Source organism: Capra hircus, chromosome 3 (genome assembly GCF_001704415.2).
Source record: "Capra hircus breed San Clemente chromosome 3, ASM170441v1, whole genome shotgun sequence".
NCBI lineage: Eukaryota > Metazoa > Chordata > Mammalia > Artiodactyla > Bovidae > Capra > Capra hircus.
The window spans coordinates 52,089,409-52,233,587 of record NC_030810.1 but is presented as its reverse complement, the minus strand read 5'-3'; the positions used below and the strand labels follow the sequence as shown (position 1 = coordinate 52,233,587).

The 144,179-nt window shown below is 37.2% G+C and overlaps 3 protein-coding genes across 5 annotated transcripts in view; 1 reads left to right on the top strand and 2 right to left on the bottom strand.

Annotated features, from left to right (window-relative positions):
- Positions 1–20,409, top strand: part of ASB17 (ankyrin repeat and SOCS box containing 17) — a 21,233-nt gene extending 824 nt beyond the window's left edge. The window contains exons 2-3 of one of the 2 annotated variants that reach the window (XM_005678234.1): positions 17,440–17,719; positions 20,124–20,409. In XM_005678234.1, coding sequence (XP_005678291.1) covers positions 17,440–17,719; positions 20,124–20,330 — 487 coding nt within the window. In that variant the 3' untranslated portion in view covers positions 20,331–20,409. The remainder of the gene's footprint in view (positions 1–17,439; positions 17,720–20,123) is intronic. The other variant, XM_013962661.1, reaches the window with a different exon arrangement.
- On the bottom strand, positions 27,100–112,842 carry MSH4 (mutS homolog 4). The gene is made up of 20 exons (XM_018045570.1): positions 112,193–112,842; positions 100,930–101,112; positions 92,605–92,765; positions 91,201–91,311; positions 88,257–88,372; positions 87,170–87,343; positions 81,845–82,017; positions 77,437–77,504; positions 67,778–67,852; positions 65,075–65,139; positions 63,839–64,008; positions 55,847–55,983; positions 54,753–54,856; positions 53,407–53,531; positions 50,754–50,954; positions 46,016–46,134; positions 44,366–44,494; positions 40,719–40,893; positions 32,764–32,852; positions 27,100–29,760 (listed from the first exon to the last, which is right to left on the bottom strand). The coding sequence occupies exons 1-20, from the start codon at positions 112,428–112,430 to the stop codon at positions 29,581–29,583; spliced, it is 2,793 nt and encodes a 930-aa protein (XP_017901059.1). The 5' UTR covers positions 112,431–112,842; the 3' UTR covers positions 27,100–29,580.
- Positions 114,456–122,561, bottom strand: RABGGTB (Rab geranylgeranyltransferase beta subunit). 2 transcript variants are annotated; one of them, XM_013962716.2, is made up of 9 exons: positions 122,512–122,561; positions 121,384–121,491; positions 120,554–120,751; positions 119,311–119,416; positions 118,444–118,463; positions 118,252–118,362; positions 117,531–117,656; positions 115,596–115,745; positions 114,456–115,039 (listed from the first exon to the last, which is right to left on the bottom strand). In XM_013962716.2, exons 1-9 carry the CDS (start codon positions 122,512–122,514, stop codon positions 114,899–114,901), a joined length of 963 nt encoding a protein of 320 aa, XP_013818170.2. In that variant the 5' UTR covers positions 122,515–122,561; the 3' UTR covers positions 114,456–114,898. The 2 variants fall into 2 exon arrangements, with proteins under 2 accessions (XP_013818170.2, XP_005678294.3); XM_005678237.3 differs by having other exon boundaries at positions 118,444–118,496; positions 122,512–122,559.

Sequence of the window (144,179 nt, the reverse complement as noted above, 5' to 3'; positions counted from 1 at the left end):
TTGTAATGCTGTGATCTCTTCTTTTTGAGAATACTGAAAATGTTTACCTATAATATCATGTATATAAACTGACTTCCAAAGTATAATTCAGAGTATAAACACATATTCACTTAGTAATACTTATTAAACATTATAATTCTCTTTTTATGTTAATATTATTGGCAAATTTGACATCAAATTCCCCGGAGTTGACTACAATGAACGTCAAATACCTGATTCAATCTGCTATGGAATCACATTTACGTATAATGCAAACATGGCAATCTAGCTAATGAATATTACTGAGGATCTTATCAGAATAAAATATCTAACATGACCTCATTGTAGTCTGTAATACAGATTTTAAAGTTACTTAGTTTGCACTAACTCCAATTTACTTTTTGGTTTGAATGTCTAATGAACAGAATAGATGTGCATATGTTCACTCATTCAACAAAATATTTATCACCTTACTATATATGAGGCACTGTACTTACCACAAGGATAGAACTATGTATGTAATGAAAAATAAGACAGATAAGATCAGTTTAAGACTAAACCAGTTTCAATTCTTCCTGAAGCAGTGTTGTTTTCTTGATGGTGTATTATGTGATCCTATGTGATGTTAGAGAACCACTAGATTACTTTCCTTAATAATAACCAATAATAACCTAAGTACAAAAACTGAGAGCTGAATTCTGCAATATCAATAAATAAAACTCCCAAATAGCACTTTTTCGTTGTTTTAAGGGCCATTATATATGTAACTATAGCAGAGATCAGCAACTTCTAACAATGAGTATCACTAACTGGACTAAGTAATGCCTTTGTGTATCCCTGACAGGCCCATAGGAAAGAAAAGTGAAATGAAACAGAGGAAGAGAGGATTAAGTTTTTACAAAGGTTAATGGGGGAGTGGAGGGGCAAGGGAAAACTGAAAAGAAAGAACAGAAAATGAAAAAGAAACACACAGTGGGACATAAGAGTGTGCCATTAACAACCGTTTTGATAAACTGTTTTAAGATTCATATATTTTGACTTAGATGCATCCTCAAGGTAAAACACCTTACAGACCAATTCTGTGTACCACAGCTTTTTGGATCTTTCAGAGTCACAGAACTTTAAATTCAAATGGAACCTAAGAATTCATTAACAAACCTCCCCCAGCCCCTCTTCCTGGACAACAACTCCCATAATGTATCCCTGGTTGCTGCTCATCTGGTCTCTGCTTGAACAACACTAGTAGTAGTGAGTTAACTATTTCCTGAGATAAACCGTTCTTTTACCAGGGGCCATTCTCTGTCCTAGCCATCCACTTCCCTCTCAAAGATTTTACCCAGTCCCACGACTTTAAATATCATCATATGTCAATGACTCCTAAATCTTTATCTCCAGCCCTGACCTCTCCTCTGAGCCCCAGACTCCTCTTATAATAGGCTGTTGGCTCAACATCTAAAATTTAACAGAAACAAAACAGAGTGTTGATCTAAGTTACCCTCTGCCTGCTAACTTGCTCCTTCTCTTGAATTCTCCACTAGATTAACAGCCTCTGTTGCTCAGGTCAGAAATCTAGGACTTATTCTTGTTTCTTCTCTTTCTTTCACATCACATCAGCAAATCTTTTTGACTTTATCTCTAAAACATATCCCAATTAGTTATACTTTTCATCTCCTCCATTCCTAACCTAGGTGAAGCCACCATTACTTCTTACCTAGATAACTCCAAAAGACTCCTACTAGAAATCTTCCAGCTTCCATTCTTCCCTCTTACAATCCATTCTTGACGCAGCAGCCTGAGTGACCTTTTAAAAATGTAAAATAGGCCATACTTCTCATGTTTAAAATCATCCAAAGTTTTCCCAGTACCAGTAGAAAAAAATTCAAAATCAATATCCATTTTTTAAAATTCCCATACAATCTATTGCCAAATCCAACCTCCCAAATCTATTCTTATGTCACTCTTCCTTGAACACTATATTCCAACCATGTATTGGTTGTCCACTATATACTCTTGCTAAAAGTAAGCTCCAGGAGGAACTTCCCAGGTGGTCCAGTGATTAAGACTCTGTGCTTCAAATGCAGGGGGTGCAAGTGTGATCCCTGGTTGAGGGACTAAGATTCCACATGTCATGTGGTGTGGCAAAAAAAAAAAAAAAAGCTCCATGAAAGGAGGAAGTTTGACTACTTCCTTAACAGTGAATCCTCAGTGCCTAGAACTATCCGGATACATAGCAAGTGGTTAATGAAGATTGTATTCAATGAAAAATGAATTTTTATACTGTGTTTAGATTCTTCTTTCTCATAATGCACTGAATTCTGTCTCCATTTCTCCAATTCTGCCCCCAGAAATATAAAGGACAAAGTCTACTCATTCTGTCTTCTATATGAAAACCTCTCAAATATTTGAACATAGTTATTATGACCCCATAAAGAATATCTTAAGTTTCCTACTATCTGTTGTTTATTTCCATAACAGCATCACTCTTTGGTCACCTCCCCTTGTATACACTCCAGTTTGATAATTTCCCTAATATAATTATAAAGTGTATAAATAGGACCCTGGGGGGGAAAAAAAAGACAGAATTAGTGAGGGAAAGGAAATTAAAGTTTGTTCATTTTTGCTTATTTATTATAGCAAAAATAAATGCTACTGTATGACAGACTGTAAGTGGTTAAAGAGAAAAAATATCATTCAGTTAAAATAACAGCAAGTATTTAGCATTTTCTAAGTACTAGGCATTGTGTTATTTGTTGGGGACACAAAAACAAAGTAGATATATTTCCTAATTTTGGAGAGCTCACAGACTAGTAAGCAGGCCAAGAAAAGAATAATTACACCATAAATTCAGAAACAGAAGTATGTACAGGTAGAAAGAATATAGGACATTGTTAACACTATTGGGGAGGAGCAGATATCTAGAAGCCTCTTTGGAAGTGATGTCTTAAACTGATTTTTCAAAGATAGAAAGGAGTCTTCCCTGTCTTTCCATTGAAGAAACATAATCTAGGCAGAGAGAGGCTGACCAAAGCCAAGAGAGACACAAACACATTTTATCCATTGACTATAGGCAACTCAGCAACTGCTAGAGAATGAGATGGAAATCAAATAATAGTGAGCAATAAGGCCTAAAAGTGAAACTATGAAAGATTTTGTAGGCCATACTAAGAAATCTAAAATTTACACCATGGGTGATGCCCAGTCAGTGAAGATCAGACTTGTAGTATGAAAAGATTAACCAGCTCTCATCTGAAGACTGGACTGTGGGAAGAAAGGCTGCAGCTGGAGCTGACAGACCAGTTAGTAGTAGACTGCTCATCTGCATATTCAGAATTTCTATGTAGAAAAGGTTGAGGGACACATCTGAAATAAAAGAGGCAGGCGGTTAGAGGAGTTGCTTGAAACTGAATTTGCATAGCATGCTCAGTATGCTAACTAAGATTATTTGGGTATTTATAATAATTTGGGAGGAAGAACTAATTCTGCTCTACTACCACCACCCCCCACACACAGCCCCTAGCCACCTTTTGTTATCATAACTGTCCAGGTAAATTATAATAAGGACTTAAAACAATAGCAATGGGAAAAGAAGAGATATTACTAAACAGAATAACCAGAATTACAGTAGGTGACCAGAAGTAGAGAATGAAAGAGGAAGAAGAGTTAGACTTCAGATTTATAAATTTTGAGACTGGTTGATGATTATATTAGTTTCCTTTTGCTGCTATAACAAACTGCTACAAACTCAGTGGCTTAAAACAAGATAAGTTTATTATTTTATATTTCTGATGATCAAAAGTCCAAAATGAGGCTACAATGGCTCATATCAAGATGTCACAGGACAGATTCCTTCTGGAGGCTCTAGCTAGAGGCATTAGCTGCTTTTGCCAGCTTCTAAAGCCTGCTTACATTCCTTGATTCATTTGTATGGAACAATGAAAGACTATCAACAGCCAAAGCAACCTTGATAAAAAAGAAAAAAGCTAGAGGTATCATACACCCTGATTTCAAACTATACTACAAAGCTATAGTAATCAAAACTGTATAGCAATGGCATTAAAAAAAAAACAGATAACATACATCAATGGAACAGATTTGAATGTCTAAAAATAAACCCATGCTTTTACGGTCAATCAATCCTGTGGTCATGTATGGATGTGAGAGTTGGACCGTGAAGAAGGCTGAGTGCTGAAGAATTGATGCTTTTGAACTGTGGTGTTGGAGAAGACTCTTGAGAGTCCCTTGGACTGCCAGGAGATCCAACCATCCATTCTGAAGGAGATCAGCCCTGGGATTTCTTGGAATGATGCTAAAGCTGAAACTCGAGTACTTTGGCCACCTCATGTGAAGAGCTGACTCACTGGAAAAGACTCTGATGCTGGGAGGGATTGGGGCCAGGAGGAGAAGGGGACGACAGAGGATGAGATGGCTGGATGGCATCACTGACTCGATGGACGTGAGTCTGCGTGAACTCTGAGAGTTTGTGATGGACAGGGAGGCCTGGCATGCTTCAATTCATGGGGTCGCAAAGAGTCGGACATGACTGTGGGACTGAACTGAACTGAACTGAACTGAATCTACAACAACGGAAGCAGGAATATACAATGGGGAAAAGACAGTCTCTTCAGTAAATGGTATTGGGAAAATAAGATAGCTACACACAAACTGACCAGATTGTTACACTATATACAAAAATAACCTCAAATTTTATTTAAAACTGAAATATGAGACCAGAAATCATAAAAATTCTAGAAGAAAACATCAGTTCAGTTTAGTTCAGTCACTCAGTTGTGTCCAACTCTTTGCGACCCCGTGAATCGCAGCACACCAGGCCTCCCTGTCCATCACCAACTCCCAGAGTTCACTCAGACCCATGTCCGTCGACTCAGTGATGCCATCCAGTCATCTCATCCTCTGTCGTCCCCTTCTCTTCCTGCCCCCAATCCCTCCCAGCATTAGAGTCTTTTCCAATGAGTCAACTCTTCACGTGAGGTGGCCAAAGTACTGGAGTTTCAGCTTTAGCATCATTCCTTCCAAAGAAATCCCAGGGCTGATCTCCTTCAGAATGGACTGGTTGGATCTCCTTGCAGTCCAAGGGACTCTCGAGTCTTCTCCAACACCACGGTTCAAAAGCATCAATTCTTCAGTGCTCAGCCTTCTTCACAGTCCAACTCTCACATCCATACATGACCACAGGAAAAACCATAGCCTTGACTAAATGGACCTTAGTTGGCAAAGTAATGTTTCTGTTTTTGAATATGCTATCTAGGTTGGTCATAACTTTTCTTCCAAGGAGTAAGCATCTTTTAATTTCATGGCCGCAGTCACCATATGCAGTGATTTTGGAGCCCCCCAAAATACAGTCTGACATTGTTTCCACTGTTTCCTCATCTATTTCCCGTGAAGTGATGGGACCAGATGCCATGATCTTCGTTTTCTGAATGTTGAGTTTTGAGCCAACTTTTTCCCTTTCCACCTTCACTTTCATCAAGAGGCTCTTTATTTCCTCTTCACTTTCTGCCATAAGGCTGGTGTCATCTGCATATCTGAGGTGATTGATAATTTCTCCTGGCAATTTTGATTCCAGCTTGTGTTTCTTCCAGTCCAGCGTTTCTCATGATATACTCTGCATAAAAGTTAAATAAGCAGGGTGACAGTATACAGCCTTGACGTACTCCTTTTCCCATTTGGAACCAGTCTGTTGTTCCATGTCCAGTTCTAACTGTTGCTTCCTGACCTGCATATAGATTTCTCAAGAGGCAGGTCAGGTGGTCTGGGATTCCCATCTCTTTCAGAATTTTCCAGTTTATTGTGATCCACACAGTCAAAGGCTTTGGCATAATCAATAAAGCAGAAATAGATGTTTTTCTGGAACTCTCTTGCTTTTTCCATGATCCAGTGGATGTTGGCAATTTGATCTCTGGTTCCTCTGCCTTTTCTAAAACCACCTTGAACATCTGGAAGTTCACAGTTCACGTATTGCTGAAGCCTGGCTTGGAGAATTTTGAGCATTACTTTACTAGCATGTGAGATGAGTGCAATTGTGCAGTAGTTTGAGCATTCTTTGGCATTGCCTTTCTTTGGGATTGGAATGAAAACTGACCTTTTCCAGTCCTGTGGCCACTGCTGAGTTTTCCAAATTTGCTGGCATATTGAGTGCAGCACTTTCACAGCATCATCTTTCAGGATTTGAAATAGTTCCACTGGAATTCCATCACCTCCACTAGCTTTGTTCATAATGATGCTTTCTAAGGCCCACTTGACTTCATATTTCAGGATGGCTGGCTCTAGATGAGTGATCACACCATCGTGATTATCTGGGTCGTGAAGATCTTTTTTGTAAGGTTCTTCTGTGTACTGTTGCCACATCTTCTTAATATCTTCTGCTTCTGTTAGGTCCATACCATTTCTGACCTTTATCGAGCCCATCTTTGCATGAAATATTCCCTTGGTGTCTCTAATTTTCTTGAAGAGATTTCTAGTCTTTCCCATTCTGTTCTTTCCCTCTATTTCTTTGCACTGATTGCTGAAGAAGGCTTTCTTATCTCTTCTTGCTATTCTTTGGAGCTCTGCATTCAGATGCTTATATCTTTCCTTTTCTCCTTTGCTTTTTGCCTCTCTTCTTTTCACAGCTATTTGTAAGGCTTCCCCAGACAGCCATTTTGCTTTTTTGCATTTCTTTTCCATGGGGATGGTCTTGATCCCTATCTCCTGTACAATGTCACGAACCTCAGTCCATAGTTCATCAGGCACTCTATCTATCAGATCTAGACCCTTAAATCTATTTCTCACTTCCACTGTATAATCATAAGGGATTTGACTTAGGTCATACCTGAATGGTCTAGTGATTTTCCCTACTTTCTTCAATTTAAGTCTGAATTTGGTAATAAGGAGTTCATGATCTGAGCCACAGTCAGCTCCTGGTCTTGTTTTTGTTGACTGTATAGAGCTTCTCCATCCTTGGCTGCAAAGAATATAATCAATCTGATTTTGGTGTTGACCATCTGGTGATGTCCATGTGTATAAGAGTCTTCTCTTGTGTTGTTGGAAGAGGGTGTTTGCTATGACCAGTGCATTTTCTTGGCAAAACTCTATTAGTTTTTTCCCTGCTTCATTCTGCATTCCAGGGTCAAATTTGCCTGTTACTCCAGGTGTTTCTTGACTTCCTACTTTTGCATTCCAGTCCCCTATAATGAAAAGGACATCTTTTGGGGTGTTAGTTTTAAAAGGTCTTGTAGGTCCTCATAGAACCGTTCAATTTCAGCTTCTTCAGCATTACTAGTTGGGGCACAGACTTGAATTACTGTGATATTGAATGGTTTGCCTTGGAAATGAACAGAGAGACATCAGTCTTAGCAATATTTTCTTAAATACATATCCTCAGGGAAAGGCAACAAAAGCAAAAATAAACAGATGGAACTACATCATAATAAAAAAGCTTGTCAATAGCAAAGGAAAGCATCAACAAAATGAAAAGGCTACCTATTGAGTAAGGGGAGATATGTACAATATATCCAATCAAAGGTTAATATCTAAAACACGTGAAGAACTCAATATTATAAGAATAAAATGTTTTAAAAAGGCTGGAGACCCAATAGGTGTTTTTCCAAGGAAGACATACACATGGCTTTAGACATGAAAAGAGGCTCAGCATCACTAGCATCAGTGTGTGTGCATGTGTGCACACATATTCAGTCAGTTCACGTCAGTCACTGAGTCATATCTGGCTCTTTGTGACCTGATGAACCGCAGTACGCCAGGCCTCCCTATCCATCATCAACTCCCGGAGTCCACCCAGACCCAAGTCCATTGAGTCAGTGATGCCATCCAACCATCTCATCCTCTGTGCTCCCCTTTTCCTCCCACCCCCAATCTTTCCCAGCATCAGGGTCTTTTCAAATGAGTCAGCTCTTCGCATCAGGTGGCCAAGGTATTGGAGTTTCAGGTTCAACATCAGTCCTTCCAATTCCACTCAGGACAGATCAGCTTTAGGATGGACTGGTTAGATCTCCTTGCAATCCAAGGGACTCTCAAAAGTCTTCTCCAACACCGCAGTTCAAGCATCAATTCTTCAGTGCTCAGCTTTCTTCACAGTCCAACTCTCACATCCATACATGACTACTGGAAAAACCATAACGTTGACTAGACGGACCTTTGTTGGCAAAGTAATGTCTCTGCTTTTCAATATGCTATCTAGGTTTGTCATAGCTTTCCTTCCATGGAGTATGTGTCTTTTAATTTCATGGCTGCAGTCACCATCTGCACTGATTTTGTAGCCCCCCAAAATAAAGTCAGCTGCTGTTTCCACTGTTTCCCCATGTATTTGCCATGAAGTGATGGAACCGGATGCCATGATCTTAATTTTCTGAATGTTGAATTTTAAGTCAACTTTTTCACTCTCCTCTTTCACTTTCATCAACAGGCTCTTTAGTTCTTCTTCACTTTCTGCCATAAGAGTGGGTCATCTGCATATCTGAGGTTATTGATATTTCTCTTGGCAATCTTGATTCCAGCTTGTGCTTGATCCAGCCCAGCATGTTTCATGATGTACTCTGCATAAAAGTTAAATAAGCAGGGTGACAATATACAGCCTTGACACACTCCTTTTCCTATTTGGAACCAGTCTGTTGTTCCATGTCCAGTTCTAACTGTTGCTTCCTGACCTGCATACAGATTTCTCAAGAGGCAGGTCAGGTGGTCTGGGATTCCCATCTCTTTCAGAATTTTCCAGTTTATTGTGATCCACACAGTCAAAGGCTTTGGCATAGTCAATAAAGCAGAAATAGATGTTTTTCTGGAACTCTGTTACTTTTTTCATGATCCAGCAGATGTTGGCAATTTGATCTCTGGTTCCTCTGCCTTTTCTAAAACCACCTTGAACATCTGGAAGTTCATGGTTCACGTATTGCTGAAGCCTGGCTTGGAGAAATTTGAGCATTACTTTACTAGCATGTGATATGAGTGCAATTGTGTGGTAGTTTGAGCATTCTTTGGCATTTCCAATGAAAAGGCAAGAAGATAGGACGCTGAAGCATAAACTCCCCAGGTCGGTAAGTTCCCAATATGCTACTGGAAATCAGTGGAGAAATAACTCCAGAAAGAATGAAGGGATAGAGCCAAAGCGAAAATAACACCCAGCTGTGGATGTGACTGGTGATAGAAGCAAGGTCCGATGCTGTAAATAGCAATATTGCATAGGAACCTGGAATCTTAGGTCTATGAAACAAGGCAAATTGGAAGTGGTCAAACAGGAGATGGCAAGAGTGAACGTCCACATTCTAGGAATCAGAGAACTAAGATGGATTGAAATGGGTGAGTTTAACTCAGATGACCATTATATCTACTACTGTGGGGAGGAATCCCTTACAAGAAATGGAGTACAGTTTCCCACAGGTTTTGGGTTGTTGTGTTTTCATTTTCATTCGTTTCTATGCATATTTTGATTTCTTTTTTTTATTTCTTCCGTGATTTGTTTGTTATTCAGCAGCGTGTTGTTCAGCCTCCATATGTTGGAGTTTTTAATAGTTTTTCTCCTGTAATTGAGATCTAATCTTACTGCATTGTGGTCAGAAAACATGCTTGGAATGATTTTAGTTTTTTTGAATATTTCAAGGCTATATTTATGGCCTAGGATGTGATCTATCCTGGAGAAGGTTCCGTGTGCACTTGAGAAAAAGGTGAAATTCATTGTTTTGGGGTGAAATGTTCTATAGATATCAATTAGGTCTAACTGGTCCATTGTATCATTTAAAGTTTGTGTTTCCTTGTTAATTTTCTGTTTAGTTGATCTATCCATAGGTTTGAGTGAGGTATTAAAGTCTCCCACTATTATTGTGTTATTGTTAATTTCCCCTTTCATATTTGTTAGCATTAGCCTACATATTGTGGTGCTCCTATGTTGGGTAATTGTTATACCTTCTTCTTGGGTTGATCCTTTGATCATTATGTAGTGGCCTTCTTTGTCTCTTTTCACAACCTTTGTTTTAAAGTCTATTTTATCTGATATGAGTATTGCTACTCCTGCTTTCTTTTGGTCTCTATTTGCATGGAATCTTTTTCCAGCCCTTCACTTTCAGTCTGTATGTGTCCCCTGTTTTGAGGTGGGTCTCTTGTAGACAACATATATAGGGGTCTTATTTTTGTATCCATTCAGCCAGTCTTTGTTTTTGGTTGGGGCATTCAACCCATTGTCATTTACTTTATTGTTTTGGGTTCAAGTTTATACATCCTTTTGTGTTTCCTGTCTAGAGAAGATCCTTTAGCATCTGTTGGAGAGCTGGTTTGGTGGTGCTGAATTCTCTCAGCTTTTGCTTGTCTGTAAAGTTTTTGATTTCTCCTTCATATTTGAATGAGATCCTTGCTGGGTACAGTAATCTGGGCTGTAATTTTCTTTCATCACTTTAAGTATGTCCTGCCATTCCCTCCTGGCCTGAAGAGTTTCTATTGAAAGATCAGCTGTTATCCTTATGGGAATCCCCTTGTTGTGTAATTTGTTGTTTTTCCCTTGCTGCTTTTAATATTTGTTCTTTGTGTTTGATCTTTGTTAATTTGATTAATATGTGTCTTGGGGTGTTTCACCTTGGGTTTATCCTGTTTGGGACTCTCTGGGTTTCTTGGACTTGGGTGATTATTTCCTTTCCCATTTTAGGGAAGTTTTCAACTATTATCTCCTTGAGTATTTTCTCATGGTCTTTATTTTTGTCTTCTTCTTCTCGGACTCCTATGATTCGAATGTTGGGGTGTTTAACATTGTCCTGGAGGTTTCTGAGTTTGTCCTCATTCTTGTAATTCATTTTCCTTTTTTCCTGTCTCATTCATTTATTTCTACCATTCTATCTTCTACTTCACTGATCCTATCTTCTGCCTCCATTATTGTACTATTTGTTCCCTCCAGAGTGTTTTTTATCTCATTTATTGAAAAAGGAACCCTCTTACACTGTTGGTCGGAATGCAAACTAGTACAGACACTATGGAGAACAGTGTGGAGATTCCTTAAAAAAATGGAAATAGAACTGCCTTATGACCTAGTAATCCCACTACTGGGCATACACACCAAGAAAACCAGAATTGAAAGAGACACATGTACCTCAATGTTCATCACAGCACTGTTTAATAGCCAGGACATGGAATCAACCTAGATGTCCGTCAGCAGATGAATGGATAAGAAAGCTGTGATACATATACACAATGGATTATTACTCAGCCATTAAAAAGAATACATTTGAATCAGTTCTAATGAGGTGGATGAAACTGGAGCCTACTATACAGAGTGAAGTAAGCCAGAAAGAAAAACACCAATACAGTATACTAATGCATATATATATGGAATTTAGAGAGATGGTAACAATAACCCTGTATGTGAGAAAGCAAAAGAGACACAGATGTATAGAACAGTCTTTTGGACTCTGTGGGAGAGGGAGAGGGTGGGATGATTTAGGAGAATGGCATTGAAACATGTATAATTTCAAATATGAAACGAATCACCAGTCCAGGTTCAGTGCATGATACAGGATGCTTCGGCTGGTGCACTGGAATGACCCAGAGGGATGGTACGGGGGAGGGAGGTGGGGGGAGGGGTTCAGGATGGGGAACACGTGTATACCCGTGGCGGATTCATGTTGATGTATGGCAAAACCAAAACAATAATGTAAGGCAATTAGCCTCCAATTAAAATAAATAAATTTATTTTAAAAAAAGAAATGGAGTAACCATCATGGTCAACAAAAGAGTCCAAAATGCAGTTCTTGGGTGCAATTCAAAAATGACAGAATGATTTCTGTTCATTTCCAAGGCAAACCATTCAACATCACGGTAATCCAAGTCTATGCCCCGACCAGTAACACTGAAGAGGCTGAAGTTGAATGGCTTTATAAAGACCTACAAGACCTTTTAGAATTAACACCCAAAAAAGATATCCTTTTCATTATAGGGGACTGGAATGCAAAAGTAGGAAGTCAAGAAACACCTGGATTAACAGGTAAATTTGGCCTTGGAATGCGGAATGCAGCAGGGCAAATAATAGAGTTTTGCCAAGAGAACGCACTGATCATAGCACACATATTAGAGAAATGCCAATTAAAACCGTAATGAGATCACTTCCCACTTGTCAGAATGTTTGTTATCAAAAAGACAACAAATAAGTGTTAATGAAAAGAAAAGGGAAACTTTGTGCACTGTGGCTGAAAATGTAGACTGTGCAGTCACTGTGGAAAACAGTATGTAGGTTCCTCAAAAAATTAAAAATAGTTACCATAGGACTCAGTAAGTTCACTTCTGGGTATTTATGTGAAGAAAATGAAAACACGAATTCAAAAAGATATATGCATGTCTATGTTCATTGCAGCATTATTTACAGGACCCAAGATATAGAAGTAATCTAAGTAACCATAGCAGATAAAGAAGTCATGTCTGTGTATATACACATAAATACAATGGATTATTACTCATCCATAAAAAAAGAATAAGATCTTCCTATTTGTGATAACATCAACAGATTTAGAAGACATTCAGTTCAGTTCAGTTCAGTTCAGTCACTCTGTCGTGTCCAACTCTTTGCAACCCCATGGATCGCAGCACGCCAGGCCTCCCTGTCCATCACCAAATCCCAGAGTTCACTCAGACTCACGTCCATCGAGTCAGTGATGCCATCCAGCCATCTCATCCTCTGTCGTCCCCTTCTCCTCCTGCCCCCAATCCCTCCCAGCATCAAAGTCTTTTCCAATGAGTTAACTCTTCGCGTGAGGTGGCCAAAGTATTGGAGTTTCAGCTTCAGCATCATTCCTTGCAAAGAATACCCAGGGCTGATCTCCTTCAGAATGGATGGTTGGATCTCCTTGCAGTCCAAGGGACTCTCAGGAGTCTTCTCCAACACCACAGTTCAAAAGCATCAATTCTTCAGCACTCAGCTTTCTTCACAGTCCAACTCTCACATCCATACATGACCACTGGAAAAGTCATAGCCTTGACTAGACAGACATTACACTAAGTGAAATAATTTAAATAGAGAAAAACAAATACTATATTATTTCACTTACATGTAGAATCTAAAAAACAAAACAAATGAACAACAACAAAAAAAGGAAACAGACTCATGGATACAAACTATTGGTTTTAGGGCAGCAGGGTTAGGAGCTGGAAGAAATAGGTAAAGGAGATTAAGAGGTACAAACTTCAAGTTATAAAATAAGTAATGGGGATGTAATTTGCAGCATGGGGGATATAGTCAATAATATCATAATAACTTTGCACAGTAACAGATGATGAATTGTAGTGGTCAGTTCATAATGTATTTAATATTTGATATTAAATATCAAACTATTATGTTGTATACCTGAAAACATATTAACCACACTTCAATTAAAAATAAAATAAAATTGACAAATGACCTCACTGTACCTTCTCAGCATTTCCATACTTATCCTGCCTTACTTTTTCTTTTTCCCCACAATATTTATCAGAACCTCTACATACTATAAAATTATCTTGTCTGCTATGATCATTCTGTATTGTTTGTTTCCCCTCACTGCTGTATTAGCAAGAAAGGAGGTATCTTTGTTTTGTTCACTCATATATCCCAAGTACCCAAAAGAGTGCCTGGCATACAGTATGCAATCAATAAGTATTTGTTGAATAAATGAATAGCAGAGACATTACTTTGCCGACTAAGGTCCGTCTAGTCAAGGCTATGGTTTTTCCAGTAGTCATGTATGGATATGAGAGTTGGACTGTGAAGAAGGCTGAGCTCTGAAGAATTGATGCTTTTGAACTGTGGTGTTGGAGAAGACTCTTGAGAGTCCCTTAGACTGCAAGGAGATCCAACCAGTCCATTCTGAAGGAGATCAACCCTGGGATTTCTTTGGAAGGAATGATGCTGAAGCTGAAACTCCAGTACTTTGGCCACCTCACGCGAAGAGTTGACTCATTGGAAAAGACTTTGATGCTGGGAGGGACTGGAGGCAGGAGGAGAAGGGGACGACAGAGAATGAGGTGGCTGGATGGCATCACTGACTCGATGGATGTGAGTCTGAGTGAACTCTGGGAGTTGGTGATGGACAGGGGGGCCTGGCGTGCTGCGATTCATGGGGTCGCAAAGAGTCAGACACGACTGAGTGACTGAACTGAACTGAACTGAATTCATGTTACTATCATAGATGAAATTGCCTGAGAATAGTTAGTCAGATGAAAATAGTCAAAAGCCCACATTTACTTTACTCAGATGTTAAGGGCAGAAAAAGAGGGATCAGTGAAAGAGGGTTGAGAATGAATAGTCAAAGAGGTAGCTGCATCTTAAAGAGAATGGTCCCACTGAGCCATGGGAAAATATCTCAAGAAAGTCAACTGTGTCAAATATCAGAGATAAAATTATTGTGAAGAAACATATATTGAATTGGCAGACCAAAAGAGAAATACTAGGAAACATTTTAGAAATAACTATTATAGCTGCAAAACAGAATCATTCTCTGTATATCTCTATGGAAATATTATATCCCATTTCGTAACTGTGTAAATGACAGGTTTTCAGATACAGAGGGTTCAGTTCATTAAGCTCACATTTAAAAACTGATTCTTGACTTGCTTGCCTCCCTCCATCCATATAAGCACTGTTATAATTAACTGTCAGTACAGATTAAGCAAATTTTGGTTTACAATAACATGGTCTTTAAACGTGAGGATTAATCATATGCCATTTGGGTACAGACTAGACATTCAAATCTCATTTTAAACCTATTTGAGTTTTAGTTATGTTTCAACATTTTTGGTCCAAAGTATCTTCTACAGGTAATCTTAATCTTAATATCTTAAAATCAGCTAATATCTCTAAATCTTAAAAAGGTCCACTTATGGTATTTTTTGCTCCCTAAGTCCCCTAAATCCCAATACTTATAAGACTTTTAAATCAAATATATTAAGAGTTAGCAAGATGAATAAATGAGATTGTTCTTGAAAATTCTAAGTGATTACACTTCACCAAAAATCTTATTAGGTCCAAAGCTATAGAAGAAATTAATATTTTAATAATATTAAAATTAAATATTTTAACTTTAATTAATTAAAAAATAATAATATTTCTCAGGATAATAGTAAAAAAAAATCACAACATATACTTGAGTATCTACTATGGGCCAATCATTGTTCTAGGCATTTAGGGATATAATAGCATACTAAACAGACAAAAAGCATTGCCCCATAGAACTTAAAATTTTATAGTTTATCTTGCCCACCCATTTATTTTGAAGATAAGAAAATGAAAGATTAGAGACATTAAGCAAGTTGTCTAAAATGATAAGGGCTAAATGGAGCTATGTACAAAGAGCCATAAGGAGTAAGACAAAATCAGGCAATCAAAGAACACTTTGCAAAAGTTTATTTGATAGAGTCTTATACAATCAGCAAGACTTGCCCCAGAATTGAAAGTGGAAGGGAAGAACACACACAAATCCAAGAAACATAGAAAAGTCAAAGGCAGTTATGATTTGGGAAAGTGAATACCAATAATCAGGAGAAAGAATACAGAGGTAGTTTAGAAATTCAATTTTGCATATGTGTTAGAAGTATTTGTGAAAAAGAGGAAATATTCAGGACAATATTGATCTGGAGATGACTCTAGGAGAGAGTTGATATATAGTTTATATTGAATTAAATGGATATATATAGTATCACTGGCAGAGTGTTAACAAAATCTTACTTCTTAATTTCTAAAATGCTATTCTGCACTGCACATTTTTTTTTAAAATCATAAAACTTGGCATTTCAGAGTTCAGTGAAGCTTTGAAGATAGACTTTTGGTCTAGTAATTTTCATGCTGTACTTTTTGGAGTTCCTGACAAGAACCACAGGGGAGGTCTCTAGGACCCCAAATACACATCAACAAGCGAATTTATCTAATATAGAACATACATTTTAGATAGCAAATTCTTGCATAACAACACTCCAATGTTGGTTTATATCTGTAAATGAAACATTCTTTCCAATCTTTATTGCCAAACATCCACTAATCATTCAAGTCTTAGCTCCAGGATAACCTACAGGCAATGAGTATTCTAGGTAGAGTTGAGTGCCTCTCCTCGATGCTTTTACAGTATCTTAAGCATATTTCTATCATAGCAATTATCATCTGGCATTGAAGTTTTTAAAATTAGTTGCTATTTCCCTTACTAGACCATAATAAGCATCTTTCATCTCTGCAAATCTAGTACTTAGTACACTCTGGACAAGCGTTAAATAAATTAGCTAATGAATGCCTGAGCAAATGAACACATAAATAAATGCATGAGGAAAGGGAGACTCAAAGAGGCTGACGTACCCAATATCACACATCTTATTAGCAGAACCGAAACCTAGAAACTAGAACTTTTAAATCTCTACTGTTTCGGGCATTATATCATGTCACCTCTCATTTTAATTACTTGAAATCCTAAATTTCTTTTTGAATAATGCTCTCCTTGATAGGCATAACTGTCTAAAATTAATATTTATAGTTTGTATGTGGTTTTGGACTATATCAATATTTTATTAGACCAATCAAGAGAATTCCAGAGACAGGACTATGAGTAAAATTTCCCTTTCTTTGGTCCTAAAATCCATGGCTAAATCAAGGCTTCATAATTAATTAAAACAATCCCCTATGGTTGATTCTACCATGTACTATTTACATATCTTGACCAATTTAATAACAAACATAAATGTCCATGAACTGAAACAACTGTAAGAACTGCATACAATTAAAAAAAATAAAATTTTCATTTCTGTCATAATAGAGCATAAATTTTCAAGTCCAGCCACCATATAGTACTCCAGGAAAAGCAAGATTTCAGAGAACTCTCAAAACTCTACTGAAGAAGGAAAATTAAATTCTGTCCTTGAGAGACCTGATATGGTCCTCATCATAATTTACATTTCTTCAACCTGAAAATACCAATTCTAATTTTATTACAGTGAAAAAATAGAATTAAGGTAGTTACACTGTTTCTTTTTTCAGTCTAATTTTCAAACTCAATTCAGTCCCAAGCCTGATATATGATTAAGAACAACAAAAACAAAAAGATATCAAAAAGGTCACATAATTCTGTTCTATTAAAAAGTGAAATACAAAAGTCTGTCCTTCTATTCCATTTTAGATTTTCTAGAGCTATATCAATTTCATAATGCAACTTCTAATCACTATGGATTTCTCAAATGAGAAACAGAATTGCTATCATTAAAGTTAAATATTTTCCATACAATATAAATCTTTTTTTTTAACACATGTAAAAGGGGTTTAAGTATGTAGTACAAGCTTTCTTATTTTTTAATCTTCAAGTTGGCCTAGATTCAGAGTGGAAAACTCTTTTTAAGACATATTATATATAAAGGTAAAGTTATATTAAAGTTATTTAAGATAATACTATGATTTTAAGACAAACAGTTTACCACATTTCTTAATTCTACGTTCAATGAGGTCTTGTTTGTTTGTCTGGTTCACAGAACTTTCACTCCAGTATACTGTCCAAGCCCATTAAGTGGCATCACACCTCTACTTTACGTAGCTCAGACGAGACAATCCAATATCTTAAAAATACTCCTGCAATATGGAATCTTAGAAAGAGAGAATAACCCTGTCAACATTGTGTTAACAATATTGCTCTACCCTTCAAGAGTGAGAATAATGGTTGATCATGAATTGGTAGACATCGAGGAAGATGCCAAAACATGTTTAGTGCTCTGTTCCAGAGTGCTTTCCACCATTTCAATCAGGGAAATAGAGGTAAGCAAACATTGTACTTTGTACTTTGACTCAATTATTGATCAAGTTTAAGACAGAACTGTGAGGCAAGAATAAAGTCAATTTTAAACCTATGGATCCAGTGAAAATTAATCACTGAGTATATGCTTATAAATTAAAAACAAGTAGAATTCCAATTTTCTTGAACATTAACTCTTTTAGTTCATAATTTTATATCTTCTAAATATGAAATAATTTTTAAAAGTTAAATCTATAGTTTATTTTAGCATTTATTAAGTTGATGTATGTTATTATTATACCCTAATTACATGATAACCTGTTTATTAGGATTTCTATATCTATTAAAATCACAACAAATTATATTTTTAACAGACTTCTTTTCCTATAGAATATTTTAAAATAAAAGTTGCATTTCTCCCCACATAAAATCACAAAACCTAAAATCATAAAACATATTTTGCTTTTCAAAATTCCTGAACGATTTTAAGCATGAAAATATAAAGGCTTTAAATATTTGTTCAGTTGAAAATATCTATCCCTCAGAAATAAGAAGAGTTTCTCCTTGATAAGGTTTAGGGAAAAAAACAGCAAACAAACCATGCAGCAGGCATGTTCACCCTGCCAAAATGAACTGCAAGCTTCAGCATCCAACTGTATCAAGTTTATTAGTGTCAAAAAATAAGTCTGCTGAAGATAAAGAAGGTAGCCCTATAAATTTAAACCAGTCACATTACTAAAGAATTTAGCAATTCCCCTTGTCTTTAAAGGTGTAAGTTTAGAAATAAACTCCTAAGAAATATAATTCTGTTACATCTTTAATTTTCTTAAGCCTCAACTATGTCTATCAATCACACACCCCTGGGCCAATTGGAAGGAGGGCAAATTGGTCAAATTGTAGCTCAGTTGGTAAAGAATCTGCCTGCAATGCAGGAGATGGGGTTAGATCACTGGGTTGGGAAGATCCCCTGGAGAAGGAGATTCTTCTTCTCCAGTATTCTTGCCTGGGGAATCCCATGGACAAAGGAGCCTAGAAGGCTACAGTCCATGGGGTCACAAGAGTCAGACACCACTTAGTGACTAAACCACCACCACCATTTCGGCAACCGGTTTTAGGAATTTGCTTGTCCTTTTCCAGTGTTAGTTTTGTACCATTATTATAGGACATATTGATTCTCAGGCATCTCTGTGAATGCTATTCCTGAAGTACACTCAAAATAGAACAGTATCAGTAGTAGGATAGAGTGAGTTGATCAAAATCTTTGCCTGAATGGCATAGTTAAAGCTGGATTCCAGTCAACTGCAGTTTAATAAGTGAAGTAGCATTGAGCAAGGAGGTGAAAGATGGCATAAAAACCAGTTTAAAGAACACTTCAAATAACCTGCTTTGCATTACCACATTTCCCAGTTTTATTGTAAATATACATATACATATCTTTACTTCTAGACCACAGTTCTGTGAGCCCAGAGACTATGTCTGTTTTGTGTAACCTAGCAATTATCCTAAGCACCAAGCTCACTGCTAAATATACACAAAATATTCTTTAAAAATTATTTATTAATGAAAAATTATATATCATTTAAGTATCATACAATCTGTAAAGAAGTAATACAGTAGATGTCTTTTACTTCTGAATTAGGCTAATAACATTTGTCTTCTAGAACTAAATATTTAAAAGGTTACCTTAACTAAACCTTAAAAAGTCATCTTCATGGGGATGGACCTCTTGTCAGATCATCTCGTGATTCAGCAATATGAAATTTTACACAATGATTGGCATTACCTGGCAGATTTTTGTTGTCTGTATGTATGTGCTTAGTTGCTTCAGTCCTGTCTAACTCTTTGTGACTCTACGGACCATAGCCTCTAAAGGTTCCTCTGTCCATGGGGATTCTCCAGACAAGAATACTGGAGTCCCCTCCCCCAGGGGATCTTCCCAACCCAGGGACCGAACCTGCATCTTCTTATATCTACTGCATTGGCGAGAGCCTCCTGGGACCCCAAATCAACTAAATCAGAAATTCAGGAATAGAACCTCAGCACTGATAGTTTCTAAAGTCTCCTAGATAATTTCAGTTTATGGTCAAATTGACAACACCCTAAAGGAGAAGCTAATAAACCATAAGTATATGATCTGTCTAAAATTAAAAACACAGAGTCACTGTTGTAAGAAATAATGTTTTGTGTCCTTAGACATAAAAGACATTAAATTTTATATGTGATTTTGTGAATAAAATGGGTATAAAAATTCTTGACTCAGGAAAAAATGTTTTGGGGGAAAAAAAGCATTATAGTGGTTAATAAACTTAAGATACAAGTTTATCTTAAGTGAATACAAGTGAATTTAAATAAAAAATTAAAATGTTTATAATTTGGACAAATCCAGTGATTAATATTACAAATTTAAAATATTTCTCTTTTCTTTAGATGCAGCTAAGTTTAGGAAGACGTCCAATTATTTCAAATTGGCTGGACTACATTCCTTCAACAAGATACAAAGATCCATGTGAACTATTACATCTTTGCAGAATAACCATCAGGGCTCAACTACTAACCAACAATATGCTCCCAAATGGAATATTTTCACTTCTAATTCCTGTTCGTCTACAGAACTATCTGAATTTAGAAAGCTAATGAACATCTTTTTGGCATTCTTTAAGGATGCTCACTGTTGTATGGTTTAGAAGTTAATAAACTATTAACTTCACACAAATTTTTACTGCACTGAACATTTCATTAGAAAATATATTTTTCACGTCACATACTAAATGAATCACTTTTAAATCAGTATATGGCTGTACCCACTACTTATCTACATAGTGGAACAAATTATATGCATTTTTATAACATTTTAGTTTTACCCTTTTATTCCATTTTTAAAAGTTATTTTGGCCTTGGAGCATTCTTATTACTTGTGGAAAATCTGGTTGTATTACTATCTAAGCTCTGAAGCTTTTACTATCAGTTTGTCCTAGGTTACTGTTGTTAAGTCACTTCAGTTGTGTCCAACTCTATGTGACCCCATAGACTGCAGCCCACTAGGCTCCCCTGTCCCTGGGATTCTCCAGGCAAGAACACTGGAGTGGGGTGCCATTTCCTTCTCCAGTGCATGAAAGTGAAAAGTGAAAGTGAAGTCGCTCAGTCGTGTCTGATTCTTAGCGACTCCATGAACTGCAGCCCATCGGGCTCCTCCGTCCATGGGATTTTCCAGGCAAGAGTACTAGGTTAGGTAAATATTATTCTATATTTTGCATTCATAATAACAAACGTTTATTGAGTTACTTTGCAAATAAAACACAGTGCCTGGTAGTAGAGAACAATTAATTAAATTAATAGGTGATCCCTTCCTTGAAAGAATTTATAAATCTGTAGCAGCCATGGTCACAAAAAATACAAGGCAAAGAATTAGTCAACTAAAGTGCTGGGAGTAGGATGATAGAAATGTATTATGTCTGGAAATAATTAGCTTTAAATTACAGCAGGGAGCTTGAGTATTTTGGTATATGATACCTCTGAATACTAGACTAACAGTTTTTTAGTGAGATATAGTTGCATATAACATTAAATAGTTTCAGGTATAAACATAATGATCCAATAAATTTATATACTGTGAAATAATCACCATAATAAGTCCAGTTAACGTCCATCATCACACATTACAATTTTTCTTGTGATGAGAACTCAAAACCTACTCTCTTAGCATCTTTGAAATATACAATACTATATTAACTATAGACACCAAGCTGCACATTACATCCTCAGGACATATTTATAACTCAAAGTTTGCACTTTTTGACCACATTCACCCATTTTGTCCACCCCCAAGTTATATGTATTTTAATACAAATAAAGAAACCATTTTGACCCAATATCACATTAGGTAAATCTTCATACTCTTTGGTAAGAAAGGAACTTGTTATCTTAAAAAAACAACAGTGTATTCTACAACAGTTTTTTAGTTCTGTGCTTCTTTAATATCTAGAGTATTAGACCCCTCTTTATATAACTAGAGAGAAGTCAACTGTTGGAAGATGAGAACTGGGAGAAAATTCTCCATGGGTCTCTCATGTTATGAGTGGAGGAACGGATTGCCTTACTCTTGACTATCTTTTTAAGGATGCTTGTATAGTGAGCAGCCTTAGAAAATAGAGATAGTGACTCCCTCTGAGCAGAGGGCAGGTTTGCGCAGTGTCTAATGTAATAAAGGCAATGTTTTCCTCTGGGGAAATAAATGGTCAAGCAGGTGTGCTTACAACTCATTTTAAAGGACTGGAGTTTTGAAAGCTTGGGGTTCTTCAGCTATAACACCAATCTACTGTGCGCATATCTACCCGGACAATTACACATCTGATGATGGGAGTATGTGGAACCAAAACAAACAAGAAGCTCATGCTTCATGCTTCACCACTAGTAACAAAGTCCTTTGACCCAGTCTTTTGTCTTCTGACAGCAAACATGATACTATGGGAAACTAAACTGCTAGTTTGCATGTAAGTTGAAAATCTTAGGTGCTTCACAGTCCTTGGCAATGAGAATTTGTTCCTCACCTAATCACTGCATTTAGATCATTTCAGTAGATACTGGCAGACAGTATCCATTCTCACTGTCTATCTGCAATCTGGGAACTATCAAAATTTTGACAGTTCATAAGAAAAGGGTATTATTTCAGTTTTGTAGTAAGATAAAACAATTGTTTAAATTTCTTAAGAACAGAATAGAAATAGCAAAGTAACAATACAATGAGATCAGTCGCTTTTCCTCTCCTTTTACTTTTATTCCTTTAAGTGCATCACAGGGTTGAATTATAGAAATGCTTATTTATTATACATAAACACATGGACTACCAGATGTTCAAGCTGGTTTTAGAAAAGGCAGAGGAACCAGAGATCAAATTGCCAACATTGGCTGGATCATCGAAAAAGCAAGAGGGTTCCAGAAAAACATCTATTTCTGCTTTATTGACTATGCCAAAGCCTTTGACTGCATGGATCACAATAAACTATGGAAAATTCTTCAAGAGATGAGAATACCGGACCCCCTGACCTGCCTCTTGAGAAACCTGTATGCAGGTCAGGAAGCAATAGAACTGGAAATGAAACAACAGACTGGTTCCAAATAGGAAAACTCTATTAGCCTTTGCCCTGCTTCATTCCATACTTCAAGGCCAAATTTGCCTGCTACCCGAGGTGTTCCTTGATTTCCTACTTTTGCATTCCAGTCCCATATAATGAAAAGGACATCTTTTTTGGATGCTAGTTCTAAAAGGTCTTGTAGGTCTTCACAAAACAGTTCAACTTCAGCTTCTTCAGTGTTACTGGTTGGGGCACAGGCTTGGATTACTGTGATATTGAATGGTTTCCCTTGGAAATGAACAGAGATCATTCTATTGTGTTTGAGATTGCATCCAAGTACTGCATTTCGGACTCTTGTTGACCATGATGGCTACTCCATTTCTTCTAAGAGATTCTTGCCCACAGTAGTAGCTATAACGGTCATCTGAATTAAATTCACCCACCCATTCCAGTCCATTTTAGTTCGCTGATTCCTAGAATGTTGACGTTCACTCTTGCCACCTCCTGTTTGACCACTTCCAATTTGCCTTGATTCATGGACCTAACATTTCAGGTTCCTATGCAATATTGCTCTTTGTAGCATTGGACCTTGCTTCTATCACCAGTCACATCCACAACTGGGTATTGTTTTTGCTCTGGCTCCATCCCTTCATTCTTTCTGGAGTTATTTCTCCAGTGATCTCCAGTAGAATATTGGGCACCTACCGACCTGGGGAGTTCCTCTTTCAGTATCCTATCATTTTGCCTTTTCATACTGTTCATGAGGTTCTTAAGACAAGAATACTGAAGTGGTTTGCCATTCCCTTCCTCCAGTGGACCACATTCTGTGAGACCTCTCTACCATGACCTGCCCGTCTTGGATGGCCCCACAGGGCATGGCTTAGTTTCATTGAGTTAGACAAGGCTGTGGTCCATGTGATCAGATTGGCTAGTTTTCTGTGATTATGGTTTCAGTGTGTCTGCCCTCTGATGCTCTCTCGCAACACCTACTACTGTCTTACTTGGGTTTCTCTTACCTTGGACGTGGGGTATCTCTTTACGGCTGGTGATGGATAGGGAGGCCTGGCGTGCTGTGATTCATGGGGTCACAAAGAGTTGGACACGACTAGGCAACTGAACTGAACTGAAATAGGAAAAGGAGTACGTCAAGGTTGTATATTGTCACCCTGCTTATTTAACTTATATGCAGAGTACATTATGAGAAATGCTGGGCTGGATGAAGCACAAGCTGGAATCAAGATTGCCAGGAGAAATATCAGTCACCTCAGATATGCAGATGACACCACCCTTACGGCAGAAAGTGAAGAACTAAAGAGCATCTTGATAAAAGTGAAAGAGGAGAGTGAAAAAAGTTGGTTTAAAGCTCAACATTCAGAAAACGAAGATCATGGCAACCGGTCTCATCACTTCATGGCAAATACATGGGGAAACAGTGGAAACAGTGGCTGACTTTATTTTTTTGGGCTCCAAAATCACTGCAGATGGTGATTGCAGCCATGAAATTAAAAGACACTTACTCCTTGCAAGGAAAGTGTTAAAAAGCAGAGACATTATTTTGTCAACAAGTCTGTCTAGTCAAGGCTATGGTTTTTCCAGTAGTCATGTATGGATGTGAGAGTTGGACTGTGAAGAAAGCTGAGCGCTAAAGAATTATTTTGAACTGTGGTGTTGGAGAAGACTCTTGAGAGAGTCCCTTGGACTGCAAGCAGATCCAACCAGTCCATTCTAAAGGAGATCGGTCCTGGTTGTTCATTGGAAGCACTGATGTTGAAGCTGAAACCCCAATACTTTGGCCACCTGATGCGAAGAGTGACTCATTTGAAAAGACCCTGATGCTGGGAAAGACTGAGGGCAGGTGGAGAAGGGGATGACAGAGGATGAGATAGTTGGATAGCATCACCAACTCAATGGACATGAGTTTGGGTAAACTCCAGGAGTTGGTGACAGACAGGGAGGCCTGTTGTGCTGCAGTTCATGGGGTCGCAGAGTAAGACATGACTGAGTGACTGAACTGAACTGAAACTACATTTAATTATGATTGTACATATTTTAAGCTCATAAATAAATATAAAGGAAGTTCAACACACAATATATTCACATTTGAAAATTTTACCAGTAGCATATAAGACAGTTAATTTTTTTGGTTGAAAATACATATTAATATGAAGTAAAAAAATAATCACATTTTTTTTTTTTCTTTTTTGGCCAGGTCATGCAGCTTGCAGAATTTTAGTTCCTTAACCAGGAATCTAATCTGAGAGCCTGGCATTCAGAGGGTTGAGCACCAACCATTGGACCACAAGAGAATTCCCTGAAATGTCTTTCTACTGGAATTATTATTTCTATATTTCTCAACATGGGTGATAGAATCACCACCTAGAGTCATATTTGACTCTTGCTTTCTGTATTAATTTGCTAGGGCTGCCATAACAAAGTACACGAACTAGATAGCTTAAAACAACAGCAATTTATTATCTCCTAGTTCTGGAGCCAGAAGTCCATACTGAGGTGTTAGTAGAACCACACTCCCTCTGAGTCCTGAGGGGAATCCTTCCTTGTCGATTCCTAATTGCTGTTGGCTTCCCCGCAATCTTCGGGATTCCTTGGCTTGTAGATGTATCACTGCAATCCCCTATCTTCACATGGTGTGCTCCGCGTCTCCGTCTTCACATAGTAATCTTATAAGGACCAGTCATATAGGGGCCCACCCTTCTCCAGTATGATCTCATCTTAACAAACTACATTTGAGATGATCCTATTTCCAAATAAAGTCATATTCTGAGTTGCAGGGGTTAGGATTTAATGCTTCTTTTTCAAACAGACACTTCACCCAATAACACCTTTCCCTCACTAAAAAATCAGATAAGTCATGAATCATTAATCTGGTTAATCAGCACAAAATCTCCTTAATATCTTTCAAATCAACGTTTTCTCTACTCCACCATCTCCATTCTCCTCCTTTACACACACACACACACACACGCACACCTGTTCTCACTCCATTCTCACTGTTCTGTCTCCTTTACACACACACCCCCCCCATTCTCACTCCATTCTGTCACACACACCTGTTCTCACTCCATTCTGTCACACACACAACACACCTGTTCTCACTCCATTCTGTTTCTACTCTCAATCATCAATTCTCTTCTGCACTATTTAAAAGTTTCTTAAACTATCTCATCTGTTTGGTTTCAACCACACATCTCCAAACCATTTATGCTATCACCCAGACGATCTTTCAAAAGAAAAATCTAATCATGTTATTCCTCTACTACCAGCATCCTCTTCTACTCTCCAGCAAACTCTTTTGTCATCTAAAGGAGAAACTATATAAAGCTCCTTCTTCAACCTTTTGCCACTCTCATATACACTCTATCCCCCAGATAAACCAAACTGCTTCTGGTGTCACATCTTTTTGCTTTTACACATGGTGATCCTTAACTAAAGTGCTCTCTGTTCCTGAGCACTTGACATATTTTACTACCCTTAAACTCCCTGGAGCCACAAATTGCAAACATTTTTTGGTGCTATTAACCTTCTTATTTTCCTCTACTATTGTACTTATCACATGGTATTCCAACCCTTCTATGTGTGCTTTTTTTCTCTTAACTACACCTGAAGTCTACCTCAAGGTTAGACATCTTTTGTGCACCTAGCACACAGCATGTTGTCTGTTCCATAGTAAATATTATTGAACTAGATTTTTCAGTAGTTTTTTTCTTTTTACAGTAAGACTTACTCTGAAACTTTCGCTTGAAGGGAAACATTTACTGTATTACCAAGAGAGGTTAAACTAAAAAGCAGGTAAAAAATAATTTTGGAAAAAAGAGTTTTAAAAATCACTGCTTGTGAAAGAATGATCAGAATAACTTTAAAATATCTTAAATGCATTACTCATTACACATCTATTAGAATGGCTAATATTTTTTTTAAAACTGACAAGTGCTAAAGAACATGTAGGACAACTGAACCTCTCACACATGGCTGACAAGAACGCAAAATGGTATAAACCCTCTCGGAAAGAGTTTAGCAGCTTCTCTTGAAGTTTAATATATACTTACAATATGACAGAGCCAGTCCACTAAATTAGTGATAGTGAAGTCACTCAGTCGTGTCCAACTCTTTGTGACTCCATGGACTGTAGCCTATCAGGCTTCTCTGTCCATGGGATTCTCCAGGCAAGAATACTGGAGTGGGTTACCATTTCCTTCTCCAGGGGATCTTCAGTAAATTTTAATAAGTGAACCTGTTTCTGTTTTGTAAACAAGTGATTTACAATAAAAATAAATATTTGATTTTCAAAAAACACACACACACACATACACAAATCTCTATCCAAATGTTCATAACAGCTTTATTTGTAATCGTCAAAAACAAAATGCCTAAATGTCCTTCAGTGAGTGAGTGAATAAACCATGGTACATATTCAATACAAACAATGGAATACCAGCTAGCAATGGATAAATTCTAAAGTACATGATGCTCAGTAAAAGAAGCCAGTCTCCAAAGGTCACATGCTACCTGACTGATAAAAACAAAATTATAGGGAGGAAATCCTTAACCATTCCCAGTGAAGACAGTGGTCAGGGAAGAATTTGGCCACAAAGGGCTAGTACTGAGGGAATCATCTGGTAGTGACTGAACTGTTCTGCATCTTGATTGTGGCAGTGGTAGTGGTTCCACAAATCCATAAATGTGCCAAAATTCATTAAATTATAGACTTAAAAATTTAGTTTTATTGGATGTAAATTTTAAAATAAACAAATATATATATTACTTCCCAGGCATGAAGGTTAGCTGCCTTTTTCCTCTACTCTCATGTACCTTAGCCCTCGACTTGAGATAGATTAATTCATGTGAGGAGAAAGGTGGAGCAGACAAAAAGAATGGCTTTGAGGTAGATTATCAAGGAGTTTGTTACAACATTTTGAATATTTATCTTAAAAGACTGGATTATGAGACAATGATCTATAATTCTAGAGACAGACAAAGGCGAAGAGGTACTAAAGAGGAGAGCAAATAGACCTGAAAATTACAGAATGGATCGTCTCCCTACCTTTCACCTCTGTCCTATAGCACCATGACTTAATAATTCTATCTTCATCTGACTTGCTTTTTCATGCGCTTCTGCTACACACAAAATGATTGAAGAAAAAGCAATTTAATTTTAAGAAGATATAAATCCATTTTTATTTCAGTACTTCAAATCTAAAATAAAAGGGATTAATCAGTTGGCTACAGTTTTCGCATCAAAAGCTCTAAATGATGAACAATTTCTTAAAAGTCTGGTGGAATTTAATTTGGCATTAAATGTAAAGGGAAGCTAATAACATCTGAGGAAATGATATCTAGCATATTTAGTAGTTTGCACTTGTCTCTGCTGCCTTTTCTTCCACAGCCCTGCTCCCCTTCTGACTTTTTTATTGCTTCCTCCTTTTCTTCCCTGCCCTCCTACACAGTGTATGATGCCCTTTAGCTCCTCAATGCCTCCTAGAAACTTGCCACAAGTCTAAATTATCTACCTGCTTTTACGAATGACCACACAAAATAGAATTCATCTCAAAGGCTGTGAATCAAAATGTGGCTAATAGTCAAGTTCAAATACTGCGGAGCTCTATTTATAAAACATGATTATAGGAAATATAAGTAGTCTAATAGGACATTTAACATATATCTAATGTAACTAGTAACACTAATTTACAGTAATTTTTTTAAAAAAAAGAATGTGTGTCATTCAGATTATAACTTTACAGTATACCTGGCTACTAATATGTACTTAGAATACTAAGAGTTTAATAAAGTCAAAATTATTACATTTTGTAAAATAAAATATGCATATATTAACAAAAATACTTTAAAATTATTTAATAATTTCCCCATGTTAGGCCTTTGGGTTGAGATTATGTGACTAAGTCTTTTACTGAGATGGAACTGCAGAAATAAGGTGTTTGAGAAGCTCTTTGCAGTTATTGAACAACTGACAGTCTTCCATTTTCTTTTGTCCATTTATAGAATAAACTTTGGGTAAACTCTAAAAGGTGGTGTGAGCCACACGCCTGTGCAAAAACAATTCTACATAATGTTTCCTTGTGAATCAACAATTAAGGCAAACATATCAATATTATCTTTCTGCTGCCTTGGTTACTCACCTAAAAAAGATGGTCAAAAATGAAAATTTGGAAAAGAAAAGGGGTTGGCAAGTAGAAAACGGAACACCTGGCTATTAGGTAATTACTCCTTCCAGAAACACTCTCTGTACTACGAAATAGCTATTTGATGAATTTCAACCTTTAGAACTATACTGAATGCCAAAATGAATACTTTAAAACTCTCAATTGTATTCTAACAAACTTCAGATGTATCCACTGTTGGAATTTGATGGCACTAATTAAGAAATTATTGACTCATAATAAGAATGTAAAAGAAATATTGGTTCCAAATAAGAGTGTGAAAGAAAACCTCACCTAAGTTTCCAGGCCCACAAAGAAAGATTGCTTTTAGCTAAACTATATACGATAACATGTGAAACCATAACTTGTAACATGAAGTTTCATAAATGAGAAAAGTGTCATGTTAGATTTTTTCTTACATAAAAATCAGTTCTTTAAATAGTTCTCATTTCTTTCTTAAGTTATATAACAAACATTTTCTTATACAGAATATATAGATGATAATGCTGATGTTAATACAATGTAATTTTCAATTAAAATATAAAATTTAGCAAATATTTTATTTTGCTCACAGGAAAAATGAATTCTAGGTTCCTCATATTAATATATTATTTCATTAGTATAAGATGTGAATTGTTACTATTCTTCAGTCTTTCCTGAATCTTGAAAATCTGCTTCATACTTCTTTTTGAGATTACTTAAATATGTTCGTAAACTGTCTGGATCCAATTGAGAGTTTCGAGCAGTTTGAACAAGTCTAGTAGCTAGATGGTACACAGCTCTCTGTCTTTCCATCTCAGGTGTACTCCTTTGGTTTTGCTGTTATTGAAAAATATATAGATAAAAATTAAAATATGATTCTTATTTTGGCAATATTCTATCTCCTTTCATAGAAATAAGAATTCAATGGTTAACCAATTTTTTTGGATAAGTCAGTCCCATCCAACTAGAGAATAATATACCAGAAAAAAATAAATATTATTTTGGAGAATAAAATTTCTCATGAGTACTTACTACTTTATGACAGATCCTAATCCTTGAAAACCACTTTTCAATGAAAAAAATCTGCGAAATGTTTCAAGTTTCTCAATACAACACCAAAACGTAATAGAAAATCCACCAGAATTATGTCCTACAAACACTTTATCATTGAAAAGTTATGGGAAAATAACATTCTGCTCATTACTATGCAGTGTTCATAATTTTAAATGTCACTCAGAGTACTGCTCTGCTATGTCCTACTTTAATTTCCCAGCAGATAAACTGGTTGGACAGAATGGGTCATCAGTAAAATGTCCCTCAAGAGAGTTCAAAAATAGAAATTGCTAGAGTCTAAAAGAAAATACTACTTCAGGGATAAATTACATTTTTAAAATAAGCAACACAAATAGCTAGTTAAAATTATGCCTTAATTCTTAACAAATTATACTTAAGGATACCCAAGAAATAATGCTTAAAATAGGACTCTTCTAATACTTTGGAGGACCTTTGGATATTCAGTTCTTGAATACCTCCCTTCAGGGTTGGGAGTACGACTAGAAAATTCTTCATTCACTTTTTTGCCTGAGCTAGATCAACAAATCAGTATTTTTTCAATCTTAACTTTTTATGTAAAGACTTAGTTTCCATTCTCTAAGGGAATGGAATACAATCCTTTCAACTCCTTCTCAATAGCCAGGAATTCTCTCTCTTACTGTCACTATAGAAAAACTGCATACAACTCCATGAGATAGAACATTGATTCATCCATCTATTTGATATACTGATTGATCAACTATCCATTTATCATTTAAACAACAATTATAGCTATTATTATCTATTTTCAAGACCCCATAAATTGTATTTATGACTACAGGGGATACAAAAATGTCATCCTGACATGACAATGGAACTCAAAAAGCTCAGTCTTATAGTGAAACATACACATTTACAAGCAATTGATTAATCATGAAAAGTTCCATAAGGGAGATACAAAAATGTTCATAGGAAAGAAAGTTCACTTCCATCTTGGGTCAAGAAAGGCTTCAATAGGATGGAGTATGGGTAGCCATTCCTTTCTCTAGGGGATCTTTCCAACCCAGAGATCGAATCCAGGTCTCCTACATTGCAGGCAGCTTTTTACTGTCTGGGCCACCAGGGAAGCCCCATTTAAAATGAATCTTGATGGATAGAAGAGCCTAGAAGGAAAGATATTCCAGATGGAGAAAACAGAGAGAGCAAACACGTTAGAAAATGTGGTACACAATCAGGTCAAAATTATGAAATGACAAGTAACTCAATGTGGCAGAAATGTAGAAAAGGGAGGGAACCTACTGCATAGTCTTAATGACATGTACTTAAGAAGAAAAATTCATAGACTCTTAAGCATCCATGAGAGATACGGAAAATGAAGAGAAGAAAAGGTTTTTCAAAAGATGAGAAATTTAATTTTGGACCTACTGAAGAGAAAATATAAGTTAAGGTTTTAAGAAATATGGAGAAAAATATACAGTTTGACTCAAAAAGAAATGAAAATGGAGGCTGAGGAAAGGATGAGAATCACCAAGAGTATAGAATTCTAAACAAAGAAATGGTAAAATCTTAGGAATTCTTAGAAAGCACCAGTGAGGAAGGGAAAGAAGCAATCACCAAAGAGGTAGAAGAATGGGAATTACTCAGTAAAATATTCAGCTAAAGAGAAGTTATATTAATTTGCAGTGGATAAAATTAGCCTGTCTTGAATATATTTTGAGCAGCATCAGGAAATCTACAAACTGGAAGACTACTGGAGATGTTGCCCATAATTGGAATTTGGCAAGAGGGATTCTGAAGAACTAGGTAATAAGAGGCTCTTCAGAACTGGACCACTGCCAAAATCACTGGTGAAAAACTGCAATGGAATAACTAAATAGGCAAGTAAAGTCATAAAAGCAGTTAAGGTCAAAAGACTGATGGATGTAAAAAAAAGGAAAACAAAACAAAAACTGAAGGCAGGTTAAGAAAGAGTAAAAGATAAAAGAAAGGTTAATACTGAAGAGAATTTATACTGCACCTAGTTTAGTTTACTGAACAGGATGGATTCTTAAAACAATATAAAACAACCCAATGCAAAAAGAAAGATTTCAAATTTTCAGTTACCAGATGTAAATTCAGTGTTGGGTCTACTGCTTCCTAGCAAATCACTTAATCTCTGTGAACCTCAGCTATAAAAACGTAAGTAAAAATGAAAACTTTATTATTTATCTTTAATTAAACCTAACTACTTCATGAAGAGTTAGGCTTATATATGATAATGGATACAAGAGCTTTGAAAACTATTTTAAAAGATGTGAAATGTTGTGCATAGTGTTTCTTTCTTTCTTTCTTTCTTTTTTTTTTTTTTTTGGCTGTTCCAAATCTTAATTGCAGCATATGGAATCTTTACTGTGGCCTGTTGGGATCTAGTTCCCTGACTAGGGATCGAGCCCAGGCTCCTACATCGGGAGTGTGGAGCCTTAACCATTGGACCACCAGAGGAGTACCATGATTTTTATTTTTAATGCTTATTTAAGGAGATTTCTTTTCTTATCATAAAGTCAGTGTAGCAGTAAGTACCAGATGAACTGAACTGTTTAACTTTTGTCTCCTATTTTATTAGTAGATTTTCTAGGGACAGTTATAATACATCAAACCAAAAAAGTTTTGAGAAGTAAAAAGGATTTTGTTTATTTAGGAAATAGGTTTTTGTTTTAAATGTTTTAATTATTACTTATTATATATTTAGATCAAAGACCATAATAAACATGTACACTAAAAGCATTTTCTTAATTTGGAAAATAATTCTTATTGCTAAACTTTCCTTACCAAAATCTGTCTGGTAATTCGAGTTGTGATGTCTTTGGCATCCAAGACAATTGACGGTGGGAGTGATGATACCTCTGCAGCTTTTAATCCTAAAATTATAAACAATGGGACTTCAATATTATTACTTGTAGTATTGCTATGTTTGTGTTAATCAGTATTAATCTTTTCTTCACAGATTTAAACTTCCTTTCTTAGGCATTTATGAACTACTTCTTAAAATTATGTTCTTCCAAGTTCTGGATGACAACTTGCCAACTATTGGATTTAATTACTTGCTAAGACATGTAAGACAAATTAGAATATCAATTACTTCTCAAGATACCTCTGAGACAGAAAATATGAAAGGGAAAGGAAAAAGGTAATTAGAAAATCAGATAATAGTAATAACACTGAAATTCCAGCTACAAATTCAGTTGGTTTATAAGTCGAAGGACATAATGGGTTTTGCAGGATAGAAGAAAGTGTAGTCACAGATAAGCTTACAGCTAAGTATTCATATATTTAGTAGATTAATGAGAGAGGGATTTCTCAGAAGTCATAACGATAGGTGACTACTCCATGGAAATTCAAATACCAGTAATATTCTCATGCTCTTAGATTTGTATTGTATCAGTGTCTCATAGATTTTCTATTTTATGCTAATAGTTTATTGCTTTAGAGGCAATAGAAGCAACATCAACACTTATTTAGAAGTTACTAACTGCTAGGCACTGTGCTAGACAGTTCATATTTGATCATTCATTGAATCCTCACAAATCCACACATATCACCATTTAATAGATGAGGCTGAGGCTTATAAAGATTAAACATCTGATACAAATTAAGTTATACATTCGATTTTCCCATTTCAAATAGCAAAACAAAGATGATTTTTTTACTCTCACAAAGAACAGTCATAGCTAAAATAATTTTGGGAAAATTATTTGTGAAAGTCCAGTTTGTAAGTCATCTGCATGGCGGCTCTATAGTGGGGTTAATGGCAACTTTCTCCAAGAGGACTTATGCCGTATGCCATGCCTCCCAGGTCTGCTGTAGCCACAGCCCTTGTCCCTGTGGCAGATCACTTCTGTCCTATTCTTCCGCAGGAGACACTCAAACACTCAAAAAGCAGGTCTGGCACAGTTTCTTGTGGAGGTTGCTGCTCCTTTCCCTGGGTTCTGGTGCATACAAGGTTTGTTCACTCCCTCCGAGTCTCTCTGGTGAGTCTGAGATTTGATTTTAAAACATGATTGTGTCCCTCCTATTATCTTGTTGGAGCTTCTACTTTGCCCTTGGACACAGGACATGTTTTTTTGGTAGGATCCAACATTCTCCTACAGATGGTTGTTCAGCAACTAGTTGCAATTTTGGTGTTCTCACAGGAAAAGATGAGTGCACTTTCCACGACACTGTCTTCAGTTCAGCTCAGTTCAGTCGCTCAGTCATGTCCAACTCTTTGTGACCCCATGAACTGCAGCACACCAGGCCTCCCTGTCCATCACAAACTCCCGGAGCCTACCCAAATGCATGTCCACTGAGCCGGTGATGCCATCCAACCATCTCATCCTCTGTTGTCCCCTTCTCCTCCTGCCCTCAATCTTTCCCAGCATAAGGGTCTTTTCAAATAAGTCAGCTCTTCACATCAGGTGGCCAAAGTACTGGAGTTTCAGCTTCAACATCAGTCCTTCCAATGAACAACCAGACTGATCTCCTTTAGGATGGACTGGTTGGATCTCCTTGCAGTCCAAGGGACTCTCAAGAGTCTTCTTCAATGCCACAGTTCAAAAGCACCAGTTTTTCGGTGCTCAGCTTTCTTTATAGTCCAACTCTCACATCCTTATATGACTACTGGAAAAACTATATCCTTGCCTAGATGGACCTTTGTTGACAAAGTAATGTCTCTGCTTTTTAATATGCTGTCTAGGTTGGCCATAACTTTCCTTCCATGGAGTAAGTGTCTTCCAATTTCATGGCTCCAATCACCATCTGCAGTCATTTGGAGCCCCAAAAAATTAAGTGAGCCACTATTTCTACTGTTTCCTCATCTATTTGCCATGAAGTGATGGGACCGATGCCATGATCTTCATTTTCTGAACTTTTTCCCTCTCCTCTTTCACTTTCATCAACAGGCTCTTTGGTTCTAGACTTTCTGCCATAAAGGTGGTGTCATCTGCATATCTGAGGTTCTTGCTATTTCTCCTGGCAATCTTGATTCCAGCTTGTGCTTCATCCAGCCCAGCATTTCTCATGATGTGTTCTGTCACTATCTTAGATTTAGACTATTCCAAAGAAGTTCTTGTACTGTTGCAGTTCTAGGGCCCACAACAGATTTCCCAACCTGGGAACCTGGCAAAGGGCCTGAGAACCCCGAGGGGATTTGACTTTGAAGGGATTTGATAACAAAACTTTCAAAGGACTGGGGAAAGAGATTCTTCGAGGGCACAACAAAACCTTGTGTGCACCAGTACCTAGAAGACAGGAGCAGTGACCCTGCAAGGGGCTGAACCAGACTTGCCTGTGAGTGTCCAGAAGTCTCCAATGGAGGCATGGGTCGACAGTGGCCTGCCAAGGGTCAGGGGCACTGACCACAACAGTCCTGGGAGCTGCACTGTAGTGGGGTAAGTCCTTTGAGTTATTGATTCAGTTGAGCTATTTCAAATCCTGAAAGATGATGCTGTGAAAGTGCTGCACTCAATATGCCAGCAAATTTGGAAAACTCAGCAGTGGCCACAGGACTGGAAAACGTCAGTTTTCATTCCAATCCCAAAGAAAGGCAATGCCAAAGAATGCTACAACTACCGCACAATTGCACTCATCTCACATGCTAGTAAAGTAATGCTCAAAATTCTCCAAGCCAGGATTCAGCAATACATGAAACACAAACTTCCAGATGTTTAAGCTGGTTTTAGAAAAGGCAGAGGAACCAGAGATCAAATTGCCAACATCCGCTGGATCATGGAAAAAGCAAGAGAGTTCCAGAAAAACATCTATTTCTGCTTTACTGACTATGCCAAAGCCTTTGACTGTGTGGATCACAATAAACTGTGGAAAATTTTTCAAGAGATGGGAATCCCAGACCACCTGACCTGTCTCTTGAGAAATCTGTATGCAGGTCAGGAAGCAACAGTTAGAACTGGACATGGAACAAAAGACTGGTTCCTAATAGGAAAAGGAGTACATCACGGCTGTATACTGTCACCCTGCTTATTTAACTTTTATGCAGAGTACATCATGAGAAACACTGGACTGGAAGAAGCACAAGGTGGAATCAAGATTGCCAGGAGAAATACCAATAACCTCAGATATGCAGATGACACCACCCTTACGGCAGAAAGTGAAGAGGAACTAAAAAGCCTCTTGATGAAAGTGAAAGAGGAGAGGGAAAAAGTTGGCTTAAAGCTCAACATTCAGAAAACGAAGATCATGGCATCCGGTCCCATCACTTCATGGCAAAGAGATGGGGAAACAGTGGAAACAGTGTCAGACTTTATTTTTTTGGGCTCCAAAATCATTGCAGATGGTGACTGCAGCCATGAAATTAAAAGATGCTTACTCCTTGGAAGAAAAGTTATGACCAACCTAGATAGCATATTCAAAAGCAGGGACATTACTTTGCCGACTAAGTTCCGTCTAGTCAAGGCTATGGTTTTTCCAGTGGTCATGTATGGATGTGAGAGTTGGACTGTGAAGAAGGCTGAGCGCCGAAGAATTGATGCTTTTGAACTGTGGTGTTGGAGAAGACTCTTGAGAGTCCCTTGGACTGCAAGGAGATCCAACCAGTCCATTCTGAAGGAGATCAGCCCTGGGATTTCCTTGGAAGGAATGATGCTAAAACTGAAGCTCCAGTACTTTGGCCACCTCATGTGAAGACTTGACTCATTGGAAAAGACTCTGATGCCCGGAGGGATTGCAGGCCGGAGGAGAAGGGGACGACAGAGGATGAGATGGCTGGATGGCATCACTGACTTGATGAACGTAAATCTGAGTGAACTCCGGGAGTTGGTGATGGACAGGGAGGACTGGCGTGCTGTGATTCATGGGGTCGCAAAGAGTCGGACACGACTGAGCGACTGAACTGAACTGAAATCCTTTGAAGGAGGTCACCATTACTCCTGCAATAGTTTGGCCTGAGGCCAAACTACAGGGAGGGACCACAACCACACATCAGCAGAAAATTGGATTAAAGATGTACTGAGGATGATCCCACCCATCAAAGCAAGACCTAGTTTTCCACACAGGGAGTCCCTCCCATCAGAAGTTTCCACAAACCTCTTATCCTCATCCATAAGAGAGCAGACAGAATGAAAACCACAGTCACAGGAAACTAACCAAACTGGTCACATGGATCACAGACTTGTCTTACTCAATGAAACTATGAGCCATGCCATGTAGAACCACTCAAGACAGACAGGTCATGCTGGGGAGTTCTGATAAAATGTGGTCCACTGGAGAAGGGAACGGCAAACCATTTAAGCATTCTTGCCTTGAAACCTCATAAACAGTATGAAAAGGCAAATATATGACACTGAAAGATGAACTCTCCAGGTTAGTAGGGCCCAATATGGTACTGGAGAAGAGTGAAAAATAGCTCCAGAAGGAATAAAGAGGCTGAGTCAAAACAGAAACAACACCCAGTTGTGGGTGTGTCTAGTGATGAAAGTAAGTCTAATGCCATGAAGAACAATATTGCTTAGGAATCTGGAATGTTAGGAATGTGTTTCCAGGTAAATTGGAAGTGGTCAAACAGGAGCTGGCAAGAGTGAACATTGACATTTTAGGAATCAGTGAACTAAAATGAACTGGAATGAGTGAATTTAATTCAGATGACCATTACATCTACTACCGTAGTGAAGAATCCCTTAGAAGAAATAGAGTAGCCCTCATAGTCAACAAGAGTCCAAAACACAGTACTAGGGTGCAATCTTAAAAATGACAGAATGATCTCTTCATTTCCAAGGCAAACCATTCAATATCACAGTAATCCAAGTCTTTTCCCCAACCACTAATGCCAAAGAAGCTGAAGTTGAGTAGTTCTATGAAGCCCTACAAGACCTTCTAGAACTAACACCCAAAAAAGATGTCCTTTTCATTACAGGGGACTAGAATGCAAAAGTATGAAGTCAAGAGATACCTGGGTAACAGGCAAGTTTGGCTTTGGAGTACATAATGAAGCAGGGCAAAGGCTAACAGAGTTTTGCTGAGACAAAGCACTGGTTATAGCAAACACCCTCTTCCAACAAAACAAGAGATGACTCTACACATGAAAATCAGATGGTCAATACCAAAATCAGACTGATTATATTCTTTGTTGCTGAAGATGGAGAAGCTCCATACAGTTAGCAAAAACAAGACCGGGAGCTGACTGTGGCTCAGATCATGAATTCTTTATTGCAAAATTACTAGGCCATTTGAATATGACCTAAATCAAATCCCTTAAAATCATACAGTGGAAGTGACAAACAGATTCAAGGGATTAGATCTGATAGACAGAGTGCCTGAAGAACATTATACTGGAGGTGGTGATCAAAACCATTCCTAAGAAAAAGAAATGCTAAAAGGCAAAATGGTTGTCTGAGGATGTCTTATAAATAGCTGAGAAAAAAAGAATTGAAACACAAAGGAGGAAAGGAAAGATATACCCATCTGAATGCAGAGTTCCAAAGAATAGCAAGGAGAGATAAGAAAGCCTTCCTCAGTGATCAAGGCAAAGAAATAGAGGAAAACAACAGAATGGCAAAGACTAGAGATCTCTTTAAGAAAATGAGAGATACCAAGGGTGCATTTTGTGCAAAGATAGGCGCAATAAAGGACAGAAATGGTATGGACCTAACAGAAGCAGAAGATATTAAGAAGAGGTGGCAAAAATACATAAAAATTACCCAAAAAAGAACTTAATGACCCAGATAACCACAATGGTGTGATCACTCACCTAGAGGAAGCATGTTGGGGTGCGAAGCCAAGTGGGCCTTAGGAAGCATCACTATGAACAAAGCCAGTGGAGGTGATGGAATTCCAGCTGAGCTATTCAAATCCTAAAAGATGACGATTTGAAAGTGCTGCACTCAATATGCCAGCAAATTTGGAAAACTCAGCAGTGGCCGCAGGACTGGAAAAGGTCAGTTTTCCTTCCAATTCCAAAGAAGGGCAGTGCCAAAGAATGTTCAAACTACAACACAATTGCATTCATCTCACATGCTAGCAAAGTAATGCTCAAAATTCTCCAAGGTTTCAACAGTACATAAACCAAGAACTTCCAGATGTTCAAGTTGGATTTAGAAAAGGCAGAGGAACCAAAGATCAAATTGCCAACATCCACTGGATCATAGAAAAAGCAAGCGAATTCCACAAAACATCCACTTCTGCTTCACTGACCCAGCTAAAGTCTTTGTGTGGATCACAACAAACGGTGGAAAATTCTGAAAGATATGGGAATACCAGACCACCTTACATGCCTCCTGAGAAATGTGCATGCAGATCAAGAAGCAACAGCTAGAACCAGACATGGAACAATGGACTGGTTCCAAATTGGGAAAGGAGTACATCAAGGCTGTATATTGTCTCCCTGCTTATTTAACTTACATGCAGAGTAAATCATGTGAAATGCTGGGCTGGATGAAGCACAAGCTGGAATCAAGATTGCCAGAAGAAATAGCAATAACCTCAGATATGCAGATGACACACCCTAGTGGAATAATACTAAGAGGAACTAAAGAGCCTCGTGACGAAGGAGAAAGAGGAGAGTGAAAAGCTGGCTTAAAACTCAACATTCAGGAAACGAAGATCATGGCATCTGGTCCCATCACTTCTTGGCAAATAGATGGGGAAATAATGGGAACAGTCTTTTCTTGGGCTCCAAAATCACTGCAGATGGGGACAGAAACCATGAAATTAAAATACACTTGCTCCTTGGAAGAAAAGCTATGACAAACCTAGACAGCATGTTAAAAAGCAGAAACATTATTTTGCCAACAAAGGTCTGTATAGTCAAAGCTATGGTTTTTCAGTAGTCATGTATGGATGTGAGACTTGGACCATAACGAAGGCTGAGCACCGAAGAATTAATATTTTTGAACTGTGGTATTGGAAGACTCCTGATAGTCCCCTGGACTGCAAGGATATCAAACCGGTCAATCCTAAATAAAATCCATCTTGAATATTCATTGGAAGGACTAATGCTGAAGCTGAAGCTCCAATACTTTGGCCATCTGATGAGAAGAGCCAGCTCACTAGAAAAGACCCTGATGCTGGGAAAGACTGAAGGCAGGAGGAGAAGGGGATGATAGTGGACGAGATGGTTGGATGGCATCACCAACTCAGTGGACATGAGTTTGAGCAAGCTCCAGGAGATGGTGAAGGACAGGGAAGCCAGGTGTGCTGCAGTCCATAGGTCATGAAGATTCAGACATGACTGAGCGACTGAACAACAAGGTAAAAGTCAATTGAAAATTCCCTGAATCTGTCAACTTTACATGTATCATAATGATTTAGATAGAAAATATCTAACCAATTTTATAAACACACATAACTTGGTAACACATTCCATTTTAAGACTTAAGATTTAATTACCAAGTTCTCCAAATTTGAAGAAAACAGAGGAAGGACCTTGTTACTAAAAGAGTGTCTAAGAAATATATAATTTCCAATTCAGTATATAACTTTCAAGTATAACTAAATTACATTTTCCTAAGTGTAGAAACATACTTCTGGGGCTCCCATGTATTATAATTCTACATAGTTACCGTTAATATGTTTTTGAAACAAGCTTAATACATAAAAATGTGAATTTGACATAAAAAATACAGTCTTAGAGCAGAGACACATTCAAAAGAATGAAAGATAAAATTGCTTAGACTGATAGTCAAATAAACAGGAAAGAAAGTTTATCTTTTAAGAATATATGGTATTTCAGCATAAACACACATTTATATATACACACATATATATAGTATATATATATAAAATTTCTATATGCATACCATAATTTTTTTCTTCTGTAAGTCCCTTAGAAAGTTTGTAGGTATACAAGATTGCTTCTTTATTTCTTGAAGTGTTCTTTACATGTTGAACTTCAAAATGCATGTTTTCTACGTTAGGATATAGACCGTCTATTTGGCACAGTTCCAGGAAATGTGTAGCAAACAGTGTAAATGCCTAGAACATATAATAAATATCAATATTTTTAAATGCACTAGAAATTTTTAACTATTTAAACATAAAATTTATTTTAACTTATTAAGTAGCTTCACAGAAATGTAATGAAACTGGTAAACTTTGAGGCTAACATGGTCAACTCATCTTAAAATGTTTTGAAATTTTATATTCAATGAGGGAAACATTTATTATGTTTACACAAACACATGTATGTTACATTATGGAAAAGAGAACAAATGCAAAAATCCTAAAAGAAAGAATCTGAAGATACTGAAAGGATGAAGTTTACCAGAAATATAACTATTAACTGAGGTAATCATTTATTAGAGAAGTTACCCACAAAGAAAATCATAACATTTCCCTCACTTTAAAAAATTTTTACTTTAAAAGTAGATTCCTCCCATATAAGTAGTTTAGGGAAAGTGAAATCAGTGGATTATCTTAGGTATTTGAAACTGCATAGGTTTTTACTTTTATATTTGCGTTAAGTTAGGGTTAGGTACTTATACGGGGGAAAAAAAGGTTGAGAACACTGCTTAGTACAATGATTCTTCAAGTTTAGTAATAATCCTGGGGAGCTTGTTAAAGATGCAAATTATTGATGCTTATCCTCCTCACATTCCCAATCAGTAACTGTAATTTAGAGCCCCAGGAAATTGCAGTTTCCCTAAGCACTTTAGGTGATTTTGATGGAGATGGTTCAAGTGACTTAAGACCAGCACAGTGGCTTCCTGTCCTGTGTTCAGAGTTACTGAAGCAGATATGACTAATTATGTCAGTGAGAAATGAAATAAATGATTAGTGGAAAAATTAAATAGTAAAACATTAAAAAGAAAATATTTCACTGGCAAATGACTATCAGTTATGGAAAGAGTTAGCAAGGGGACGAATGATTTTGTATATGACAGAAAAATATGTTATAAATCTCAACTATTAAACAAATCAAAGGGGGTATAAAACAAGCAAAATTTGTAAAGCAACAAGAAAATTTTTTCTTAGAAATTTATTTTTGGCTGTGCTGGGTCTTCACTGCTGCCTGTGGGCTTTTTCTAGTTATGGTGAGTGGGGGCTACTCTCCAGTTGCTGTGCATAGGCTTCTCATCGCAGTGGCTGCTCTTGTTTCGGAGTATGGGCTCTAGTGTGCATACGCTCAGGAGGTGCAGTGCACGGGCTTAGTCATCTTGCAGCATGTGGAATCTCCCCAGACCAGGGATCGAACCCATGCTCCCTGCACTGGCAGTCAGATTCTTAACCACTAGAAAACCAGGCTAGTCCCAAGAAAATATCCCAGTAAACTATTTAGAAGCTAGAGACAATGTTCATAATAACTATTATGTCCTCAAATATTATGCCCCCATACTCAGCTGCTCAATCGTGTCCAACTCTTTGTGACCCCAGGGACTGTAGCCCTCCAGGCTCCTCTGTTCATGGAATTTTCCAAGCAACAATACTGGTGTCGGTTGCCCTTTCCTATTCCAGAGGATCTTGCTGACCCAGGGATCAAACCCACATCTCTTGTGTCTCTTGCATTAGCAGGTGGATTCTTTACCACTGTGCCACCTGGGAGGCCCATACTATTAATCAGATACACACAAATTAAAGAAATTGTGAGGTATCATCATATATACTAAAATATCTTTTTTTAGTAGACAGTAAATTTGGTTCCCTCATCATTGCTGATAACATTATAAACTGCAACAGCCCTTTGGAAAGTAGCATTGTGGGCTGTTTAATCAGACCCTCTGGCTTTATTACCTTGACTTTGTTGCCTACTCTAAAGAATACACAGAAGAACTGTACAAAAAAAGATCTTCATGACCAAGATAATCACGATGGTGTGATCACTCACCTAGAGCCAGATATCCTGGAACGTGAAATCAAGTGGTCCTTAGAAAGCACCACTACGAACAAAACTAGTGGAGGTGATGGAATTCCAGTTGAGCTGTTTCAAATCCTGAAAGAAGATGATGTGAAAGTGCTGCACTCAATATGCCAGCAAATTTGGAAAACTCAGCAGTGGCCACAGGACTGGAAAACGTCAGTTTTCATTCCAATTCCAAAGAAAGGCAATGCCAAAGAATGCTCAAACTACTGCACAACTGCACTCATCTCACACGCTAGTAAAGTAATGCTCAAAATTCTCCAAGCCAGGATTCAGCAAGACGTGAACCACAAACTTCCAGATGTTCAAAATGGTTTTCGAAAAGGCAGAGGAACCAGAGATCAAATTGCCAACATCCGCTGGATCATGGAAAAAGCAAGAGAGTTCCAAAAAAACATCTATTTCTGCTTTATTGACTATGCCAAAGCCTTTGACTGTGTGGATCAAAATAAACTGTGGAAAATTCTGAAAGAGATGGGAATCCCAGACCACCTGACCTGCCTCCTGAGAAACCTATATGCAGGTCAGGAAGCAACAGTTAGAACTGGACACGGAACAACAGACTGCTTCCAAATAGGAAGAGGAGTACGTCAAGGCTGTATGTTGTCACCCTGCTTATTTCACTTCTATGCAGAGCACATCATGAGAAACGCTGGACTGGAAGAAACACAAGCTGGAATCAAGATTGCCAGGAGAAATATCAATAACCTCAGACATGCAGATGACACCACCCTTATGGCAGAAAGTGAAGAGGAACTAAAAAGCCTCTTGATGAAAGTGAAAGAGGAGAGTGAAAAAGTTGGCTTAAAGCTCAACATTCAGAAAACTAACATCATGGCATCTGGTCCCATCACTTCATGGGAAATAGATGGGGAAACAGTGGAAACAGTGGCTGACTTTCTGTTTGGGGGCTCCAAAATCACTACAGATGGTGATTGCAGCCATGAAATTAAAAGACACTTACTCCTTGGAAGGAAAGTTATGACCAACCTAGATAGCATATTGAAAAGCAGAGATATTACTTTGCCAACAAAGGTCCGTCTAGTCAAGGCTATGGTTTTTCCAGTGGTCATGTATGGATGTGAGAATTGGACTGTGAAGAAAGCTGAGCGCTGAAGAATTCATGCTTTTGAACTGTGGTGTTGGAGAAGACTCCTTTGGACTGCAGAGATCCAACCAGTCCATCCTAAAGGAGATCATTCCTGGGTGTTCATTGGAGGGACTGATGCTGAAGCTGAAACTCCAATACTTTGGCCACCTCATGAGAAGAGTTGACTTATTTGAAAAGATCTTGATGCTGGGAAAGATTTAAGGTGGGAGAAGAAGGGGACGACAGAGGATGAGATGGCTGGATGGCATCACCGACTCGACGGACATGAGTTTGAGTGAACTCCGGGAGTTTGTGATGGACAGGGAGGCCTGGAGTGCTGTGATTCATGGAGTCGCAAAGAGTTGGACACGACTGGGTGACTGAACTGAACTGATTTAATTTTAAAGACTATATGATTTAAAAATTTTTTCTTTCAATAAAACAATTTTTTTAAAGGATTGTTTAAAATTAGTGTATTTAAAATAAATAGAGAGGAATACCTTTAAGCTCAGCAGATGTTCACAAACAGCATAACAAATGCCAATACCTTCTTCTGAATTAGTACCTCTGCCAAGTTCATCAATTAATATGAGTGACTTGTCATTAGCATTATGTAGAATATATGCTATCTGAAAATATAATTCCTAAATTATTCATTGCAACCAAATAGCTGTCACTATTATACCAAAAAATGAAGAAAAATCCAGTTCCTTTATTAGCTCATTTGAAATATATTTTGACAGAGAAAACTCGCTGTGCAGAAACTAACACATTGCTTTTCTTTCTAAAAATTTCATTACTAATAATTCCAATAGAATAGCTGATATGTATATAAATAGACATATGCATAGAGTAAATAACCATTATCTAAAATATTGATGAATCAGATACAGTGAAATAAAGCAATGAATTAAATGTTTAAATAAAGCACAAAGATGGTCATTTTCTTGTTCAAGAGAAAATTGCTCAGTCATGTCTGACACTGCGACCCCATGGACTATACAGCTCATGGAATTCTCCAGGCCAGAATACTGGAGTGAGTAGCCTTTCTCTTCTCAAGAGGATCTTCCCAACCCAGAGACAGAATCCAGGTTTCCCGCATTGCAGGCATATTCTCTACCAGCTGAGCTACAGGGAAGTTCAAGAGTGCTGGAATGGTAGCCTATCCCTTCTCCAGCGGATCTTCCTGACCCAGGAATCCAACCGGGGTTTCCTACATTGCAGGCAGATTCTTTACCAACTGAGCTATGATGAATCAATTGCCCTCATAAACATTCTAAACTATCTCTCAGTTAACATTTCTGTAGCCAGTAAAAATGAAAAGAAATGTTTAGAAAAAAGCATCCAAGTCCATTGATTTCTGAGTAAAATAAATTTAAATCATGCCTGATACAGACTTATGTTATGACACAACTGTTAACCATCATGGCCATTTTACCTTTCCATGGGACTAAGCTTCTTGAGAGCTAGGACCATTTAAAAATATGCCTCAAGCACCTAGTCTATTGCTATATTCCCCCATCATTATTCAATACATACTAAATAATTATATAAATATCACATACAGTGAGTAAATGATACCTTTATTCCCTGTCTATCTAAAGAAAATTAGTCAACTGTACAATGATCCAATAACCTATACCTACTAAAGACAGGCCAAAAGCTATACTGAATTCCTTTAACCCTTCAAGTTTACTTGACATGTGCTCAGATCAAAAATAGGTGCTGATACATACTTTGGCATAGGAAGTGAAAATTCCACAAGAGCACAAAAAGGGTGATTTTTAAAAAATACCTTTTAACACAGTGATCTTTTATTTTAAAATCAAGCCTAACTATGCACAGTGTTTCTGAACAGGTCATTGCCTTCTGAAGTCTTTTATATATTCCATATAAAAACATGAAAGCATGTTTTTATCATTCAATAACACTAGCTTTTTCTTTAAAGCTGTATTTTTCGATAAATCATTTACTTCTATTTCCACATAAGACAGAAATTAGGAAGCTGTCTTTGACTGCCCTCTGGCTCTTGTAGAGGAGTATAAACACATCTGCAAACTTTAATATAAAAATACTTTCTTATGTTATAATTGACCATTAGTAGGATAATTCAATATGTTTTTAACATAAGGAAAGTTGAAATCAGGTACCTCTTTCATTTCCTTCATAAATGTTGATGAATTTGTTTCGATATCGTCATCAGTACTTATTCTTGTAAAAATTTGTTCAGCAATTCTAAAGGAAGAATATTCTGCTGGAACATATGATCCTATAAAATATAAGTCAAAGTAAACTGAGATGCTTTTATAAAATATAAGCACTACTAACACTGCACTTTCTACCAACTCAGATTATTTAGTAGCCTATCTAAGGATTAATGTGGTGGAAAGATCACAAGATATGGAATTAGAAGGCATGGCCCCAGCTCTGTCATTTATTTTACAACCTTGGACAGAACTTAAATTCTCCCAGCTTCATCCTCCTAACATATAAAATGGAAATGCTTACCCTACCTATTGTACAAAGTTATTTGGAAGTGGAAAAAAGATAATACATATTTGAGTACATAAGAAAGATTTGTTATAAATTTGATAAAAATTGTTAAATAGTATAGTCAGATGAGAATATCCAAAGTATGAAAATCTGAAGGAAATGCTTATGAAGCTCAAGTTGATAAAATCATTATAGAAAGGTATATTAAGAACTAGTTGTTATTAGAGAAATACAGAACCATCTATAATTAGAATGAATGCAAAACATTAAATTTTTTATTAAGGTGAATTTTTATTCACAAGACGGTTTCTGTGTGAGAAATATCAGGCTAACTAACCTAAAATATTCATCTCTTGAAAACAGATTAATCTTATTATTTATATCTATCGCTATACAAAATGGGATACAAAAAGCATTCTAAAACCATAAGAAGATAAAAATATACAACTAGTTAAATGAAAAAAGTGTCAAATATACAGAACTCTGTATAGACAAAATGTGAAATAATGAGAGTGAAGAAACAAAGCCAGATTATTCCAGGATTTAAAACAAAGACAAGGGTGAAAAATAGGATCTACTTTTGCATAATAAAGAATAGCAGGAAGAGAAAGCAAAAGTTCAGATAATATTAATATCAATGCAGACAATAATAATAACAATAGCAATTATGATGACATCTCAGAGAGCAAATAAATACAACATTCTCACAGGATTGCCAAAATGATCACATAGGAAAAATAAATGTGAAAGTACCAAGCATAGAATATAGCGTATATGGTGCATATGGTTCATATTTTCCCTTCTCTCTTACCTCCACTAAAAAGGCTCTTAACATATCTTATCATCATATCACAGAAGCCTGCTGGCTGGTACTTTGCATCTAATCTGGCTCTTCTCTAACCTTACAATAGCCAAAGTGATCTATCTAAAACTCAAATCCAATTATGCCATTCTCTTGCTAAAACATCTATAGCTCCCTATAGATATCTGGATAAGGTTCTCTCTCCTCCATTAAATGCCTAAGGCCCTTCACAACCTGACTTCTGCCCATCTCTTCAGCTTTAAGCCTGCCACTTCTCACAGTCACTCTTTATTTTACAAAGCAAAAGAACTACTAAGCCTTTGAACTCCTTGTAGCTACTTGGGAATGTCATGCTGTTTATTGCTTCTGTGCTTTAGAACATGCTCTTCTCTCTATTTTCTCTCATACCCTTCCCTTAAGACCATAGCATTGTGTGTGTGTGTGTGTGTGTGTGTGTGTGTGTGTGTGTAAACAGCATGATATTCCTAAGGAGCTACAAGGAGTCCAGAGGCTCAGGGTTTTTTTTCGCTTTGTAGAACATAGAGTAGTTTAATCTTTACAACAATTCTTAGACATAGGTACTATTATATTTTTCATTTACAGATAGAAAAACTAAGGAGGTTAAGTATTTGCCTAAGATCACACAACCAGTAACTACAAAAACTAGGTCTAGCTCCAAAGCCTATATTCTCAACTTCCATGCTTTTTGAGTCCTACTATTTCCTTTATAATCAGATTTTATAAGATACTACATACTTTTAGGAATTCAAAGATCGTGGCAAGAGAAGTAGAGTAATATTAATTTTCTTCAAATATCTGACAGCCTGTTCTTAGGATATAATAGATTGTTCTGAAATGCACAGAAGTTAAGAATTAGGACTAATGAGTAGAAGTTCTATACAGTCAAATTTTAATTCAGTATAATGAATGTTTTAACAATTATAACTACACAGAAATTAGACCGCCTGTTTTTTAAAGGCCGGAACTCATAACTATTCAAACAGAAGTAAGATTATTGTCTCAGATATGAATCAGTATTCTTAAAAGGGAACGAAAGTTATCTAAGATAGCCTTTTAAGTTTAATAAAATACATACTCTTTATTCATTCATTCACTCACTTCTGATTTTCTTTCTCAGTAGTAAGGGATATTTGCACTATGATCGATATTACTATTTTGCATTTCCCTTAAAATCCATTACATTAAACCAAGGTTTTTCAATCACATCAAGGGTTGCATAATTCTTTCTTGAGCATGTATGTGGGCTGAGGCAGGGAGGGGGGTAAAGGAAGATGGTTCCCCTGTGAATTGTAGAATATTTAGCAGCAACCCTGGATATTATACAAAAAAGATGTTAATGACCCAGATAACCACAATGGTGTGATCACTAACTCACCTAGAGCCAGACAACCTGGAATGTGAAGTCAAACAGGCCTTAGGAAGCATCACTACAGACAAACCTAATGGAGGTGATAGAATTCCAGCTGAGCTATTTCAAATCCTAAAAGATGAGGCTGTGAAAGTGCTACACCCAATATGCCAACAGATTTGGAAAACTCAGGAGTGGCCACAGGATTGGAAAAGATCAGTTTTCATCCCAGTCCCTAAGAAAGGCAATGCCAAAGAATGATCAAACTACAACACAACTGCACTCTTCTCACACGCTAGTAAAGGAATCTCAAAATTGCCCAAGCCAGGCTTCAACAATAGTGAACCGAGAACTTCCAGATGTTCAAGCTGGATTTAGAAAAGGCAGAGTAACCAGAGATCAAATTGTCAACATCCACTGGATCATAGAAAAGGAAGAGAATTCCATTAACATCTACTTCTGTTTCACTAACTATGCTAAAGCCTTTAACTGCACAGATCACAACAAAATGGAAAATTCTTAAAGAGATAGGAATACCAGACCACCTTACCTGCCTCTTGAGAAAGCTGTATGCAGGTCAAGAAGAAACAGTTAGAACTGGACATGGAACAACGGACTGATTCCAATTCGGGAAAGGAGTATGTCAAGGCTGTATGTTGCCACCCTGCTTATTTAACTTATATGCAGAGTACATCATGTGAAATGTCAGGCTTAAGTACAAGCCAGAATCAAGATTGCTGGGAGATATATCAACAACCTCAGATATGCAGATGACACCATCCTTATGGCAGAAGGCGAAGAGGAACTAAAGACCCTCATGATGAAGGTGAAAAAGGAAAAGGAAAAAGCTGGCTTAAAACTCAACATTCAGAAAACTAAGATTATGGCATCTGGTCCCATTAATTCATGGCAAATAGATGGGGGAACAATAGAAACAGTAAGATACTATTTTGGGGGGTTCTAAAATCACTGCAGATGGTGACTGTAGCCATGAATGAAAAGACAAGATTGCTCTTCGGAAGAAAAGCTATGACAAACCTAGAAAACATATTGAAGCAGAGACATTACTTTGCTGACAAATGTCCATATAGTCAAAGCTATGGTTTTGCCAGTAGTCATGTATGGATGTGAGAGTTGGACCATAATGAAAACTGAACACCAAAAAATTGATGCTTTTGAACTGTGGTGTTGGAGAATATTTTTGAGAGTCCCTTGGTCTTCAAGATCAAACTAGTCAATCCTAAAGGAAATCAGTGCTGAGTATTTGTTGGAAGAACTGATGCTAAAGCTGAAGGTCCAATACTTTGGCCATCTGATGCAAAAAACTGACTCATTAGAAAAGACCCTGATGCTGGGAAAGATTGAGGACAGCAGGAGAAGGGGACGACAGAGGATGAGATGGTTGGATGGAATCACTGACTTGATGGACGTGAGTTTGAGCAAGCTCCGGGAGCTGGTGATGGACAGGCAAGCCTGGAGTGCTGCAGTCCATGGGGTCACAAAGAGTAGGACACAACTGAGCAACTGAACTGGATTTTATACTCCCCTCAGTTGTGACAACTAAAAATGTCTCCAGACATTGCCAATTCCAGAGGGTGAGGTGAACCAAAATTATCCCAGACTGACCAGTCATCTGGTCTCCGATTAACATCGGTCTCCATGAACCCAATTTTTAGAGATAAAAGGTGAGTTGTGTCTCGATGCCAAGAAATCCATAACAATGTTGGCACACTGACAGTCATTTACACAGTCACAAAGAGTTGGACACAACTGAACGACTGAACTGAACTGTATGCACACATAAGTGTAACACAGCAGTTGTTAAAACTAAGTTATTGGTAAACCTTAAATTAAGTAAGGGAAATGTTTCTGTGCCCAATGTTACAATTTTGGGAAAAATCTTATATGAGTTATTAAAGGCAGTAGTTTCTGCTACTTGTACCACTTTCTCTTTCAACAAAGTTTTTGAATCTCAGATAATTATACAATTCAATTTACTAATAGTTGATACACATTAATAACTATAATAAAGAAGCTTCTATTTCTATTATATCCCACAAGATTTTCAGTACAATATAATCCAACCTGGATAGAGCTTAATAAATACCAAATTGTAAAAGTTATAGTCCATATATATATACATATATATGATCTAAAATACTGGGCATGAGATATTTTAAAGAGGGAGCAGAACTGATAACCATAAAGTAAACATGTAACTTACCAATTTGGGCCATAATCTGACAAAGAGCAATCTGTTTCAAATATGTGGATTTCCCACTCATATTTGGTCCAGTTATGATAAAAAAATTACTCCCTTCTGTAATATAGGTATTGTTAGCGACAGGTTTTTCCACAGATATTCTTTCAAGAATGGGATGCCACCCCTGCTTGATTGCTAAAGTATCAGTAAACTCTGGCCGAACTAAAGAGAAAAATAAAATGGTTTTGAAAGATTAATATATTTATACTTAAAAGATTTTGTGGTGTGTACATACTGTTTATACTTTAGTGACTTTACTAGAGTCAATCTGGAACAATGTCATTAAGTTATTATTTTTTCTTCAGTCCTTCCAAATGATAACTGGCATAGTCTAATCACATCAGAACTTAAATTCTTTTCCAGAAAAAATATTATTTTGGTCCTGTCATTGTTCAGGGCTCCAAAAGAGTTCATAACATTTTCAGATTTGTGTAAATTAAAAGGAATCAACTAGCCATTTAAAAATAACAATTAATTTCAAGGACTCTAAAATTGCACATTTACTTAATCCTCGCCTTAAGCATTATTTCAAATTTGGCATACTTAGCTTTTCAAATGAGGTCTGAAAATAGAACAAAACCAAATAAAAACACAATTTTACATCCAAACTTATAGAAATTTTGTCTAAAAAGTATTCTCAGAGGATAGAAAAAACAGATACAAAAGATTTTGTTAATTTTGTAGAAAGAAATAATGATCAAGTTTCTGTAGATGCTTTCTAAGTCATCCTCCTTATTTAACTTATATGCAGAGTACACCATGAGAAACACTGGGCTGGAAGAAGCACAAGCTGGAATCAAGATTGCCGGGAGAAATATCAATAACCTCAGATTTGCAGATGACACCACCCTTATGTCAGAAAGTGAAGAGGAACTAAAAAGCCTTTTGATGAAAGTGTAAGAGAAGAGTGAAAAAGTTGGCTTAAAGTTCAACATTCAGAAAACTAAGATCATGGCATCTGGTCCCATCACTTCATGGCAAATAGATGAGGAAACAGTGGAAACAGTGACAATTTTTCTGGGCTCCAAAATCACTGCAGATGGTGACTGCAGCCATGAAATTAAAAGATGCTTACTCCTTGGAAGGAAAGTTATGTCCCTAGATAGCACATTAAAAAGCAGAGACATTACTTTGCCAACAAAGGTCCATCTAGTCAAGACTATGGTTTTTCCAGTGGTCATGTATGGTGGTGAGAGTTGGACTGTGAAGAAAGCTGAGTGCTGAAGAATTGATGCTTTTGAACTGTGGTGTTGGACAAGACTCTTGAGAGTCCCTTGGACTGTAAGGAGATCCAACCAGTCCATTCTAAATGAGACCAGTCCTGGGTGTTGAGTGGAAGGACTGATGCTGAGGCTAAAACTCCAATACTTTGGCCACCTCATATGAAGAGTTGACTCATTGGAAAAGCCTCTGATGTTGGGAGGGATTGGGGGCAGGAGGAGAAGGGGATGACAGAGGATGAGATGGCTGGATGGCATCACCAACTCGATGCACATGAGTTTGGGTGAACTCCAGGAGTTGGTGATGGACAGGGAGGCCTGGAATGCTGCGATTCATGGGGTTGCAAAGACTCGGACACGACTGAGTGACTGAAGTGAACTGAAGATGAAGAAAGCACAAAGAAGGTGAGAGACAAGTAAAAATTAAAATGCTACATGTCTCTCAAGGAAACACATGGATAAACTTGAAAGTATTCATTATAATAGTGAGGTTGATTAGTAAAATAAGAAAACTTTTACTACATTTAAATCATTTTTAATACAAAAAATTCACTTCTTATAAGTTTGGAGTTTTAGGGTAGTCCCTCTCAAAATGGAACAACATCAAATATCTTAATATTTGAGAAAACTATTAAGTTTTGGCCTATACAATACCAACTGAAAAATTTAATACTTCCATAAGAAATACAGAAATATCAAAAATGAAAAAACCTTTGTAAAACACATTTTCCATCATAAAGATTAATTAACAGAATGTTTTGGAAATACTACTATTAATTTTAACTAAAAATTAAATGTTATTATGCCCACAATTACTCAACCAAATTATCATATACAAGTTATGAAAATTTGCATACTGATAGTTTGGATAAGAAATTTCAAGCGATGGGGGCTAACTTGAAGTATTCATTTAACATTAGAAAATTGCTTAACATTTATATTCAAGACCTGTAGTATAGACTTGGGACACAAAAATAAGTGATATAACTGATCTTGGGATGCTCACATCTGCTCACTTTTAGGAGTTTATTTCTGTCATGTCTGTTAGTATTAGCATCACACTGCTTCCTCAGACTTGAAATTTATGAATTTGGATCATCATTATTTTCACCAGAGACAGCTCTATAGTCTTTCTTATTTTAGGAAAGACTTTAAAGTTTCTTGCAGTATTTTTTTCTAATTTCTCAATTTCTCAGTAAATAATCTTTTGACTTCTAAAAGAAATTTTAAGGGTAATTTCACTTTCTATATTTCGAGTCTTAGTCTAGGACCATAGGTAAGAGACTATATATCAGGGAAAAAAATATAAAACATTCATAATTGCTACATAAAATTGCTTGAATGGAATACAAATTTCAGTATGCAACCTATTTATTCCAAAGAAAATAACTTACCATAGTCAGAAAGAGTACAGGCATGAGCAAATGACAGTAGCATATCCAGCATTGACACAGTGTCAGACAGTTTATATAAGCAATGAATATGCTCATAAATCTCACTAAGCAGTTTGCACACAATCCTGAAAGTACATGTTTGATAAGAGAAATAGTGCTTTTAAAAAAGGGGCATAGAACATAATTATAAAACAATATAAAATTCATTGCCTGAGGTAAAATAACATTAACAGTTGAGTTGTACACTAGATAAAGTCTGTTGTTCTACTGTCGTATTTGAGAGATGAGGAAACTGAAGCTCATAATCAAGGTCACAGTTATTTAGCAGCAGAGAATCCATCTTCTGGTGTGTTAAGACCAAGTTTTTTTAATGACTGCTTTTCTTAAATATTAATAGAATAAATTATTAGTATTAGAAATATTTTCTATAGGTCAAATGAAGCCCTCACTATACTTCAATCAGTAGATCCCATCTATTAATAATTTTGCTTTTGCAATGTTAAATTTAACACAAAAGCTATTATGTATTTTCTCTCTCACTCATCCTCTCTCCCTCTTTCTCTCTCTCATATACAACCCTAACTACATAATTATTTATGCTTATTTATGTGGTAGTTACCATATTATGACATAAAAGTTTTTCTCTTACATGGGAAAATATGTTCTGCTATATCTTACTATATCTTATAATCTTTTTGATTTATGCTCTGAAATTGTTCTGAAAATCTAGCATCTTCATTGTCTCAGCTCAGCAATTCTGAATTTCCTAGTTCTTATTTCTAGACACATTGCTACTGTTTTATGAACAATAAAATACTGGCACTATTATAATGTTGTTATATATGTACTAAGTCATGAGAACTTGAGAGCTTACATGGTAAAGAAAAAGAATAAACTGAATGAAGTCCCAAATAAGCCCAGATGTGCCAACTTCTATATCATGATGGTGTACACACTACAGAAGTATCAGTGGTACTAGAGATATTCCAAGCTCAAGTCATTATGACATTTCTTAAAACTGTATTAAAAGGATGACTGAAGTACTGATGAAATGTGGATATTTGGCTGGGTATCAGGCTTTTTCTATAACCCAGTATAATGGATTTATTTTGGGGGAGGGGCAGTTTTAATTAGATTTGCCCTGAATGTCCTGTGAGGCTCAGTGATCTCAATCACAATGACAGACTTTAAAGTTTTAACTGTTTTTCTAGGAAATGGTCTTTCCTTGTTAACATTCATAACTACAATTTTCTGCAACCAGAAAAAAAGTCAGTTAATGAAATGTATCATAGTATCTCAAATCAAATCAATTTAAATCAGTATTCAAACATTTCAAATGCTCTTACATATAAGTCATGTGATAGATTTCTCTCAAAGACTCTTGGCATCTTTCATTCATTTTAATTAAATCTGCTGATGTAAAGCTATAAGAATTTTTCACTTTAGAAATCTGCTAGGAGATTAAAAAAATGTCAAGATACATACTCTTATGAAGCAAAACATACAGATTTTAAACAACAGAATTATAGGTACTTAGATTAATCACTTTAATTCTTGAGATAATTGTGTCATCAAAAAAGTCCCAAATAATGTTTGTAGAAGAGAAAAGATCACTTCTCAAGTTAAAGCAGAATATTTCAACCTAGTCTGTCTGACATGACTATTTTTACAGCTCTTAAAGTAGCCATGTAGAAATGTTAACAAAAATATTATACCTCATTACCAAGTAGTAATATGTATGGTAGATAGGAACCTTCACTACATCTGTGACCCCTGTCTTAGCCCTTGCCTCATAACCAAACTTCACTCAGTCTCTAACCCCATTACTAATTCTTGACCCATTTTTTCACTTCATCTATCCCTTATTACTGGATAATATAGTACATATTTTAAAGACCTGAAAGGTTTGTTTTTGTCATAAGGTACTCCCTGCAGGTAGAGAAAGATTAAAGTGGGTTAGACTTTCCCAAATCAGTATCCTGGGGAGGAAATAATGTATATATTAAAAAATACTCCCCTGATCCAAAGATTTGGCAATACTAGATATTTAAAAATTAAGCAAATTTCTTTATTTTAGGACTTTTAAAGCTTTAATAGGTAGATGTGCACCGAGAATAACCTAAAACAGGAAATGGTACAGTACTTTTCAAACTTCTTTGATCAAAAATTCCTTTTGGATTTTCTTTCTTCATTTTCCTTTACTACCCTTATCAAGCTCCTAGAATTGTGGGAAACACTGTGTTTGGTATTTCTCTTAAAAGCTCTTCTCAATCACTCTTAGATTAGTAAAGTTGTTAGGTGGGTGGGTAGAAGTAAGAGAAGTAATATACAGAACATTCAGAAACCTATCATGTAATACACAATAAGTGCCTGAAAATATGTAAGTGCAATTCTGTAAAATCAGAAACAATAATTTCCTAACCAGAATTCTAAAATGAACCTTAATAAACTCAGAAGGAAGTTGATCATTGGGTAGGACTGTACAATCTGTAGTCATCTGAATGAAAAATCCTCGAGCAGAGCTAAAACTTGTCCTTAAAGGAAGACTGTATTTTTCTGCAAGCTGTGTTATCATTCCTAGTGGCCAGAAACAAGAAAAACAAAAACGAAAAAAAAAATGTTGTGAGTAAATCACTCTTCATGTTTAAAAAAGTCACTAACTTTTCTTTATTTATATACAAGTAGGAAGCTCTTATTACTCTTTTCTTTTAACTGAAATATGAAAATGGCAACCCAGTCCAGTATTCTTGCCTGGGAAATCCCATGGACAGAGGAGCTTGGCAGGCTACAGTCCATGGGGATGCAGTCAGACACGACTGGGCAACAGAGAGTGTGCACGCACGCGCACGCTCACACACACACACACACACACACACAGTTGTTTTAAATACTGCATTAGTTTCATATGTACAACATAGTGATTCAGTAGGGTTTTTTGCAGATTATACTCCACTATAAGCTATTACAGACTGAATATACTTCTCTGTTATATAGTAAATTCTTACCACTTATCTATTTTGTGTATAGTAGTTTGAATCTGTTAATCCCACAGTCCTAATTTGTCCCTCTCTCCTTCCCTCTCCTTTTTGGTAACTATGAATCTGTTTTCTGTTTGTGAGTCTGCTCCCATTTTGCATATAGATTAATTTGTATTGGTTTTTAGATGTCACATAAATGCGATATATAGTATTTGCCTTTGTCTGACTTATTTCACTAAGGCTAATATTCTCTAGGTCCATCCATGTTGCTGCAACTGTCAATATTGTTCTTTTTTATGGCTTAATTATATTCTATTATATATATACCACATTTTCTTAAGCTAGATGGGCACTTGTGTTTGTTCCATGTCTGTCAGGAACATGCTGTTAGGAACACTGGAGTGCATATATCTTTCCAAATTAGAGTTTTTGTTTTTCCAGGATATATACCCAGAAGTATGATTGCTGGATCATACGGTAGTTCTATTTTCAGTTTTTTCAAGGAAGCTCTATACTGTTTTTCATAATGGCTGCAACAATTTACATTCCCACCAACAGGGCATGAGGTTTCCTTTGTATACTTTTAAACTCTAACAATTCTTGACATCTAAAATATGTGGTTAAGTATTCTTTTAAGAAAAAAACACTATAGTAAAAAGGTGGTCATTCAGAGAAATATTTTGAAAGTAAAGAAATTGCAAAAACCAAAATAATAAAACCAAAACTAGAGTTCAGTTCAGTTCAGTCTCTCAGTCGTGTTCGACCCCATGAACTGCAGCACGCCAGGCCTCCCTGTCCATCACCAACTCCCGGAGTTCACTCACACTCACACTCACATCCATTGAGTAGGTGATGCCATCCAGCCATCTCATCCTCTGTCATCCCCTTCACCTCCTGCCACCAATCCCCCGCCAGCATCAGAGGCTTTTCCAATGAATCAACTCTTTGCATGAGGTGGCCAAAGTACTGGAGTTTCACTTTTAGCATCATTCCTTCCAAAGAAATCCCAGGACTGATCTTCTTTAGAACGGACTGGTTGGATCTCCTTGCACTCCAAGGGACTCTCAAGAGTCTTCTCCAACACCACAGTTCAAAAGTATCAATTCTTCAGCGCTCAGCTTTCTTTACAGTCCAACTCTTACATCCATACATGACCACAGGAAAAACCATAGCCTTGACTAGATGGACCTTTGTTGGCAAAGTAATGTCTCTGCTTTTCAATATGCTATCTAGGTTGGTCATAACTTTCCTTCCAAGGAGTAAGCGTCTTTTAATTTCATGGCTGCAATCACCATCTGCAGTGATTTTAGAGCCCAAAAAAATAAAGTCTGACACTGTTTCTACTGTTTCCCCATCTATTTCCCATGAAGTGATGGGACCAGATGCCATGATCTTCGTTTTCTGAATGTTGAGCTTTAGGCCAACTTTTTCACTCTCCTCTTTCACTTTCATCAAGAGGCTTTTTAGTTCCTCTTCACTTTCTGCCATAAGGGTGGTGTCATCTGCATATCTGAGGTGATTGATATTTCTCCCCGCAATCTTGATTCCAGCTTGTGCTTCTTCCAGCCCAGCATTTCTCATGATGTACTCTGCATAGAAGTTAAATAAGTAGGGTGACAATATACAGCCTTGACGTACTCCTTTTCCTATTTGGAACCAGTCTGTTGTTCCATGTCCAGTTCTAACTGCTGTTTCCTGACCTGCATATAGGTTTCTCAAGAGGTAGGTCAGGTGGTCTGGTATTCCCATCTCTTTCAGAATTTTCCGGTTTATTGTGATCCACAGAGTCAAAGGCTTTGGCATAGTCAATAAAGTAGAAATAGATGCTTTTCTGGAACTCTCTTGCTTTTTCCATGATCCAGCGGATGTTGGCAATTTGATCTCTGATTCCTCTGCCTTTTTGAAAACCAGCCTGAACATCTGGAAGTGCACGGTTCATGTATTGCTGAAGCCTGGCTTGGAGAATTTTGAGCATTACTTTACTATCATGTGCTGCTGCTGCTGCTGCTAAGTCGCTGCAGTCATGTCCGACTCTGTGCAACCCCAGAGATGGCAGCCCATCAGGCTCCCCCATCCCTGGGATTTTCTAGGTAAGAACACTGGAGTGGGTTGCCATTTCCTTCTCCAATGCATGAAAGTGAAAAGTGAAAGTGAAGTCACTCAGTCGTGTCCAACCCTCAGCAACCCGATGGACTGCAGCCCACCAGGCTTCTCCGTCCATGGGAGTTTCCAGGCAAGAGTACTGGAGTGGGTTGCCATGTGAGATGAGTGCAATTGTGCAGTAGTCTGAGCATTCTTTGTCATTGCCTTTCTTTGGATTGGAATGAAAACTGACCTTTTCCAGTCCTGTGGCCACTGTTGAGTTTTCCAAATTTGCTGGCATATTGAGTGCAGCACTTTCACAGCATCATCTTTCAGGATTTGAAATAGCTCCACTGGAATTCCACCACCTCCATTAGCTTTGTTCCTAGTGATGCTTTCTAAGGCCCACTTGACTTCACATTCCAAGATGTCTGGCTCTAGATGAGTGATCATCATGATTATCTTTGTCGTGAAGATCTTTTTTGTACAGTTCTGTATATTCTTGCCACTTCTTCTTAATATCTTCTGCTTCTGTTAGGTCCAGACCATTTCTGTCCTTTATCAAGCCCATCTTTGCACGAAATGTTCCCTTGGTATCTCTAACTTTCTTGAAGAGACCTCTAGTCTTTCCCATTCTGTTCTTTTCCTCTATTTCTTTGCATTGATCGCTGAGGAAGGCTTTCTTATCTCTTCTTGCTATTCTTTGGAACTCTGCATTCAGATGCTTATATCTTTCCTTTTCTCCTTTGCTTTTTGCTTTTCTTCTTTTCACAGCTATTTGTAAGGTCTCCCCAGACAGCCATTTTGCTTTTTTGCATTTCTTTTCCCTGGGGATGGTCTTGATCCCTGTCTCCTGTACAATGTCACGGACCTCCGTCCATAGTTCATCAGGCACTCTATCTATCAGATCTAGTCCCTTAAATCTATTTCTCACTTCCACTGTATAATCATAAGGGATTTGATTTAGGTCATACCTGAATGGTCTAGTGGTTTTCCCCCAGTATAACCTCTATGTTAGGAATATTGGAGTTTACTTAATATTCGTTTCACTTATGTGATATTATACATAGAAAACCCTAAAGACTCTATCAAAGAAACATTGGTGAGTTAAATTAGAACTCACCAATGAATTCAATAAATTGCAGGATACAAAATTAATATACATAAATCTGTTAATTTGTACTTAGAAAGCTATAAGACACAGATGAAAGAAACTGAAGACAACATGGATAGAAAGATATATCATGTTCACTGATTGGAAGAATTAATATTGCTAAAATGACTATAGTACTGAAAAAAATGTTTAGATTCACTGCAATCCATATCAAAATATCACTAGCCTTTTTCACAGAATAAGTCTAAAATTAGCATGGAAACACAAAAGACATTGAAAAGCCAAAACAATCTAGAAAAAGAAAAACAAAGCTGGAAGTATCATGTTTCTTGATTTCAAACTATACTGCAAAGCTCCAGTAATCAAAACAGTATGGTACCAACACAAAAACAGACACATAGATCAAAAGACCAGAGAACCCAGAAATGAATGCACAGTAATACGGGCAATTAACCTATGACAAAGGAGGCAAAAATATACAATAGTGAAAACACAGCATCTTCAATAAATGGTGGTGGGAAAACTAGACAGCTACAAGAATTAAACTGGACTACTCTCACACCATGCACAAAAATAAATTCAAAATGGATTAAAGACTTAAATATAAAACTGGAAACTATAAAATTTCTAGAAGAAAACAGGCAGTAAGCTCTGACATCAGTCTTAGTAATACGTTTTTGGATATGTCTGTTCATGCAAGGGAAATAGGGCTGGTGCATGGGGATGACCCAGAGAGATGTTGTGGGGAGGGAGGTGGGAGGGGGGGTCATGTTTGGGAATGCATTTAAGAATTAAAGATTTTAAAATTTAAAAAATAAAAAACAAAACAAAAAAAAATAAAATAAAAATAAAAGTTAAAAAAAAAGCACAAATAAACAAATGGGACTATATCAAACTAATAACTTTTGTACAGTGAAGAAAATCATTAACAAAACAAAAAGGCTGCCTACTGAATGGGAGAAGACATTTGCAATGATATATCTTATAAAGGGTTAATATCCAAAATATACAATGAACTCATACAACTTAATATGAAAAAAAAAATTCATTTAAAATCGGGCTGAAGATCTCAATAGACATTTTTCCAGAGAAGACATACAGATGGTCAACAGTCACATGAAAAGATGCTCAACATCAGTAATCATCACCAAAATGCAAATCAAAATCACAATGAGATATCACCTCACACCTATAGAATAACTATTACCAAAAAGACAACAAAGAACAAGTGTTGGTGAAGATGTGGAGAAAACAAAACCCTGGTACACTGTTGGTGGGAATGTAAATCGGTGCAGCTGCTACAGAAAAGTGTGGAGAGTTCTCAAAAACTTAAAAATAGGTAAATCAACTATACTTCAATAAAAATAAATATTTTTAAAAATCAAAGATAGAACTAACCATATGATCCAGCAATTCCACTCCTAGGTATTAAATAAAAATACACATCCCTTTGTTTGCTGCAGCATTGTTTACAATAGCCAAAATATGAAAGCAACCTTACTGCCCATCAATAGATGAATAAAGAAGTGGTGTGTGGGTATGCGTATTTGTTGTTGTTCAGTAGATAAGTCATGTCCAACTTTTTTGTGACCCCACAGACTATAGCACACCAGCCTCCTCTGTGCAAGGGATTTCACAGGGAATCAGTACTGGAATAGGTTGCCATTTCCTTCTCCAGGGGATCTTCCCAGGGATCAAACCCTCATCTCCTGCATTGGCAGGCAGGTTCTTTACCACTGAACCACCCAGGGAAGCCCGTGTGTGTGTGTGTGTGTGTGTGTGTGTGTGTGTGTGTGTGCGTGCGTGTGTGTATTATGCTATCATCTGGCTAACTGCCATAAAAAAATGAAATCTTGTCATTTGTGATAACATGGATAGACCTAGAGGGTATTAAGCTAAGTGAAATAAGTCACACAAAGAAAGACAAATACTGTATGATTTCACTTATATGTGGAATCTAGAAAACAAAACAAATGAATAAACATAACTGAACAGAAACATAGTCATAGCTACAGAGAACAATCAGGTAGTTGTCAGAGGGAAGGAGGGGAAAGAAATAATGAGGGAAATTAAAAGGTATAAATTTCCAGGTGCAACACAAGTATGAAATGTGTACACTGTGGGTAATACGGTCAATAACTATGTAATATTTTTGTATGGTGACAGATCATAACTAGACATGGTGATCATTTTGAAATGTATAGAAATATTGAATCACTATTTTGTGTAATAGGAACTAACATAATGTTGTAAGTCAATCATTCTTAAAAAAAAAAAAAAAACTCAGAAAAAAGGAGATCAAATTTGAGGTTACCAGAGGCAAGGGTAAGGGGAGAGGGGATTAGACAAAGGCAGTCAAAAAGCACAAATTCTAGTTATAAGTAAGTACTAAAGATGCAATGAACAACATGATAAGCATAATTAACACTGCTGTACATGGCTGGCTACAGTTAACTAAGAGGACACCACTAAGCAACTGAGCACATGGACGCACACAGCCATGCACATATGTTATATATGAAAGTTGTTAACAGAGAAATTTCTAAGAGTTCTTATCACAGGAAAAAATATTATTTTATTATTTAATTTTATATCCATATTAGGATAGATATTTATTAAACTTATTGTGATAATCATTTCATGAGGTATATAAATCAAATTATTATTATGTATACTGTAAACTTATACAGTGCTGTATATAAATTATCTCAATAAAGCTAGAAAGAAAATAAAAGGAAAAAAGTTATATAAATTATTGCAATAATTAATTCACAATAAGAAATTCCCTCTAAAAAGCATACTTTACAAGGCAAAATATTCCAAAAAGGAAATAGGTGTTTTATCACATAAAATTCCTAAAACGTCCAAATCTTCCTATCAATTGCACACTCACTACAGAGTTCTAAATTTCTAACATTATATTTTTAACATGATGACCATTAACTATTTGAATATTACTTCAAAAAACTAACAGCTTTATTCCTCAAAATGGTTCGTCCAAGAATTTTCTTGTTTTTTCTCAGTAGTATCACCATTCTCAGGCTAATCATTTCAATTAGCACCAGTGGCTACATTTCTCTTTACTTTACCATGGCCATATCTACTCAATGATTAACTCTTATCAATTCTTCCTTTAACCTTCATATTTCTCTTTTCTCAGATACACCTGCTGTGTTAACTTGTAGTAGCTTAAAATAGTTCCTCTTTCCGTTGCTCCATTCAAATTCATTCAACACATCTTCCTGATCAATTTCACTCCACAGAGCAAAAATATCTCACTGCCTCTACATTCTCCTTGGGAAAAACCTCCAAACTGACCTTCAAAAACTAAATTCTGATCCCCAGACTACATTTCTGACCATATTGTCTCTTACTAGTTCTGTAAGGAAATGCCTTATTCCATCCTAACAAATTTCCTCACTCATCCTCTAAGGCTTCTTCAGGCCATTGTGCTTTAGTTTGTACTAAACTAAAGTACAAAAAAAGAAAGAGGGGGTGGAATTCCTTTTTAGGCTATTTTATGTACTAAAAACATTCCCATCTTGTATGCCTCCACACCCAGTCATTCTCTGATCCCTCTATTTTTTCTTCACTTACCTTACATCTATGTGAAATTATGCACTATATATAATTAATATACTTTATATAGCAATATGGATATACACATATATATACATAAATATGTTTGTATGTTTATTACCTGTCTATACTATTATTATAGCTTTATGAGGACAGGGAATTTGTTCTGTTCACTATGTATTCCCAGTACCTAGGAGATTTTTTACTGAGAGATTTTACTAGGATTTTTTACTATATTTACTAGGAGATTAATAAACTCATTAAATGAATTACTGTACTGGCTTGCAAATACTGCCTGTCCCAGACAAAAATATCTCTTCCTCCACTGAAACTCATTAGCACTGAAAGACAGTATTCTTCACATAATTTATATGCAACATTGTACTAAGGTAAAAACTACTCTCCAAGTGTTCATGTAACCCTATATTTAAATTTGAAGACACTCTATATTTAACTTTGGAAAAAAGAAGTGATATATTTTAACATTTTGAGATCTTTATTTTTTTTTTTAAAGGCTCCTTTGACGATAATACATTTTAATCTTATCTGTTGTTATGGTAACAAAAAATAAAATTAAACTATGCCTGGTTAATATCATCAGCAAAAAAAAAAAAAAGCATATCCTAAAACAGCTTTATTTCTAAAAATCAGAAAACATATGCTCAAGTACTTAAACTACCTGCTATGTCATCTACAATCTCTGTATATGTTCTTCTGGCTATGTCAAGAAATTCATTTATGTTAGACCTCACTGCATAGCACTTCTGAGTCCTCATGTTCAGGCATCCCTTCATGTATCTTGCATCATCATTAATTACTGTTTTAATCTTGTCAAGTATGATTCCAAACCTGAAAATGAAATTATAGGTAATAAGTCAGTTATTTTAATTTGCAATTTGAATATGTTAATGATAGCAAATACCATATATTCTTAAAATTATTGTTGAAAATTATTTTGCAAAAAATAGTTAAATAATACAGATATGAAACTATATAAGCTAGGACTCTGACTACACCAATTTTAAACTATTTTGTCAGTCCTAAGTACTTCCCTAAAAAAAATGACATCACCAAGGATAATCCTACAATGGCTAGTAGATCTCCCAAACTATACAAACTAATTGTGTGTGTGAATATAAAAATATATCCCTGAATCACTATTATAAAATTCTGGTTTCATGCTCATTGGCTCATTTAACATTTACTTATACCATGAGCATTGTGTTAGGTGCAAGGAGTCAAAGAAGAATTAACATAGGGTCCTTGCCCTCAGCTGGGGCAAGAGAGACCAAACATATTGTGAGACAGTATAACAACTTACTATAGTGATCATGCAAACTATAAGTCTGATAATACCTATTTTCCTAACCTTCTATTTTATTCTGTTCTATATCTACCTGTAATAATTCAGTTATATTATTAACCTCATTTTGTGACCTCACACAAGGTGAGAATCTTGAATCAATAAAATAACAGTTTTTAAGTATCATGAGTCTTTTTGGTCAAGAAACAAGGTGCCACTGCTAAACACAATACTAAAATTAAACTGTAATTAGATATTACTCAGTATTCATATAGACTATTTTTATTACATTAGGTCCTTATGATTTAACATAAGAGACTAATATATTTTTAGATTTGCAAGTTTTTCCATGGAGAATAGCTTAAAAAAGAAACATCAAAATTTTGCATGATTCCAATTTTTAATGCTATTCTAATTGTCCACTAACAAAAATTATGCTGTTACCCTATTGTTATTTATAAAATGTAATATATAAATAAATTTTTAATAAAGTTTTTGTTAACCAACACTTAAATAATTGTCCTACAGAATACAAATAGAGTTCTTAAAATCAGTAAAGATCAGGAAGAAAGGAATAATCTGCTATTTTATTAACAGTTGAATGACAAAGACCTCTTATCTTCCAAGGAACCATAATAAGCTCTTAATAAAGGTGTGTTACAGTTCTTCAGAGTAATCTATTAAAGAATAAGATAAACATAGTTAAGGATAATAAATTATAACATTATTGAAACAAAACATTTAGACTTGTTTAGTACTTTACATTTTACCAAGTACTTTCCTGCTTTATTTTCTTATTTATATACTCATAAAAGATATTTTATGTATGTAGGTGAAAACAGATTGTATCTGGCCCATTTTCAGATAAAGAGCACATGGCTAAACAGTACCATCCACTGGTTTACTATTATGACTTATTTTTCTTGTCTCCTAACTAATCACTAACTTTAAACTACTTATTGTCAATAGTAACTTAAACAGTTACCATTATATATTCTGAGTATTCTATGTATAATTCCAAAATGTGGGTTAAATGTACATTAAACTAAAAAAGTGTTTTGCATGTTGGTAAATAGAGCAAGTTCTCCATTCTTATATGACAAAAGTAGGGATTCTTATTTTGCTTAATGGAAACTATGTGTGGTCACTATTTGAATAAACAGAAAACAGTAGAAAATATAGACAATCTGATTTTTACCTTATTTTTATTTTCTATGAGACAATGGCAAAAGTAACTTTTGTGGTTTTTAATAGAAAAATAATATTTACATACCAACAAAAACAAGTAATTCATAAAAGCATAAAGAAACACATTTATTATTCTATCATACCTCCGAAGACAAGTATTATGGTATATATGCTGTCACTTTTTCATATCAAAAATTTATATCATTATATAATCCTTTTCTCCACCACTTAATACTACATCATAAGCATTAGAAACCCTTCATGGTAAAAATTTTTAATAAGTCATAATATTCCACCTGTGGAAAGCAAATAGTCATTTCCCCTAATTATTACAGTTCTACACCATGTACAGTAATATAAACAATGCTGCAATGACCATCACTGGACATAAATATTGCTCAACATTTCTTAACAGTTCTTTTGAATAATTTCTAGAATGTTTTGATGTCTGATGTTCTGAACAGCATCAAACATTGATATATGTCGTAAAGCATTCCTATTATAATTCCTGCATAATTTTTACTCCTACCAGCTATCTATGAAATTGCCTGTCTCATTGTTCTCACATTAGCAGTAAGTTGAATCCATTAAGAAAAAAACTATTAATTTGCATTTCTTTGACTAGTAAGGTTGAACATTTTTTGATACTACTTATTAACTACTTGGTTCCATTTTTTGGCATTTTCCATTTCCATTGGCACACCAGTATTTTCTCATAAAATTACATAAGTTTTATGATAATAGAAAGATTTTCTGTCATTTGTGATAACATTTTCCTAACTTTGTCATTTTGACTTTGCCTTAGACATATAAAAGTTTGAAATTTTGTATTTCATCAGTTATCAGTTTGGGGGGATGATTTATTATACTTCTTTCATTCTAAGAAAGATGATAACACTTTTGAAATATTTTGCCAAATTGTTGTATGTGTCTGTAGTAGAATAAAGTTGATAACAAAATTTTTCTATACTTTTCATTATTTTTTATTTTTAAAAAGTGATTCTTCTTTTAATTCAAAGTTTTTCAAATGTTTTACACCATATAGAATTTTAAAATAGATGAGAAAAATCATCATTTTATAACCATCACATTTATGTCAGGTAAGAGTCATTAATAAATACCAAAATCAAGGGGTGAAAGTTTGACAAGGACCAGTAAATTTACCCAGTCTCAAGGTATCTCTCCAAAGATTACTTGTAACTTTATAGTGAAGTAATTGATCAAAGTTATTATCACCAAGAAGGAAAAAGTGACATGTGCCTCTTGATACTGAGAAAGATACAACATTGCTCACAGAGTACTACTGTCAAACATGTATAAGCCAAATTTAATCATGAAGAAACATCACACAAACAGGAATATCCTATTAAACAACTGGCCCTTACTCTTCAAGATGTCAGTATCATAAAAGACAAAAAAAGGCTGAAAAACTTTTCAGAAGTATAAAGAACCATGACATTAAATACAATGCCTGGTCCTGGACTGGATCCTCTATTAGGGAAAAAAAAAAAAAATTACCATAAAGAACAATATTAGAACGATTGGAAAAATGTGAATACATTATAGGCTATGCATAGTTTACAGTTAATCCTTGAACAATACGGGTTTGAAGTGTCTGTGCAGGTCCACTCATGGGTGGATTTTTTTCAATAGTAAATACTACAGTACCACATGATCTGCAGTTGACTGAATTTATAGATGTAGAACTGCAGATATGGAGGAACTGTGGACACTGAGGAGCTGAACATACAAAGAGTAAGTTATAGGTGGAATTTCAACTGTAGGGAGGGTTGGTGCCCTGACCCTCATGTTATGCAATAGTCAACTGCAATAGTATTTTATCAGCGTTAGATATCCTGAATTTTTAAATTATATTGTAGTGATGCTAGAGAACATCTTTGTTCATAGGATGTATGCACTTTAGAATGCAATTCATTCTCAAATTGTTCATTAAGAGTAATAATAAAGATAATAATATGTGTGTGTGCTGTGTGTGGAAAGAGAGAAAAGATGGAAATTCATTATTCTATTCTTAAAACACTCTAAATGTGAAATTTTTTCAAAACAAAAACTTTTAGAAAACTGATGCTAGACATGTTTTGTATAAGACACACACATATAAATTACCTTTAAAGGATCCACAAGTTCCAAGGTATGTTTCAGGTATATTAAATTTGTTATCTTTGATTCAGCTGCATTAACCTATTCAGACAAAAATCCAAATGTGGACACCATAAATACTTAATATGTGAATGAATTTTCCTTTTGAACATTCCACACCTACATTTTCCAAACATTTTTATTTATTAACCTAGGCAGGAGAACCATCTAGGTCTGGGGTCATCAATGGCCTACTAGGAACCAGGCCACACACCAGGAAGTGACTGGTAGGTAAGCAAGCAGTTTCATCTGTATTTATAGACACTCTCCACTGCTTGCATTACTTTCTGAGCTTTAAATCCTGTCAGAGGAGCAGTGGCATTAAGATTTTCATGGGAGTGTGAACCCTACCCACTGTGAACTATGAATATAAGGCACTTTATATAAGAATCTCAATGCCTGATGATCTGAGGAAGAACTGACGTGGTGATGTTAGCGGTGGGGAATGGTGACAAATATAGATTATCACTGGCAGATAGGTTTGACTGCACAGAAGATATATATATGACATGAAGCAAGCATGATGTGCTGTGCTTAAGTCTCTCAGTCATGTCCGACTCTTTGAGGCCCCAAGGACTGTAGCCCACCATGCTCCTCTGTCCATGACATTCTCCAGGCAAGAATACTGGAGTGGGAAGCCTATCCCTTCTCCAGGGGATTTTCCCAACCCAGGGATCGAGCCCAGGTCTCCCATATTGCATGCAGATTCTTTACCATCAGAGCCACCAGGGAAACCACCATAGTAAATCAATTGCTTGCAGACTCATCAAAACCTTATCACTGAGTAGCAAGCGACAAGCTGCATCTGGTGTCAGGCTTTAGAGAGGCACAGGAATTGATGTACTTCAATTGCACAGCTGTATCTGGTAGCAGGCTCTAAGTCAGAATCCAACACTTATTTCAGTCTGAGCATGGGCACATATTATTTTATTTACCACCTCCATCGACAACTCTTTCCCACACTGTGCATTTGTCTTGATCACAGTTTTGGTAAGCCCACAAGCTAACCCTAGCCAAGATGAGTGAAAAAGCAAACCCCACTGGAGAGCTTCTTTGAGAAACAGGAAAGACCTAATGATGAGATAGCAGAAGACTCTAATAAAACTGCCAACAAAAAAAGCTGCCCTTAAAACACCAAGAGTCCTTCTTAAATTACGGGTTCACTGCAACAGGTGATTCACATTCTCCAAGTCTGCTCTGTATAATATGTGGCAGCAGGCTATTCAACGAAGCCATGAAACCTTCAAAACTGCTTCATCACATGAAGACCTAGCACCCTGCATTAAAAGACAAGCCTTTGGAGTTTTTCAAAGGAAAAAAGTGAACACAAAGAACAGAAGTAATTATTGAAGGCCACCACTTTTCTCAAATGTGTCTGCACTGACAGCATCTAAAGATTCTGCATGCTGTGACAAAAACTGAAGATCCTGAGGACCATAACTAAGAATGGTGCAACCAAATAAGAAAATAAACTTTTTTTTTTTTTTTTTAAGAAACTACTTCCAGAGGTAAGGAAAATAGGGTATTTATTCATCAACTCCTATTCGGTACTGGTCAAGACCTATCACTGGGGCACTGAGGCAACAACTGATTACTCACTAGTCTCCCTGGGACCAGAGAAAAGTCCTCAGGTAGAAAGTTTTAGCTGCTTGCAAAAAGAAGCATACCTTACACTAAAGTGAATACCAAGAGGATGTAGGTGGCACACCAACAAGGTCTACCCCACAATAATGAGTAAAAAAAGCCAATTACAAAATGGGAAATATTTGTAACACAGAGAATCAACAAGGGGTTTATATAAAGAGAAGCTCTACAAATCAAAAACAATGATAACTCAATAGAAAAATGGGCAAACTTTCACAAAAGCAGATATTCAAAAGGTAAATATACATATGAAAGCACATTCAACCTCATTAACAGAATATGCCAATTAAAACCACAATGAAGTACTATTATCTACCAACCACTATAGCTAAAATTTTAAACTGACAAGATCAGGTTTGGGAAAAGAGCAATAAGACTTCTCATATACTCCTGATGTAAGTGTAAATTAGTAGATACAATCATTTTGAAAAACATTTTGGCAAATATTTTGTCATTATCTACTAAAGTTGAAGGTATACTTAATGACTCAGAAATTCCATTCCTATGTACCCAATAAAAATATATCCAAAATTCTATTAAGAAACAAATATAAAATTGTTAAGCAATATTATCTCTAATTGCCATAACCTGCCAACAACTCAAAAGTTCAACAACAGTGAAATAAGTAATGGTATATTCATACAGTGGAATATTACATAGCAATGAAACTAAATGAGCTATAGCTACATGTGACAACATGATTAAATCTTACAAACATAATGTTGGATAGAAGAAGACAGAGATTAAAAAAATATACACTGAATAATTCCTGTGTAAAGTTTTTTAAAGAACTGATAAAACTAAGTTATAAAGAAAAATTAACTTAAAAAGTAATTAATAAAAAGTGATTTCTTTTCAGAAGGAGGTAGAAAATAATGAACAGGAAGAAGCAGAAGGAGAGTTTCCTGTTTTGTTTTTATTTTGTTATTTTCGGCTGTGCTGGGTCTTTGTTGCTGTGCATGGTGGTACTCTAGTTGCAGTGCCCAGACCTCTCACTGCAGTGGCTTCTCTTGTTGCAGAGCATGGGCTCTAGGCTGCATAAGCTGCAGCAATTTGGCACTCAGGCTCAGTAGTTGCGGTGCTTGGGCTCAGTCACCTTATGGACTGTAGGATCTTCCCAGAACAGGGATCAAATCCATGTCCCCTGCATTGGCAGGCGGATTCTTAACCACTGGACCACCAGGAAAGCCCAGAAGGGGAGTTTCAGAAGTACAGGCAGAATACTGACTGGTCATCATGTGAATGTTCACTTTCAGAATGCCTGAAGACATTTTTGGCTGTAACAGTTGAGGGTAACTGTCAGGGGACATTCAACTTTAAGGGATCCAATATGTTGCATTTTCTTCCTTTGTGTGCCATTTCTCAAGGACTCTCTGTTCCTTATCAGTTCCTGGAATACAGGAACGAGCAGAGCTGCATGCAGTTCTCAGGACTGAAATCATGGGAAAGAGCACCTGCCTGGATTGCCTTCAAGTGACTCCCTTCAGTGACTCTCTTCAGCAACCTTGTACTTAACAGACTACCCATTTCGTTGGAACTGCGGCAATTTCATTCTTTTTAATGGCTGAGTAATCATTTTACTGAAGATATACAAGCATGCATTTCTGCTAATAAAGTACTCTTGTTCCACTAGAGACTTGGGTCCCCCACGTCCTTCTTTCTGTCTCCGGCTATTTCTTCAGAGCATGGAAACCTACTGAGCTCACTTTCTCGCCCAGGCTCTCAAGACCTCCTTGAGAGGACGCCCTGTGCCTTCATGAGCGGTACAAGTCCTGTGTATGGGCTTTATTGGTTTTCCACGTAACCCAAGGGATATTGCTCTTTCTCTCTTTCTTTTCAACTCCAGTCCCCAGGTCCCGGTCTGTTAAAGACCACAACAGGTAACAGTTGGATTTCACTGGCATCTAGCAGGTAGAAGCTATGGTCCATGCTTAGAAACTCAGCCGTATCCGATTCTTTGCAACCCCGTGGACTATATAGCCCACCCGGTTCCTCTGTCCATGGGATTCTCCAGGGAAGAATACTGGAGTGGGTTGCCATTTCCTTCTTCAGGGGATATTCCCAAACCAGGGATAACCCAGGTCTCCTATATTGCAGGAGGATTCTTTACTGTCTGAGCTACCAGGGAAGAATCTAGTGGGTAGAAGCTTTGGATACCACTAAACACTTTAGAATGCACAGCATAGTAACAGAGTTACCATCTCAATACATAAATAGTACAAAGTTGAGAAAATCTGCTGTAGAGGAGTTGTATTACACAAGTACTCTCTTAACCTCTTATATCACTGGTGATTTCCTTCCTGCTTCTTCTTTCTCTGTCTCTTTTCAATCTCTCCTAACCTTGACAGCATTGACAAAAGTAATTGCTATGAACTTTACAGTTTCAAAGTACTAAATGTTGTCCATACCACATAAGCAGGGAAGCAGACCAGACCCTCCCCTAGGTGAGTACTCCAGATGAGTATCCAGCCCCAAATGACACCTTAACTGCAGTTTTTAAGACCTTAAACTCTTGACCCACAGAAACTGAGAGGTAATAAATATGTATAGTTTTAAGCTGCTATAGTTGAGGTCATTTGTTATGCTACAGTAGAACAATAATTTTGATCCATGGGTCAGGAAGATCCCTGGAGAAGGGAATGGCAACCCATTCCAGTATTCTTGCCTGGAGAATCCCATGGACAAAGCAGCCTGGTGGGCTACGTCAATGGAGTTACAAAGAGTTAGACCTGACTGAGCAACTTACACACACACACACACACACACACACACACACACATAAAGTCTCTTTACAGTTTGCTTTTTCAAAGTGAAGAAGAGAGTCTCACCAAGAAGAATTGAGAGACAACTCTCTATTAGCCTTTTGCATTCTTGCACATCTAATGAGCAAAGGCACTGACTGCCTTTGTTCTACACAGACTTTTCAAGGATGTTTGTATAGTGAATGGACTTGAAAGACATATTGTCCACTTCTAGGGCAAAGGGTAGGTTTGCTCACAGTTCTTGAAAATAAAGATGGGCCCTCCCTGCAGAATAGCAGGCAAATATGGTTCAACCCCTGGGTTAAGAAGATTCCCTAGAGTAGGAAATGGCAAGCTACTCCAGTATTCTTGCCTGGAAAATTCCATGGACAGGAGCCTGATGGACTATAGTCCATGGGGTTGTAAAAATTCAGACTCAACTGAGCACACATGCTTACTGCCCATAAGATTCAGGTTCCCTAAGATCAGCAGTTCTCTCCTGTAAAACACTGTACGTGCAGGTGTCACACTGCCCTCTTCACATCACCCTGTTGGAAAGGGAGCTTGGGGAAGCAGTGCAAGAAAATGTTGATAGTCTGGCTGTGGCTATTGTTATGAGTATAAGTCCTTTCTCTCTGATCTAGGAGTCTGTGTCTTCTGTTAGCATTTATCGAACTGTGGCAGGCTAACTTGTCACTTTGGAAGTAGGGTAGAATATCATATCCCTTACAGTTCTTGATAACACTATGCTGTAATTGCTTTTTTTAAAAAAAAGAAAACAAAATCTCAAAATGAATTATAAATTCCTTTGGATTAGAGACTTACTTCCTACTATATCCCTAGCACTCACCACAGTGCTTGGTAAACTAACTTGTTGAATTAATTAAAGAAAGAGCCATGACCCAGATACTCTTTATGGCAGTCTGAAATCAATGGGAAAAAATTAAAACTTAGGTAAAACTTGAAAAAATTATTTAATATCAAAGTTTTCAAATGTGGGAGGAAGTACTTTGGATGTTTTATAATGGAAAATACAAACATTTTAATGAAATACATTAAACAGTAAGGTTATAAAGACTACATAAAAAGAAAACACATCTGGATTAATTAAAAAAAGAAATTTAAGTTTGATTTTCAATGAATACTTATGATTGGAAAATATGCATTTTCTAAAAATCAATGTTCTTAACAGAAAATATAAGAATTCATCTTGGGTAAACAATTTCACACCGGGAATTTTCAGAGAACATTTAGTTAACTCAGAAGTTTAAGCCAATCATAAAAAAAAATTCAGCCAACAGAACATTTAGTTCATCTACGAGTTTAAGCAAATCATGCCATTTAACCAGCACAAGTCTGAACTAATTTAGTAAATATTGTGTTTAATTAAGATATAGATGCTTATATTAAATTACTTTAAAGTCTCATTTAAATATATCTCCAGATGGTTAGGAAAACATCAACTGAGAAACAGTATAAGGAAGACTGAAATTTATGAATTATGTATGAAGTCAATATATTGCTTAAGTTTCCTTAAAAGTTAGTAAATCTCATCTGAAAAGTGTTTTTTTAAAAAACCTCCAAAGAGGACATATGTGCTGGTTAGGAAAAAATTTACAACTATGACTGGTCCCCCCAAAACTAAAATGATGATAAGTAACACTGGCCCTTAATAACCTTATGGAGCTAGTTACAGATTGCCTTTTCTGAACAAGAAGAAAGATTCCAGATTCTCAGTGTGCAGAATTACCTTATACCAAACTCTCTGGCTTTTCTAAAATCTGATAGTCAAATTGATTACAGAAGCTGGTTAGTTAATCACAGATATTTCCCAGAGAGCTAGTTGGCTAAAATGAGATTCCTTTCTTAATAAAACCAGAAATGATCTAATGCAAAAATATGTACAGCTGACCGTTGAACAATACAGGTTAGAACTGCATGGATCCACTTAAATTCGGATCTTTTAAAATAAACACATATGTGTAATGGAGATGTATTTTCTCTTCCTTATGATTTCCTTAACATTTTCTTTCCTCTAGTCTACTTTATTTAAGAATACAGTATAAAAACATACTGTACACAAAACATATGGACTATTAAAGTCCATGGAATTCTCCAGGCCAGAATACTGCAGTGAGTAGCCTTTCCCTTCTCCAGGGGATCTGCCCAACCCAGGGATCGAACCCAGGTCTCCCACATTACAGGCCAATTTTTTATCAACTGAGCTATCAGGGATAGTTAAGTTTGGAGGAAGTCAAAAATTATATGAGGAATTTTAATTTTGCAGAGGGGTTAGCACCCCTAAGCCTGATGTTGTCCAAAGGTCAACTGTATATTACTAATTCTTATAGTTAGTGACACTAAAGCATGAATATGTATGACCATGTAATACTACACATTACACATTACACAATGCTATAACAATGAAACCGCTCTCAGGCATAACCTGATAATTAATTCTTTCCTATAATAAAATTGAAACAAAGTCTTTGCTTACACACAGCTGAGAGTTGAATTGTGTCCCCCTCTAAAAAAAGATATTTTGAAGTATGAACACTCAAGTACCTCAAAATGCAGTCTTATTTGGAACTAGAGTCACAGAAATAACTAGTTAAGATGACATCATATTATAGTAGGGTAGACTCCTAATCCAATATGACTGGTTTCAAATAAAAGACAGCCATGTGAAGGACTTCCCTGGTGGCCCAGTGGTTAAGAATCCACCTGCCAATACAAAGGACATGGGTTTGATCCCTGGTCTAGGAAGATCCCACATGCCGTGGAGCAATTAAGCCCATGAGCCACAACTAGTAAAGACCATACACCCTAGAGCCCATGCTCTGCAACAAGAGAAGCCACTGCAATGAGAAGCCTATGCACCACAATAGAGAGTAGCCCCTGTTAACCACAATTAGAGGAAGTCTGCATGCATCAACAAAGACCCAGCACAGCCAAAAATAAATAAACAAATAAAAAGACAGCCATGTGAAGACACAGACACAGGGAGACCACCATGTGACAAGGAAAAGAGAGATTAAATGTATACAGCAAGTCATGGAACACCAAAGATTACCAAGAAACTACCAAAAGCTAGAAACAGGTAAGAAAGAATTCTCCTACAGGTTTCAAAGAAAACATAGCCCTGCCAACATCTTGATTTCAGACTTCTACCTTCCAGACCTGCGAAAATAAAATTATAGTGTTTAAGCCATGAAGTGTATAGTAGTTGTTTCAGCAGGCCCAGGAAACTAATATTAATTGTAAGTACAGAGTAGCCATTTCCTATTCCTACACTGAGTTGCATTTTTTCTGTGTTAAAACCTGTCATTCATAAGTAAAACTGTTACTTAAGATACTTTTCATTTGAAAATACCATTCAAAACAGGACATCTGGCAAAAGATCATAAGGGCTAACTGGTGCTTTGGGTTTATATTCATAATTGATTACTCATTTTTAAGTCTCTGAAAGTCTGAAAATATTTGATGGCTCCAAAATATGGTTTTGGTGGCTAAACCAGTACAGAGGTTAAAAAATAAAGGTTAATGACACATGTTAACAAGAACATATCTGGAAGTAAAGTGAAGAACCCTCTATATATATATTCTGTTGAGCAGAAGTTTTTTAATTGGATGTATTCCCAGCTTGTGTTATTTTTGCTTTTGTTGCCACTACTTTATGCTCCTTATACCACATGAGAAGTGATGTAATATTATTTGAAGGTAGACTGAATTCAGCTAAAGATGTATTCTATAAACCTGAAAGCAACCATTAAAATAAAAAAACAATGAACTTATCCAATAAATCAACAGAGGAGTAAAATGGGATCATAAAAATATCCATTTAAACCAAAAGAAGGCAGAAGAAAAGGAAAAGAGAATATAGGTGAGATAAATGTAAAAAAGTACCATAATGGCAGATTTAAATTGTAACATACCAAAAATCTCATTAAGTACAAATGAAATAAACACCCTAATTAAAAGTTCATTCCAGAAGAAACAGGTAACCTGAATAGCATCATATCTATTTAAGAAATTGAATTCATACTCAAGAATCTCCCTACAAAGAATAATTCCAAGTTTTAACAGCTTTACTTGTGAATTCCACCAAACATTTAAGGAAGAAATATTAACACCAGTTATACACAAACACTATCAGAAACTGAAGTGGAAGGAATGCCTCTAACCTCATTGTATGGTATTGATTAATTTTGTTTCAGATTTCAGTTGTTCTAGGTTACCTCTCACTTGCATATATTGAATTTTAAAGTGTTTCAATTATTTAAGGAAATTCCCAATTCTCCTCCTGTCCAACAGCCAAAACTTTTCCATATAATGATGTTTTTATTATAAATGAACCTTAAGAGTATTTCCTCTACCATATGAAAAGGCTTCCTAAATATAGATAAGCCTTCAATGGATTTGCAAAGTAATCAAATTTCAAATAAAATTCTACTGATACAGGACTTCTTTCCTTTGTAAGCACATAAGCAAAAATATGCAGGTGATCCTTGAACAGCACAGGTTTGAACAGTGCAGGTCCACTCATAGTGGATTTTATTCAATACATAAGAGTACAACACAATCCAATTGGCTGAATCTGCAGATGGAGACTCCTTGGATGCAGAAGGCTGACCGTAAAGTTACATGCTGGTTTTCGATTGCACTGGGGATGGGGAAGAGGGTGCCCTAACCCCCATACTGTTCAAGGGTTAACTGTAAATGTGTTTGATTAAAGTAAATATTTCTAAATTAACTTTAAAGAGAAATGGAAACCATCTATTATTTTCTTTACAGACTGTGCCTGTAGGTACTAAATATTTAAATTTGTAAAAATCCAAAGCCTTGTTTCATATCTAAAGGTTAAGCATACTTGAAAACTAACTAATCAAACTTCACATAATGATCATCTTTTAAAGGACCTTGGAACTAACATAATTTTTATCTAGTTTATTAAGCAAATGTTTTGTAATCCAAGGGTTTTGAAAACTATGTCCAAACTCTTTAAATAAATATTTGATAAATGAAATATGTCAATTCCTCAATTAATAAACTTAATTTTAAGCATATCATATATGAAAACACATTGAGGAGAAAAGCTTCCTTTAAAGGCATAAAAATATTTCAGATAGTAATGACAGAGTACTTTTCCAAAAGACTTTCATATTTTCTAATTGTTACATCATATTAAGGCAAGTTATATCACATAATATATAATAAAATAACATGTATACATTAACATACCGTGTCTTGCTTTGGAATTTGAACTAAAACAGAAAGAAGTTGCTCTGTATCAAGAAATCTTGCTATAACTGAAACAAACAGAAAATATGCAGTTAAACTTTATGTTACAGTTTAAAATATAGAGTATATAAAGTATTATCCCCAAATAATAATATAGCACAGTTTTACCTGCAAATACCACTTGTTTTAATTGTCTTCATCTATTTTACATTTATCAGAGATAAAATAATAAATTCTAGTGTTCTTTTCTTAACTTTGATTACTCAGAATTTGTCTTCAAATTTTGACACTGTTGATCACCCCTTCTTTCTTGAAACTCTACTTCTCTGACTTAAATATGTTGCTTATCATAATTTTCTTCCCACTTTTTTGATCTCTAACTTTTCTTCATGATACTTAAAAGGTAAGAATAAAAGTCTAAAAGCATCGGTCAACCACTAACCATGTAACTTTCCAGGAGTTATCTAACTTCTCTGAACTTTAGCTGTTCTCATCTTTTAAAAGATGAGATGGTTCATCAAAAAAATAAACACAGAACTACCATATGATCTAGCACCAGGGTATATATCCAGAGAAAACAAAAATACTAATTCAAAAAGATATAAGTACCCCTATGTTCACAGCAGCATTATTCATAATTGCCAAGATATGGTACCTAAATGTCCATCAAGAAACAGTGAATAAAGAAGTTGTGATACACACACACACATATATGTATACATGTATGCATACACAATGGAATACTACTTAACCATAAAAAAACAGTAAAATTCTGTCATTTGTGAAAACATGAATGGATCTAGAGGGTATTACACTTAGTGAAATAAATCAAGCAGAGAAAGACAAAAAAATATATGTGGAATCTAAAAACTAAAACAAATGAGAAAATATAACAAAACAGAAATAGACTCACAGATACAAAGAACCAACTAGTGGTTACCAATGGGGAGAAAGCATGGAGGAGGGAAAAGAGATGGATGAGGGATTAAGAGGTACAAACTACTATGTATAAAATAAGTAAGCTATAAAGCATATGTTATACAGCATAGTGAATATAGCCATAAATTTGTGATAACTTTAAACAGAGTATAATCTTATGAAAATTTTGAATCATTATGTTGTACATCTGACACTAATATTGTAAATCAACCATATCCCTGTGAAAATAAATTAAATTTAGAGACTTCCCTGGCAGTCCAGTGGTTAAGACTCCATACTTCCAATGCAGGGAGTACAGGTTCAATCCCTGGTTGGGGAACTAAAATCATGCATACCACAAAATTTAATTAACTACTTAAATATTCTAAAGTTTTTAAAGCAGAACATGAGACATGATATGTTCAAGTAACTAAAAGAAGTTTAATTATACTAGAAGAAGGAAGAATGAAAAGTGACAAGTAACAAGAGGTGCTGTGGGAAACGAGAAAGAAAGCCATACAGAAGAGTTTGGGTTTTATCCTAAAAGCATTAGAAGAGATTGAAAGATTTTAAGCAAGTGGGTATGTGGTAGCCCTGCAAAGATTTCCCCATTCTAATCCCTGGAACCTTTGTATATGTTATCTGGTAGCAGGGACTTTGAAGATGAGATGAAGTTTAAGCTTCTTGAAATGGAGAGATTATTCTGGATTATTTGTTAGCCCCAAATCAATCAATCACAAGAGTCCTTCTAAGAGAGAGGCAGGAGGATAGGTCAAAAAGAGAAGATATAAGGACAAAAGCAGAAGCTAGAAAATAGAGAAGAAACTGTTCTCCTGGCTTTGAAGACGGAGGAAGAACCATGAGTTAAGGAATGTAGAAGGCCTCTAGAAACTGTAAAAGGCAAGGGAACAATTTTGTCCCAGAGCCTCCAGAAGAAAAATGAACCCACTAAAACATTGACTTCAGTCCAGTAAAACTGATTTATGACTTTAAGAATTGTAAGATAATCAATTCATGCCGTTTTAAGCCTCAAAATTTGTGGTAATTTGTTACATCAACAGGGAGAAACTAATAAAGAGTAATATGTTCACACATATTTTCAAAAGATTACTCAGGCTCCAATATAGAGAAGAGACTATAAAGAACAAGGCTGGAGGACAAGGCCAAATAGAAGGCTGCAGAAATAACTCAGATTATAGATAAATGATACCCTGGGCTGGAGCAGCAGCACTGGGAATAGAAGCTAATACCTTTAAGATATATATAGAAAAGAGACTTTATAGAATTTGATGATTAATTTCAGAGAAGGTAAGTGTCAAGAATGACTTTCAGTTGGTCATCTGGTTTGGTTAAGAGCTTGGATGTAGAGCTATTCTTTGAAATCAGAAGGGATTGATTTAGAAGCAAAAATGGCACAATCTGGATACATTAAATCTGAGGTGATTAAGAAAGATCTAATAAGTGTTCAGTAGGCAATAAGATACATGGGGCTGAAGTTCTGTAAATATATCCGGGCATGAAATGTAAATTTGGAAGTTACAGGTATGTGAATGATAATTATAAGACCAAGAAGATGGGTAAATCATATAATAAGAAAATACAGAGTAAAAAGGCAACCTAAGACATAGTTTTGAAGCACCACAGCATTCAGGGAATGAGCAAAGGAAAACGAGCCTAAAAAGAAGACTCAGAATTCTTTTTCTCTTCCATTTGAAAGGAAGGAATCTGGGGTTTTCACTCTGTTACCTGATCAATGACAGAACTTTCTAAAGACATTCCAAGACAGTCTACAGTCCTGCAGTCTATTTATAAATTATAAAAATAATATTACAAGGGAGATGGACAGTCAGAGATTTTTTAAAGAAGTGAGCGACAAAGCTTAAAAAAAAAAAAAGGAAACTCCAAAGAAGTAGGAGGAAAATCAAATTGTATAATCACAGAAGCAAAAGGTAGTAATTTAATAAGGAGAGATTTTGGCAGTACCAGAGAAGTTGGATTTCAAATAGAACTGTGTGTGTGTTAGTCGCTCAGTCATATCTGACTCTTTGCAACACCATGGATTGTAGCCTGCCAGGTTCCCCCGTCCACAGGATTCTCCAGGCAAGAATACTGGAGTGAGTTGCCATGCCCTTCTCTAGGGGATCTTCCTGACCCAAGGATAGAACCCAGGTCTCCCACATTCCAGGCAGATTCCTTACCATTTGAGCTACCTGGGAAGCCCCAAATAGAACTAATATGTGCCCATTAAATTGAACAACAATGAAAATGTCTTAGGCTTGGTTCTCCACAAAGAGACTCTGAAATGAGGATTTATATGTAAGTAATAGATTAAGAATTTGCTTCCATGAGAAACCAATAGAGAAGAGAAGGACAGGAAAGGGGAAAAAAGCCAAGCAAAAGCATAATTTCAGGCAAAATTCTATGCCTGAAGTTACTGAGGATAACTTCAGTTCATGCCATAGAAGAACTTCTGGACTTTAAGTTACATTCATGGTTATTGCCAAAACAGTGTGAGGCAGTTAGGCTTTCATATTCCCACACTATTCAGTCATTTAAGGGCCCACAAGGCATATTTGACCCTCTCTGCTTAGAGCACAGCCCTCTAATAGCCTGAGGGTAGACCTCTAAAGTGAGTCCAGGTGCCGGCCATTAGAAGCAAAAGCACACAGAACAGGGAAAAGGGGCCCAGAGAAAATTGAGAGAGACCCAAGAGGATATGGATAGAAAACCAACAATGTCTGCTATACCGACCCTGACAAGAGCAGTCTCAGCACAGTAGTGGGCACAGAAAGAAGACTGATTGAAATGGGGTGATGAGGAGAAGACAGTATGTGCATAAAATTTGTTTTTCAACAGGTGATGAATGGTAGAATAGAGATAAGATGTTGCTGTAAACCACAAGGGTGACCAGTTAATAAAAAGCCTTTTCACACTTTTTCCAAAGCCTCACAAAATACATAGGAATACACAGAAAAAGATGAATATATTCAGCAACACTGGAAATGCAGTCACAGTCAGTATAATGTCAGAATTTTGAAGAAATTATACTAATTAAAAGATATTTAGAATTGGATTGAAGAAACCTAAAGACTGTAAATGCTTTCTAGATTTTCATGTACTACTTCAGTTTAGACCACCAGAACAACAGTGGGGATATAGAAGACAGATCAAGCAGCTGAAGTCCAGGAACTAGACTCGGATCAGTGCAGATAAACTGCCCTTCCACTTACAGATTTAAGAAAAAAATCACACTACCATGCCAGTGAACAGGTGCCAAGGGCAATTCTCTTACCTCATGAGTTGGACTGCATTCCCACAAAAGAAATTTAGTAATCCCAAATTCTGGTATCTGAATGTGACATTACTTGGAAACTAGATATCAAATTAAGATAATATTATTAGGATGAGCCTTAATCCAACAGGACTGGTATCATTTTAGGAAGACATGTATTTTTAATAATTTGCGATTGTAAAAACAGACGATGTTTACCTGACTGAAGTCCAAAAAAGAGTTCCTCATCTTGAAGCAGTTCCTGAACACAATCTAATCTCATGCTAATTGTTTCAACATCAACTAGAGGTTCTAATATATTAGAACGAAGTCTTCTACTTCCTCCAGGAGTCTTAGTATAATTTAGAACACCAAAGAGCGTGTGATTATTCCTTTAAAAGCACAAGTTAGGAAAATTTCATTAAGTATACAAAGGAGAAACCAATAAAACTGTAATTTAACTTTTTAAAATTTATTTAATTACTTTACAATATTGTGGTTTTTGCCATACATCAACATGGATCAGTCATGGGTGTACATGTGTCCCACCATCCTGAACCCCACTGCCACTTTCCTCCCTACCCCACCCCTCTGGGTTGTCCCAGAGCACCAGCTTTGGGTACCCTGCTTCATGCATTGAATTTTCACTGGTCATCTATTTTACATATGGTAATATAAATGTTTCAGTGCTATGCTCTCATATTGTCCCACCCTTGCCTTCTCCCACATAGTTTTAAAATAATCCTATAATCTACAATAGTGATTCTCAAACTTTCATATTCATACAAATCACATGAGGATTCTGATTCAGTCTGGGATGAGGCCTGATAATCTACATTTTAAACAAACTCTCAAGTATGCTGTCAGTCAGTGAAGCACACTTTGATTAACAAGGATCTACACCATCTTCTTGCATTAGTGAATGACTTCTTTTCATAGACCAGTTACAATACTCAGATTAATATAAAATGTTCTAGTCCATGGCATTCTATCAATAATAACAAGATATCAATAATACATACTTAAGGGGGAAGAGAACTTTACACTGATAAAACATGTATTTAACATAATCACTCTGTTCTAATTTATGAAGTTAGAGAATTATAAAAGAGAAAGAAGGAAAAGAATATCAGGTACAGAAACTATTACAAACAGGATTATACAGAAAATGACAAGAAGGGTTGCTTTAGTTAGGTTGGTTGAGAAAGACCTGTATTTATATCTGACAGTTGAATTAAGACATCCATACCAAGATGATGATGAGATGGGAATAATTATGACAATGATGGTGAGAATAGCTAACATACTGAACACAAAGTATATGCCAGGCCTTATTCTAAGAAATGTACGTATATTATTTAATTCTAATAACCATGGTATGAGCTAGATGCTATTATTAACCACATTTTATAAGGGAAGAAACTGAAACACAAAGAAATTAAGTAATCTGCCTGAGGTTTCCAAATAAGTGAACAGCAATAATAAAAGAGTTACCAGTTTAAAGGGGCAAAACAGAACAGCAATTTAAGCCCAGGTAGTCTTCCCGGTGGGGAAGGAAATGGTAACCCACTCCAATATTCTTGCCAGGAGAATCCCGTGAACAGAAGAGCCTGGCAGGCTACAGTCCATGTGGCCCCAAGAATCAGACACGATTTAGCAACGAAACCACCACCAGTCTTCCTGGCTCTAGAACCAGAAAGATCAAGGTTGGTGGAGCACTGCAAAGTAAGAATTAAGGGAAATGAATGAAGAAGTTGAAAGAAATCAGAACATAGAAGTCCTTGTAGGCCATGGTAAAGAGTCTGAATTACATTCTAAAGGTAAGAGGAGCACTGGAAGACTTTTAAGCATTAAAGTTTCAAGATGTAATTTCTGGTTTAAAAAATCACTTTCTGGCCAATAGGTTGAGAATAGACTAATTGTGGGGAGAGGAAGAAGACAGAGAGACAAGTTAGGGGTATTATACTATATAGTAGTCCAGGCTAAAATGATGGAGGTATGGATTAGAGTTGTGGGGGCTTCCCTGGTGGCTCAGCAGGTAAACAATCCACCTGCAATGTAGGAGACACGGGAGACGCAGCTTCAGTCCCTAGGTTGGGAAGATAACCTGGAGGAGGAAAGGAAAACCCACTCCAGTGTTCTTGCCTGAAAAATCCCATGAACAGAGGAGCCTGGCAGGCTGCAGTCCAAAGGGTCACAAAGAGTCAGACACAACTGAGCAACTGAGCAGTAAAAGTATGGCGTTAAGTTTGTGGACTTGGAAATGAGAAGACCCAGAATATGAACGTACTCCAAAGGCTGAGTCAAGAGTATTTACTGACATATTGAATTGGGGTTAAGAGAAGAAAGGAAATAAAAATGATTTAAGCTACCAGACTATCAAATTTTTGGTATATCAACTTAAACATATTTTTAAGAAATTACTCAAATCAAGCCCTGGCTGGGAGTCGGGAGAAGGTTATCATAGGTAAGTCACAGGTACAATTTTGAGGAACAAATTCCTGTTCTTTCACAGGAACAAAAGAAGTAGGGAGCACACCTAAACCTGCCATTTGCTATAGAAATCAATGATGGAAACTATACTGAACAAGTGACAAGTCCATAGAAGCATTAGAGCTATTCAGATAGTTCAGTAGGTAGCATGCTCATCTTTCAACCTAATATTCAGGCAAAAGACCTCAATTTCTCCCCTCAACTACAATATGAACTCTTGGAGGTCAAATATCCTATCATTTAATATATAGCAGAAACTCAAGCAATGTTTGATGATGACAATAGTCAAACAATGATTAACTATGAAATGTGACAAAGTAAAACTGAGTATAAAACTCTTTGTAATAATTACCAGCCTTAGTTATTGACTGTCTATGTTACCCTATGTTATTTTAACTTAGAAAGTCAACCAACAACAGAGTAGTTTATCCAGATATTATTTTATCTTTCTCCAGGCAACAGAAAAAATATTACTTATTCATTAAGCTGGAAAGAAATAACTACTATTAATTACATTCTCCTTTAAAAAGTTATAATTTTAGATCACCATTATCCAGTGAAACTGCAAAGGTGCAGAGGTCACTACACAGATGGATGACAAAAAGTAGTATAGACAGTAATATTCCTACTTTACTAAAAGTAGTACCAACAGTACCTAGATAGATCTAAACTGTTCTTGATGACTAAAGTAAATAATAAACAAAATTAGATATGTCTGGAGATTTCATATAGTGGAAAGTAAAGTCAAGATAAGAACGCACAAAGCAACAGAAATATTTAAACACTGCAGCTCTGAAACTGGCACAAGCACCTTAAGGCTTCAATTGTCTAAAGCACTCTTTATTCTATTCAATATTCTTAATACTAAAATTTGTATTTAAGTTTATACCTTTCATTGATATCTGAGGTTATCGATATATTAATTACTGAAAGCTGAGATTTTACTCCAAGCTTACTTACTCCCAACCTGCACTTTACCAAACTAAATAGCTTAAGTTTCCTTGCACGTACCATATTACTATATTGAAAATCATGCTTTCAAAACCTTTTTATTCACTGTCTTACTACTTTTTTTACTCTTTAATCTGGATAACTTCTATCTATATTTCAAAACTCATGTTAGGGCTAAAAAAAAAAATGTCAAGGTATTAGCCCCTCTAGAAAACCGTTTCTATAATAATTCTTTTACTCCTTAACTAAGCCAAATTAACGTTCTCTCTCTGCTATGATCTCATTATTTTTTATGCAAATTTTCATCACCATACAGTCGACCCTTTCTATAGGCAGTTGACTCCAAGACCTCTAATGGATACCAGAATCCATGGATACTTAAGTCCTTTATATAAAATGGCCTACTACAGTGGGCCCTCCATATCCACAAGTTCCATATCTGTGAATTCAACCAACTGTGGATCCCTCGGCTACAGAAGGCCTGATGTACTTAGTACATGTTAATGACCTATGATACTACAGTCTCCTCCTCCAGACTATAATTCCTCAAGGAGATAAACCATGACTCACTAATTCTTTGTACCAAACTGAACCCATATTAAACGATGTAGTTTATCCCTACTATAAACACTACCACAGGTTGATTACATTCTCTTCTAATGACATTTTTATTCTAGTTTAGGTACCTCAACCATCACGAACTCATAAAAACCTCATGTTTACAGTGTGTATGTGCATGTGCATGGACAACACACACATATGCACAAACACATGAGCAATCTCCCATTCTCCCTTTCATTCATGTTTACCATCAATATTCATCTAACTGGAGCTAATAATAAACCAATAAAACCACAATCTAGTCATACACAAAGACCATTTTTATCATTTTCAACTACTTCACCTTCTCAAATGATTATGCAGCCCCTTGAATTTCCTGTATTTAATGCTGCGATTCATGCGGTCGCAGAGTCGGACACGACTGAGCAACTGAACTGAACTGAATGCTTTTACAACTGGTTATTTCAGCATTGCAGTATTCTGCACACAATAACTTCTTTTTTGTTATGGGAAAAACATACAAAACACAAATTTTACCATTTTAACCATATTACGCTCACTTTTCAGTGCCATTAGGTATACCTGCAATAATGTGCAACCATTACCACCATTCGTTTCCAGAGCTTTCTCACCATCCCAAACATAAACTCTGAATCCTTAAATAACTCTCTCATTCCCCAGTTCCCCCAGCCCTTGATAACCTGTCTACTTTCTGTTGCCATAAATTTGCCAATTCTAGGTACTTCACCTTTTGAGTCTAGCGTATTTCACTTAACACAATGTTTTCAAGGTTCATACATCTTGAGGCAGAATTTCATTCCTTTTTAAAGCTGAATGATATTCCATTATATGTATACATCTTATTTGTATACACTTTATTAGTCACTGGTTGATGGACATTTGGTTTGTTTCCACATTTTGGCTACTGTGAATAATGCTGCTATGAACACTTGTGTGCAAGTATCTGTTTGAATCTCCACTCTCAGTTCTTCTGGGTATATACCAAGAAGCAGAATTTCTGGATCATATGGTAATGCCAAATTTAGCTTTTTGAGGAACCACCACATGGTTTCTCAAAGTGACTGCACCATTTTATATCCCTACCATAAATGGATTAGGATTCTAATTTCTCCATCCTTCCCAATTCTTTTCTTCCATTTATTTAATAATAACTATACTAACAGTATGAAGTGATAACTGTGTTTTTGATATGTATTTCCCTAACAACTAGTGATGTTGAGCTCTTGCTTATTATATCTCTGTATATCTTCTTTGGAGAAACGTCTGTTCAAGTCTTCTGCTTAATTTTGAAATGATTGTCAGCTTGTTTTTTTTCTTATTTAGTAAAAATATCTTTTTAAAACTTGATTTTGGTGAAAACATTTGAGCAGTTCAGCAACAATGGTATAAATATTAAAAATGTTTATTTTCAATATTTCTCCACCAAACAACTTTAAAAAATATAAAGTAACTATTCATAGAAAAATATGACAATAAAATATACTGATATATTTCCTAATAAAAAATGGATAATCTTACCTAGAGTCTTGATTATTAATTAGTAATTCAAGGTTTTGGGCTGATGATGCATCTATCATGGCTGTCTGTTCACTACCCTGGAAACAAATCTTTAGCGATTTTGGTGCGTAAACTGAATTTTGAATAAATTCAACATATTTTAATAAAGCTGCAACAGCTGCAAGGCAGTAATATCTGTAAGGTAACCGATGATACATCACTATAAATCTCTGCAATAAAAGTATTGCTATAAAGGAAAACATTTATTTTACTTTTAATAGCAAAATTATAAATATTTGCATAGCATTGCCTAAATTCAAAGGGAAAAAGCACTCCAAGTGTTCCTCACTTTTGATGACTAGTTAAATTACCTCTAAAGCATAAAAGTTGATAAAAACAGACAATTTTCTGAAGTCTGAGACTTAAAGAATAAAGTTATAAAGAATAAAAACTGGATTGCCAGTAAGTCACGTTAGAATTCAACATTCAATGGTGCCATTCTAAGTACATATTCAAATAATATTGAGAAAGTCTGAGGGTTTAAAAGATACAGTCAGGAGACCATAATGTATAGGAATGTACCTCATTCTTATATACATCCTATACTGTATAGGATCTTGGTGAGAAAAGTCATCATGATTAACTTAGTGAACAAATAATCCTACCTGGCTCAAAGAAAGTGTCTGTTCAGCAAGTTCTAAAAAATATCTATTCCAAAAGTATCATTTCCTGTCTCATTTCGAAGGGGTAAAGGTGTGAAGTAACAGGAACACAGCTTTACCTGTGTTTCACTTCTGTGCCCTCACATTTCTAGTAGCTCTGGCTACTTAAGCTTTTCATCTCAAAATAAAGTGAGCAGCAATAATTAGGGCAATAGATTATGACTAATTTGGAGAAATTCTATATAAATTAAGTCAGCAAGATCTGCCCTGTGTATAAATTTCAGTTAATTACTTTACTATTCAGTAATTACTGAGTGTGTTTTATGAAACTTTTCTTGGCATTTTTCTCGGTGGTAGGTATATAGCAAAGAACAAAACAGACAAAAGACCTTTCCCTCCTGGAATACACACTAGGGACTTACTACTTCCCCCAAATCTTAACTTACTTGGACTGAACCTCCATTAGGACAGTGTTGAATTCTGCTATGCATAACTGTTCAATGTATTCTAGTCCTTTTGTTTCATTGAAGTATTTCCTTTGGATAGTAGTGAAATTAACATTCTGAAAAGAATTTTTAATTTCAAAATAAATTTTAAGTTTCATGCACTTGCCCAAAACTGCTTTCTTAAACACATGCTCATACATGGGTAGGTAGCTTAAAATATTGTGCAAAACTTATTTTTCATTATTTATTATTTTCTAGAGTTAAGTAAGTTTTTCTAGTTATTTGCTAAGTGAATTTGAGTAGTCTGTAGCTCTTATTAATCTATACTCACATGAAATTTAAGTACAATAATAAAAAAATGAGTCTCTGACTTCTACTAACTTTATTCTACAGCAACAACAAAGGTTTTACATTCAGCATCATATTGGGCTTCCTTGGTGGCTCAGCTGGTAAAGAATCCACCTGCAGTATAGGAAACCTGGGTTCGATCCCTGGGCTGGGAAGATCCCCTGGAGAAGGGAAAGGCTACCCATTTCAGTATCCTGGCCTGGAGAATTCCATGGACTATGTAAACCATGGGGTCACAAAAAGTCAGACACGACTGAGTGACTTTCACTTTCAATATATTATCATAATTGAGAGAGGGTAAATATTATAATATACTAGTTGGGAAAGCAAAAAATACCAATTCCAGATATCAAATCTATGAAATATTATCTACATGAGGTGAATTTAATTTATAGAATAAAGAAAGGGAGATAATGGAAGTTTTTTAAAAAGAGCAAAATTTAAAAAAGCATGCAGTCACAAAATAAAAGGTCTCCTTATTTTGAATAAAAGTATTAGGTTAAAAAGGCAGTATATTAGCAATGGACTCTGAAAGAGTTATAAGACTGAAAAAATAAAGTCACAAGCAGGTATGGAATTTGATAGGTCTCAAGACTATTTGAACAGTTATCTCATTTAATCTTCCCAATATAACTCTATGACATAAGTCATATTTATCTACAATTTTCCTCTAAGTTAAATTCTGAGAAGCCAAGCAACTTTTCTAATATCAAAGAATTGACATATGCCAGAGCTCAGACTTGAATTTAGATTTCTTTGACTACAAAGTCCATGTTTCTTCCATTTCATACTGCTTATTTAATTGAGGTCCTTTTATAAGTGTGATAACAATGTTAACAACAATAATAACATTGTTTTTTTTCCCCTCTGCTTATGTTTCTTTCATACAAAATATTGAGGTGGCCAAAAAGTTCATTTTTCATGTTATAGAAAAACCTGACCAAACATTTTGGCCAACTCAGTATTTCTATAGGACTTCCCAGGTGGTTCAGTGGTAAAGAATCTGCCTGTCAATGCAGGACATGCAGGAGACACATGTTCAACCCCTGGATCAGGAAGATACCCTGGAGAAGAAATTGGCAACACACTCCAGTATTCTTGCCTGGGAAATCCCATAGACAGAGGGGCCTGGCAGGCAATGGTCACAAGCTCGCAAAGAGCTGGACAAGACTTAGTGACTAAGCACGCATGCAATACTTCTATGGCTCTCTCACTCTCACTCCTTTCAAGACTTTACCCAAATGAAACCTCACCAATGAGACCATTTCTGATTACCCCATATAAAATACCAGTTCTCTAGGAGATAGATACTATTATTGTCCTTATTTTACTGACAAATAAAAACTGAAGTTTAAAGAGGTTGGATGGCATCACCAACTCAATGGACATGGGTTTGGGTGAACTCTGGGAGTTGGTGATGGACAGGGAGGCCTGGCATGCTGCGGTTCATGGGGTCACAAAGAGTCAGACTGACTGAGCAACTGAACCGAACTGAACTGAAAAATGTTGAGTAACTTAACTTGCACACAGTCATTTAGAATCAGAATTTGAAACCACAACTGTCTGGCTCATCTGTCCTTAAGCACTAGGCTATATCGCCTTACATCTCAAGGGTAGTAGATATATGTTGTTTTCACCTTCAGAGAATTCATCTATCCCACATTCTATGTTGCTCTGTCCATTTAGGGCTGTCAATTACAGTACTCTGTGCCCCAAAGCAAAAAGTCAATGACCAGGGATTAATCAATCATAGTGCTTCTACCCCCAGAAACAGAGATTAATATAACATGTGGGAGCATGAACAAAACAGTAACAGTTCAGGGTCCTTCTCTCGAATTCATATATGGACACTGGCTGCTAAGTCGCTTCAGTCATGTCCGACTCTGTGCGACCCCAGAGATGGCAGCCCACCAGGCTCCCCCGTCCCTGGGATTCTCCAGGCAAGAACACTGGAGTGGGTTGCCATTTCCTTCTCCAATACATGAAAGTGAAAAGTGAAAGTGAAGTCGCTCAGTCATGTCCGACTCCTAGCAACCCCATGGACTGCAACCTACCAGGCTGCTCCACCCATGGGATTTTCCAGGCAAGAGTATTGGAGTGCGGTGCCATTACCTTCAGGAAGAAGGTACTTTTCTGCCTCCTGTATACTCTGGAAAACCCCCGTATTACCTAAAACATTTTTCTTTTTCAAAGTATATCAAAAGTACCAAAGTAAATAAGTGAATTCTTCATCATCTTTATTACATGTATTCAGTTCAGTCACTCAGTTGTGTCTGATTCCTTGTGACCCCATTGATTGCAGCCCGCCAGGTGTCCCTGTCCATCACCAACTCCCAGAGCTTGCTCAAACTCATGTCCATCGAATCGGTGATGCAGTCCAACCATCTTATCCTCTGTTGTCCCCTTCTCCTCCTTCAATCTTTCCCACTACTAATTATATGTATTAGTAGTCCCTTAGCTTAGAACTTGTACTTAGTGAGTACTTTATGGTAAATATAAAGTTACTCAAATTATTGTTCTTTAATATATTAGAAAATGGATTTTTAAAAATACAAAGGTCTTGAATGTTACTAATGAGAATTAAAAAACCACTTACCTTGAAATTTTCTGTGATAAGAGTAAACAACTTGGTTGAATTCCCCACAACACAAGCAGTATTTGACATTATTATTTCCAAAGGTGATAAAATTTTAAGTTTAGTGATCACCTAAAATTGTTTGAATAAATAATCTCTTAAATGTAGGCTTAGGAGTTTCTAAAACCAAAAATGTTTCATATTTTTCTGAGAGATAAGTGCTTATAATTAATTCAGAGATACACAAAATTACAACTGTCCTAATTATATATTTTAGTTAATTTCTAATGATGCTATGTTAAACATACATTCTATAAAATTATAAATATATTATCATAAACATAGGCTGTATTTTGCTCATAATAGTTTATATCAGCTGTAAGCCCCCAAATAATTTGAACTTATCGAGTAGGCATTCCTTAAAAACAATTTTTTTTAATAAAATCATCTACTCGGTATTTTATTCATCTCCATGAAAAACATAAACATTCAATAGCTAACTATGTTGACTCAATCAGTATGGCCACACTGGTATAGCTTAGAAGCTGAAAGTACAGAAACACAGATGAGAAACATCCGTTTTATGACTGATGCTTTTCACAGTGTAAGGTAAATTTGAACTATCCTAGACACAAAAATTCTTAATATGTCAAACATTCCAGTTTTAAAAAAACCTTTTATCCTATCATTTTTAAATTGCAAAGAAATGTGAAATACCCAGATACATAGTACTAATATCATTTAGGTTGTTAAGTACATTTAAAAATTAATTATTAGGTGGAGAGAAGAAATCAACATACTAGGGAACCAAAAAGGGGAATGAGAGAAAGAAATAAAGAATAATAAAACATTAAAAATAACATAGTATTTAATATTTTTTCATAATAGAATTCAAGTCAAATAACTTTTTAGAATATAGAGATTAGGAATAGACTTCCCATACCTGACAAGTCACACAAATTCCCATGACAACAGACCAGTGGCCCAAATTAATGATGAGTGATAGAAAGTGAAGGCAAGAAGTTGAGGGACTAAATTAAAACTGATCTAAAACACTAGTCTCCCTTATTTCTAGAATATAAAATTAAAATACATTTCAGTGGAAACAACCCTTTGGAGATAGCATTATGACACATGCTATTTTTGGAATAAGTCCAGGAATTATTAGAAGATAGTAATTTTAGAAACAGTAATAGTAATTTGGAATATTCAAATAACAGAAAAACATGTTATTTCAGAACAAAAAATATTTAAAAATTAAAATCAGATGTAAAAAATGTTTATTTTAATTCAGAGTAACCTAGATTGGTGCAATAATGAATAACCATTATTCTAACAAAAAGTAAACTAATTAGGGAAGCACTGACTTGAAAAGCTTCAAAGTACCCTCTAGATGAACCATTTTCTAGGAGTATAAATACTTACCTTTGCATATGTTGTATTGTCCGCAAACTGAGATAATACAATTTGTGGGCTTTTTAAATCAATACTTGCCATTCCTATTTCACCTCTGGCAAGTCCTCTCCCTTCTACAACAGCTACAATAACTGAAGGAGAGTGTGCAGAAACTGCAGATGAGGATGTAGCTGTCAAAATTGTTGAAAGAAAATATATAAACATAACACTTTGTAGTTCTTTCTCATAAGATCTTAAAGCACCAAATCAATGGCAGAGTTTTAATACCAAAAAAATAAAATCTTATTTTCCTCATCAAAATAAAATCTTTCCATATCCAGACCAAATAAAAATGTTAATTCTCTATTTTGCCAAAACTTAACTTCACATTTAGAAATAATAAATTACATATTGTCTTATTTTACATTTTACTGGAATGAAATCATAAAGAAACACTAAATTTGGATAAGGAAACATTATCTTATTTTGTCATTTAAAAGCTATATGAATTTGAGTAAATTATTTCATAATAAGTAATCAAAAATCACAAAATACAATGTAACAACTGCCCTATCTGACTGAAGAGGTAGCTGAAAGGATCAAATGGGATAATATACACAAATGCATTTTATATAGTATAAATCATACAGCTATAAACTGTAGTAACTAGATATCTGTATAAGGTTGGATATTTTATTAATGTGCCAAGAATGTTCAAAGTTCTTTACTTGAATTAACTTTGTCACCATGATTCTATCAATTGTTGCTGTTCATTCGCTAAGTCATCTCCAACTCCTTGCAACCCCATGAACTGTGGCACACAGACTTCCCTATCCTTCACTATCTCCTGGAGTTTCCTCAAACTCATGTCCATTGAGTCAGTGATGCCATCCAACCATCTCATGTTCTGTTGCTCCCTTCTCCTCTTGCCCTGAATCTTTCCCACCATCAGTCTTTTCCAGTGAGTTGGGTTCTTCACATCAGGAGGCCAAAGTACTGGAACTTCAGCTTCGTTATCAGTACTTCCAGTTAATACTCAAGGTTGATTTCCTTTAGGTTGGACTGGATCTCCTTGCAGTCCAAGGGATTCTCAAGAGTCTTCTCCAGGACAATTTCAAAGCATCAGTTCTTTGGCGCTCACCCTTCCTTATGGTCTAATTCTCAAATCCATACATGACTACTGGAAAAACCACAGCTCTGACTGTATGGACCTTTGTTGGCAAAGTAATGTCTCTGCTTTCTAATTTGTTATCTAGGTTTGTCATAGCTTTTCTTCTAAGGAGCAAGGAATTTTGTGGCTGCAGTCACCATCCACAGTGATTTTGGAGCCCAAGAAAATAAAGTTTGTCACTGTTTCCACCTTTTCCCCATCTACTTGCCATGAAGTGATGGGACTGGATGCCATCTTAGTTTTTTAAATGTTGAGTCTCTAAGCCAGCTTTTCTCACTCTCCTCTTTCACACTCATCTAGAGGCTCTTTACTTCCTCTTCACTTTCAACCATTAGAGTGGTATCATCTGCATATCTAAGATTATTGATATTTCTCCTGGCCGTCTTGATTCCAGCTTGTGATTCATCCAGCCTGGCATTTCACATGATGTACTCAGATAGAAGTTAAGTAAGCAGGGTGACAATATACAGCCTTGACATACTCCTTTCCCAATTTTGAACCAGTGTTCAGTTCTAACTGTTGCTTCTTGACCTACATACAGATTTCTCAGCAGGCAAGTCATATGGTCTGTTATTTCCATCTCTTTAAGGATTTTCCACAGTTTGTTGTGATCTACACAGTCAAAGGCTTTCGTGTAGTCAATAAAGCAGAAGTAGATTTTTCTGGAATTCCGTTCTTTTTTCTATGATCCAACAGATATTGGCAATTTGATCTTTGGCTCCTTTGCCTTTTTAAATCCAGCATATACATCTGGAAGTTCTTGGTTCACTGCTGAATCCTAGCTTGAAGGATTTTGAGCATTATCTTGCTAGCATGTGAAATTAGTGCAACCTAATGATAATTTGAACATTGTTTGGCATTGCCCTTCTTTGGCACTGGAATGAAAACTGACATCATCCAGTCCTGTGGCTACTGCTGAGTTTTCTAAATTTGTTGACATACTGAGTGCAGCACTTTCCCAGAATCATTTTTTAGGATTTGAAATAGCTCAGCTGGAATTCCATCACCTCCACTAGCTTTGTTTATGTAGTGCCTCCTATGACCCATGGCTTCCCACTCCAGGATGTCTGGCTCCAGGTGAGTGACCACATCATCAAGGTTATCCGGGTGATTAAGACCTTTTTTGTATTTGATTCTATCAGTAGACATCATTAATTTCTCCATTTACTTCTAAGGAGATTGTACCTTGAATAGAACTGGTAGAATTTGTACACAGGTGGTCTGAATCCCAGACGTGGCACTCTTAACAACTATATGTATTACTGATTTTGAAATTTATGCCTCACAGACCATAAATATTCAGATAAGTAGTTTAACCTTTTTAAATTCCAAACGTTTTAAACAAAGTTGTTATAAGAATTCAATGTAATTCAGAACAGCTTTATAAAGCATATGAAATTATAAGGCATCCTGAAAGACGATGCTGTGAGAGTGCTGCACTCAATATGCCAGCAAATTGGGAAAACTCAGCAGTGGCCACAGGACTGGAAAAGGTCACTTTTCATTCTAATCCCAAAGAAAGGCAATGCCAAAGAATGCTCAAACTACTGCACAATTGCACTCATCTCACACGCTAGTAAATTAATGCTCAAAATTCTCCAAACCAGGCTTCAACAATACGTGAACCGTAAACTTTCAGATGTTCAAGCTGGTTTTAGAAAAGGCAGAGGAACCAGAGATCAAATTGCCAGCATTTGCTGGATCACCAAAAAAGCAAGAGAGTTCCAGAAAAACATCTATTTCTGCTTTACTGACTATGCAAAAGCCTTTGACTGTATGGATCACTATAAACTGTGCAAAATTCTGGAAGAGATGGCAATACCAGACCAACTAACCTGCCTCTTGAGAAACCTGTATGCAGGTCAGGAAGCAACAGTTAGAACTGGACATGGAACAACGACTGGTTCCAAATAGAAAAAGGAGTATGTCAAAGCTGTATATTGTCACCCTCCTTATTTAACTTCTATGCAGAGCACATCATGAAACACACTGGGCTGGAAGAAGCACAAGCTGGAATCAAGATTGCGGGGAGAAATATCAATCACCTCAGATATGCAGATGACACCACCCTTATGGCAGAAAGTGAAGAGGAACTAAAAAGCCTCTTGATGAAAGTGAAAGTGGAGAGTGAAAAAGTTGGCTTAAAGCTCAACATTCAGAAAAAGAAGATTATGACATCTGGTCCCATCACTTCATGGGAAACAGATGGGGAAACTTTGGAAACAGTGTCAGACTATTTTTTTGGGCTCCAAAATCACTGCAGATGGTGACTGAAGCCATGAAATTAAAAGACGCTTACTCCTTGGAAGGAAAGTTATGACCAACCTAGATAGCATATTGAAAAGCAGAGATATTACCTTGCCAACAAAGGTCCATTTAGTCAAAGCTATGGTTTTTCTGGTGGTCATGTATGGATGTGTAAGTTGGACTGTGAAGAAAGCTGAGTGCCGAAGAATTGATGCTTTTGAACTGTGGTGTTGGAGAAGACTCTTACGAGTTCCTTGGACTGCAAGGAGTTCCAACCAGTCTATCCTAAAGGAGACCAGTCCTGGGTGTTCATTGGAAGGACTGATGCTGAAGCTGAAACTCCAATACTTTAGCTACCTCATGAGAAGAGTTGACTCACTGGAAAAGACCCTGATGATGGGAGGGATTGAGGGCAGGAGGAGAAGGGGACAACAGAGGATGAGATGGCTGGATGGCATCACTGACTTGATGGGCATGAGTCTGAGTGAACTCCAAGAGTTGGTGATGGACAGGGAGGCCTGGCATGCTGCGATCCATGAGGTTGCAAAGAGTCAGACATGACTGAGTGACTGAACTGAACTGAACATATCTAAGGTTTTTTTTTAAAGAAGCAAAATTGTATTTTATTCCCTTTAAACCTTTCAATATAATTTTTTCCCCTCCTTTCCCTCCTTAATCTAGAATCCTTTTTCCTTTTCTATTCTTCTATTACAACACTTACAAAATTATTTACACATTTATGCTATCTTAGTCAGTAGTCGACTTAAGAGTTCATTTAAAAATCTATGTGTCTAAATCTCAGAACCTTTTTTGCCATGAAGGCTTTGTTATTCTTGGTGACTGAGTTTATATTAGATCTACAGAAGTCAGTTTAAGTTCTGCAATCAAATACGATCTTTTAATTTTTAATTGGAAACTATATATCAAGTTTCAGTACTTGGAAATTCAGTACACTCAGAAGACATCCCCCTTAAACTTTAAAAAAAAAAAAAAACATTTTCACTGTTATATCTCTGATATAAGTAATATTAAAATGAGCATCATAGTACATAAAGCTTTTTTCTGGGTCTCATGTTACTTCCCTAAATTGGCTCCTTAGAAGTCAAATTACTTCTGGATGGAACAAAGGAAAACTTTTAAAGGATGTCACATATATTGCCAAATTTCTTTTCATAATTGTACCCACTTTAATTCTATCAACTGTATATGAGAAAAACCAATCTTACTGAATCCTTACCATTACTAATCCCTGTAATGTATTGTTATTTTTGTTATTATTATTATCACCTGCTTTAATGAACTGAGGCTTAAATATTTATTTTTTAAATATTTATTTTTTAAAATTACTATCAAAATTGAACATCACTTAAAAATCCATTTGTTTTCTGTATTTTGAAATGCCTCTGCCAGTGTCATCATCTATGACCTCACAGAATGCCTTATCTACCATCAAGGCATTTCGTGCAGTATTGCATCTGATCAAGGAACTCACTTCATAGCAAAAGAAAAAATGTATCAACAGGCTACAGCCCACTGAATCAACTGTGTATACCACATAACCCATCACCCAGACATGCCTGGCTTAATCTAAAGGCAGAATAATTTACTGAAGACTCAATGCCAATTAGGAGGCAACACCCTGAAAAATGGGATTCTCTCTTACAGGATGCAGTTTATACTTGGAATCATAGATGCTATATTCCTCATAATTAGAATACACAGGTCCAAGAATCAATGTGAGAATGTAGGGATGGCTACTCTCTCTATTATGCCCCCCAACGCACCCAAAGAATTTCTGTATCCCATTCTGGCAACGTTGAGCTCTGTTGGTTTTGAGATCTTAGTCTCAATATGGTTATTGGCTCCAACAGGTAACTTAACAATGATTATACTGAACTGGAAGATGAAATTGCCACCTGTCCATTTTAGGCTCCTTATTTATGCTACTGAAACAGTAAGAAAAAAAGGGAGTTATCTATGAATGATGTGGCCGATCCTAATTGCCAAAGGGATATTATGCCGCTATACGCAAAGAAGGCAAAGTGGACTATGAATGGAACCCCAGGGACTTGCTAAGGCACCCCTTGAAAGTGAAAGTGAAGTCACTCAGTCATGTCTGACTCTTTGCGACCCCATGGACTGTTAGCCTACCAGGCTCCTCCATCCATGGGATTTTCCAGGCAAGAGTACTGGATTGGGTTGTTATTTCCTTCTCCAGGGATCTTCTCGACCCAGGGATCGAACCTGGGTCTCCTGCATTGTAGGCAGACACCCTACCATCTGAGCCACCAGGGAAGTCTTCATATTTCCAACAGTAAAGGTGAATGGAAAACTACAGCAAGCAAAAATGGCAGAATGACTAAGGACTCAGACCCTTCAGGAATGAAGGTCTGGGTCATTCCACCCTTACTGCTGCAAGTTAGGGAAATTCAGAATGGGTAGTGAAAGAAGAAAACCAAATATATCAACTATAACATCATGACCAATTACAGAAACAAAAACTGCAGTAGCTTTGGATATTATCTCTATGCTTTGTTATATGCATGTTCATTTGTACAAACTAACCATTTTTTCCCTCCCTTTTCATTTTTAAAAAGTTTATTCACAACTTAATGGAGGTTTAGTCTTTAAATAACAGAATATTCTGTGGGACCATGACTGAATTTGAGATAATTAATATGCAATGACTGTCGGAACTATGAATTTTCTCATTTTGGAAAAGAGTGAGAACTCTCTCACTTGTAAATACAGATGTACACATCCTGTTAGGTAGAAACATAAAGTCATTTTGTTGTTGTCAAAAAAATCCAGATGTGTGTAGAATGACATATACAGAAGCTCTATACCCAAAAGAGTTATGGCAGCTATCAATTTATTGTCACTCAGCTCCAAATTCACACTTCAATATAAGTTCTGCAATAATGGACAGAACCGCTCTAAGTATTTCTCCTTAAAGTGTGCATAATGTTAAGTTTTCTCAACTGAGGGAACTGGAGGGACCTTGCAGGATGACAGGCTCTCCTGCAGTTTCCACTACACTATGGTGGGTCAGCAGTGTAGATATGAGGACATCTGGTGGTGATGCGCCCAGTTACACATTCAGAATGTGCTGTACTCTGATGATCACACAGCTACAGCGTGGCATAGTAACTACCTTCCCTCAGCCCTCTGAATACACATATCCTGCATTCCAGGCCTCCTGCCCATACTAATTCCCTTAGCTCTTTCATTCTTTCCTCAAGTCTGCCTCCCCAGTCCTCTTGATGTCAACCTTCCCAACAAGGAGACTGTGTACTCCAGGCCTCCAACCCACACCAGAGCCCACTCTCATTACAGCTGCTGCTGCTGCTAAGTCACTTCAGTCGTGTCCGACTCTGTGCGACCTCATAGACGGCAGCCCACCAGGCTCCTCCGTCCCTGGGATTCTCCGGGCAAGAACACTGGAGTGGGTTGCCATTTCCTTCTCCAATGCATGAAAGTGAAAAGTAAAAAGTGCATTACACAGCTAGCCACCAGCTATAGTTCACCCCTACCCCACCTGCCTCCTGTTCGCCCTGGACAGCAGACCAGCTCTGACCTGGCAAATCTGCAGGCACTACTGAAACTGCCATTCAGTATTCCCATTCTCCAATGAGACCTGCACTCCAACCTTGGAAATGGGACCCAGATGAGGGCCACTTCCAAGTGTGACCTCTTAGGAGCCCCCTCAGCCCTAGGGTACCTCACAGAGTTTTCTTATATCCTATAGTTATTCTTCCATCACAGTTTAATAATTCTTTATATTAAATCTTTCTTGTTTAAATCATTGTATAGTTTTACTTCAGATTGGATTTTAACTGCCACAGTCTCTGTCTTCATAGAGTTTATAGTCCAGCAAAGAAGATACACATTTTAAGAAAAATAATCAACCTCATTTATAACGAGGAAAATGCTAATTCAGACTACACTTAGGTGAAAGTAAAAGCTGCTCAGTCGTGTCCGACTCTTTGTGACCCCATAGACTATACAGTTCATGGAATTCTCCAGGCCAGAATACTGGAGTGGGTAGCCTATCCCTTCTCCAGGGGATCTTCCCAACCCAGGAATCGAACCAGGGTCTCCTGCATTACAGGTGGATTCTTTACCAACTGAGCTATCGGGGAATTTTACAACTGCTTGACTGTTAAATGTTAAGGAGTCTGACAGTACCAAATGCTAGGTAGGATATAGATCAACAAGAACTCTCATACATTGCCAGTAAGAGTATACATTAATAGAATCACTTAGAAAAATAATTTTTCATTATTTTGTAAATCTATACATTCATGTACCTTTTTAAATTAAATTTTATTTTTTTAATTTTTAATTGGAGGATAATTGCTTTACAATGTTGTGTTGGTTTCTGCCATACAACAACTAAAATTGGCCACAAGTATACATATATCCCTCTCTCTTGAGTCTCCCTCCCACCCAACCCCCTATAACACCCCTCTAGGTTGTCACAGAGCTCAGGGTTGGGCTCCCTGTATTATATAGTCATATACCTTTAACTAAATGATGTTTACACATATAGACCTACTTCACCCATTTTCCCCTCAAGAAAATCTAAATCTAGATAAATATTAAAATTTAAATATTAAAATACACTCAATAGTATTACAGGACCAATTTTAGATTTAAGCAAATATGTAAAAAAGGGAGGGCTTTCTCTTTCTTGTACTTTTTCTTGTCAGAATGATGAAAACTTACACCTGAATTTTTAAACAAACACTATCACAAACTATGTAGTGTTATTAATCTAGCATCAAATTGTAGATATGGCTAAACTGACGTATTTATTATTCAGTCTTCCATATTAGCTTCAAATAATTTCATATTACCTTAATTACCCTAATATATAATTTATAAAACTTTAAAAGTTTCAAAAATCAATTAAGTCAATATTCCACTTATGTTACCTGAATATCCCATTTGTGGTGTCCAACTTTTACAACCTGATCTCTGGGGATTTCCAGCACATAATGGAGATTTTAGTATTTGAGGATAACTACTATCTCGTACAGAGGATGAGCTTGTACCAAGCATAACATTTGATACGTGTGTGTTTTCTGCAAAAGATCTTTTGTTTCTAAAGTATGAACCTAAATTCAAAAAAATTTAATATCAGTTTAAAGTTCAGAATTATGCAATGTGGTATAAAATCTCTATAATCACTAAAAAACTTCACCTCATAATGATTTTTAATATAACAAATTATGACAAAGTTAACATAACATTATACTAAAATATAATGAAAAGTGCTCACAAATATAGCTTTTTCTTATGCAAGCTCACTGAGATTACTCTTGCTAATTAAAACTACCTTCTAAGCTTCAAATACATCTTTGTATAGTAATTATACTACTTTTCCTCTGTTGACTTCTTCATCGAAACTCTCTCCTCCCAGGCAATTGGTATAAAGAAAGTTTAGGCTTACTTGGGTTCAGTTCCTTGTTTAGTTACTTACCTATTGGTATAAGATATTACCTTCTTTTTTAATTTATTTATTTTTTATTGAAGGCTAATTGCTTTACAGAATTTTGTTGTTTTATGTGAAACCTCAACATGAATCAGCCATAGGAATACATATATCCCCTTCCTTTTGAACCTCCCTCCCATCTCCCTCCCCATCCCACCCCTCTAAGTTGATACAGAGCCCCTGTTTGAGTTTCCTGAGACATACAGCAAATTCCCATTGGCTATTTTACATATGCTAATGTAAGTTTCCATGTTACTCTTTCCATACATCTCACCCTTTTTTCCCCTCCCTCCAAGTCCTTAAGTCTATTCTCTATGTCTGTTTTTCCACTGTTGCCCTGTAAATAAATTCTTCAGTACCATTTTTCTAGATTCCATATATATGCATTAGAATACAATATTTATCTTTCTTTATCTAGGTTCTAGGTTCATCTACCTCATTAGAACTGACTCAAATGCATTCCTTTTTATGGCTGAATAATATTCCATTGTGTATTTGTACCACAACTTCTTTATCCATTCATCTGTTGATGGATATCTAGGTTGCTTCCATGTTTTAGCTATTATAAATAGTACAGAAAATTAACAATGGGATACATGTGTCTTTTTCAATTTTGGTTTCCTCAGGATATATGCTAGTAAAGTAATGCTCAAAATTATCCAAGCCAGGCTTCAACAATATGTGAACCATTAACTTCCAGATGTTCAAGCTGGTTTTAGAAAAGGCAGAGGAACCAGAGATCAAATTGCTAATATCTGCTGGATCATCAAAAAAACAAGAGTTCCAGAAAAACATTTATTTCTGCTTTATTGACTATGTCAAAGCCTTTGACTGTGTGGATCACAATAAACTGTGGAAAATTCTGAAAGAGATGGGAATACCAGACCACCTGACCTGCCTCCTGAGAAACCTATATGCAGGTCAGGAAGCAACAGTTAGAACTGGACACGGAACAACAGACTGGTTCCAAATAGGAAAAGGAGTACATCAAGGCTGTATATTGTCACCCTGCTTATTTAACTTATATGCAGAGTACATCATGAGACACACTGGGCTAGATAAAGCACAAGCTGGAATCAAGATTGCCAGGAGAAATATCAATAACCTCATATATGCAGATGACACCATCCTTACGGCAAAAAGTGAAAAACAAAAGAGCCTCTTGATGACAGTGAAAGAGGAGAGGGAAAAAGTTGGCTTAAAGCTCAACATTCAGAAAACAAAGAGCACGGCATCCGGTCTCATCACTTCATGGCAAACAGATGGGGAAACAGTGAAAACAATGGCTGACTTCATTTTGGGGGGCTCCAAAATCACTGCAAATGGTGACTGCAGCCATGAAATTAAAAGACACTCCTTGGAAGGAAACTTCTGACCAACCTAGACAGCATATTAAAAAGCAGATATTACTTTGCCAACAAAGGTCCATCTAATCAAGGCTATGGTTTTTCCAGTAGTCATGTATGGATGTGAGAGTTGGACTATAAAGAAAGCTGAGCACTGAAGAATTGATGCTTTTGAACTGTGGCATTGGAGAAGGCTCTTGAGAGTCCCTTGGACTTCAAGGAGATCCAGCCAGTCCATCCTAAAGGAAGTCAGTCCTGAATATTCATTGGAAGGACTGATGCTAAAGCTGAAACTCCAATACTTTGGCCCCCAATGTGAAGAACAGACTCATTAGAAAAGACTCTGATGCTGGGAAAGACTGAAGGCGGGAGGAGAAGGAGTTGACAGAGGATGAGATGGTTGGATAGCATCACCGATTCAATGGACATGAGTTTGAGCAAACTCCGGGAGTTGGTGATGGACAGGGAGGCCTGGTGTGCTGCAGTCCACGGGGTCGCAAAGAGTCGGACACAACTGAGTGACTGAACTGAACTGAACTGAACAAGGTATTTGCCTAGGAGTGGGATTGCTGGCTCTTATGGTGGTTTTATTCCTTGTTTTTTAAGGAATCTCCATACCATCTTCCATAGTGGCTGTATCAATTTACATTTCTACCAACAGTGCAAGAGCATTCCCTTTTCTCCACACCCTCTCAGCATTTGTTTGTAGACTTTTTGATGATGGCCATTCTGACCAGTGTGATGTGATATCTCATTTTAGTTTTGATTTGCATTTCTCTAATAATAAGCAATGTTGAGGATCTTTTCATGTGTTTGCCATCTGTATGTCTTCTTTGGAGAAATGTCTGTTTAGGTCTTTTTCCCACTTTTTGATAGGGTTGTTTATTTGTCTAGTATTGAGTTGTATGAGCTATTTGTATATTTTAGAAATTAATCCTCTGTCAGTTGTTTCATTTGCTATTATCTTCTCCCATTCTGAGGATTGTCTTTTCACCTTGCTTATAGTTTCCTTTGCTGTGGAAAAGCTTTTAAGTTTAATCAGGTCCCACTTGTTTACTTTTGTTTTTATTTCCATTACTCTAGGAGGTGGGTCACAGAGGATCTTGCTTTGATTTACATCATCGAGTGTTCTGCCTATGTTTTCCTCTAAGAGTTTTATTGTTTCTGGTCTTACATTTAGGTGTTTAATCCATTTTGAGTTTATCTTTTTGTTTGCTGTTAGGAGGTGTTCTAATTTCATCCTTTACATGTAGGTGTCCAGTTTTCCTGCACCATTTGTTGAAAAGGCTGTCTTTGCCCCATTGTATATTCTTGCCTCCTTTGTCAAAAATAAGATACCCATAGGTGCATGGGTTTGTTTCTGGGCTTTCTAGCTTGCTCCATTGGTCTATATTTCTGCTTTTGTGCCAGTACCAGACTGTCTTGATGATTGTGGCTTTGTAGTATCATCTGAAGTCAGGAAGGTTGATTCTTCCAGCTCCATTCTTCTTTCTCAAGACTGCTGTGGCTATTCGGGGTCTTTTGTGCTTCCATATGAATTGTGAAATGTTTTGTTCTAGTTCTGTGAAAAATGCCATTGGTAATTTGATAGGGATTGCATTGAATCTGTAGACTGCATTTGGTAGTATAGCCATTTTCACAATATCCATTTTTCCTACCCAGGAACATAGAATATCTCTCCATCTGTTTGTCTTTGATTTCTTTCATTAGTGTCTTATAATTTTGTGTACAGTTCTTTAGTCTCCTTAGGTAAATTTATTCCTACATATTTAATTCTTTTTTGTTGCAAAGGTGAAGGGAATTGATTCCTTAATTTCTCTTTCTGATTTTTCATTGCTAGTATACAGAAATGCAAGTGATTTCTGTGTATTGATTTCGTATCCTGCAACTTTGCTATATTTCACTGATTAGCTCTAGTAACTTTTTGATACTTTTTGAAACTTTTAGAGTTTTCTATGTACAGTATCTGGAAAATCCCATGGACAGAGGAGCCTGGTAAGCTGCAGTCCATGGGGTCACTAAGAGTCAAACACGACTGAGAGACTTCACTTTCACTTTTCATTTTCATGCATTGGAAGGAAATGGCAACCCACTCCAGTGTTCTTGCCTGGAGAATCCCAGGGACGGGGGAGCCTGGTGGGCTGCCGTCTATGGGGTCGCACAGAGTTGGACACAACTGAAGCGACTTGGCGGCAGCAGCAGCATGTACAGTATCATGTCATCTGCAAACAGTGAGAGCTTTACTTCTTCTTTTCCAATCTGGATTCCTTTTATTTCTTTTTCTTCTCTGACTGCTGTAGCTAGGACTTCCAGAACTATATTGAATAGTAGTGGAGAAAGTGGACACCCTTGTCTTATTCCTGATCTTAGGGAGAATGCTTTCAACTTTTCACCATTGAGAATAATGTTTGCCATAGGCTTATCATATTTGGCCTTTACTATGTTGAGGTAGGTTCCTTCTCTGCCCATTTTTTGAAGAGTTTTAATCATAAATGGGTGCTGACTTTTGTCAAAGGCTTCTTCTGTATCTATTGAGATTATCATATGGTTTCTATCAATTTGTTAATATGGTGAAGATACTACTTTTTTATAGGGTTGTCATAAAATATGACAGAATGTACATAATCAGTCTAGCATAGTGTCTAGGCACATTTTTTTTTCCACTGAAGTATAGTTGATTTACAATGTTGTGGGTACACAGACATTAAAGTTCATTTTTATTTATTTATGTATTTTTGGCTGTGTGAGGTCTTTGTTGCTTTGCACAGGCTTTCTTCAGTTGCAGCAAGCAGGGGCTACTAGAACAGGGGCTACTCTTTGTGGCAATGCATGGGCTTCTCACTGCAGTGGCTTCTCTTTTTGTGATGCACTGGCTCTAGGCACACAGGCTCAGTAGTTGTGGTGCACAGCCTCTAGAGCTCAGGCTCTGTAACTGGCACATGGGCTTAGATGCCCCTCGGCACATGGAATCTTCCAGGAAGAGGGATTCTGCAGGTGGATTCCTATCCACTGCATAGTGGGCCACCAGGGATTCCAATAAGTCTTTGTTTTTTAATTGGAGGATGATGGCTTTACAATGTTGAGTTGGTTTTTACAACTCGAATCAGCCATCATATATATATAATGATATCCATATATCCCCTCCTTCTAGAGCCTTCCTCTTCTTTCCCATCCCACTCCTCTAGGTCGTTCAGTTCAGTTCAGTCACTCAGTCGTGTCTGACTCTTTGTGACCCCATAAACCACAGCACACCACGCCTCCCTGTCCATCACCAACTCCCAGAGTTCACCCAACTCATGTCCACTGAGTCATGATGCCATCTAACCATCTCATCCTCTGTCGTCCCCTTCTCCTCCTGCCCTCAATCTTTCCCAGCATCAGGGTCTTTTCCAATCAGTCAGCTCTTGGCATAAAGTGGCCAAAATATTAGAGTTTCAGCTTCAACATCAGTCCTTCCAATGAACACCCAGGACTGATCTCCTTGCAGTCCAAGGGACTCTCAGGAGTCTTCTCCAACACCACAGTCCAAAAGCATCAATTCTTTGGTGCTCAGCTTTCTTTATAGCCCAACTCTCACATCCATACATGACTACTGGAAAAGCCATAGCTTTGACTAGGTGGACCTTTGTGGAAAAAGTAGTGTCTCAGCTTTTTAGTATGCTGTCTAGGTTGGTCATAACTTTCCTTCTAAGGAATAAGCGTCTTTTACTTTCATGGCTGCAATCACCACCTGCAGTGATTTTGAAGCCTCACAAAATAAAGTCAGCCACTGTTACTGAGGGCCAAGCCAGGCTCCCTGTGTTATACAGCAGCTTCCCACTAGCTATCTATTTTACACATGATAAAAGTATATACATAAATGCTAATTTCTCAGTTTGTCCTCCATATCCTTCCCCTTCTGTGTCCACAAGTTTGTTCTCTACATCTGCATCTCCATTCGTTCCCTGCAGATAGGTTCATCAGTACTTTTTCTATTAAAGGATTCCAAATATATGCATTAATATATAGTATTTGTTTTTCTCTTTCTGACTTACTTCACTCTATAACAGGCTCTAGGTTCATCCACCTCACTAGAACTGACTCAAATTTGTTCTTTTTTATGGCTGAGTAATATTTCATTGTATATATATTCTATGGGCTTCCCTAATAGCTCAGCTGGTAAAGAATCCACCTTCAGTGCAGGAGACCCTGGTTTAATTCCTGGGTCAGAAGAGTTCCTGGAGAAGGGATAAGATACCCAATCCAGTATTCTTGTCTGGAGAAACCCCATGGACAGAGGAGCCTGGTGGGCTACAGTCCATGGGGTCACAAAGAATCAGACACAACTGAGCGACTAAGCACAGCCCAGCATGTACCATATCTTCTTTATCCATTCATCTGTTGATGGACATCTAGGTTGCTTCCATGTGCAGGCCACTGTAAACAGTGCTACAGTGAACACTGGAATTGTGGTTTTCTCAGGGTGTGTGCCTAGTAATGGGATTGCTAGGTCATATAGTAGCTTTATTCCTAGTTTTTTAAGGAATCTCTATACTGTTCTCCATAGTGGCTGTATCAATTTACATTCCTACCAACAGTGCAGGAAGATTCCTTTTTCTCAAGCACATCCTCTCCAGCATTTATATATCTAGTTTATAGATTTGTTGATGGACCTTCTAATTGGTATGAGGTGATACCTCATTGCAGTTTTGATTTGCCTTTCTCTAATAATAAGTGATGTTGAGCATCTTTTCGTGTGTTTATTGGCCATCTGTATGTCTTCTATGGAGAAATGTCTGTTTAGGTCTTCTGCCCATTTTTTTATTGGGTTCTTTGTTTTTCTGATATTGAGCTGTTTATATATTTTGGAAATTAATCTTTTGTCAGTTGCTTCATTTGCAATTAATTTTCTCCCACTCTGAGGGTTATCTTCTCATCTCTTTATAGTTTCCTTTGCTGTGCAAAAGATTTTAAGTTAAATTAGGAGTTCTTAAAAAAAAAAAAAAATCCTGGGGCTCTTTTGGTCTCTCCTCCTTGATTTCTATAACAACTCTCTATCTTGATTCTCCTCAAACTACTTCTTTTTAGTTTCCATTGCCAGGTCCTTTTCCTCTATCTGCCTCTTAACTGTTGGCTTCCAATGGTTCCAAACTTTACTTTCTCTCTCAAATCAAAATTATACATTTCCTCTGAATATCTCATCTATTATTTTGGCTTTTATTAATATCTATTTCCTGGCAACTCTCAAACCGTCATATACAGCCCTAACTCCTCTCCAACACTGTAGAGGGTGGTAAGCTTTTAAATAATGAGCCAGATGTTAAATATTTTAGGCTTTGTGGTCATACTGTCTATTACGATTACTCAGTTCTGACATTATCACAGGAAACAGCCACAGACAATAAGTAAGTAAGACAATAAATGAGTGTATTTCAATGAAACTTTAATTCTGGATTTGTTGTTGTCCAGCCACTCAGTCATGTCCAAGTCTTTGCAACCCCATGGGTTCCCTGTCCTTCAATATCTCCTGGAATTTGCTCAAACTCATGTCTGTTGAGTCGATGATGCCATCCAACCATCTCATGCTCTGTTGTCCCCTTCTTCTGCCCTCAGTCTTTCTCAGCATCTGGGTCTTTTCCAGTGAGTCAGTTCTTCACATCAGGTGGCCAAAGTACTGGAGCTTCAGCATCAGTCCTTCCAGTGAATATTCCAGTATTTAGTTATGGATACTATAATATGAATTTCTTCTTTTACTTTTCCAACCCTTTAAAAATGCAAAAACCATTCTTAGGTCTATAGCTGCATTGCTCAGTATAGGAGCTTCTTGCCACGTGTGGCCATTTAAATTAAATTAAAATTAAAATTCAGTTCTTCAGTCAAACTAGCCACATTTAAAATGCACAAAAACCACACCTGTCTAGTGGCTATTATATTAGCACAGATATAGAATACATCTATCCACAGAGAGTTCTAACAGATACGGTGGCTCTAGATCCCTATATTTTTGGATATAAATATCCCAAACTACTTTTTGGATACAAACCATTAGGTATTTTCCCAGAACTACTAAATATCTAAAAGTGAATTACCTCAGTAACTTTTCCTCAGAATTTATCCTTTCTTTACTACCAGTTGGTCAACTACATCATCTTGCACCTTTTCATACAAGTCATAAACTTAGAAGTCACTCTTAACTCCTCTTTCATGAATCCAAACACCCAATCAGTAACCAAATCTAATTATAGAGATAGATATCTCACTAAAATTTCTCTCCATCTTCACTCCTATCTGGCCCATTTTAAGCACATATCTTCTTCAGCCTTTTTCAAAAGTCTTTGAATTATTCTCCTTGCCTTCAATGTGATGCCTCACTAATCAATTCTTCACATCCATCACTAGTGATCTTTCTGAAAAAGAAATCACACCATGTCTCCCTTTCTGACAATTTCTCAGTGTCTCCCATATCCACCATAGGATAAAATCTAACATTTTTGTATAGTTTCCAGAAAGATAACACATTCAAACTAGGATAATTTGAAGAGTGTTTGATAAAGGGAATATTTACAAAGGGGTAGACAGAATATCATCATAAAGAAATGTGTAGAATCAAGACAAAATATGCTCCATTACTAACCTTAGGCTTAAAGGAGCTAAGGAAGGAGATGGTTACTAGAGACTGGAGACAAACAGGGTTGCTTCTTGTTCTCAGGTTACTTTCAGACTCTAATCCCCTTCTTAAACTTACTTCTCCTAGTTTTTCTCCAATTTCCTTCACTTCTATTTTCCTATATTCCCTTTACCTTCTCCCCTCTGCCCTCAAATTTATCTCTCTCCCAGGCTTCTTTCTTAGCCCTAGATTCATATATTTAATTGCATCAATATGAATGTATGGATACCCCAAAGGTTCTTCACACTCAACATGTCCACAGAAGAATTCACCATTTTTCCCTCTAAAAGTTGCTTCTCCTACAAAATTCCATTTATCAGGAAAAAGTAATATCATCTCTTCCAATCACCAAAGCCAGAGATGTTTTTGGCATGGCAAAAAAACCTATCTGCCTCCCAGATTAAATACCTGCCTCCCAGATTAAATACCTGCAAGTACTCTAGGATTATATTGGGAAGAAACAAAACAGATCACCCTACTGCTCTACCAAACTAAATTATTTGTAGCCTACAAACACAACATGCTATATCATACTTCTGTGCCTTTGCACATATTTTTCTTTCTTAAGAGAAAAATAAAAGCTTCTTCTCCATTTTTTTTTCTCCTCTTTCCGTTTAGTTGACATAATCGTCAACACTACCTCAAGTTGAATTTCCTCTGCAAAATTTTTTTAGTTACTTTGTTCCCCTACTTATTAAACACCTCAATATCTATATGGAGAAGGAAATGACAACCCACTCCAGTATTCTTGCCTGGAGAATCCTATGGACAGAGGAGCCTGTCAGGCTATGGTTCATAGAATCGCAGAGGGTCAGATACGACTGAAGGTACTAAGCACAACATCTGTAAATAACTCAAAAATAATTATCTTTTAAAAGTTTTATAGATTTCTAAGTCTATCTTCCCTACTGAACCATAAGTTCTTTGAGAGCACAGAATATTATTATCCTCAGCTCCTAAGATAACTCAGCTCCCCGGTGGCTAGGTGGTAAAGAATCTAAAATGCAGATATGGGAGAAAAAGTTTCAAACCCTGGGTCAGGAAGATCTCCTGAAGCAGGAAATGGCAATGCACTCCAGTATTCCTGCCTGGGAAACCCATGGACAAAGAAGCCTGACAGGCTACAGTCCATGGGGTCGGAAAGAGTCAGACACAACTGAGCGCGCACTGAGCACCTAAGGTAACTATTTCATCAATTTGGGTCTTGGCTCCCTCTTAAATTGGGACAAAAGAAAAATCTATCTTACAGATTTACTGTAAGGATCAGAGATACTACATGCTAAGTAAGAAGCTAGAACAGAGGAGCAGTCATTAATTAGTGGATGCTATTATTGTTGAAAATAAATAGGTGAGAGAACATTTCATGAAGAAGGGGATTAACATACTGATAAACATGTATGTTGCCTTGAAGGAAGGGAAAGTAGGTCAATTAAGTTAGAAAGTAGGGTAATTATTAAGAAATGATGAGATATAGGACCGCAAAAACTGAAAACATATCCCAAGTGGACTTGGATATTCTACTAAAGAGTACAATTTTTTTACCTGCAAATAAGAGTCACTGGTTGAAGTGCCACGGGATGTAAGATTTTCATTTTCCATATAACTCTAGTGACACTGTGAGTAAGCTTAGAAGAAAGAAGCATTAGGAGTTGGAAGCAATAATTCAGACACAAAATTAAAAGGGCCTGTAATGGCACAGAGAAAAGAACAGAATTATTCAAAAGATAAATCTAGAACTTGTTAACTTTGGTTGTTATGAGTGAGGGAATATTTGAATCATTGAAGTCTCCTAAAGATTTTAAAAACCCAATGATTGAGATAAGAGAAACAGGTTGAGGAGCTGCAGAGAGATGAATTCAATTAATCATATAGTGAGTCTGAGGATGCCCACTGGTTCCTTACTAGAAACTTCTGAAGACAGTCTGAAACAGGAATCTAGGGGCAAAGATGAGATCTGGGCTGTGGTGATAATCACAATCAGACAGAAGTAGCCTAGAAAAAACCTCTAAGGACAAGCCAATAATTTGTAAACTAACAAAAGTAAACATAGTTCTATGGAAGGTAGGCGAAAAACAGGGAAGAGTGGAATCAAGGAAATCAAATTAAGACAGTTCAAGACAAGCCTGGTGAAGAACATTAAACTGTGGGAAGCTTACATAAGATGAAGCGAAAAGTGACCACTGGATTTGGCATTTGTTACCTTACCAGTGAGTGGCAACGCTGTGTTGGCAAAAGGTGACGGTTTTGTCATGGAGAATCACTGACTATTAAAATAAACGAGTTGAATACTCCTTAAAGGGCATTTTTCACACTAAATGTATTATTCACCTCCATTAGAGAAAATGTTAAATCTGGTCTGTTCTCAAAGTTTATTTGTTTTCAAGATATCCTAGAAGGACTTGGAGGCTCAGGAGCCAAGAGGTTTACCACTCCAATCACTAAACTCGTGCACAAATTCATTCATCTGTCATGGGGCGCGGGCGGAGGCACATTACCCCGGATATGAATATAGCCTGCCTCAGAACTGAGCCATCCGCCATCACGGCCTTGTAAGAAAACCAACGTGAGAGAGTCCAGCCCTTAAATCACTCAGACCCACTCAATTAGCAGAGCATTCCATTCCCAAACTCCAAACAGACACCAACTGAAACTTCTGTGGTAAGCAGAGACCACGGTTCCCCGAACCTCCAGAAGTTCATACAACTCCTTGCCTTGAGGCGGCAGGGCGCTGGGCGGGTGCCCAGGTAGACTGCTGCTGCCGCTCCTGTCACCCGCCGCTCCAGACGTGCCTGGTGGGGAAGACGCAGGGGCGGCTTGGGCTGAAGGGCGGCTCAGAGGAGTCTCCTGGAGTTCGAAATTGTAGCGGGGACCCTGGGACCGAGCCTCTGGTGAGCAGGGGGAAGCCGCAGGGACAGACGGAAACGTTGGTGATATGTCAGGCCGCAACATCCTTCAGAGCAATTCTGCTGTGGGACAAAGCGACGCGGGGAAAATACGAAAGCGCGGCGCCTAGAGTCGCAGTGCGCACGCGCAGAGCCCCCCCTCGCCCCCAGTTTACCACGCCCACCCACATTTATCCCCATAGACCAGTCCATGGAGTCGCAAAAAGTTGGGCAGGACTGAGCGACCGAGCACACAAGTGATTAAATGCTTCCTTTGTTAAAATGATTTAAAGACAGAACTGGAGAATGTACTCTCAGGTGTCCCGGTCCCGTCAACTGCTGCAGAATTTGGTCAAGCTTAATGCGAGGTCAAGCTTAATCTCTTCTCTGGCTCAAATGCTAAAGAATGGCCTGCAATGCAGGAAACCTGGATTCAACCCCTGGGTCCAGAAGATCCCCTGGAGAAGGGAATGGCAACCCACTCCAGTATTCTTGCCTGGAAAACCCCAAGGACAGAGGAGCCAAGGGTCGGTCATGATTGAGCAACTAACACTTTCATAAAGCGAGGTAGACCCCCTCAACTAAACGGAATTCAGGGCCATCAATCCAACTTGTGTGTGTCCGTGCTCAGTAGTGACCCCATGCTATTTGTGACCCCATGGACTGTAGCCCGCCAGGGTCCTCCCTCCATGGAAGTTTCAAGAATACTGGAGTATGTTGCAAGTTCTTCCTCCAAATACAGCTTAGGTGTCTCATTATTCCCACTACACCTTATTCCCCTTAGCACACGACATTCTGTGCTAATATTTCCGAGGTCAGTTCACTCTCAGTCGTGTCCCACTCTTGGTGACCCCATGGACTGCGGCATGCCAGGCCTCCCTGTCCACCACCAACTCCTACAGTTTACTCAAACTCATGTCCATTCAGTCGGTGATGCCATCCAACCATCTCATCCTCTGTTGTCCCCTTCTCCTGCCCTCAATCTTCCCAGCATCAGGGTCTTTCAAATCAGTCAGCTTTTCACATCAGGTGGCCAAAATATTGGAGTTTCAGCTTCAGCATCACTCCTTCCAATGAATATTCAGGACTGATTTCCTTTAGAATAGACTGGTTGGATCTCCTTGCAGTCCAAGGGACTCTTAAGTCTCCTTCAACATCACAGTTCAAAAACATCAGCTCTTCGTTGCTCAACTCTCTTTATAGTCCAACTCTCACATTCATACATGACTACTGCAAAAACCATAGCTTTGGCTAGACCGACCTTTGTTGGCCAAGTAACGTCTCTGCTTTTTAATATGCTGTCTAGGTTGGTCATAACTTCGCTTCCAAGGAATAAGTGTCTTTTAATTTCATGGCTGCAGTCACCATCTGCAGTGATTTTTGGAGCCAAAAAAAATAGTCTCTTACTGTTTCCCTATCTATTTGCCATGACGTGATGGGACCAGATGCCATGATTCTCTTGTATAGACACAGTAATTCAACATGGTAGAGAAAGCAGGATTGAGAAAATACTCTTGATACCATTAGATGTCCATTACCGAATTCATTCAATTGTGAAATCAGATACAGAATATGAAACCACTCAGTCACCCACGTGCAGTGACCGCAGTACTCAAAACTTCCAATGATACCACTTATATAAAATTGTGTGCCATTCAATGGCTTCCAAACTTTCAGAAACACTGGTAATTCAACCCAAACTTAGTGAACTGTCAAAAAACAATGCCAGACACTTCAATAACATGAAAAGCAGACATTGCTCAATGTGTTAAGAGAAATCATCACTATTCACATGTAAAATTCTTTACTCTTAGGGTTATTATTGCAAACTTGCTTCAGCAAATTTCAACTTCATCAAGAAAAATGCTCACTAAAATACTTTTTCTGCAAGAACACAAAGATTAGTGTGTCAAGTATCAGCTTGTATTTCCTTACTGGGCAGGAAAAAAAATGCCAACAATCCCTTGGCATTCTGACATAAAATATTAAAAAGTGACTAAAGTGTTAGTCCAGATTGCAATCCTCATCTTAGTGAATTCTCTTCATTTACCTAACCCACTCTGTACCCAACTCATTAACCACAAGCATGAAATATTCCCAAATTTCAGCCATTTATTTTTATTTCATCTTTTAATTCCTATGTGGTTCATCAACTCTTTATCAGTAACATTCTCACTGACAAGACCAATCTACATTAACTATAGTTATATATAACATATCAAGAGAGTACCCAGGAAAATCAGAACACAAGACTTCATCAGCTAAAGAGAGTTCAAGTTTGCTGTTATGAAGACATACAAGAAAATATACTGAAGCATAAACAAAAAAATCAGAGTAACAACAGCATTCCAGAAGGAGAGATACAATAAAGATCTTAATTTACAATATGTATAATTATAATTTATTAAAATTAACACAATTCATGTACAAAATATTAACACGGTAGTTTGTTAAGTTTTTTAAGCACTTCAACTACTGAAATGTTAAAACACAATAAAAACTATATTAACCAACTTCTCCATCAAGGGATCTAATCTAGCTCACTAGTTCAGGCTGAACATTCACTCTCCGAAGTACTTCTTCAGGCATGCAAAAAACAGGGCTAACAGGTTTAATCTGTTCTTCTCCCAAAAGTGACAATCCAGCAATTCCAAACAGAGTATGGAAAGGATCTACCTATTAAAAAACAAGAATTTATAGAATATTACAAAATGAAAACTTCTAAAACCCTGCTTTTGAACAGGGATTATACTGGAGCCCATTGCACTCTATATAAATATTATCTTGAAATTTTCTGAAATAATGGTTTCAAACTGCACTTTTTACACAGAGGACTTGGCACACACACTCATTTCTTAGGCATAAGTACTGTAAATGTGTTTCAGATCTTTCATACACTCTTTTGTGTGTTAAGTCACTCAGTCACGTTTGAATCTCTACGACCCCATGGACTGTAGCCTGCCAGGCTCCTGTCCATGGAATCTCCAGGCAAGAATACTGTGATTGAACGTGGGTCTTAAGCATTGCAGGCAGATTCTTTACCATCTGAGCCACCAGAAAAGCACCTTAGTACACTTTTAAATGACATTTTAAAAGCATCCTTTCAAAGCAACACTTGAAAAATACTATTTGTTCCCCACCAATTCCTAGTTTTAAAAATTTAGAACCCTTAGAATCTTAGAACAACACTGAAAATTTTAACTGTTACATTAACAGTCATAAGTATACTTGCCATATCTCCTGGCCTATCTGCAAATCCTCCTGTTTCTTCATCTTGACATGCTAGGATGAAACTGCGGAGCTTTTCTCTATCAATCCAATGAAGCCTTCCAATTATCTTTAGGGAAGCCAACACCCACCATGAATAGCATACATCTGGTAACTAGGAGGAAAAAGCCACAAGTTGCCACAAACGTATTTTCTAAATACCTGGGGTGGGAGGGGAATCAAGGGATATATTGACAATGCAGTGTTTGAAACACTGAAATCCAAAAATTGCTTAGAATTAAAAGATAATCATTGGAAAAGAGATCAAATGCTTCATTCCACAGAACTAGAATATGAGTATGAAGGCATGCTCAGTCATGTCTCACTCTGCAACCCCACAAACTGTAGCCCACCAGGCTCCTCTGTCCATGGAAATTTTCAGGCAAAGAATACTGGAGTGGATTGCCATGTTCTTCTCTAGGGGATCGTCCTGAGCCAGGGATCGAACCATGTCTCCTGTGCTGCCTACACTGCAGGCAGATTCCTGATTCCACAGAAAACCATGCTAAATGTTCCAGTTTCAGTATTCACTGATTTGATAACCATCCATCCACCTTAATTTCTATATGAAATGAATGCCTACATCAGTCCCTTTTCCAAGAAACTGGTAGTAAGGCTTATAACTATGGCAATATACGTTCCACTGCCATGGGCAGCATTTTCAATTAAGTGCTGTCCAGGAAGGCATACAACTTGGTTTAAAAAAAATAAAATCACCCTTGCTCATCAAATCATAACTTAAATGCAGAAGACCCCACACCTTACACTGAATTTCAACTAGATCCCAGGGTGATCCACAAGAACATTAAAAGCTGTCCTAGATTGTACGTGCTATCCCCACCCTCACCCATTTCCTAATTATTGAAAAGTTGCCCAGATTTTTCCATGGATTTTAACTAAGTACCACTTATGGTTTTTAAACTTATTCAGAAGTAACAAGCAAGCAAAATTACACAAAAATACAATGACCCAGAATAAAAGCATCACTATGCTTTATCATATTTTAGCTCAAGGGCCTAAACCGAAGAACAGCTTTTAGTATTTGTAAATGATTTTTAAAAACAGTATTGTGAAAGGAAAACGATTATGAAACTCATACTTGTCCATTAGTAATTTTAATGGAATACAACCACACCCATTCATTTTTTATTGTCTGTGTCAACAATGTTCTTCAGGGCAGCAGTGTAGCTGCAACAAGCCCATGGGGCAAAGATAAAAATATTCACTATCTGGTCTTTACAGACCCAATTTAAAGTTATGTGGAAAGCTAAAGAGAATCGAGTTTTTCTTTAAAAATATTTTTAAATGAAAATGTTGTAATCCAGTTTTTAAAAAGAAATCTTTTGGCAGATCCATTATCCTTTCCCATCTGTAAGTGAGCATGGAGATTTCTGTACAAGATCCAAGTGTTAATAGTGGCCTTTGATTCCCAGATATGTATAATGCACAACTGTGAGTGCCCAGTATAGTTTAAAGAAGAAAGTTTCATGTAGGTGAAAAACAGAAAGCCTTCAAAAGGATTTTTATAAATTAAATTCTGAAGGATTCCTTCAGAAGGAATTTTATAAATAAGTATAAATTTTAAGAATTTATACTATGAATACAAACACATTTTAAAGCCCAAAGCCCCGAGTTATTTGTCAAGGAAAATCAAAAAGTACCAGGCAATCTTGTCATGACTGTCTTTTAAATGGACATCAGGATTAACAGGCATTTCAACTTTTGCTTTACTTTTGCCAAGAGCATTTTTAGAAGGCACTACTAAATTTTGCAAAGTATTAGAGTAAAGTAAAAAAGCTCATGATCAATTTATAAGAGCAATACTACAAAACAAAAGGCAAAAAAAAGCAGTCCTCACTCAAGTTTATAAAATTTAAAGATTAATCTTAAAAAACAATACCTTCTCTGGCCTTCCATTGAGTCCGCCTGATGGAAGCTGTCGTTCACAAAGCCACCAACCGAGTAAATCAGAATTTACTTGGTGCAACTGACTAGTAATAGCCAAGAATCCTGTGCAACAATAGATCTAAAATTACAGACATAAAGTACATGTGTATAATAGTTTTTCAACAATAACACTGATTTTTAAAAATCTACTTTAATTATTAAAGCTTCATTTTCTATCTAAAAATTTGCTGACAGTAAAAATCACAAACATAAACATCACATAGTTATTTGAACAAATCTGAAGCATACTACTAGGAGCCAACTCTGCAATGAAAGACTACCACCAGTTTTTTCATGGCTAAGAGCAAAGTGTTTGACAATCGTTTACATATACAACATCCTCTAACACAGGTGTTCAGGATAGGGAGATACAGAATGTTTTTTATCTGCTTACTGAAAATTAGAGAAGGGAATGGCAACCCACTCCAGTCTTCTTGTCTGGAGAATTCCATGGACAGAGGAGCCTAGGGGGCTATAGTCCATGAGGTCGCAAAAAGCTGTACATAACTGAGTAACTAACACACACACATAAAAACTAATGGAAAATCAAAATGTATTTCTGGTTAATTACAAAACTACTTATGTTTATCTGGGCCAGAGGATTTTACCAATAGGGGACTCAAAAGTCAGCAACTGTAAAAATGCCTATATTTTAATCTGGATTAATGTATTACCTGCCCAGCATGGGATTCAGAACCTGGTCTGCAACCAAATCCACCATCAAAGTTCATACATGATAAAACAAATTCGATTGCCTTTTCCACATTAATAGCATCCAACTTCCCCTGTAAACAGAAAACATGCCTATTAAGTTCCAGAATAATCATCAAAAGTTAATCATTTCCAATACAACGTTTGAAACTTACCAATAGTGCCAAAGTTGCCACTGCACAAAAAGAGAATCTTGTATCAATTTCTCCTAAAAATAGAGCAAACCAAAGCATTATGTGTTATCAGAGGCTTCTAATCATATTATATAAAGTTAATTAAAAATCTCTGTACAACTACCATAGTCATATTTCCAAAAGTTCAGGCCTAACATGTACTTCTACCATCCAGGAGGAAAACTACATGTGAAGTGTATATTCACTTACTTTACTTCTAAGGAAACTAAGTACTAGAAAATGGCTCAAAAGTACTGTGAATTAATTGCTTACAGAGCACCCAGAAAGATAAGGTGGCTAGTTAATTTCTAAGAATGATAATAAACTTACCCTATTATATAAAAGTAGATTTTCACATCCCATGAAGCAGCTGGTCTCTCCGGCCTGCACTGTATTCAGCCCTAAAGCAGAGATTATCTAGATTTATCAAGTAAAATACTACTCCCTCCCTCCACTCAAATATTCAGTAATTTTGTAAAGTTTTTTTAAAATTATTTTCCCCTTGCCAGTTAAGTTTTTAAAAAACTTTACAAAGCCACCAAATACTGGGGAAAAAAGTTTCACCTACCTTATCTTTTAGACTTGCCCTCTCTGTTCCAGTACTCCTGTATGCTGCTATAACTAGCACAGTGCATGCTGGAACTTCCAGCAGACCATTAACTCCAGTTAGACCAGCTGCTTAGTGGGACCTGAAAAAATGAAGAACTTATAATCTCCTTATAAACTATTAGCAAAGCCCCCAACTCATTATACTTTATAATCTGCAACCAAGCTTATTACTGTAATAAATACCAAAGCAAAACATTTTTCTATCGGTATTCTAGGAGCCATGGATTAAAGTGACATTACCCCAAATATCTCCAGCAAAAGAACCATCTTCTTTCTGTAGACTCTGAACATATTCCACAACTTTATTTATGTCAATAACATTAATACTATCATAGAGAGTAAGTATCTGTAACAGAAACAAACCATGGTAAGTAGATACCTCGCCACTGGTCAGTTTGTTCTAATGATGCTCTTCTCAACTACCTTCTAAGTAGTTGTCAAGCATGCATGTCCTTTTGTCTATGCACCTTGAAAACTTTTCTCAAATATGTAATTCTATTACGGAGTAAAATTACAGGTATTACCAACAAGTCTTTAACCATTGTTAACATTGAGACTAATTTATGAAACTTATACAGACTTTAAACCCTTATTTGTGAATCTTCACAAATATCAAAATCAAAGCTAACTCCAGATGGACATCCCTGGTGGTTCAGTAGTTAGGATTCGGTGCTTTTACTGCCTTGACCCCAATTCAATCTCTGGTCAGAGAACTAAGATCCCACAAGCCAGAGCAAGGCCAAAAAAAATTTTTTTTTTAATTTTTAAAAAGTCAACTCCATAGTAAAAAGCAAAGTCGTGAAATGGCAGAGTAAAAGCAGGGAACCATAGGCAGCTTGGCATTTCCAGAAATTAGATGAGAAGATGAAACTAAAGGGAGGAAATGGCCAGGCCATGTAAGAAAGCAAATGCCATGCAGGAAGTCTGACCAATACAAAAAAAGCTGAATGAAGGAGGCTTCTACACATATTGTACACAGGCTTCAAGCAGTTTATATAATCTATTATGCTATGCACTGTTCTCTGAATAAGTTCCACGTGACAAATCTTTAGAATATACTACCTGCTTTGAAAAATGTTATCATCAGGTAAGACTTAACATGTTTTCTATCGGGATAGGGTATAAATCTATTGGGATAGGGTAGGTCATGCTGCACAGTAAATAAATCAGATTTCAGTGCCTTAACACCAAAAGAATTTTTCTTGCTCAAAAAAAAAAACAAACTCCCACTTAGTGACTTCCAGACATTTACATATATGTAAGATAAACATTTTACTGTCCAAGGTCTCAGTGCATTTTAGAATTTACATCAACTTTGGATTCAGCTAATACATGCCATCACATCATTGACCTTGCTTTGAAACAGATCTCATCTGAAAAGATATGGGTAACTTTTTACATAGATACTGATCCCTATTTTCAATTCTCTTACTCAGGTAACAGAATACACTACCAAGACTGCTGAATTTTCATTAGTATTTACCTGAACAGCACTAAGAGTATACAAAAGATGAGGATCATGTCCAATACTAGCACTTATTCCACCACACTCATGCTGACAAGACTTAATAAACGTCAGAATTTCTTCTCTATTCATGCGATGCAGTTGTCCCATGAGATCCATTACGGTCAGACCCCAATAGATGCCACTCATTCTCAAATATTCAGACATGCAATATTCCTAAAACACAAAAATTAATGTGTCAGTCTGAATTATGTCAGTTTAAAGATACTCAACACAGAAGCTAAATACCCATACTGTTATATGGCTCTAAGAACTCCACAGCTGCAGATTATTTATGGGAATTCATTAGTAGAGATGTTTCCCAACATGGTAAATAATTCAGCTCTTTCTATACTATAGGGAAAATACTTACTTCTAATTAAGCTGTTTAATTCAGTTTTCCCTAAGGATCCCAGAGATGAAAACAGGGAACATTGTTCAAGGTAAAACTTTTTCAAGGTCTCAGCGTAATTCTAGAGCTTAAGTGTTATTACACATCACCATAAACTCAGGTAATACATGCCAACACATCATTGACCTTGAAAGTAGCTCAACTGCAAAAACAGGAATCTATTGGCTATCTCAAAATTCTTACATATCTGGACAGAAGGTAATCTGCTTTGCCTGCCAAAGCCTCTACATAAGTATTGCTAAGAATCAAAGTTAACTCCCATGGCTAGTCAACCACAGACATCATTCCCTGGTATGCAGGAGTTGGAAACCATTTTTAAGAAAAACACAAACCATCCTGACCAAATGATTTGACACGTTTATAGAACAAAAACTTTTCAACACAGAAGTATACGTACGTAATCATCTTTCTTTGAGCCATAGGATGCAATATAATCAGCATGCTTCTCCAGTAACAGGCTGTCAGGTGCATCTGACTTAATGATAACATCCTTCTGCGGTGTACCCTTTCACACACATGAGATTGCATACATTTTTATCTTTTAATGTTTGACCTCAGAGCATACATTTCAATATACATATGAACTCTTATTTCATCTTGTCATATAGAAGCTTTCAATTTTAAAAGTAGCTGACGAAAAACAACTAAAGCTTTCATAAAGTTTCAGGTATTCTTCAGGTCTCAGAGTAATTCTAGAGCTAAAGTAGTAATAATCAACTTTAGATTCAGAATACATGCCAACTCATCATAGACCCAAAAAACTACCGTCCTCATCTCGGCTGAAAAGTTAAGTAAAACAGACTGAAAATTTTCAACTTATGGTTTACACGTGGCAGAAAGCAAGCTAAAGCATTAAACCTATCTGTCCCATAATCTGCAGTTGAGTTCTCTAGTGAGAGTCCATTAATCTTAAAAACTCAGGTTTCAAAGCACCTTCCATGCAAGACACAGTTCTTTACCAGGTTAACAATTCTTTCCCAGCTTTAGTCTTAAGTTTCTGCATTTGCAACAAGCCCCCGGGTGATGACTGTTCTTGCTCTAGTTCGGCACATTTTTCAGCTACATCTTTGTGACTGAAACTACATTTTAAAGTAGTTCGAGATCATTACCAATAAAAATGAAGTAGTAAATTTCCTTCATATCCCATTAAAACTTATTAGAACGAGACCCCATACCATTAACAATTCCAAATATTTCGAGCCACATATACACGGCTATATGGAAGCTAAGAACTAACCGGCTTTTGCGGGGGGCCAGGAGATTAAGAAAGAGTCATCGAACACCGAGTCCCGCCCGATAGCAGGAAGTCCGGCCGCAACCGCACCCGCGGTATCAGCAGAAAACGCTGAGTAACCCTTCACATTGTCTACGAGCCCTCAAAATACCTTCCAAGGCCTGTGTTTTAACCCAATCATTCTCCAATACTAAGAAAACTACCCACTAGTGACTAAGGAGCTTAAATATTACCCTATCCATTCTCCTATGGACACATCTAGACAGCAATACAAAACACGTCCACACTCACCATGACTGAGAGCGAAAAGAGAACTTAGCTCGTCAGTGGGCGGACTTAGCAGGCAAGCGCCTGCGCAGAAGCGCTCCTCAGGCCCCCTCTCCGCCCCGACATAGCTGACCACCGTTCTCGCCTGAAGGAAGCAGCAGTTCCGCGGCTGCCCTAGGACCCCAACCGACTGCTCATAGCTGTTCTCGCTGCCTGCGCCGAAAATCACTGGCGCCAATTTTCTCTTCTCGTTATCGCCGCAGTTTTAAGACAGTTTTAAGGAATATTTAGGGCTTCGCTAAATACTACACAATAAACTGTGGAAAATTATAAAGGAGATGGGAATACCTGCCTCTTGAGAAACCTATATGCAGGTCAGGAAGCAACAGTTAGAACTGGACATGGAACAACAGACTGGATCCAAATAGGAAAAGGAGTATGTCAAGGCTGTATATTGTCACCCTGCTTATTTAACATATTCAGAGTACATCATGAGACATGCTGGGGTGGAGGAAGCGCAAGCTGGAATCAAGATTGCCAGGAGAAATAGCAATAACCTCAGATATGCAAATGACACCACCCTTATGGCAGAAAGTGAAGAACTAAAGAGCTTCTTGATGAAAGTGAAAGAGGAGAGTGAAAAAGTTGGCTTAAAGCTCAACATTCAGAAAACGAAGATCATGGCATCCGGTCCCATCGTTTCAGGGCAAATAGATGGGGAAGCAGTGGAAACAGTGGCTGACTTTGTTTTGGGGGCTCTAAAACCACTGCAGGTGGTGATTGCAGCCATGAAATTAAAAAACGCTTACTCCTTGGAAGGAAAGTTATGACCTACCTAGACAGCATATTAAAAAGCAGAGACATTACTCTGTCCACAAAGTTCAGTCTAGTCAAGGCTATGGTTTTTCCGGTATGGATGTGAGAATTGGACTATAAAGAAATCTGAGCACCAAAGAATTGATGCTTTTGAATTGTGGTGTTGGAGAAGACTCTTGAGAGTCCCTTGGACTGCAAAGAGATCCAACCAGTCCATCCTAAAGCAGACCAGTTCTGGGTGTTTGTTGGAAGGACTAATGTTGAAGCTGAAACTCCAATACTTGGCCACCTGATGCGAAGAGCTGACTCATTTGAAAAGATCCTGATGCTGAGAAAGATTGAGGGCAGGAGAATGGGATGACAGAGGATGAGATGATTGGATGGCATCATCGACTCAATGGACATGGGTTTGGGTAGACTCCAACAGTTGGTAATAGACAGGGAGGCCTGGCGTGCTGCAGTTCATGGGATCACAAAGAGTTGGACATGACTGAGCAACTGAACTGGAACTGGAAATACTACTTTAAAGAATCCACCTGCAATACAGGAGACCCAGGTTCCATCCCTGGGTTGGGGACATCCCCTGGAGAAGGCAAAGGCAACTCACTCCTATCCTTCTTGTCTGGAGAATCCCATGGATAGAAGATCCTGTCTGGCTGCAGTCCTCCGTGGAGTTGCAAAGAGTTGAATGGGACCGAGCAACTAACACTTACCAGGAATTGAGGTGCTTTCCAATCTGCCTGTAATGTGGGAGACCTGGGTTCGATCAGTGGGTCTGGAAGATCCCTTGGAGAAGGAAATGGCAACCCATTCCAGTATTCTGGACTGGAAAATCCCATGGATAGAGGAGCCTTTCTGGCTATATATAGTCCACAGGCTCGCAAAGAGTCTGACTCAGCTTAGCACATATACACACATGGCTTCCCAGGTGGCACTAGTGGTAAAGAACCTGCCTGATGTAGGAAACAAAAGACTGGGTTTGATCCCTAGGTCAGATAGATCCCCTGGAGGAGGGCATGGCAACTGACTCCAGTGTTCTTGCCTGGAGAAAGCCCATGGACAGAGGTGACCTACATTTTAAGTAGGTCATGATCATTACCAATGAGAATGAAGTAGCTAATTTCCTTCATATGTCATTATGATATCCCAAACAGTTCATAGGGTCTAAAAGAGTCTGACAGGACTGAGGCAACTAAGCTAGTAATATTTAAACAATGGAATAACTTTTAAGAACTCATTTATTCTTGAGACTCTTCGAAAATATGAAATAGACAGTAATTAAGAGAGTTGCATGTAATCAGTTCAGTTCAGTCACTCAGTCATGTCCAACTCTTTGTGATCCCATGAACTGCAGCACGCCAGGCCTCCCTGTCTATTACCAACTGCTGGAGTCTACCCAAACCCATGTCCATTGAGTCAGTGATGCCATCCAACCATCTCATCCTCTGTCGTCCCCTTCTCCTCCTGCCTTCAATCTTTCCCAGCATCAGGATCTTTTCAAATGAGTCAGCTCTTCACATCGGGTGGCCAAGTATTGGAGTTTCAGCTTCAACATCAGTCCTTCCAACAAACACCCAGAACTGGTCTGCTTTAGGATGGACTGGTTGGATGTCCTTGCAGTCCAAGGGACTCTCAAGAGTCTTCTCCAACACCACAATTCAAAAGCATCAATTCTTTGGTGCTCAGATTTCTTTATAATCCAACTCTCACATCCGTACATGACTACTGGAAAAACCATAGCCTTGACTAGACGGACCTTTGTGGACAGAGTAATGTCTCTGCTTTCTAATATGCTGTCTAGGTTGGTATTAACTTTCCTTCCAAGGAGTAAGCGTCTCTTAATTTCATGGCTTCAATCACCATCTGCAGTGATTTTGGAGCCCCCCCCCCCGACCCAAACCCCACCAAAAACAAAAAGTCAGCTACTGTTTCCACTGTTTCCCCATCTATTTATCATAAAGTGATGGGACCTGATGACATGATCTTAGTTTTCTGAACGTTGAGCTTTAAGCCAGCTTTTCACTCTCCTCTTTCACTTTCATCATGTAGTTAAGTGTTCAGTAAATATTTTGGGGTGAACGTTCATGAAATATTCACGTTCCCCTCCTGTTTGCCTTGGCCATTACAGTTGAGTCTCTCACCTACTCCTCCCACTTCTTTAGGAGGACACTGGTATCTGAAATATTTGGTACTTACCTTCAACAAAGAAACACCCAGGTTCCCTTTAGGAACTTTCCACAGAAAATTTGGGTTTGCTAGGGGTGATCACACAGCTGTTATCAATTCTTGTTTCTCACGACTGTCATGACTGTCACGACTGTCATTAGAGTGTACTGGCACCCCCACATCCTTAAAATTGCTTTCATTCAGTAATCATTTGGAGAAGGGTTCCTGACACAGTGACATATGTGGGTTATCAATAACTGAGAGAGTTTTGAATCTGTTGTGATAATAGAGTTTATTATTTCTCCTTGTAGTTTTGTTGATATTCCAATTTATAGTTTGAGGGTACTTTACTAAATGCATATTAGTTTGGTGAGTTGAGATTTTTTTCATTAAGTGATGACTGTCTCTAGCCCTAATATTTTTTTAGCTTAAAAAGTCTGCCTTGTTAAATAGTGTGCATACGTGCCAAATGGCTTCAACTCTTGAGACCCAATGGGCTGTAACCTGCCAGGCTCCTCTGCCCATGAAATTTCCCAGGCAAGAATACTGGAGTGAGTTGCCATGCCCTCCACCAGGGGATCTTCCCAACCCAGGGATGGAACCTGCATCTTCTGCATTGGCAGGCGGGTTTACCATAAGTGCCACCTGGGAAGCCTTGGTTAAATAATGCCGATGAAAAATTAATTATGGAAATTTTTATTCAAGACAAATTACAATCCAGGTAGAGCATATCAGAAAACTTTGAGAACTGTTTCTCAGCTAGAAGTCTAGACTCAGTTGGGTAAGTTTTTTTGAGACAAAGGACTGTATACCAAATGACATTATTGACAGTTTCCTCAACCCAAGTCTACCCGTCATTGTGGTACATTATGTGACTCCCTTACAAGATCAAGAAGGAATGTTATTTTTAAGAAGTTGTCTTGTTGATGCTGGGAGAATGTTGCTCTTTATGGCTGAGCAGGTATTCCTGCTAAGGTGGGGAGGTTTGGTCAAGGCATAATGCACAGGCGCAATACAATGAAAGGAGAGAAGAGCCCAAAGGACAGAGAAGAATTTTTTTTACGTTTAAAATTTTCTTGTCTTGCCATATTATATAAATTTAATATCACAATAGTAATGTAATTTCTCCAGCTTTCTTTTGCTTCTAAATCAGATCAGAGAGGAGTGTTCTACAGTGAGAGAAACCAAGGGAGAGAGGAGGAGGTCAAATCTCTTGGGGAAAGCAATGCTCAATATAAGAATAACACAAGCATAAATCCAAAAATTAACATTCAGATAGAGTCAATAACTGCTGAAATAATGAAAAGTAAGCCTCTCTTCCTACTTACAAAGTCATTAATCAAATATGTATTGGATGCCTGCTGCCGCTGCTAAGTCACTTCAGTCATGTCCGACTCTGTGCGACCCCATAGACGGCAGCCCACCAGGCTCCTCCGTCCATGGGATTTTTCCAGGCAAGAGTACTGGAGTGGGGAGCCATCGCCTTTTCCGATATATATATACACACATATATATAAGCACTAGTGGTAAAGAATCTTCCTGCCAATGCAGGAAACACAGGAGATGCTGGTGCATCTATGGACAATGTTTCATTAACATTCAGTGTATAAACTGTTTCTAGTTTTTATAATGTCATGGAATAACATTTCTGGGAAACAACAGTATCATATTTTACCTATGATTTCACTGACTGTAAGAAACACCCCAATTGCCAAGACATCAAACGTAGAGGGAAAAAATAGCCAACGGCTAGTAACAAAATTTATCCAGATTTCTGAGATATTAAATTTTAAAATATGCGTTTGAAATCAATGAAATGTAGTAACTGAGTTGTTCATTTTTTAAAATGAAGTATAAATTATTTACAATGTTTTAAGTCTACAGCATAGTGATTCAGTTATACATTTATATGTGTGTATATATATGTATATATATATGCATATGTATATCCTTTTTCAGATTGTTTTCCATTATAGGTTATTACAATATACTGAGTATAGTTCCTTGTGCTATAGTAGTGTATGTGTTAATCCCAAACTCCTAATTTATCTCCACCACCCCCTTCTTTCATTACCCCTTTAGTAACCATAATTTGTTTTCTATGTCTGAGTCTATTTCTGTTTTGTAAATAAGTTCATTTGTATTTTTTTAGATTCCACATGTAAGTGATATCATATAATTGTGTTTGTCTGACTCACTTCACTTAATATAATAATCTCGGTCCATCTATGTTGCTGAAAGTGGCATTACTTCATTCTTCCATTGGACTTCCCAGGTGCCACAGTGGTAAAGAATCCACGTGCCAATGCAGGAGACACAGGAGACACAGGAGACAGGGTTTGGATCCCTGGCTTGGGAAGATACTCTGCAGTAGGAAATGGCAGCCCACTCCAGTATTCGTGCCTGGAAAATCCCATGGACAGAGGATCCTGAAGGACTACGGTCCATGGGGTCACAAAGAATTGAACATGAGATTGACTGAGCATGCTCACAATATTCCATTGTGTGTGTGTGTGTACATATAGCACATTATCTTGATGCATGCATCTGTCAATAAACATTTAGGTTGCTTCTATGTCTTGGCTATGAGTCATTTATTTCTGAAATAGCAAATGTAGAAGCAGAATATTACATGCTCCGTGCTCCATATCACACTTGCAAAGTTTTATTAACTTGTATACATTTTATGACATCCCTGATTTTCTTATTCCCCTCTTTTTGGATTCAGTTTAAGCAAATGAAATCTTGTCTAAAGTTTTTAAATTGCAGCCTTCTTAACTAAGTAGTTCTAATAATAAAAGGAATTCTGGATAGGAAAGATGCAGTGTATAAGGACTAGAATTCTGGAGCAATTTAAGAGAAGCCTTTTAAGTTGGAGATGAAAACATTTAAAAGTGTAAAATCCTGTCCTTAATTATAAAAGAAGAAATATTGAGACATCTAGGTTTTAAGGTTTAAATTGGTTGCTGGAAATTGGTTTTAATATATTATTGGTTCCCTCCTTTATTAATAATTAAATAAAAATTTTGACATGTGTTCATCTTACATTATATGCATCATGATTTTACTATTTTGAAAATTATACATTTGCCCTGATACCCATGTAAGCAGAACATATAGAGCCAAGTAAACTGCATTGCTTGAGAATGGTACCTCAGTATCTACTTAAGCCAGGGCAGTTCTTTTCTTGACTCTCACAGTGACTTGCTTGGCTCTCACAGCCACTCCATGTGGCAATAAGGCCTTAACTGTTTTGGACCTTAATGTAGGTTTTGCCCGCCTTACTGATTTTACGTCTTATTTTTGTTTCTGTTTCAGTCATAGTTCATAATTTAATCTCATTGGTAGCAATGATTGAGACAATGTTTTTATGACCCATTCATCTACTATAGAAGACTATTTTCTCATGGATGAGAGACAATAGAGAATCTTGTTTATCCACTCTTCTATGTGTGTGAAAGCAGAGCTAATCAGCTAAGAATTTGGAGCCCACTGAAAAGGTGAACAACAACTTTGAGATCTGGACTGGTAAGTTTACTTGCCTATGGCTGAAGTTACTACAGATCTGAAACTTTTAAGTTCTCAATGTGTATGTATTAAATCGAGGAAGGCTTTGACCTCTTATTGAACATTTATGAAGTACCTTCCCACTTCTGGACAGTATAAACTAATAAATCAGATTATTCCTCAGATTAAGGAACTCTGTCCTGATTGGTTTATAGAGATAAATAGGCACTTATATAAATGGATTAGTCCCCAGATTAACAGAAAAAATTTTTAATTCTAATGTTTTGCATGAGATAGACTTCAGAGGAAAACAATCATTCTGATAGAAACCACTAGCTTAGAAACATTTTTAAAAATTCATGTTCACATAGTAAGAATTTGTTCTTGAATATGAAAATGTAAAATGAAAGACAAACTTTAGGACTGTGAATTTTATTTGCCTTGGTGTGTAATACTTGAGTTGGGAGGCTGTAAACAATCACATGTGGCCGGACGAACCTATACAGGCGGGCTAAATAACCTTCAGAGGAGTTAAGCTGAAACACTCTTGTCACGCCCAGGAATTTTTATTGACTTGGAGCTGCAAGTTAACTCCTTCTCCAAGAGAAATGGTGATGGGGGAGAGCACCCCGTAAAGTCAGAGGTGTAGGTGAAAGCATAAAACAGACTCTGGTTTTGGGGTAGATGCTCAGGAACAGGGGGTTTCCTGAGGCTTGATCATGCTTTTGCATATGCCAAGTCTCCTTCCTCATGACCTTTGCCATGGGCAGAGTTCCTCACGCTGGCCCCCAGAAGGTTATACCTGAATGGTCTGAATTTGGTAATAAGGAGTTCATGATCTGAGCCACAGTCAGCTCCTGGTCTTGTTTTTGTTGACTGTATAGAGCTTCTCCATCTTTGGCTGCAAAGAATATAATCAATCTGATTTTGGTGTTGACCATCTGGTGATGTCCATGTGTAGAGTCTTCTCTTGTGTTGTTGGAAGAGGGTGTTTGCTATGACCAGTGCATTTTCTTGGCAAAACTCTATTAGTCTTTGCCCTGCTTCATTCCACAGTCCAAGGCCAAATTTGCCTGTTACTCCAGGTGTTTCTTGACTTCCTACTTTTGCATTCCAGTCCCCTATACTGAAAAGGACATCGTTTTGGGGTGTTAGTTCTAAAAGGTCTTGTAGGTCTTCATAGAACCGTTCAAATTCAGCTTCTTCAGCGTTACTGGTTGGGGCATAGACTTGGATAACTGTGATATTGAATGGTTTGCCTTGGAAATGAATATAGATCATTCTGTCGCTTTTGAGATTGCATCCAAGTACTGCATTTTGGACTCTTTTTGTTGACTATGATGGCTACTCCATTTCTTCTGAGGGATTCCTGCCCACAGTAGTAGATATAATGGTCATCTGAGTTAAATTCACCCATTCCAGTCCATTTTAGTTTGCTGATTCCTAGAATGTTGACGTTCACTCTTGCCATCTCTTGTTTGACCACTTCTAATTTGCCTTGATTCATGGACCTGACATTCCAGGTTCCTATGCAATATTGCTCCTTACAGCATCAGACCTTGCTTCTATCACCAGCCACATCCACAGCTGGGTATTGTTTTTGCTTTGGCTCCTTCCCTCCATTCTTTCTGGAGTTATTTCTCCACTGATCTCCAGTAGCGTGTTGGGCACCTACTGACCTGGGGAGTTCCCCTTTCAGTATCCTATTATTTTGCCTTTTCATACTGTTCATGGTGTTCTCAAGGCAAGAATACTGAAGTGGTTTGCCATTCCCTTCTCCAGTGGATCACATTCCGTCAGACCTCTCCACCATGACCCGCTTGTCTTGGGTTGCCCCAATGACATGGCTTAGTTTCACTGAGTTAGACAAAGCTGTGGTCCTAGTGTGATTAGATTGACTAGTTTTCTGTGAGTATGGTTTCAGTGTGTCTGCCCTCTGATGCCCTCTTGCAACCATCTTACTTGGATTTATCTTACCTTGGGCATGGGGTATCTCTTCACATCTGCTCCAGCAAAGCGCAGCCACTGCTCCTTACCTTGGATGAAGGGTATCTCCTCACCACCACCCTTCTTGACCTTCAACGTGGGATAGCTCCTCTAGGCCCTCCTGAGCCTGCGCAGCCACTGGGACTTGCTTAGAAAAGTAAAAGATTCCTCTTTACCTTCTGCCTAGATAGCAGAGATTTTGTCTTACCAGAATACATTTTCTGTGTTCTATATGTTGAAATTCTGATGTCTTAATTATTTTTTAAAAAAAGGAAACAAAGTTTCCTCATTTGAGAAACAAAGTTCCATATAATCATGTTATGTTTTTCTGTGCTTGTTTTTATTTATTGCCCCTTTGACTAAATAGGTACACAAGTGTTCTTTCTCAGGTACCTATAAGCCTATCTTAAGTAATCAGGTCATTTATGACATCTCTTGATTTTGCCTTCTCAAGGTTAAATCTTGAATATACAAAAAGAAAACTCTCAGGATATATTTTACATCTCAATGTATATTTGAAATTTCCTGGAGGAGAAAGGTTGGGAGATTGGAAAATTAAAAACTTATTCTTTCACCTCGTAAAAAGAAAGATATTTGAAATAATTAAATTTATTTAATATGCTCCATATTTTTTATTTTACCAGCACCATACTCAGGGAGCTTATAGCAAAATTTGGTAAGTATATCAGATCAACTCAGCCTTCCATAGCTTAAAGTTGTCTAGGTAAAATGTTATTAATATAAAAAATTAAATAAAAATAATAAAATATTATTAATATAAATATGTCCAAAATTGAGAAGGCCCTGGAGCTTTGTCAATGCTCTTGTTTCTCTCAGGGGAAGTAATGGTTAGATTCTTATGAAATAGCTATGCACTGTAAAGATTTTCACTAATTTCTATTCTGATTATTGTCTTACTATCTGATTATATTGTATATATTTGATTATAACATATCTGATTATATGATTGTGTATAGTAATTAACCGTAGCTCTCTGTCTTGGTTTTTGGTATTTGATTGAATGCTTCTGTCCCCACACAAATTTATATGTTGAAATCTGAATCCCCAGTATGATGGTATTAGGAAGTGGGGCCTTGAGGTAATTAGGTCAAAAGAGTAGAGTCTTCAGGAGTGGGATTAGTGCCCTTATCAAAGGGACCCCAGAGAGCTCTCTCACCCTAATTTTGCCATGTAAAGATACAAGGAGTTAGAAGTCTGCAACACAGAGAAGGCAAAAATCTTGATCTTAGACCTCCTAGCCTCTAGGACTGTGAGAAATAAATCGTTGTTTAAACCACTTGGCCCATGGTGTCAACAGAAAAAAACATACAACATGAAAGCTGTGAGTTGCACTGATCAGATTGGCCACCATCAAAAAGTCTACAAACAATAAATGCTGGAGATGGTGTGGAGGAAGGGGAACCCTCTTACACTGTCGGTGGAAATGCAAACTGATATAGCCACTATGGAGAACAGTGTGATTTCTTTAAAAACTGGAGGTAGAATGACCATACGACCCAGCAATCCCACTGGGTTGTATGCTAGGCATACACGTCAAGGAAACCAGAACTGAAAGAGACTCATGTACCCCAATATTCATTGCAGCACTGTTTACAATAGCTAGGACAGGGAAGCAACCTATATGTCCATCAGCAGATGAATGGATAAGGGAGTTGTGGTACATGTACACAATGGAATATTACTCAGCTTTAAAAATAATGCATTTGAGTCAGTTCGAATGAGGTTGATGAAATGGGAGCCTATTATACAGAGTGAAGTAAGTCAGAAAGAAAAACACCAATACAGTATATTATATGGAATTTATAGAATTTAGAAAGATGGTAATGATGATCCTATATGCAAGACAGGAAAAGAGACACAGACGTAAAGAATAGACTTTCGGACTCTGTAGGAAAAGGCAAGGGTGGGATGATTTGAGAGAATAGCATTGAAACATGTATATTACCATATGCAAAATAGATGACCAGTGCAAGCTTGATGCATGAAGCAGGGCACTCAAAGCTGGTGCTCTGGGACAACCTGGAGGGATGGGGTGGGAATGGAGGTCGGAGGGGGGTTCAGGATGGGGGAACACACATGCACCCAAGGCTGATTCATGTCAGTGTATGGCAGAAACCATCACAATATTGTAAAGTAATTATTCTCCAATTAAAATAAATTAATTTTTTTTAAAAGCTGTGAGTTGAATTTACTCAGTGTCTTACTGAGGACTATAGCCCAGATGACAGCCACTCAAATAACTCTGAGAAACTGTTCTGAAGAGGTAAGGAGGAAGGTCAGTATACATGTTATTTTGGTGAAAGGGGTATGTGCAACCAAGTACAGATCTCCATAGAAAACTGCTGCTAGCCAGGAGGAACAGATATCTTAGTTAATGGCTTTAGTGCTTTTCTAAGTATGAGAAGATAGAAGAATCCAGGATCATAAAAAATTTCTCCTGAAAATACCTATCTATCTGAAGGTCGGTTCTGGCAGTTTTCCCAAAGCATAGAGTGCTTCATTCTGTCCTAATTCCTTTCAGGTTGTGTTGAAGGTCAGTGACTATAGTGGCTAATAGCTTAATTCTTTTTTAAAATCTTCTTTAAACATTCTTTTCAGAGAGGGAAATGAAAACCCACTCCAGTATTCTTGCCTGGAAAATTCCATGGACAGAGGAGCCTGGCAGGCTACCGTCCATGGGGTCCCAAACTTGGACACGAATGGGCAACTTTCACCAACATTAATTTTTAATTGGATAATTGCTTTACAATGTTCTGCTGGTTTCTGTCATATATCAACGTGAATCAGCCATAGGTATACATATGTCCCCTCCCTCTCGATCCTCCCTCCAACCACCCACCCCATTCACCCCACTAGGTTGTCACAGAGCACCAGGTTGAGCTCCCTGCACGAAGCAAATTCCCACTAGGTATCTATTTTATACATTATGGTAATGTATATATGTCAATGCTGCTCATTCAATTTGTCCCACCCTCTCCTTCCCGCCAGACAGATTTCACACCATACCTGCTTCCCTGGTGGGGACAATGCAGGAGACCCGGGTTTGATCCCTGGGTCTGGAAGATCCTCTGGAGAAGGAAATGGCAGCTCACTCCAGTGCTCTTGCCTGGAAAATTCCATGGACAGAGGAGCCTAGTCGGCTACAGTCCATGGTGTCCCAAAGAGTCGGACACAACTGAGCAACTTCACAACTTCACTCCTTCCCACACTGTGTCTGCAAGTCTATTCTCTATACCTGTGTCTCTATGCTGCTTAAAAAATGGCTTCATTCTAACAGAACTGGATGGCAAGTGACATTTCTTTAGTTGGAAACGATAGTTACAGTAGCCTGAATCACAGCAGTTATTTGTAGATGGTTTCTGTTTTATGATGATGCTAGCTCGAAGGCTTTGCCTATAGTCCTACAGCTCAAAATTAGTGCTTTCAGGAGGGGACAGTCTCAGAGCCTCATGGAAAGAATCAGGTACCTTGAACTATCAGCATATATATCAGAGAATAGTTTTGCAGGCACACGTTTTCAAGCTGTCATATCTAGACAGATTTCACACCATACCAGTGGATCCAATCAGGATTTCTAGAACTCTTTTGTCTTAAAGCAGAGAGCCTCTTGAAAGTAGTTTACTGATCCAAGATCCAACAGAGCACTTATAGAAAACTTAATGGACTGATGAGAGAAATTTAATCATGGCTACTTGTTTGGAATATTATTTATGTGTGCAGCGGTTATGTTCTATTTTTATGGATATATGAGAAAACCCTTTTTAATTTTTAGGCTGTCTCTTCTTCAGTTTAGTAGACTGCTTTTATAAACTGGAATTTTATTTTATTTAATTAATTTATTTATTTAAACTGGAATTTTAAAATGGTATCTGTTTCTCACTGTTTCCCAGGATTTAGAAACATTTACTAAATCTCCTTACATTTCATGGCAGTATTCAAAAGGAATATTTATTCCTGTTTACCAGGATATAAGTAAATAAATTGACTGTATAACTAAAGCCTTGTCTGTCTGTGTCAGTAGCTCTGCTGTGTCTGACTCTTTTGTGACCCCATGGACTATAGCCTACCAGGCTCCTCCGTTAATGGAATTCTCCAAGCAAGAATACTAGAGTGAGTTGCCATTTCCTACTTCCCAACCCAGAGATCAAATTGCCAACATCCACTTTATCATAGAAAAACCAAGGGAATTCCAAGAAAAATCTACTTCTTCTTCATTGACTATGCTAAATTCTTTGACTGTGTGGATCACAACAAACTGTGGAAAATTCTTAAAGAGATGGGACTACCAGATCACCTTACCTATCTCCTGAGAAACCTGTATGTGGGTCAAGAAGCAACAGTGGACTAGTTCAAAATTGGAAAAGGAGTACATCAAGGCTGTATATTGTCACCCTGCTTATTTAACTTATATGCTGAGTACATCGTGTGAAATGCTGGGCTGGATGAAGCACAAGCTGGAATCAAAATTGCAGGGAAAAATATCAATAACCTCAGATATGCAGATGACACCATCCTAATGGCAGAAAGCAAAGAGGAACTAAAGAGCCTCTTGATGAAGATGAAACAGGAGAGTGAAAAAGTTGGCTTAAAAGTCAACATTCAAAAAATAAAGATCATGGCATCCAGTCCCATCACTTCATGGCAAATAGATGGGGAAAAAGTGGAAACAGTGACAGACTTTATTTTGGGGGGTTCCAAAATCACTGTGGATGGTGACTGCAGCCACAAAATTGAAAGATGCTTGCTCCTTGGAAGGAAAGCTATGTCAAATCTAGACAGGGTATTAAAAAACAAAGACACCACTTTGCCAACAAAGGTCTGTATAGTCAAAGTTATAGTTTTTCTAGTAGTCATGTATGGATGTGAGATGTGGGCCATAAAGAAGGTTGAGCACTGAAGAACTGATGCTTTGGAATTGTGGTGCTGGAGAAGATTTGAGAAACCCTTGGACAGCAAAGAGATCAAACCAGTTAATCCTAAAGGAAATCAATCCTGAATATTCATTGGGAGGACTGATGCTGAAATTGAAGCTCCAGTACTTTGGCCACTTGATGGGAAGAGCCAACTCATTGGAGAAGACCCTGATGCATGGAAAGATTGAAGGCAAGAGGAGACAGAGTCAACAGAGGATGAGATGGCTGGATGACATCATAGACTCAATGGACATGAGTCTGAAGAAACTTTGGGAGATAGTGAAGGACAGGGAAGTCTGGCATGCTGCAGTCCATGGGGCTGCAAGGAGCTGGACAGGACTGAATGACTGAACAACATCAAGGTATTATCTCATGGATCCTCTGGGCATTTTCTGAACAGAAATTCTGTGATTTTCTATTGGTTGGGTTCACTCTTTTACAACTCTGTAAAGTTAAAAATTGTAGAAAATGGAGAGTTATGGAAATAAACCATGAACTACAACTGGTTTCTCCTGTAAAGAAAAAATGACGCGCTCTGTTTTTCACTGTAGAGGTTTTTAACATATTTTACACATATTAACAAATTCTTTTAAGCATTTCCAACTGTAGATATGTCTGTTTTAAAGTTTTCCCTTATACAATTTAACATCTTTTTAGATCTCTCATTCGTTAGTTACATGAAACCTTAAAAAAAACCACTGTTGCCTATAGGGTTCAACCTTTAATCTCCAAAGAACTTTTTATTATCTGATTACAGGGATATATTCAAATCAATGGATTTCATTCTAGAAGCCATATAAAGTTGTTGTTGTTGTTGTTGTTTTTCAAATCCAGAGGGGTCTTGGAACAATCTCTCCTTCCTATATGCAAATTGATTACTGTGGTAGATTCCTTAAACATTCATTAAACTTGTCATAAAAATACCAGATATTAAAAAAAATATACCAGATGTTTTATAAAATTGTCTTTTCCAGAAACTATCAAGTCACAGATGTAGGCAATCAAAAATCATACTTGTAATCTGACCTGTACTCCAGGCTGTAATGGCCCTAGCCAGTCAACATTTTTAAGTGGTGGGAAATCTAATATATAAAGTGCTAGATTTTATTTTATATTGAGATCAAAAAAGTAGAGGAAGCTAGTCTATAGATCAAGAAAGAATGCAACATGGCAGAGAAGGTAGAACTGAGAGATAGAAAAGTACTATTTCATGGGTTCTTAAAGACTATTTTGGTTTTACTGCTGCTGCTGCTAAGTCGCTTCAGTCGTGTCCGACTCTGTGCGACCCCATAGACGGCAGCCCACCAGGCTCTGCCGTCCCTGGGATTCCCCAGGCAAGAACACTGGAGTGGGTTGCCGTTTCCTTCTCCAATGCATGAAAGTGAAAAGTGAAAGTGAAGTCGCTTAGTCGTGTCTGACTCTTAGCGACCCCATGGACTGTAGCCCACCGGGCTCCTCTGTCCATGGGATTTTCCAGGCAAGAGTACTGGAGTGGGGGGCCATTGCCTTCTCTTCTTCTTATATATACTACATAACTTATATATTGTGCATATAGCCTGTTCTTCCATTCCTTCCATAAAACAACCTGTAGAGCAGGATCTTTGTTTATTCATATATCAAGCACCTAGAACAGTGCTCACTAAATTACATAATAGGTGTTAAACAAATACCTTCTGAATGAATGAATTTTTGAATAACTCTGCCAGTTACTGAGCTAAGCACTTTATATACACTATTTTATTTAATCACTAGGGCCACCCTGGGACACATGCATTAACCTCTTTTTATTGAGGACCATAAAGATTAAATAACTTGTTCAAAGTTATAGAATAAATGAAGTAGTATATGAAGCCAGGACTTAACCTCAATTTATATGTAGCTCTAAAGGCTCAATTTCTCAAAGCTGGGTTTGAATGGGAAGAGAACTAAGCTTCTTTAGGACCTAACTAGGTTGAAAGTACGTGGAAGAAGAGACACTGATTTTGGATTTAGTATAAGGAGCAGAGCCAAATAATTAACATTTAGGGAAACTGCTTCAATTCGCTTTGCTTCTAGTCCTATGGGGACAGAAATAAACGCTAATGGTTATCAGAAGAGAAATAAGAGACCCCACAGCCTGAGCTCTATGGATGAGAAAACATGGGTTAGTATCTTTCCTCTAAATTCATTGCTATACTTACCTCAGTGGTAAACAGTGAAATACTAGCAGGGTTTGTTTTTTCCCCTTAATGTTGTTGTTGTTGTTGTTGGTTTTTTTTTTTTTTTTCATTAAAATGCTTTCTTTTTCCTAGATTCTACTGGTGTAGAAAGTATTGGTAAAATTATATATGAGAAGTATATCATCTATACACTAACATTTACCAATTTAAATCTGAGGGAAAAATACAGATTTCCGCCAGTGTTACCATCCTTGGAACACAGCCACGTTCATTTGTTTACACATTGTCTATGGCTCCCTTCACACCATAACAGCGAGCTTGGGAAGCTGCAACAGAGATCATATGCCTGCAAAACTGAAAATATTTACTCTGGCACTTGGCTGCTGCTGCTGCTAAGTTGCTTCAGTCGTGTCCGACTCTATGCGACCCCACAGACTGGACTATGCAGCCCACCAGGCTCCGCCGTCCCTGGGATTCTCCAGGCAAGAATACTGGAGTGGGTTGCCATTTCCTTCTCCAATGCATGAAAGTGAAAAGTGAAAGTGAAGTCGCTCAATCGTGTCCAACTCCTAGCGACCCCATGGACTGCAGCACACCAGGCTCCTCTGTCCATGGGATTTTCCAGGCAGGAGTACTGGAGTGGGGTGCCATTGCCTTCTCCAACTCTGGCACTTTACAGAAGAAAATCACAAAACAAATATTAATAAAATATAAGTATCTGGATTTCTTGCATCAGTTCTATCATTTTTCTTGATATATTTGAAAACACATTCTCTAAATTCTAGAACAAGCTATCTAAGGTTTTTGTTCTTGTTGATCATATTAAGTCCAAGGAAAATATGGTCTTCAGTCTACTAAACAGATATCATTAATTCAAGCAAACATATTTGAGTAGAATTAACACCCATTTACTAGTTATTAAATACTAGAAGATTTTAGTAACATTGAGGTGTCAGTCATGAAATCTTAAAAGAGTTTAGCATTAAAGTTGAGAGGAAAGAAATTTTTTGATTTATGTTTTTAGTATATGAGTTAACAAGTTAAAGTTTAAGGAAGTGTTTGGAACAAGGAAAACATTCATACATTCACATACCAAACAGGCAAAAAAGCAATAATCGTACGCTGTCATTACTTTCCAATTTCTCCTTTATATATTAATTATGAAGTAGTAAAACCTGGAACATTTGCTTTTGATCTTCCAAGCAAACAAGTCTGATACATAAAAAAGCAAACTTCAAACTTATTACGCATTTTAAAATTCTGTAATCTATTTTCCCTCTCCCCATCAAAAGATTAGTTGGTTTGTAACTCACAAAAGATCACACTTTATTTCACAAAATTAAAAAGGAAAAAAAAAACACAACTCTTCATTGTATATATACATGATATGAAAGTCCTTTTTATAATACAGCCCAATACAGAAATCTTTTAAGTTCCTCAAAGGAATATTTAGATGTTCCTCATGTTTCACAAATAAAGTGATAGGTTATACTATTCAGAATGACACTTAGAAAAGAATTTTAGCAAGTTAATAAAAACAAGTATAGAAACACGCTGCAAAGGAAACAGGAGAAAGACTGAGTACAAAATGAGGTAAAAAACATTTTTTCTTTAAATATTTTATTTCAAGAAGTCAATTTCTACATTAAAAGATGAATCAATCCAAGACATTATTCATTAACATTTCATCAAAAGCACATAGTTCATTTAACTTAGATTTTAATAGGGCTCTCAACTTAAACATGTCTACCTACACTTTTCATATCTTTGATCTAAAACTTCCTACATAAAAATTTTAAGATATTTGTTTCCCAGAAGCTCTTCCTCAAAACAAAAAAAATATTTCCACATTAACATTTTCATATTTTCTCAAAATTAAATTTGCTACATTAAGAAATGGAAACCTATCCATGAATCATTTCTATATACTATTAAATTTTAAGCCTAAGCCTTTTTCCATTTTTCTCTAAATTTCATTAAAAAACAAACACTATAGTCACACACATTTTAGTAAAACAAAAATTTCTTGTCCACACTTTTGAAGGAATTAGGTTTCAAATGTTACATATAAGAAAGCACACTACTCTCTTTAAGGGTGAGAACTTTCTGTGGCAAATGACATAAGCATGATATCAGCAATGAAATTATATAAAACACTTGATTTTTAAAAATTGTATTGTAACTTTTTAATATGGGATGAAAGCAAATCTGATCACACGTCTATAATCAGACCTGTGATCTCTTTCTTAAAATATCAGTCATCAGGTAATCTCTAATAGTAAAACAATCCACAGTATTTCAAATTGCAAAGAAATGTTTCCTACCTTGCCTTCTTCTCTTTCTACTGACTCCATTCCAGCCTTCAGATCCATGAGGCACTTCAATATACTTACATCTGTCCGTATTTCACTTACGTAACAAGTTCATTCTGGTTACTTGTGACCAAAATCTCTTAATTGATAATTATATAATCGCTTAACACATCATCAAAGGTACTTTACTATTTTCATTATATGGCTTTAGAATACAATTTAATGTCTAGAAGCTTTATGTAGTTGAATTTTTTAACTTAGGTAAATGCAAATTTACATTTGGAACATACATATTACATGTAACTTGTAATTTCAATGTTCAGTTCAGTTCAGTTGCTCAGCAGTGTCCGACTCTTTCCAACCCCATGAACCGCACCGCGCCAGGTCTCCCTGTCCATCACCAACTCCCGGAGTCCACCCAAACCCATGTCCATTGAGTGGGTGATGCTATCCAACCACGTCATCCTCTGTTGTCCCCTTCTCCTCCTGCCCTCAATCTTTCCCAGCATCAGGGTCTTTTCTAATGAGTCAGTTCTTTGCATCAGGTGGCCAAAGTATTAGAGTTTAAGCTTCAACATCAGTCCTTCCAATGAACACCCAGGACTGATCTGATTTAGGATGGACTGGTTGGATCTCCATGCAGTTGAAGAGACTCTCAAGAGTCTTCTCCAACACCACAGTTCAAAAGTATCAATTCTTTGGCACTCAGCTTTCTTTATAGTCGAACTCTCATATCCATATATGACCACTGGAAAAAACCAAGAGGAACTAAAAAGCCTCTTGATGAAAGTGAAAGAGGAGAGCGAAAAAGTTGGCTTAAAGCTCAACATTCAGAAAACTAAGATCATGGCATCTGGTTCCATCACTTCATGGGAAATAGATGGGGAAACAGTGGAAACAGTGTCAGACTTTATTTTGGGGGGCTCCAAAATCACTGCAGATGGTGACTGAAGCCATGAAATTAAAAGACCTTTACTCCCTGGAAGGAAAGTTATGACCAACCTAGATAGCATATTGAAAAGCAAAGACATCACTTTGCCAACAAAGGTCTGTCTAGTCAAGGCTATGGTTTTTCCAGTGGTCATGTATGGATGTGAGAGTTGGACTGTGAAGAAAGCTGAGCACCGAAGAATTGATGCTTTTGAACTGTGGTGTTGGACAAGACTCTTGAGAGTCCCTTGGACTGCAAGGAGATCCAACCAGTCCATTCTGAAGGGGATCAGCCCTGGGATTTCTTTGGAAGGAATCCAGTACTTTGGCCACCTCATGCAAAGAGCTGACTCACTGGAAAAGACTCTGATGCTGGGAGGGATTGGGGACAGGAGGAAAAGGGGATGACAGAGGATGAGATGGCTGGATGGCATCACTGAATTGATGGACATGAGTCTGAGTGAACTCCAGGTGTTGGTGATGAACAGGGAGGCCTGGCGTGCTGCGGTTCATGGGGTCGCAAAGAGTTGGACACTACTGAGCAACTGAACTGAACTGAAGAGGAAATGTATTTGGTCTTTGTCCTCAGTCCCTGGGTGAGCTTGTAACCAAAATTGTGGTGTGCCTCTTGCCACTCAAAAGCCAATAAAGAAGAAAGTTGGGTAGAAAACAATAAATGCCAGAGAGGGTGTGGAGAGAAGAGACCCCTCCTATACTGTTGGGAATGTAAATTGGTACAGCCACTATGGAGAACAGTATGGAGGTTCTTTATAAAACTAAAAATAAAGCTAACCATATGACCCTATATTCCCATTCTGGGGCATATATCCAGAGAAAACATGATCCGAAAAGACACACGCACCCCAATGTTCACTGCAGCACTGTTTACAATAGCCAACACGTGGAAGCAACCTAAATGTCCATCAACAGAGGAATGGATAAGGTGTGATATATACATATACAATGGAATTTTACTCAGCCATTAAAAAGAATGAAATAATGCCATTTGTAGCGACATAAATGGACCTAGAGAATGTCATACTAAGGGAAGTAAGTAATACAGAGAAGGAAAAATATAGTGTATGACATCCTTCTATGCAGAATCTAAAAGAAATGATACAGATGAACTTACTTGTAAAACAGACTCAGACTTCAAGAATGAACTTACAGGTGCCAGGAGGAAGGGACCGTTAGGGAGTTAGGGATGGACATGCACACAATGCTGTATTTAAAGTGGATAACAAATAAAGACCTAGGGTATAGCACATGGAACTCTGCTTTATGTGGTAGCCTGGATGGGAGAGGAGTTTGGGGGAGAATGGATACATGTATATATATGGCTGAGTCCCTTCACTGTTCACCTAAAACTATTACAACACTGTTAATCAACTATACCCCAATACAAAATTAAAAGTTTTTTTTTTTAATCACCTAAAAACAACAAGAAAAAAAAAAAGAACCAAGTTTTGTGGAATGTTTGCTTTATTTTGGATGCTGGAAATGGCTGCGGGTGGGGGCAAGGAGGAGGGAGACATATATAAAGCCCGACTCACCACAACCTGACAATCAGGCCTTCTAGACAGAGAGCGCCACATGCAGAAACAGCAGTTAGCTCTGACAGTCATCTTGAAATTGGTCATGCAGTGGTCTGACCAGTATCATCTTGATAGCTTTAAATACAGTTAATCTTCAGTTCCAGGGTCAGTTTATTTCTATTTCCTTGAGACAAATTCTCAGAATTGTGGCAGCTTATGTCATGGCTACAGTCTGGTGGGGCTTTCAGACTCTATAATACAGCTCACAGGATATGGCTCAGAATACTTTCTATAGCTTTGGAGGAGGAACTAAATGTTCTTGACTTTGCTCACTGATTAAACAGTTACTGTTTCATCCTGTTTGACTGCTTTTCTTTGCTTCTGCATTTTCTCACTTCTCTGACTATATAAACTTTTTCTTCAGCTGAAGTTTCCCATAGACAACAGGCAGGTAAAGGACATGGGGAAGTGGGAGTGGTGGTGGGTAAGAACCATAATGTCCTGCTTCCCTTTCTGTTTTTTTTCCCCAATATTTGGTCATGCCTGCTCTAAGTTCATCAATTCCTTGGAATTTCCTGAGCAATAGAAGTATGTTATATTATTCCTAATGAGCTTCTTTCCAAGAGATATGCTAATGAGGTGACAGCGTGGGACCCCTAAAGAGGCTCAGGATGGGGCTGATCACCAAAAAGACCAAGTAATTAGAGGGTACTGTTGGGGTCTAGAATGCTGCCCACAGCACATTCCCCCCCCCCACCCCCGGCCCCCCGCCCCCATCCAACATATGCTGAAGCCCTTAACCATTCTCATGTGAGCATATTTGAAGCTTTGGACTTCAGAGAAGTAATGAAAGTTAAATGAGGTCATAAAGGTATGGTTCTAATCTAATAAAGCTGGTGTTCTTTAAGAAGAGACACCAGTGCCTGCTGTCTCCCTACAGTTGTGCACAGACATGAGGCTGGTGAGAACACAATGAGAAGGTAGTAGTGTATTACACAAACCAGGATGAGAGGCCTCACCAGAAATCAACCGAGATGGTACCTTGGTCTTAGACTTCTAGCCTCCAGAACCGTGAGAAAAAAAGTTTCTGTTGTTTAAGCCACCCAGTCTGTGGCATTTTGTTACAGGGACCTTAGCTGACTAATGCAGGTGGGAATTTCAGCCCCACCTGACATCTGGGGAGGAGAGGAAGGCTGAAGATTCTCCATAAAAACTTGAATGATGAGATTCAGGAGTTTCCAGATTACACACTGAACTTTGCTTCCAAGGAACACACTGAAGTACTGGAGGGGTGGTGCATTGGGAGAAGTTATGACACCCCGGGGTCTCTCCTTATACCTTGCTCTT

Bases quoted from the DNA above. Each gene is read 5' to 3' on its own strand.
- MSH4 (XM_018045570.1), bottom strand. From the start codon at position 112,430: ATGTTGCGGCCTGACATATCACCAACGTTTCCGTCTGTCCCTGCGGCT. The intron at 92,766-100,929 runs GTAACATAAGTG...CAATTTTGACAG, and splicing joins ACCACAAATGGGATATTCAG to CTACATCCTCATCTGCAGTT. The intron at 67,853-77,436 runs GTATGTTAATGT...TTGTCTGAATAG, and splicing joins AAATTCCAAAGCAAGACACG to GTTAATGCAGCTGAATCAAA.
- RABGGTB (XM_005678237.3), bottom strand. The intron at 119,417-120,553 runs GTAAATACTAAT...TTTCTGTTACAG, and splicing joins ATACTCTTAGTGCTGTTCAG to ATACTTACTCTCTATGATAG. The intron at 115,040-115,595 runs GCAAGTATACTT...GTTTTTTAATAG, and splicing joins CAGATAGGCCAGGAGATATG to GTAGATCCTTTCCATACTCT.